At 32.6% G+C, this 123,717-nt stretch overlaps 3 protein-coding genes across 4 annotated transcripts; all 3 read left to right on the forward strand.

The window, feature by feature from the left end:
* The first annotated feature begins 47,181 nt into the window (after positions 1–47,181).
* Positions 47,182–72,488, forward strand: LOC114326067 (probable cytochrome P450 6a13). The gene is made up of 7 exons (XM_028274265.2): positions 47,182–47,443; positions 52,486–52,658; positions 65,470–65,632; positions 67,384–67,703; positions 70,447–70,639; positions 71,016–71,258; positions 72,260–72,488. The coding sequence occupies exons 1-7, from the start codon at positions 47,203–47,205 to the stop codon at positions 72,421–72,423; spliced, it is 1,497 nt and encodes a 498-aa protein (XP_028130066.2). The 5' UTR covers positions 47,182–47,202; the 3' UTR covers positions 72,424–72,488.
* Positions 72,489–73,566: 1,078 nt separating this feature from the next.
* LOC114326068 (probable cytochrome P450 6a14) lies at positions 73,567–97,473 on the forward strand. The gene is made up of 7 exons (XM_028274266.2): positions 73,567–73,832; positions 78,034–78,206; positions 83,394–83,556; positions 85,825–86,144; positions 89,092–89,284; positions 90,166–90,408; positions 96,765–97,473. Exons 1-7 carry the CDS (start codon positions 73,592–73,594, stop codon positions 96,926–96,928), a joined length of 1,497 nt encoding a protein of 498 aa, XP_028130067.2. The 5' UTR covers positions 73,567–73,591; the 3' UTR covers positions 96,929–97,473.
* A 4,020-nt stretch (positions 97,474–101,493) lies between these two features.
* On the forward strand, positions 101,494–121,069 carry LOC114326066 (probable cytochrome P450 6a13). 2 transcript variants are annotated; one of them, XM_050656601.1, is made up of 8 exons: positions 101,494–101,590; positions 105,482–105,734; positions 106,561–106,733; positions 109,150–109,312; positions 109,914–110,233; positions 114,432–114,624; positions 118,130–118,372; positions 120,677–121,069. In XM_050656601.1, exons 2-8 carry the CDS (start codon positions 105,494–105,496, stop codon positions 120,847–120,849), a joined length of 1,506 nt encoding a protein of 501 aa, XP_050512558.1. In that variant the 5' UTR covers positions 101,494–101,590; positions 105,482–105,493; the 3' UTR covers positions 120,850–121,069. The 2 variants fall into 2 exon arrangements, with proteins under 2 accessions (XP_050512558.1, XP_050512557.1); XM_050656600.1 differs by lacking the exon at positions 101,494–101,590 and adding an exon at positions 105,125–105,420.
* The last annotated feature ends 2,648 nt before the right edge of the window (positions 121,070–123,717 follow it).

The following is a 123,717-nucleotide window of genomic DNA, read 5'->3' on the forward strand; positions in this document are numbered from 1 at the left end:
AAATGACGGAAAAATTCGATTTTTTTCTTCGTTTTTTGATTATAACTTTAAAAGTATTCATTTCCGAGACAAGTTGTTCTAATATAAAAGTTGCGTAATTAAATTTTCTACAATATAAAATTGATTAAAAATTTAAAACATAGTTACCCTAGTGGCAAAATAGCAATAATTGCGAAAAAAACATACAAAAACAATTGATGGATTCGACCGTTACTTGATGGAAGTTCATTTTATCTCACAATAAAACACTGAAAAACGTTTGTTTTTCTATACTTCCACAAAATTTATTACAACTATGTTATTACTACAGCTGTTTCGGCAAAGTGCCTTTCTCAAGTGATATATTTTACAATGTGTTTGCCTTTTTAAGTCTTTAACTGAAGAGGTTGAGGAGTGGGGAGCTGTTTGTCTCGAGTTGGTCATTCAGAATTATATCTGTATTTTTCAATTTATTCATTTCCATTGATTCTAAAAGTGATAGCTTAAGGCCTTTATTTTGAATATGTAGAATTTGAAACTCTTCATTGAAAGAATGATTATGATCTAGAAGGTGAAGTGCGTATGTAGAAGTGTCTGTTTTTCTATTGTTGAAAGCCCTTTTGTGTTCTGCTATCCGTTTGTCAAAAGTTCTGCCAGTTTGACCGATGTAAGTTTTCGGACAGTCACCACAAGTTAGTTTGTACACACCACTCTGTAGTTGCTTTCTCTTTCGGCTTTTATTGTTTTTAATATGTTTGCTTAAGTTGTTGTTAGTTCTGAAAGCTGGTGCTATTCCTTTCTTTTTTATGTATCTGGCTATTTTTGTTGTTATTTTGCCAGTATATGTGAGAGAGCAGAAGGTACTGGGTTCTTTCTGTGGTGGTGGATACACTAATTTCAAGACTTTCTTATGGACACAACTATACACAATTCATCATCCCATCCTACACAACACAAATTAGCAGCCTACCATAGCATGATACATAGACTAACAGAAATTTCTATGACAAAAAATAACTTCGAGACAGAACTAAATATCATTAGACAAATAGCAGTAAACAATGGCTATAACGAACAAACAGTTAACAACATTTTAAACCAAAAACTCCATAAGATAGCCTTGGAATTAGTGTATCCACCACCACAGAAAGAACCCAGTACCTTCTGCTCTCTCACATATACTGGCAAAATAACAACAAAAATAGCCAGATACATAAAAAAGAAAGGAATAGCACCAGCTTTCAGAACTAACAACAACTTAAGCAAACATATTAAAAACAATAAAAGCCGAAAGAGAAAGCAACTACAGAGTGGTGTGTACAAACTAACTTGTGGTGACTGTCCGAAAACTTACATCGGTCAAACTGGCAGAACTTTTGACAAACGGATAGCAGAACACAAAAGGGCTTTCAACAATAGAAAAACAGACACTTCTACATACGTACTTCACCTTCTAGATCATAATCATTCTTTCAATGAAGAGTTTCAAATTCTACATATTCAAAATAAAGGCCTTAAGCTATCACTTTTAGAATCAATGGAAATTAATAAATTGAAAAATACAGATATAATTCTGAATGACCAACTCGAGACACTCCTCAACCTCTTCAGTTAAAGACTTAAAAAGGCAAACACATTGTAAAATATATCACTTGAGAAAGGCACTTTGCCGAAACAGCTATAGTAATAACATAGTTGTAATAAATTTTGTGGAAGTATAGAAAAACAAACGTTTTTCAGTGTTTTATTGTGAGATACAAAAACAAGTAAGTATTAGCATTTTACGTTTTTAAACCATTTATGCTACACTTAGGACCTTTATATTCCACTCAGAAATACTTTATGATACAGTAAAACAATAGTGTAAATTTAATTAAGATCGGTTCAATAGATTTTGCAAAATAAATTTTGCAATCCAGCTTTCGCAAAAAAAATTCATTTTTTCAAAATGTTACAGGACTGAAAATAAAGCAGATAGCAAGTTGAATTTTTTTGCTTATTTTTTGCTTATAGAAGTGTACTGTACCTTTCATTTGCAATTTGCAAAATTCAAATCGATTAATTACCACGGCGTCAGGAAATTTTTTAAATAAAGATTAATTTTTGGTGCTACGCGCAGGACAGCGGTGTTCGATTCACGCAAGTTGATTTCCACCAAAATTTCTTCCAATCTTTATCTAATATATTATTTTCTTACTCTATATTTTGTTGTATTTTAATATTCTAATTCCACAAAAATCAAACAAATTTTATTATTGTTTGTGAAATATTGTTTAAACAATTGCATATATTTAAAAATAATAAACTTTTTAGATATTACTGAGATTTAAGATAGATTATGGTAATTTATTAGTGTATCTTAGGTTATTAATATTGTATTGAGATCTTGCTGAGATTTAAGCTAAATTATGATAATTTATTAGTATGCATTATAGCGGGGTAATGTATATTGAGATCTAACTGAGATTTAAGCTAAATTATGATCAAATATAAAGTTGAAACTTTTTTTAGAAATTTCAACTTGAAAAAATTTCATATTACAAGATAGATCATCTAAGATAGGTAACTAAGTTAAAATACATGAACCAAGAAAGTTTTTGCTAATAAAAGTGTTATTTCAAAGGATAGAGTGTGTGTTTTTATTTTGTAATAAACAAATTTATTTATTTATATCGAAATGTAATAAAAATTAAAATGTATCAATCATTATCAAAGGTCATTGGAATGCCCAATCAGAGCAAACTATCCGCTGTCCTGCGCGTAGCACCAATAATTAATGTTTATTTAAAAAAATTCCTGACGCCGTGGTGTTAATCGATTTTAATTTTGCAAAATTGCAAATGAAAGGTACAGTACATTTCTATATGCAAAAAAAATTTCAACTTGCTATCTGCTTTATTTTTAGCCCTGTAGCATTTTTAAAATATGAATTTTTTTTTGCGAAAGCTGGATTGCAAAATTTATTTTGCAAAATCTATTGAACCGATCTTAATGAAATTTACATTATTGTTTTACTGTATCATAAAGTTTTTCTGAGTGAAATATGAGGGTCGTAAGTGTAGCATAAATGGCTGAAAAACGTAAATTGCGAATACTTGTTTTTGTATGGTTTTTTTCGCAATTATTGCTATTTTGCAACAAGGGTGACTATTTTTTAAATTTTCATGATGGCGAAATTTTATCTGCGACAGATACGAATGAAAAAAGTAACGATGAAGATGAGTACGATACATAAGAACCTTTGGCAGAGGTGTCAGTTAAGGAAGCAAGATCCTCATTCGATACCTTACAAACCTTCTGTCTACAAAACGAAAGTGATGAAAAAGCATTTCAGGCACTTTTTTCTCTTAAAAAAATTATTGAGCACTCGGAGCAGCAGCAATGTGCTTTGAAGCAAACCAGTATAATGCAGTTCTTTCGAAAGATTGATTAATTCACATTAGGAATACATACATGTATCTATGTATACGACTGTACCTCTAAACTGTTGTCATCGTTATAGAATATGTAGCAGTTAATAAATAATCAACACTTAATAATTCGAAGTTTTATTTATTTTCTCTCACCAATTTCGAACCATTTGATATTTCAAACACTCAATTATTCGTAATATTTTAAGAGTCCCTAGAGTTTCGAATTAATGAGAGTCGACTGTATTTACATATACAGAGTGGGCCAAATAAAAGTGCCCACCTCGATATTTGACAGTATTTATTAGATTTTACGAAAATGACGAAACAGGTCAATTTTTGATCTAAGGGGGACACATTTTTACGGTACATACATCTGTCATTTGTCAACCCCCTCCCTTCCACATCCCCCACCCCTTATTTTTAAATGGGGAATAGAGGTCCTGTACTAGCTCATTTTAATGGTTAGTAAATTTTCTATTCAGTAATATTAACATTGGCATAATTATTTGTACAGGGTGTCCAAGAAAATTTTTTTTAAATTAAATTAATTGACACAAAAAGAAGAATGTATGTAATTTATTTAACTCAAAATACATTCTACTGCTAACAGAAAACAGAAAAAAAATATTTATTTGATAAATAAACATTGTTTGTTGCTTAAATTCAATATTCAACCTACCAAGAGGCAGATGGGTGGCAGCTTGAACATTGGAATTACGCAAAAAGCAATGTTTATTTATCAAAAAACATTTTTTTCTGTTTTGTAACAACAGTAGAATGTATTTTGAATTAAATAAATTACATACATTCTTCTTTTTGTGTCAATTAATTGAATTTAAAAAAAAATCTTGGACACCCTGTATAAATAATAATGTTAATGTGTATATTATTAAATAGAGAATTGAATAACCTTTCAAATGAGCTAGCACACAACCCCCATTCCCTATTTAAAAATTAAGGTGTGGGAAATGTGGAAGGGAAGGGGTTGACAAATGACAGATGTATGTACCGTAAAAATGTGTCCGCCTTAGATCAAAAATCGACCTGTTTCGTCATTTTCGTAAAAGCTAATAAATACTGCCAAATATCGAGGTGGACACTTTTATTTGGCCCACTCTGTATAGACGGTTTTATATGCTGTTGTTTACCTACTACGAGTATTTTGGTTTTCCGTATGTTCAGATCCAGACTTGCCTCTCTACAACTCTCAACGACAGTATCAAGTAGTGTTTGCAGATCTTCTTGAGTAGAAGCTAGGAGTACTGTATCGTCCGCATATCGCAAATTATTGATGACTTCACCGTTCACAAGTATTCCTTCTTGTTTTTCAGAAAGTGCTTTTCTGAAAATTCTTTCGGAGTAAACGTTGAAAAACAGGGGTGACAAGAGGCATACCTGCCGTACTCCTCTTTTAATATTAAGAGCCTGTGATTCCACACCATCTACTAAAACTGATGTTTGATTCCAATATAAATTTGCAATTATTCGAACATCTCTGCCGTTCAAGCCAATGTCTTTTAGAGCTTCGATCAATATAGAGAGCTTAACACGATCAAATGCCTTTTATAAGTCAATTAAACAACATTATATGTCTACAGATATATCTCGACATCTTTGAGCAAGTACGGTCATTCCAAACAGTGCCTTTCTCGTTCCAAACCCGTTACGGAAACCAAACTGATCCAACCATCCAATGATGGCCGATGGGCAGTTCTAAATTCTGAAGAGCTATTAGGAACAGCTGAAGACAGGCAACAGTTGGCAATTGTAGTAGCCAATTCCCATTGAGGAGAGGGCACTTTAAGAAGAAAATATTTTTATGCCCTCAATTACTGGTCTAAACTGTGTTATTGACAGTATTGTCACAACACATTAAAACCAAATAAAACTCTTGTATCCTTTAGAATTCTCCAAAATCCCTTTTGCCCAAAGACGATTAACTTTCCAGACACTCTCTATAATTTATTATTAGCGTGTCTTAAGTGGCCAGTGCTGCTTCTCTACGCTAAGCTTTGTTGTCAAACTAACGACTGGAAAAACATGGATCTAGGTAAGGGGATCAAAGGGCCTTTATAATCCAAATAAATTTTAACAAAATGGCTTTGAAGGGATGTACCTCCGAAAAGGACACATTAACCTTTAGAAAGTCTGAGAGATAACGGACGAATTGTTCATTAAACTCGAGTATGGGCTCATAGATTTTGAGGGGAGTGTCTTAAGAATGGTTATTGTAAGAAATTTACATTCAGAACAGGTTAAAATTTCGGAAGGTGTTTAACGAACGTTAACAAGGCAAAGTTTTAGATTTTAATTGTAGTACGACGTAAATGATTAGGTATACAGTTGAATCCGCGAGTCTTTACCAGTGCGTCATTAATACCTGACGAGATAAAACACATACTTTTTATCTAGTATCGTTCTCTTCCACGCATGAAATTAATGACAAACCAGCTGCCGCCTGTTATTAAGTAAAACACATCTTATTTTTATGAACGATCTAGACTCAGTGCATTAAAAAGAGATAGGTACAAAGAAAGACGATTGGGGATGTTTTCACATATTTTAAGTATAATTTCTGACGTTTTGGTTTGTTTATTTTTGTGGCTATCAGCTTGTTGAAATTTTTGCTGTTATTTGGTCGAATTTTTGCATTTTGAAATTTTTTATAGTATACAAATAGTTGTTTTCACAACTAATTTTATATTGGAGTTAGAAATTTTATGATGTTTGTTATTTTACGATAAATTTTGACAACGTACAAATAACCTCATTGTTGACGCAGTTAAGGAATGCTTGTGTTTAATGTTCCACCAAAGTGAATAAAATAACAAATAGAAAATATTATGTTATCGAATTTTTTTATAAATTGCTTATTTATTTATTAATCAATGATAGCAAAAGAATTTATTAAGCTACTTCAAATGTACCTGTAATTCATCATCATCATCAGTAGCTCGACAACCCTTTTTGGGCCCTGGCTTGTTCTAGGATTTTCCGCCATTCTTTTCTGTTCCTTGCTTTGTTCTTCCAGTGGGTAATCTCAAGTGTTTTCAGATCTTGTTCCACTTGTTCCATGTATATAAGTTTGGGTCTTGCCTTTGACCTTCTCCCTACTGGTGTTTGCCTTATTATATGTTTTGGTGTTTCGGTCTCCAACATCCGTTCAACATGGCCCATCCAGCGCAGACGTCCGATCTTTATGGATGTTATGACGTCGGGTTCATTGTATGCTGCGTATAGTTCAAAATTATATCTTCTGCATCATACGTCATTTTCTTTCACCCTCTTATATAATGTGTCTGAGAATTTTTCGTTCAAACGTACCTACTAAGTTCTCATCGCTTTTCGACAGTGTCCATGTCTCTGATCCATATATAAGGACCGGTTTTATCAGGGTTTTGTATATTTTGCACTTGGTTTTTCTCGTGATGTTAGATTTTAGATGTTTAATTAGTCCATTTTATGTTTTATTAGCAATATGTATTCTTATCTTAACTTTTACGCTGACATTGTTATATGCGGTAACTAGTGAACCTAGATATGTAAAAATTTTTACGCTTTCGATGTTATAGTCTCCTATTGTCAGATTCTGTAGGTTTCTTTGGCCTGTCGATTTGTTTGCCTTCATGTATTTGGTTTTTATTTCATTAATATTTAGGCCACTGTTTCGTGCCGCTCTTTCTAACGCATTAAATGCTCGGCATTTCGGCTATATATCGGCTAAATATCGGCAAATGCCAATATTTGTACACTTTTTGTTATTATTGTTCCTCTGGTTTGACTTTTGACTCTCTAATTATTTTTTCTAATGCGATGTTGAATAGAATACAGGATAGGGCATCTCCCTGCCGTAGGCCCGTTCTAACATGGATTGTATCTGTTAGGACGTTTTGAATTCGAATTTTGCTTTGTACTTTAAGTGTTTCTTTTACTGAGTTGAGTTGGAATATTAAACTCTTTCAGTGCGTGGATCAGAAATTATCGATGCATACTATCATAAGCACTTTCAAAATTAATGAAGAGATGATGTGTGTCTATATTAAATTGACCAGTCTTTTCCAAGATTTGCCTCAAGACGAAGATCTAATATCTATTGTGGACTTCTGCCTGCAGAAACCACATTTATATCCCCCAACTATTTGTTCCGCATATGGGCTCAATCGCTCATACACAATATTTGACAGTATTTTATATGCCACAGTCAGTAGCGTTATTTCCCGGTATTCCTTAATTTTTAGTTAGACTAGAGAGTGCAGCCAGCACTCTTGTCGACGATTTCACCTCTTGTTAGAGGTTCTTCAGAGAATGCATAGGCTGCTTTCTCTACTCCAGGTAAAAATTTTTCGACATATTAGTCCCCATTGCAACTGACGTGAAGGTCGTAGGTGCGTAGCGGCATCTGCTAAATGAAAGACTAAGTTTTTAAACCTAATAAAAATATTTGTAAAATAAAATATTTTTAAAAGATTTTTAATTGAAAAACTTATTGGCCCATTTTCCAGGTGACACCTCCAAGGCTTTTACAATATGCAAGCCAGATGGATGCTGCAGTGAAGACAAAAGGGAAGGAATTATGCACTATGCAATTCACAACCCCCGTCTGCAGCTTGGTAAAGTTCCAACGGAAATTGGACCTAGTTACTCTATTGGAGTAATACTAATATAAAATAAAAATGTATACCATTTTTATTCAGTTGCAATGGGAAGCCAAAACCGTCTTAATTTTTACTTAGACTAGAGAGTGCAGCCAGCACCCTTATCGACGATTTCACCTCTTGTTAGAGGCTCTTCAGAGAATGCATAGACTGCTTTCTCTACTCCAGGTAAAATTTTTTCGACATATTAGTCCCCCATTGCAACTGATGTGAAGGTAGTAGGTGCGTAGCGGCATCTGCTAAATGAAAGTCCAAGTTTTTCAACCTAATAAAAATATTTGTAAAATAAAATAGTTTTAAAAGATTTTTAATTGAAAAACTTATTGGCCCATTTTTTGTCTCTATTATTTTTAGTTTCTCTTTTGTCCGGTAAATCGTAAAGTGATGCAAACAGGAATATGCTTTTGAATCTTGGAGTACTTAATTTACAAAAGAGAAGACGAACAGCAAGCTGTTTAACATTTCTCATTACGCTCAAGCACGAAGATGATTCTAAGCGAGTCGAAGCTAGGAATATGCAAGACGCTGTAATTTCAGTAATTTTGCTCCAATCAATCTAAAGGTATGTACTTTTATTTAGCATAATAAAAAATCAAAAATAAAAAAAAACGAACCATTCCCCCATGGGAGTGACTGACAATCTTCCACAGAGGTATCTATTAATACGGCAATGAAAAAGCATAATTGCTTATAAAGAGGAAGAAAAAGAACAATAATTTATATACCTGGTATATAAAATCAGGACAGCGAGAAATGGTTCCCCAATAGGAAGGCGATCAGTGAGAAGACCACGAAAATGATGGAACGACAACTTACTAGAGGTGCATTGAAAAAACAATCTATACAAAAGGAAAAAGAAAAATAAGAAGAAGAAGAAGAAGAAGAAGAAGAAGAAGAAGATGAAGAAGAAGTATATAAAATCGAATTATCACAAACTGCATGAAAATATTAGAGTTTTCGTCCGACCGCCTCTTGTTTTCAACCGTACATAAAAACAGCTTTGAGCAAAAAGTTAGCTAAAGCTCTTGACCAAATCAAACTTAATGCCTATTTTATTTGGAATTTTTTATTATAGTGAAAAACTTATTTCCTCCGCTACTGATCCGCCACATTTTGATTCTTCCGAAGTATTTTCCTCAATTAGTTAGTTGGTTGTTTTCGGTTTTGTTTCATGATAAGAAATCCAATAAAAAGTATGTGACCAGTTTTTATAGAATCGCTGATTGAGATACAGATATAATCTGGAAACTGTATCCAGAATGATAATAGGGGTTGATGAAGTTAGTAGTATAGTTTAAGATATTATAAGATTGTAATAAATGTAATAAAGAGACGGGATATACGTTGGACCAAAATTATTGTAATGATAATAAAAATATTTAATAAAGACCCACCGCTTTATTTTATTAGTTTATTTATATCAAATAATAATGAAATGCAATGAGTATATATAAAATAACCCGTTTTAAAGCGTTCTTACGCCGCACTCTGCGATGAATGGCTGAAAACGTAGCCAAAAAGTGTAAAATTATATCAATTTAGACATGATCCCTCCTATTTTACCCCTCTCTACTTCTCTTCCTTGATACTGTTTATTATTATTACTAAAATATTAATTATTATTATTAAAACAGAATACTTTGGCCATATAATTAGAGGACCTAAATACCATCTACTTCGTCTTATAATACAAGGAAAAGTGGAGGGAAAGAGATGGATTGGTCGAAAGAAACTTTCATGGTTGCGTAATATTAGACAATGGTGTAAGTACACGAATTCGTCGTTCATCCGATTTCACTCTTTTTCTTATCGTCTCAACTGAAACACACGTGTAGCTTCCATAAGCTACCTTTGGAGCTGCAGGTAAGAAATTGTTGGTTTTTTTCTAGCTACTTAGACAATGAATCAATCGTGGCGAGTCTTTGTTACTTTTTGGCGACTTTGTCTTGGTTAATTTTTAAGCTTTCCTAATTTCTGATACCTAGCAGAGGTTATTGACGCAACTGACTAATTTGACTTTTATAGATGAAGTCGTTTTCAATCCTAATAGCAATATTAATAATATTTAAAAATATTAAAATATTACTAAAAGAATTTTAAATTGAAAACTTATTGGTCCATTTTCTTGGTAACACCTCCAAGGCTTCTAAAATTTGCAAGCCAGATGGATGCTGAAGCGAGGAAGACAAGAGGGAATTCACAAAAAACTTACAATTCACGACCCCGTCTGTTCAGCTGGTAAATTCCAATAGAAAATGGACCTAGTTACTCAAAGAAGTAACGACCAATATAAAAATAAAATAAAAATATTCCCACATGACGTATACGCGAAGGTGGTGCAGTTTGAAATCGCTTCGACTCTCGTACGGCGGGATACACGGGAAGTAGGTTCAAGCCCAATGCAAGTTATATCATTTTTTTATTTTTTTTATAGATTTTATGATTGTAAGTATATTATTATATATTTTTTTTCAGAAAATAGGTATTTAATTAAAATTTTTGCCAACAATTAATGTTCAGAAATCATTTGTGGCATTTTCAATGTGTTTGTGTATGTTTTATTCTTTTATTTTTTTAATTTTTGGTATTGTTTTAATAAAAATTTTTGGAAAGTAGTAGAGAAACTGTTTAAAGTATATTGATTTCGTTGAAATCATATAATAGAATTATAACTTCTTACATGCGTACAAAGTACACACACTCTTTTTTTATTTTATTTTTGACTTTTATAATTTGACTTTTTCTTATCGTCTCAACTGAAACACACGTGTAGCTTTCAAAAACCACCTTTGGAGCTGCAGGTAAGAAATTGTTGCGATTTCTAGTTGCTTGGACTATGAAACGATCGTGGCGAACCGTTGTTACTTTTTGGCGACTTTGTCTTAGTCAATTTGTAAGCTTTACCAATTCCTGATGCCTAGCAGAGGATTTTGACACAACGCAACGCCTTGTATTACTCCTACCACTACAGCTATGTCCCTCTGAGACATTCCTTGTTCTACAAGACTATTTCGTACTGAGATTTACCCCAAAAGAAAGGCTCACTTATTTTAGCTTCAAGCGAAGAAGGGCGTGATAAGAATTTCCCCGTGTGTAGGTGGCAATAGAAAGAGAAGTTGTTTACCCTCAGGTGAGCAGTACTAGGAAAGAGCGAATGTACCCTCAACGCGAGGTGAGTGGCACTCAATGTACAATTTCGTCCTTCAACTGGCAGTGCTAAAAGAGAGAGTTTTTCCTCTCGTACATGTCTAAGTATAATTATTGTTTGTACGGGTAGGGATGAGGAGGAGAAGTAGGAAGGATGACTGGTACTGCTCTACTGGACAGGATTGGCTTTGTAATTATTTTGAATTTAATATAGTAAAAAATACAACATTTTTTACATGTGAAAATTGAACATACTGTACATTCCATAAATTCTTGTTGTCACCACAGAATTTTAATCTTACTTCGCTAATATCTTTAGTTTTCCACATTATTGTCAGATTACGCGCCGACAATAGGAAATTTATGCTTAACGTGCTCCTTTTGATAACATCCGCAACTCCTTTCACTAAACCCTCCACATACTTGACGAAAATTGATAATTTCTGAGCACAGGCTTGTCTTGTAATAAAACGTCATTACAAGTCGTGTCTTACACTCAAAATATAATATTCTGAAGTCTGATATCCTACGGGATTCGTGGAAGCAAAACCTGGAAAGAAATTAGATCGATTTTCAGGGAGATGGGAACGCCACGCTTAATTTTATGCCAGAATGCTCTGCTGGAGGTGCTGATTTCCTTTTTTGCCAGTGTTGGACTTTTGAACAAATATTTGGATGCAGGCGGAAAGTTATTGTTGGAAGTTTAAATCGTATTTAAATTGTGTAGTTAGAAAATTTTTACAAACGATATTGCCGCACATTCTCTATACAATTTAAATAAAAATTAATTATTTTAACCCTTTCGTTGGCATGAACAAATTATAATGTATTTGGTTAATTATTTCAATATAAACTTTCTATTGGAGAAATCGTAATATTTCCAAAAATAATAAAATCTGTGTACAGAAACTTACTATGTCAAAACAATAAAATTATTATAATGTATATGTTACAGATCAAGTTGATTCTCATTTCCTAGTTCGAAACTGAAACGAGCAGTAAAAGTTGATCTGAAAATTTTAAATCAACTTTTACTAGTTGAAGTTGACTCTTCCTAACTCTTGTTAGTAAAAGTAGATTATACAATTTATACGAGTATAATCTCACGTGCATTTTTGAGGAGTGTGCGTCTCTTTGTTTTGACCGTTTCAACTACTTATTAGTCCAGACTGTAACGTCGCCCCCGTTAGGTAAATTATTCTGATTCGATTTTTTTTGCACAAACTTACTCAAACAAATACATCCTTATAACAAGGTCAGGCGGTACCGCCGTCGAAAAATTGTTTAACCAATTTTTGTTAACCAAATTCACAACAATAATTCTTATCTACTCTACCTCATATTATGTATAAGTTTTTATTGTTAATGACAACCAAAGGAAATACAACCAAACTAATATAATAGGAGCAATAAAATCACAGAGACTTAGATGGCAAGGTCACCTAGAATGGATGCCGAACAAGAGGCTAAACTAACACTATAGCCTCAAAAAAGAGAAAAAGAAGACCAAAAAATAGATGGAAGCAAGATGTCGAAAAAGATATGAAAAGAATGGAGCTACAAGGCCAGAAAAGGAAAATGAATGACGGGAAGGAGTGGATTAAAATACACATATCAATCACGAGAAGATCTTAGAAGAACAAACTTTTTAAGATAAGGCCCTCTAAGGTCTTTAATGCTATTGTATGTATATGAAATATATCTTATACACAGGGTGTTTCATTAACAATTATCTATATCGCAGCTGGAGAAACCTTAGCACAAAATACGAAGATTTAACCCAAAATATTTAAATAAAATATCCCTCCTTACCGAAATACAGGGTGTTTATTACAAATATTGTAAAATGATTTTAGCCCATTGTACAAGCACCTTTTAATATTGTTTGTTTAAACTTGACACACGGTTTACACATATTAGGGTATTTTAACTAGTCTTAATAGATAGTTTTCCGCTGTTACCAGAGGCGTGCTCTAGGGATAGGGGAGAGTTGGACAAAACGGGATACCATTCTTGTTTATTTTTATTACGGAAAAAATGTTAAAGAAATTATCATATTATTACTTTTTATAGGTATAACATTTATTGAAGCACACAAAAACATATTTTTAGCTATTTTTAATCACTGGAAAATAGTAAAAATAAAATATTTATTAAAGTCCTGCACATCCCGTTTTAGCATACCACGGTTGGATAAAACGGGATAGGTTCACAATATTTAATTTTTTGGTATGGTTTGGAATAGTAAAAATCTGTCTTCCTTAGAGCCTCCTTGACAACAGGTAGACCTAGAAATAGTTCTATCGGGGGATGGAGGAAGACAGATTTTAATCAAAACGAAACCGTAGATTTTCTTATTTTGTTAATGCCATACTCTGCATAGAGTACAAAGAATCGTTTCATATGGGCTCTCTGAACCGCAAAGTGGAATGTTTTCCTGGCGGTGCCTTTTGGTATATTATACCTGGGTTAAGCAGATAGCTTGAATTGAGTCGAAATTCATTTCGCTTATTCCCTGTTAGAGGGCGTTCTATCCATACTGCGATATAAATTATTTTAATTTATATCGACAATCTACGGTGGGAATGGTAAAAATCTGTCTTCCTTAGAGCCTCCTTGACAACAGGTAGACCTAGAAATAGTGCTATCGGGAGATGGAGGAAGACAGATTTTAATCAAAACGAAACCGTAGATTTTCTTATTTTGTTAATGCCATACTCTGCATAGAGTACAAAGACTCGTTTCATATGGGCTCTCTGAACCGCAAAGTGGAATGTTTTCCTGGCGGTGCCTTTTGGTATGTTATACCTGGGTTAAGCAGATAGCTTGAATTGAGTCGAAATTCATTTTGCATAAAATTATCTAAAAAGTATATTTAAGTAGATATAAGACTGCAAAGCAAAATTTACCTTTAAAAAACAATATCTTTATTAGTCAGGAACTTAAAAATAGGCATTTTTTATGTTTTATTGCAAAATGGGAAAGAAGACCTTTTATTTTGGACTAGGTACGTATATCAGAACAAAAGTCACATAAAAATATGTTGTTATATTCTGAAGTATGAGAACACGCTTTATCGCTATTTAGAAAATTTATAGGCCAACAAATAAATAGGTGGATAAAACGGGACATAAAAAATTGTATCCCATTTAATCTAACTAATAAGTGTCCCGTTTTGTCCAACTCAGACATTTTTCAAAACAAAAATGGCTCCTGCCTAAACGTGTGAGTAAAGTTAGATAGACTACACATGAGAATATTCGTTAATAAGTGCTTAATTAAATGTAATAGTCACCAGAATTATATCTTTAGATATCTAGGCAAAATAATGTAGAAAACAACGCACTTAAAAGTACAAAGTACCAAAAAAATAGAGTCAAACAATTCTAAACACAACAACTTTTCATCAAATAGTGACATCGAGGTAAAACGAACTGAGAATGTTAAAATGACGACTGAGAACAAGTTTTCGTCGTTGTCCGATTGATAGCAGCACTAGGTGGGTCTCTAGGTCAGGTATCCCGTTTTATCCGACTATCCCGTTTTATCCAACTCTCCCCTATATACTTTATTTTCGCCCCTTTTCTCCCCTCACAATCTACGCCACTGTCGTAATAATCATTTGAGCATGTTTTTTTGATTCCTTGTTACTTTTTACATAAATATCATCCTTTTGTCTCATTGCGATAAAGTCATTAGTTTTCAAGTTATTTGCGTTTAAACATAATGGATTCCATAAGACTATTATGTACTTAAACTACATTCAATAAGATTATGTGTTTAAAATACATAATCTTATTAAATCCATTACAGTCGAACCCGCTTATTAGAATAGCCTTCGTGCCAAGCAAAAATATTCCTATAACCGGGATATTCTAATAACCGATCAGTGGTGGCTAGCAGAAATAAATGTACCGAATATACGTCATAATAGTACAACACACTTTGTACATGTACATACTGTATGTACATGTACATAGTATGTATGTACATGTACATACATACGTTATGTATATATATTATGTATATGGATTTATTTCTTTTTATGTCAATAATACAGTACCTAGTGTAACTATTACTTATTTTATTAAAACACCAAACTACATTATCTGTGCATGCAGACCTACACAAATAAGTATGAAATGTATGCAATATGTAGATATACGTATATATATTTTCTTATTAACATACATACAACAGACTTACTTTTTTTTCTGGAAAAATAATCGGTAATCTGAGAGACTATTTGTTTTGTTGCCTATTATAGTCACTTGTTGCTCTAAAATATAATAAATAAAAAATTGATATTGGTTTTACCCTCCAGAAAATTTCAGCGGTTATTATATTACAAGCGGTTATTTATGACTTCCAACTGTTAAAAATCTAAACAGACAACGACGTGGGTGGTGGGTGAGCAATAAGAATGTTTTTACACAATTGAAAAAGTAGGTAAATACCTACTTTACGATCGGTAAATGTTTGGCGGAAGGTAGAATTGGTACCCATAATAAAGTAAGAAATAAAATATATTATCGACAGGTCCTATAAACCAATATAAATTTGTGGGAAATTGTAGGTAAAAAGTTTTTGGTAACTTAGAATTATTAGATAAAGCGGTATTCTTTTACTAAAACGTATTACTATAAACGGTTTAATTTATTGAGTAAATGGAAATGTTCCGGGACCTCAAAATTCTATTCCTTAAACCGGGATATACCTATAAGCGGTACTCTAATAAGCGGGTTCGACTGTACATTAAAACGCAAATAACTTGAAAACTACTTACACTATCGCATTGACACAACTGATGATATTTACGTAAAAAGTAACGAATAATCAAATAAACATGCTGAAATGATTATTACGCCAGTGGCGTAGATTATAAAGGGGGAAAGGGGCGAAAATGAAGTATATATCCATATATACAGTACGCCTCTGGTAACAGCGAAAAACTATATTTTAGGACTAGTTCCCTAGCATGTGTAAACTGTGTGTCAAGTTTGAACAAAAAATATTATAAGGTGCTTTAATCATGGGCTAAAATCATTTTAAAACATTTGTAATAAAAGATTCTGTATCTCGGTAGGTAAGAATATTATATTTAAGTGTTTTGGGTTAAATCTTCGTATTTTGTGATAAGGTTTCTCCAGTTACGATATGGAAAATTGTTAATGAAACACCGTGTATATTTTGTTTGGATTTAACTTAAAATTAGGAAGCGCTTAATTAAAGGCAATGTATTGATTCAACAACGAAATATTGTAAATTCTATTTTATAACTTTTCACAGATGCGCATTTCATTATAAACTGATCAGGTGAAGCATGAAAACTTCTTGCCTAACATATTTTAAAAAATAATTAAACATTTTTAATTAATTTTGTTCCCTCTTCTGACCAATAACAATATTAAATTTTTGCGATCATGCAAGCTACTTTTTTTACTACTAGTTCATCCAACAAAAACAAAACGTTGTTCAGTGTAACTTGATAAAAATTATTTCCCTAATGCTAACTGAATATGCTTCAGGCATTTTCATTAAGCAGCAGATGAAGCTTGAAGTCTGACGTTGAATAATTTATTAAAGCTGAAACGTTTTGTAATTGCGTACTCTTGTTAGTTACTATCAAAATAAAAAGTAGAAAGGTATTTTCACGGTATTATAAAAATATGACCTTAAGGCATTTTTATTATTTAGGATTTTTATGGTTTCTAAGAGAAAAGCTAGATTGTTCAGTAACTTTAGAAAATAAAGTAAAATTAAATTAATCCGCTATATACGCGTCGGCGTCGGGCAGTAAACTTCATTCTCGGGAGGAAAAGTAGCACTTTCCTCCCTTGTTATACAAATAGCTATTACATAATGGTAATGATCTTCTTCTTTAACTTCTTCTAACTGGAATAAGTTTACAACCTTTAACAATATCAATCTTAAACAAATCTAGAAGTTTTTATTGGGATAGATATAAAAAAAAACTTATTTTTCACTAATAGGCTAGGAACGATCGTATAATCTTCGTATCTAGATAGCTATTTTGCAATATGCAACTAAATCCAAAAAATCTATTACAGTCGAACCCGCTTATTGGAATAGCCTTCGGCTAAGCAAAAGTATTCCTATAACCGAGATATTCTAATAACCGATCATTGGTTGCTAGTATAAACGTTTCCGGACTTCAAATTTCTGGGATATTCCTTTAACCGGTATTCTAATAAGCGGGTTCGACTGTAGTAATATTTAAAAAGAATGTGTGTGTACTTTGTACGCACGTAAGAAGTTATACTTCTATTATATGACTTAAACGAAATTAATATACTTTTTATTTATATTTTATTTAAATATTAAACTAATTTATACTTACTACTTCTCAAACATTTTTATTAAAACAGTGCCAAAAATTAAAATAATAAAAGAATAGAACATACACAAACACATTAAAAATGCCACAAATGATTTCTGAACAGTAATTGTCGGAAAATTTTTTAACTAAATACCTACGTATTTTCTGAAAACAAAATTATATAATAAATATACTTACAATCATAAAATGTATAAAAAAAATAAAAAAATAAAAGTTTTTATTGGGATTCGAACCAGCTATCAGCGCGGTTAGTATTTTGGGGTTCATTCGCCTTAAACGCTTCGCCACGGAGGCAATGTGTCATTATGTGCCAAGATCGACTAACTAAACGGATTAAGCTTTTAACATTTTTGAATTAAATTGAATTATTTTGATTTTGAATTGAAATGATTAAAAATTGAAAAAATACAACAAAACATAGAGTAAGAAAACAATATGTTAGGTGAACATTGATAGAAATTTTGATGGTAATCAAATTATGTAAATAAAAGTATTACATACTATGTATTTTGATAGGTTCAAATAGGTACAAATATGATACATTTACAATTATTACGTACCTGTTGCTTTTAAAAACTATTTAAATGTCACTACAAAATTATAAACTTTTTTGTTTCTGTCCTCACAACAATAAAACTAATATATTATACATTTGTTTACCTTCATATTGAACAATTATTTATTATTGACAGATCATTTCAACACCCAATCAGAGCCCGTATAACGACGAATACCATACTGTCGGTGTGCGCATGCGCGCAGATTAATATAAATTCACCCTCAATCTCATTCGCGCCTAAAGAAGTATAACTTCAAAAATTTTAACTTATTTTAATCGAACAACAATATCTTGGATAAAAAAATAAATGGTAGGTATGGTACCTATTTAAAATGTGGTTGATTCCTTTGTCACTCCTTGTTTACAAAAACCTATTCAAGCTGTTTTTATTAAAAAAAAATCCGTACATTTCAAACATTAAAATTAGGTAAATATTGTATTTTAACAACAAAAGAGAACTACAGAGACATCTTTTATCTAATACTATAACGTTAGAAGCAACTGAAATATTGATTCTTGAATTAAATGTAGAAAACTGGAAACAAAATGAAAGTAATGTTAAAACGGTTAAATTTGAAAATAATATGTAATACATAATTGTATATATATTTTTTTATTTACATTAACGTGCTCGGCAACTATAGCCACTCGCACGGGACGATTACAAACAAGATTACAAGAGGTATAATTAAAGAGCATTAACAAGTTATGTCGTAAAAAAAAAATTTAAAGTTTATGATACAATGATATTTTTTTTAACTGAAGAACTCTGTCTAACTGGTTGGTATCACTTAGAATGTCACATAGCTGCGGTTTGAGTTTGAGCTGTTGTCTTACTACACTGAACTGATGACATTCGGTAATAATGTGGTTCACGGCATGTTAAACAGATAGGCCGGTTATCTGATGACATCAGGAAGCCGTGAGTAAGTTTGGTGTGGCCTATACGGATTCTTCTTATAATTTTAAGGTCTTGTCTTGAGAGTCCTGTGGGGTCAGTGTAAAGTGGCTTATATACTGAGGGCTGGATTGCACGTAAAAATGTATTTAAGGAGCTCCAGTGGGCTTGCCATAATCTCCATGTGAATCTGTACGCTTCTGTTTTCAAATCTTTACAAATTTGGATGTGGGTTGTTGACGTGGTATCTGTTGAAGCCGTTTTAGCATGCTGATCTGCAAGTTCATTGCCAGGTATACCAATGTGAGATTTTATATTTGTATATATTTGATGTATATATTTAATTTTATTAAAAAGTTGATTTAGAAACAAATTATAGTCAATATATCTGCTATCGGGGGATGACAGGAGACAGATTTAAATCAAAACGAAACCGTATATTTTCTATTTTTACTAGTGTCAATATATTTTGTATTTAATAAGATATACGAGTAGTAGGCCTGGATCCCGCGTATAATAAAAAAGTTTATTAAGGGGATGGGTAGGTATTTTCGGCTGCAATGCTATTCAAATGGGGATTTATTTTTTTGGAATCCTGAGAAAACTAATAAGTATTTTTGAAGAATTTAAACGCAGAGTGAAAGATTACGTTATTAGCGAGGGCCGGAATTCCCTGAGAACTTCTATAATGTTTATTTTAATAAGTTACAGGGGTGAAAAACTAAGAGAAAATTTAGTGTGATTTTTAATTTCAAATATCTCATTCAAAATAAACTTTTTATTTATTCTAATGGACTTTCGACCCTCGGTAATAATTTAGTCTTTCATTCTGCGTTTAAATTTTTCAAAAATATTTTTTGGTTTTTTCAGGATTCGAAAAAAATGAACACAATGTCCGTGGTAATATTTTCCAAATCTACCTTTGTCTTACAACGCACTCTGTCGAATAGAATATTGTCAGCATATTGTCAGTCAGACAGTGACAGTGACATTGTTGATTAAATAATATTGATATATAGTGTATTTGATAAATAATTGATTTAAGACGTGAACTTAATAAAAAGTTATTTATTGTGTATTATTTGTGGAAGATCCAAGCAGAGAATACATCAGGATAATATATTCTGTGGTCCAAGTATTTTGTTGTTAAAAATGTTCAAAAATGTAAGCGTTCCATAGTAACAATATATTATTAAAACATCACGATTCACTTTTCCTCTTTTCTCGATTGAGTATTAGATTTTGTTGTACATATAAAAGATTACAATCACTGAATACATAGTCAGTGAAAAAATTATCACATTTATTAACTGAATTAATAATTTGCAATTATACAAATAACAGTTATCCAAGAACATTCAAAAGTCATCTCTTTAAGTTAATGATGACATTATTTTCAAGTAGAATAACATTTTAGTAATGTTTACATATCCATACCAGTGTGAATTTTACTACACGTAATTTGCCGTGTAAAGACAGAAAAAGTAGGGATAGCCGTAAAATATTTGCGAATTATGTACCGATGGCCTTAATAGCAAGCTGAAAATTTAGCTTAACGGTGTCTAGTCGGATAAACTTTGATGTATATGGGAACAGTGGAACAGGGGAAGTTTTAATTATTGTGAAACGCGATTTTAATTGAGGAACGTGTCATCCTGACAAGTTTATGATTATGAAAACTAGCAGGTTGTTTTAAGTTTATTCAAGAGCAAACTTTATCCCAGATAGCACAAGTACGTTTTATGGACATCCAATGGACGTACATCTGTGTACATTGGAACGTCCAATGGACGTCCCGCTAAGGTACAATGGACATCCGATGGACGTCCAACGAACGTCCAGAGTTCACAAAATCGGACGTCCATAGAACGTCCGCTACAAACGTGCAGTGTACGTTGTTGAAGCTTTCAGTGTACATCTTATGTACATTTAATGTACATCTGATGTACATTCAATGTACGTCTTATGGACATTTTTGTTGGGCACTTTTCAGAAAGCAATCTAGTGTCCATAATTTTTTGAATACATACATAGCAAAAAGCCTTTAGGTATCGAAAATAGTTCCTATAATACGAAACTTATACTTTAAAATATTACACAAAATACCTTTTTTATTTCTCTTTATTATAACTTTATTATGTATACTTTATTATAGGAACTTCATTAATGCACGACTGCACTTGCACGATAAACAGCAAACACAAAGATATCACAGGATGTATTATACTGTATGTAATAACTTAATAAAAACAAAATTCAGATAATGGCGCCCTATGAAGCATGCACATTAAAAAGGTTTATTTCTGTTCTGTTCCTTCCAAACATTATTTCTTAGAACTTTAGAGTCAGTACGGTTGTATATTGCAAGCGGGTTTGCAATTCTGTGAATTATCATAAATAAATCCTCCTTCAGTATTCCACAACAATTAACAGCGATAATCCCCTAAAAGTACCTGCCTAATACTACTTTTACGACCGATAGCGTGAAGAGCGACAACGTTGTCAAGAAGATTCTCATTTAATTTGGCGGGAAATTTAACAGTTACAAAATGCACAAGATTTAAATTGGTAATGTCTAATTATTGTAAGTTCTATAATTACCGATGCGCGATGTAGTTCCGTTATTCTGAAAAGTTTACCATCGTTTTATCATCATCTAATATTATATAGGTTTAATTAAAATAATTTTAGTGGTTCATGAAAAAATATGTGACTAAATTTATTAGAAGCTTCTTGTATTCTACTAATAATATTGCTTTGATTAAAACAAGAAGCTATATATAATTACTCATAATAATATTCGCGTTTTGTGTAAAATCTCCATGGACCACAAATGGATGTCCAATGTAGGTTGAAATCAAACGTCCAATGGACGTCGTGTAATGGACGTACATAGTACGTCCAGTTTTGGTCCATGGACGTTTGGACTTTAAATGTACGTTATATGGACGTCCATCGGACGTTGTGTGCTATATGGGATATTTATAATATATTTATGAAAAATGTTCGTCCGACAAATATGTTGGGGCATTTTTATAAGTCCAACACGTAGAACATGTCAAACGACAGGAATTATGTTGGTGATAAATTAATAGTAGTCTGATTTTTGCATGGGAGTTTAATGAAAGGGTTAACAAATCAGTTGGAAGTTCTGTCCGACAAAATACATAGGACGTTTTCGTAATCTGACGTTCGAAACCTGTAACCTGTTTCACAATTAAAACTTTCCCTGTTCCACTGTTCCCGTACATCAAAGTTTGTCCGACTAGACACCGTTAAGAAGCTATTAACAAAATTTTCAGATTGCTATTAATAAACTTTCCTTTTGTACGTGGGATCCAGGCCTAATACTTGGTGGTGTATCAGCAAATGAGTCATAAGAAACTTAACAGGAAATTCTAAACTATTCCTGCTGTTTATGGGGAATTTCTGCTTCCCTAATTATTTTACATTAAAAGTCATGAGACGCTGTTTGTAGAACACTGCAATCTGCATTGAAAACAAAAATGTTAAATTGTTCTACGAATTAAACACACTCGAAAATTTTGCAAATACATATATTTATTTGAAAATTTTTTCCATATCTTTAATATTTATATAGGGTGTAACAAAAATACAGGTCATAAATTAAATCACATATTCTGGGACCAAAAATAGTTCGATTGAACCTAACTTACTTTAGTACAAATGTGCACATAAAAAAAAGTTACAGCCCTTTGAATTTACAAAATGAAAATCGATTTTTTCCAATATATCGAAAACTATTAGAGATCTTTTATTGAAAATAGACATGTGGCATTTTTATGGCAGTAGTATCTTTAAAAAAAATCATAGTGAAATTTGGACACTACATAAAAATTTTATGGGGGTTTTGTTCCTTTAAACCCCCCCAAACTTTTGTGTACGTTCCAATTCAATTATTATTGTAGTACCATTAGTTAAACACAGTGCTTTTAAAACTTTTTTTGCCTCTTAGTAGTTTTTCGAAAAGTCAGTTTTTATCGAGATATTTTGAATATTTGTCAAATCCACCACATATTTTGTATATGGCTAAGTACGATTATGGAGACTTTGTAATAATATGAAAATTTATTTATGACTTACATTTTTAGGTATATTTTGAACCATATTAAGAAAGAAGTCACATCTCGATAAAAACTGCCTTCTCGAAAAAATACAAAGAGGTAAAAAAGTTTTAAAAACACTGTGTTTAACTAATGGTACCGCAGTAAAAGTTTAATTGGAACATACACAAACATTTGGGGGGTTTAAAGGAACAAAACTCCCATAAAATTTGTATGTAAACATATTAAAAAAGAAGCCGCAACTCGATAAAAACTGCCTTATCTGAAAAATACTAAGAGGCAAAAAAGTTTTAGAAATATTGAATTTAACTAATGGTACCATAATAATAATTTAATTGGAACGTACACAAAAGTTTGGGGGGTTTAAGGGAACAAGACCCCTATAAAATTTTTATGGGGTGCAGAAATTTCACTATAATTCTTTTTTAAGATGTTCGTGCCATAAGAATGCCACATGTCCATTTTCAATAAAAAATCTCTAATAGTTTTCGATATATTCGAAAAAATCGATTTGCATTTTGTAACTTCAAAGGGCTGTAACTTTTTTTATGTGCATATTTGTATTAAAGTAAATTAGGTTCATTCGAACTATTTTTGGTCTCAGAATATGTGATTCAATTTATGACCTGTATTTTCGTTACACCCTGTATATTTGCTTGCAGCAAAAATAATTGAAATTGAAAATAAAATCGACAGGTCCGAGGAATTTTTCATATATAGTTGTCTATTATTAAGAATATTTCAGAATTTTGCCGCTTTTTGTATAATAAATAATATTATGTAGATATTCTTCTCTTTCTTCTCTTTGGCATTTTTTTAACAAAACCATAAACTTCCACATATTAGAAAAATTATTTGATAATTCTGAAATATTTTTTGCATAAATATAACTCTCGAAAAAATACCTAGTTATTATCTAATTGTACTTTAGTTGTTAGATGTATTAAATTGATAGTGGTAGACGTATGACCTTCAAAAATATTTTACATCACTACTTAAATAAAAATAAATTTGTTTACAATATCTCTGTTATGAAATGCATGAACTTTCTCAATAAAATTTACAATATTATTGTTTATATACGTACATATTAACCTGGCCTAATCTATATGTTATTACATTGTCAAAAAATTAGTTTAATCAGTAGTTAACATTAAGCGGTTTACTTTATCTTTCACATACCGACATTTTTTTAATGTTTGGCTAAAGATAAACTTGTTAATATCATAAGTTTATATTACTTAAGCACTTTAAATGATAGTAAAATATACAGGGTGAGTTATGAGGAACTGTACATACTCCTACCTCGTATAGAGGCCCCTATGGGGAATAACAAATGACCATTAAAAAGTGTCTGCTCCCATTGTTTAATAATATACAGGGCGAGTTTCGCATTTTTACAGAAATTTATATTTGTCATAATTTTTGAACGGTCAGATTGATGTGTCTCTTATTTTGGTTAATCGTTACACTATTACCACCTAATCAACTGATGTATTCAAACTAAAAAAAAAATCTGGTCCGGCTTTAAAAAATTAGTTCGTTTGGGTCTTAGAAAAAATTTCACCCTGTATACGCTTTTTGAAATCTCTAATATTAATTTTACAAATTAGATAAATAGGCAATTAAAATGACATATTTATTTTTTTCCCCACATGATTACTTAATTTTTTATAAAAAAATCAAATTTGACTATGAATTAAAAATTTGGTAAAGTGAACCATAGATTTTAAAAAAATTAACTTTTATTACAAAAATTTATTTTTTTAAACAAATATTTGATTTATGTTACACCCAATGAACTGATTTATTCAAACAAGAAAAAAATCAGGTCCGGCTTTAAAAAATTAGTTCGTTTGAGTCTTAGAAAAAATTTCACCCTGTATACGCTTCTTGAAAACTCTAATATGAATTTTACAAGTTAGACAAATAGTCAATTAAAATGGCATATTTATTTTTTCCCCACACGATTACTTAATTTTTTATTAAAAAAACAAATTTGTCAAAATCGCAATTTTACCATATAAATACAAAAAATTTAACACGTTTTTCTTAAAATTAAAAGTTTTGCCATTTTTTTTCTATAGCACGTCTAGATCTAAAACTCCCCATAACACTTCTCTTTGGACTCTATAGTTTAACATAGACGTGATCAAATAGATACATTTTAAATTTTTTCTCTTAATTTTTGCGATTTAACTTTGGAATTCACGAAGCTGCACCTTTTATTTTTTTAAATTCATAACTTTTACGAGAAGAAGACTGAAAGTCTACAACAATAATTGTCATAGTCTTCACAATGGTAAGAGCTATCTGCTGTAAAAATTTCAGAAAAAAACATTTTAAATGAAACGTTGTAGCGAGTTAAACCGTGATTTCATCTTTTTTTTTTCATTTTTAGGTTAAAATTCCGATTTTGACAAATTTGATTTTTTAATAAAAAATTAAGAAATCGTGTGGGGAAAAAATAAATATGCCATTTTAATTGCCTATTTGTCTAATTTGTAAAATTCATATTAGAGTTTTCAAAAAGCGTATACAGGGTGAAATTTTTTCTAAGACCAAAACGAAATAATTTTTTAAATCCGGCCTTGATTTTTTTCTAGTTTGAATAAATCAGTTGATTGGGTGGTAACATAAATTAAATATTTGTTAAAAAAATTAATTTTTGTAATAAAAGTTAATTTTTTTAAATCTATGGTTCACTTTACCAAACTTTTAATTATTATTCATAGTCAAATTTGATTTTTTTATAAAAAATTAAGTAATCATGTGGGGAAAAAAATAAATATGCCATTTTAATTGCCTATTTGTTTAATTTGTAAAATTCATATTAGAGTTTTCAAAAAGCGTATACTGGGTGAAATTTTTTCTAAGACCCAAATGAACTAATTTTTTAAAGCCGGACCTGATTTTTTCTAGTTTGAATAAATCAGTTGATTGAGTGGTAACATAAATTAAATATTTGTTAAAAAAAATTAATTTTTGTAATAAAAGTTAATTTTTTTAAATGTATGGTTTACTTTACCAAACTTTTAATTCATAGTCAAATTTGATTTTTTTATAAAAAATTAAGTAATCGTGTGGGGAAAAAAATAAATATGCCATTTTAAGTGCCTATTTATCTAATTTGTAAAATTCATATTAGAGTTTTCAAAAAGCGTATATAGGGGGAAATTTTTTCTAAGACCCAAACGAACTAATTTTTTAAAGCCGGACCTGATTTTTTTTTAGTTCGAATAAATCAGTTGATTAGGTGGTAATAGTGTAACGATTGACAAAAATAGAGACACATCGATCTGACCGTGCAAAAATTATGACGAATATAAATTTCTGTCAAAATGCGAAACTCGCCCTGTATATTATTAAACAAGGGGAGCAAACACATTTTAAGGGTCATTTGGTATTCCCCATAGGAGCCTCTATACGAGGTAGGAGTGTGTACAGTTCCTCATGACTCACCCTGTATATACTATTTCAGCACTAATTCATGACTGAACGTCATACCAATATTAACTAAAGTTAGGATACATACTCCTTGTTCTCCTTCTTATACTTATAGATCTGTCGATCTGTTAATTCCGACGTTGAAATATTTCTTGAGATGTAGACTGCCACTTATCATCTCTCCATCTATGTGGTGGTCTCCCCGGTGGACGCTTGCCAGCTGATTTTCCTTCTAGAACAATTCTTGGTATTCTGTGCTCCTCCATTCTTTTTACATGACTGAACCATTCTCTTCATCTTTGCCTACTTGAGTTTACTACATCTTGCACGCCACATTGTTCCCTGATTATGTTGTTTCGTATTCTATCCCTTCTTGTCTTCTCTGCAATTGCTCTTAGTGTTTTCATTTCGGCTCTTCGTAGCATGCTTTTGGTTTTTTTGGTGTCTTCTCTTAATTCAATACCATTGGTCATAACAGGTCTGATGCAAGTTTTAGAAATTATAACTTTGCTGTCCATTCTCACATATGGGATATTCCAGACCACATCTCTCAAACATCCGGACATTACTGCGGCCTTGTTTATTTGTCCTCTTAGGTCTCTGGTCGGGTCATGACAACTGGATAAATCTACACCTAGATATTTGAACTGGTTTAGCTGTTCTATGGGTTTCTACCACGAGCTTGCATCTGATTGGATCTATCACAATGGTAATGCATTTTGTTTTCTGCATGGATATGTTCATGTTCAGCCGTCGACATGCTTAGTAGACTCGATAAAGTTGTCTTTGTAGGTCATCCTCATCCTCTGCAATCAGGACTGCATCATCTGCATAGCACACTATACTGATTCTACTGTGACCGTGTCTGTATCCTAGTTGTAGCAATTCCACATCTTCTATTATTTCATCCATCAGCATATTGAATCGAAATGTCGTTTGTTTTAATGCATGCGTGATAGTGGGTGGATTGAGTAGCTCAGTGTCAGGTTTAGTTGCCGGTCCCAAGCCCCAAGCAAGTAAAAGAGGAGCGGCCTCAGAACCGAAACTGCCCCGGAACCAGGACGGATTAAATTTATGATACATACTCAATATTGACAAAACAATCATCATTATCAACTTCTTTTTCTTGGGTCATATTAATATCAATTCAATTTTATCCTCTTTTGTCTCGTTCACTCTTCCATGTAATCATTCTCATACCCGCTACACATTCGTTGTTCCTCTTTCTTTTTAACAATACACCATTCAATTCTATACATCATTGTTGATTTTATAGCTGTTATAATATTTTTCCTTTAGCTTCAGTGGATTTTTTCTGTCACACAACACACCACTTGCTTATTTCCACTTTATCCATCCAACCCTAATTCTACTGCATGTATCTCTATCTATTTCCATATATACGCACCCCTAATTGAGGAATTTTTTTACGCTATCGACTTTCGGATCGCAATAAAAGGAAAAACTCTCCTAAAAATAGAATCGACAATGGAACAGGCTTTAAACATGATGTCAACTTCTTCTTCCTAGGGTGCCTGTCCGTTCCGAACAATGGCGATCATTCTGGCTATGATGACTTTATTGGTTGCTGTACGGAATAGTTGTGTTGAGGTCTTTCTATACCATGCTCTCAGGTTAGCAAGTCAGGATATTCTTCTTTGATCTGGGGCCTTTTTTCCTTCAATTCTACCTTTCAAAAGGCATTGAAGTAGCTCGTATCTACCTTGATTTCTCATTATATGTCCCAAGTACTGATGTTGACTAGTACTATGTGCCCATGTACTAGCTTACGGCCCTTCACGATGTTGGCCAAATCTGCGGTTGTGTCAACTTACTACAAACAAAACTCGTTAAAACCAATGCCTACTTAACCCCAAGTATGTCCATTAAATCTCAACAACCATTTGGCGCATACAGGGTGTTAGTAAATAAGTATGAAACATTTTAAGGGCTAATTCTACATGAAAAAATAATGCCGGTTTGCTCTATAAACATATGTTCTCACATGCTTCGTTTCCGAGATACGGGGTGTTGAAATTTTTATTTCAAACTACCAATCTATTTATTGCTCTAAGAACAGTTGAGCTATGAAAATGAAATTTGGTGAGTTTTAGAAGGTAGTTATTTTGCATTTTTTGACATACAATTAAGAATTTTGTATTCATTATTGGCGCGCCTACGGGTAATGATCTGAATTAAAAAAAAAATAGTACGCCACTGAGATATTTAGAATTCAAAATTATTTTTAAAATCCACGTCTAATTTGTGATAAAAAAATCTTTCTTGCCTTTTTTTCATATGGTGCACCGTTTTTATGCAGAAAAATAAAACACCTTGACGCGTATTTTCCATTTTTTAATACATTATCAAGAAATTAATATCCAATATAATAATACTAAACTGGAACAATAACAGAAAATATTACTAATGAGATTTTAACTAGGTGCAGAGCCACAACAAATGTTAAAAATGACCTTCTTTAAAGGTTACAGAAGAATTTTATATTCATCATTGGCACGCGTACGGGGAATTTAAAAAAAAAAAAATAGTACGCCACTGAGATATGTCAAATTAAAAATCATTTTTGAATTGCTGGTTTAATTTACGACAAAAAATGTTTCTTGCCTTTTTTTCATATGCGGCGCCGTTTTTGCAAAAAAATAAAACATTTTAACGTTTACAAAGTATTTGAACTAAGTTTCTATGCATATGGATACTACTTCAAATACTTTGTAAGCGTTAATATGTTTTATTTTTTTGTATAAAAACGGCACCTTGTATGAAAAAAAGACAGGAAAGATTTTTTGTCGTAAATTGAACGAGGAATTCAAAAATGAGTTTTAGTTTGACATATCTTAGTGGCGTATTATTTTTTTTTTTTTTTTTTTAATTCAGACCATTACCCGTACGCGCGACAATGATGAATATAAAATTCTTCTGTGACCTCTAAAGAAGGTCATTTTCAACATTTGTTGTAGCTCTGCACCTAGTTAAAATCTTATTAGTAATACTTTCTGTTATTGTTCCAGTTTAGTATTATTATATTGGATATTTCTTGATAATATATTAAAAAATGAAAAATACGCGTCAAGGTGTTTTATTTTTCTGCATAAAAACAATGCACCATATGAAAAAAGGCAAGAAAGATTTTTTATCACAAATTAGACATGGATTTTAAAAATAATTTTCAATTCGAAAATTTTCAGTGGCGTACTATTTTTTTCATTAAAAAAATTCAGACCATTACCCGTAGGAGCGCCAATGATGAATACAAAATTCTTAATTGTATGTCAAAAAATGCAAAATATCTACCTTATAAAACTCACCAAATTTCATTTTCATAACTCAACTGCTCTTAGAGCAATAAATAAATTGGTAGTTTGAAATAAAAATTTCAACACCCTGTATCTCGGAAACGAAGCATTTGCGGACATATTATAGAGCAAACCGGCATTATTTTTTCATGTCGAATTAGCCCTTAAATTTTTTCATACTTATTTACTAACACCGTGTATAAAACTGAATATATCTTATAAATATACATACAAATTCTACTGTCAGAGTACAAGGAAAAGATGGAAAAATTCAAACAAGCTTTCGATGAAAGGCACTAATTATAAGAGCTTGGCGAACCGCCAAGAACCAGCTAGCTTAAATCAAGGAAAAGGTTTATGGGAAACTTCAGCGTCGAACCTCGCGAACTATTTCTCCTACATCAAGAACCACCTAATGGAATGAACCTGGACTGGAGAACCTGGTGGACACTCAACCGCATACGCACCTGCGTTGCCCCAGTAAAACAGAACCTTTACGAGTAGGGAGCGGATTTATATGCGAGCAATTTTGACGAAATATGCGCATACATATGCAATAAAAAATTACGAAATATGCGCAAGATATGAACAAAAATTTTAAAAAATGCGCATTTTGAGAACCCAAATATTTATCTAAAATAAAATGAATGTATCGATTTTCCACTTTTCCACAGTGCAGTCACTGAAGGTTTTCACCTCCGATTTCGTTGAACCTCCATCGATTTTCATGAAAATTGGTGAGTAATTAGAGGATACCTCAAGGAACAAAGGTGATATTATGCCAACTGGCGCTTTTACCCTGGGGGTGTATGCCACCCCTTCTCGGGGGTGAAAATTATTTTATTAAAAATAATACCATAAGTCGATAGAGGGACAAATTAGAAGCAAAATTTGTTATAAAGTTATTAAAATAAATCGACACTTTATGAGTTATTAAAGACCAAAGATTTTATTTTTTCGTAAAAGAAATGCATGTTTTAAATCGGTTTTTCACATACAAATAAAAAACTGTAAGCTTTTACAAAAAAGTTATTATTACTGAAATTGAAGATAATAAAGAACTGAATACATTTCTCACATAAAGAACTAAACTAATGTTAGTTCAAAGTGAGTTATGGGCAATTGAATGTGTATTTTTTTCGACGAGTACTCAAATCTAAGTATTCAAGCTTAAATGACGGGAAAATGATGCAATGTATAAAATACTCCTGCTAAACATTTATCAAAGTATGAGCTTCAGAACAAGGTAATAGCGTCAAAATTAAGCAAGTTATAATGAAAATAAAAGAACCGTTTCGAATTTTTTAGGAAAAAGTGAAAAATAAAACAAGCCATTTCCACAAAAATTAAAATTTATAGTAATCCTCACAAGAACTTCTTTATATTAGCATAGTTAATGTTTTCGATAATTTTGACCGGTTTAAAATGCATATTTTTGAAAAAAAGGTATATTTTAAAAAATGAAAATTTTTAAAATTATTGTAATTCTCATATTCTTTTGATAATAACTCCAAAAATACTCAATATACGTAAAAAATTATATATAACCAAATTTTAGTTTTTTGTGCCAAATATTTTACCTGTTTTACTATTTCTATAGGGTAAAAAATAACCGAGATAGAAACGTTTAAATCTTAAATTTTGCTGTGGGAACCATGCAACTGGAGTCATTCAACGTTTTATTTTTAAAAAAGTAAGGGGTTTAAAAGATTAGGTTCAACATGCTTAAATATCACTTGAAATTTAACTTTCAAACAGTTTTTAGATGAACCTGATATCGTAAACACGAACGGAGTTATTAAAAAAAAAACAATAACATTTTTTGGAAAAAATTTTAAAAGATAAATTTTAAAAAAAAATTTGGAGCATAATTTTAACGCTAAACATGTTCGGGGGCCCATTTGATAGATATTTTTTAATACTTTGACAAATGTTTAATAAGTTTATGTTATAAAATGCATCAATTTTCCGTTATTTCAGCTTTGATACTTAGAGTTTTTTACTCGCCGAAAAAATATGCATTCAATTACCTATAACTCACTTTTACTTAACATTAAAAGGTTTTTCTAGTAAGGAGTTTATTTCATTTTTTATTAGCTTTAACTTTGATAATAATAACTTTTTTGTTAAAACTTACACTTTTTGAGTTATTGATGAAAAATTGGTTAAAAACATGCATTTTTCTCAAGAAAAATTAAAATCTTTGATCTTTAATAACTCAAAAAGTTTTGATTTATTTTAATAACTTTATTTAACAAATTTTGCTTGAAATGTGTCCCTCTATCGAATTATGGGGTTAATTTTTATAAAATAATTTTCACCCCCGAGAAGGGGTGGCATCCTCCACCAGTGTAAAAGCGCAAGTTGGCACCATGTCACCTTTGTTTCTTGAGATATCCTCTAACCACTCACCAATTTTCATGCAAATCGATGGAGGTTCAACGAAATCGGAGGTAATAGCTAATATCCACCTTCAGTGAGTCCACTAACTATCTTCTTGATTTTTTTTATGGTATCGTTGTAAATTTCTGGTATGTACGTAATGTTTTTCAATGAACTTTCATCGGGCACCCTTGCAATATATTTCCATAAACCCTTTAATCATAGGATTTTCCAGTTTTTTTTTTAAAACCGACTTAAATTTATATTGTTCATTGAATGAATTCATCAACGATTGTCTACTGTCAATGGGTAACTGATCAAAACTACTTTGGATTTGCTTAGGGGCGTCATTTGGTAGGGTCAGGCCCCTGAAAATGACTGAAATTTACAAAAAATAGATCAATTTTGTATTATGTTTGCATATATAATGTATTGTATATATAATGTTTGCCCCCCCCCCCTAGCAAAATTTCAAATAACGCTCCTGGATTTGCTCATCTTCTTGCATTTTGACTTATGTAGTTCTGTCCCGACGTGTTCTGTAACCGAAAATTTTCGCTAAGGTGGTATTTACGGCAATAACACATACTTTTTCAAACTGTTTAAATTTAAAATGTTGAGGAATTAGCCAAATATTATTTATTAAAGAAAAAAGAGGAAGTAAGCAATCTTAAACTCACCATTCTATTATATGCTTTGCAGAATAATTTCCATTGGTGTATAGCTGGGGATATATTCTGATCTGGGAATAAACCAGACTAGAATATTTCGGCATATTGCACTATTCACAAACAAAAGTACTTTTAAACAAAAACTAAACGCACTGAATCGCATTGACTGACTAAAGGTGACTAATTGTACTAATTTACGGGATCTGATTTAAATCATATTTAAATTTCCGTTAGAGAATCGTAAAGCGATGTTTAGAGGGGTAAATATTCTCTTAAAAATAGGGTATTTAACATCCTACAATCATTTTATGACAGCGTACTAGACGCACATTGTGGAAAAGTGCGGTGTCACATTATGCGTTTTGACCGGATGAGAACACATTCGTTTCCAACGCTACCAGACCTATCTGCCACACTATGCGTTTAGTCCGGTGCAGTTTGTAAGCGCGTGACGATGTCTCAAAACGCATCCGTTTCCAACGCAACCGGGCCGACCTGTCACACTATGCGTTTTGACTGGATGCGGTGGAAACGCATATGTGGCATCGCACTAAAGATCAGGAGTTTTCTAAGAAAAACCGAAAAGGTAGTGAATGAGCCGACTTCAGGTAGTTCTCGAAAAGATATGACAGCATGTGCGGGGGAATATGTTATGTCGAGTTAAAACAAATTTTAAATTTTTTCTTTTGGACAAAAATGTTTTTAAATAGACACATAATATGCACGTTTCTTTAAAAAAAAACGCAAAATTTGGTAAAGTTCTCAAATATGCGAAATATGCAAGCAATATACATTTAGCATAAAATCCGCTCCCTATTTATGAGGTATGAAGACAGATAACGACGCACTTTGTGAATGTGGGGAAATACAGAATATGAAGCACTTGAGAGTCTGCAGACTTTTCCCATCACAATAGACCCTGATGATTTATGGCTCATAAAATTATAAATAGTGTAGAAGCCGCCCGATAAATGTGCAGAAAAACTGTAGTGACATCTAGACTCGAAAAAGGAAGTAACAATATAGTAGGAAAATCCTGCATCAACCACATCTTCGTGCTCAACCAACTCAACGAAAAAAAAAGTAGCCAGAGAGAGAGAAATACATCTACTATTCGTCGATCTAACTAAGGCATATGATACCGTACCACTGTGTAAATTATGGCTAATCCTGGAAAAATCCCCTATTAATGTAACTTTAATAAAAGCAGTGCAAAAATTCTATACCAACACCTAATCAAACATAAAAATCAACAACAGATTATCCGATAGCTTCATGGTGAATAAGGGACTACCATAGGGATGCAGCTTATTGCCAACACTGTTTAAAATCTATATAAATCAGGTCTTGAATAAATACCGGAAACCATGTTCAGGCAGGAGTGTATAGCTAAACGACGATTCAACACTATACACACTACATTTTGCTGACGGTCAGGTGGTGATTGCCCAGGGTAAAGATGATCTAATATTTATAACAAACCAGTTGTTTCGAGAATACCAAAAATATGGCCTATATACGTCAATATATAGAAAACCAAATTTATGTGTATAGGAGGAGAGAAAAATGAGTCAAAACTAGAGAATGATATGGTTATCGAATCAAGCTATGATTATGTATATCTTGTGTGAAACAAAGTAATAGGAGGAACTTTGAACTCACTACTTTGCCTAAAAACCATCTCAAAAGAAAAAAACACAGCTATATAATAGAATATTTAAAAGTGGGGTACTGTATGGATGTGAATCCTGGGAACTGATTAGGCGAACAAAACAGAAGCTGCTCGCTCTGAAAAAGGACTTCTGGCGAAGATCGGCCTGCGTCTCCAGTGTCTCACACGTAACGAATGAACGAGTACGGGATATTATGAATAGAAAAACAAACATAATTGAAGAAATCCAGGAAAAACAAATTTGTTCTTATGGCCATGTACAAAGAATGGAGTAATATCAACTCCCAAGCTGATAATGTAATGGCAACCCCCGGGAAAGAAGGAAAAGGGGCAGACTGAAAACTACCTGGATAAGTGGAATACACAAATCAATGTCTGAAAGAAATCTACGACCAGGTGACTGGACATATCGACGCGGGCGGCTGAAAATTTGGACCGGAAGGCGCAAAACGCCATAATTCGGTGATTTATATACTGATGTGATCTTGATTATTGATATGAGATAATATTTTTATATGTTATTTAATTTAATCAATGCATTAATAATAGTCTAATTAATTTACCAGATCACATATCAATATGTTTTCAATCTCAGGGCTTTTTATAAAATTAATTACTTACTTACGTGGCTTCTAAGTATTTCTCAATGGTTCCTAATCGGGATAGGAAAGAAAAGAGTAAAATAATAACACATATGGGTTACAATTGTAATCAAAATATTGTTTATTTTATTTAAATGGCAATCACTGCTTAATATTTGCTATATCTTATTATTCTTAAACATAACATTTACACATGGGAATCTTATTTCCTTTTGGTTTCCAATTGAAAGTTTTTATTAACATTTAACTATTATGATTTATTAGCAACAATTCTATTTAAGTTTGATGAAGCTTTTATGATATTATTGATTATGTTTCTTCAATTTTAAATGTGGTATTTAATACGAAAAACCCATACATTCATGTCCAAACAAATGAGACTGACCTTTTTCTGGTGAACTGAGAATGTCTTCACACAAAACCCGTTTCCTGCTATCTTTGGCTGCAATCAAAACCTCGTCCTGGCTTCCAGTAATGTTCTCCTCTGAAACTAGCTCGTATAGCTCTCGTTTCCTGCTTCTGTCGTGATGCTGTGTTCTACCTTTTTCGAAACTGCAATCAGCTACCGGGAACTCTTGGCTCAAGGAGGTTCTTTTACTCTCAACCTGGCCTACCTCTCGTTCCACGATAGATACTCCACACTCAAGGAACTACACCGGCTTTCTCACTCTCCGTACACTACCGTCTACTACTGGACTTCACTTCTCGACAGCTCAAAACATTCTGATCTCTATTTGTCATTCATTCCCCTACTTTCTAAATATCCCTTCCAGATTCACAAATCAAACTTCCACCACCAACTCTCATTCGCAGTATTCCTCAAAACCAATTTTTAATCTTTCTAAATATGCTTAATGGATTTCAAAAGAAAAATAGTTAATTCCCATTCTAAAATTACTTTCTACTAATTACAAAATTTAATGATCTATTATCTACTTCCACTAAGTCTTATTTAGCATCGGCTAATGATCGAACCTTCCGCGAACAACGATAATGACCTATTATCGATTTCACTTAAGTTTTATTTTAAGCGCATTGTCCCGAGTTTCGTTTAATCACTTCTTAAAATTAAATATAACAATTTGTTGTATACAGGTTGTTCTAAATTTATATGCCCGTGGTTGAGAAAATTGAAAATATTTTATATTAAATTGAATTTTGTCTATAATTATCAAAATTTAATTTTCATATAAAATAGAAATATAACAATACATACTCCAGGGTAATAAGCTAGAAATAGACCATGTTCGGGACACTCAAAGATCCAGGTAGATGACTACTTTTTTAGTTATTGTAGACCTATAGCAGGGGTCACCAAAAGGTTTCCCTGAGGGTCCGTTTCGAAAACCTATGACACTTAGAAGTAGAAGTAGAAATAGAAATATGCTTTATTGCCATGAAAAATTTTACAATTTTATCGACAAAGCTTATAAATAGTCAAAAAAACAAAACAGTAAAAATTCAATTTACTAAAATTACATAAATCGTCAATATATTTAAATAATAATAATAATAATAATGATGATGAAGTGACTGAAGACAGAAATAATCAATTGCAAAAATTTAAATAAATTGCAAATGCATAGTGTACCTAATAATTAATAAAAAAGGTTTAAAAGTTAAAAAGTTAAAAAGTTAAGCTGCTGCATATGACACCCAAATATAGATAAAAAAATAATAAAAATACTACTTGTGCAAAGGGTACTGTAATTTCTTAGTTATTGACTAAAAAAATCTTCTACTGAATAATATGGTCTTTCAGACAGGTAGGCTTTTGTCAGTTTACGGAATTTGTGGAAAGATGGTGCCGATTTTAGTTGTAGGGGGAGATGGTTGTACATTTTTTTTGCGGAATATAATATCGATTTCTTTACTAACTCCGAGGACGGGGTCGGCAAATAGACGTCAAACGTAGAATTTCTCGTGAAGTAGTCATGATTAGGTCTTGGTGGAAAGACATGTAGATGTTTACGAATTAAGAAAACAGTTTCTAAAATATACAAAGATGGAAGGGTTAAAATTCCGTGATCTTTGAAATAACTTCTGCAATGTGTTGTTCTTCTGAGGCCAAACAGATATCTTATTGCTCTTTTTTGTAATTTGAAAATAACATCGAATTGGGCAGCTGTACCAGAACCCCAAAAAGGAAGACCATAACGAAGATGTGACTCGAACAAAGAAAAATATGTTATTTTGGAAGATGCTAAATTGAGTTCATTCGAAACAGATCTTATAGCATAGCAAGCTGAAGAGAGTTTCTTCCGTAACAAATCGATATGGAGGGATCATTTAAGGTTGCTGTCTAAAAAAATACCAAGAAATTTTACAGAATCAACGGTACTGATCTGGCTGTTATTAAGAGGTAAGGGTTGAAGAGCTCCTTGATAAGACAATGCTACTGTTTTATCTACGTTAAACGAGAGTAAATTTGAGTCAGACCAGGTCTTTATCGTCAGTAGATCCGAAGTTATAGTTTCATGAAGAGATGCAATAGTTGAGTAGCTCCAAGTGATACTGGTATCATCAGCAAAAAGAAAGATTTTTCCATCGATTTTTAAATTAGTGATGTCATTAATAAAGATAAGGAAAAGTAGAGGACCCAATACTGAACCTTGAGGTACCCCATATACAATGTTTTTGAGACTAGAGTCTGTATCATTTGCTCTAACCAGTTGTTTCCTATCATCCAAGTAAGATTGGAACCAATCTAAAGAAATGCCTCGAATTCCGTAGAAATTTAGTTTTTTTTTAACAAAATGTTGTGATTTACACAATCAAAAGCTTTGGCGTAGTTACAAAAAACGGTGGCAGTGTGAAGATTATTGTTCAGTGCTTGATAAACCTCATGTAGTACAGAAAACATGGCATCAGTGGTGCATTTATTATTTAAAAAGCCGAACTGATTTTGTGATAAAATGTTGTTTTCAACTAGAAAGGACATAAGTCGGGCTTTAATGAGTCTCTCAATGATTTTGGAGAGTACCGGTAGTAGTGCAGTAGGTCTATAATTGCAGGTATTAGATATTTCACCACCCTTATGAAGAGAAATAATGATGGCTGTCTTCAGGCACTCTGGAAATTTAACTTTCTCAAAAGAATCATTAATTAGTGAAATGAGGACTTCTAACACATTTTCTGGAAGATTAGAAAAAATTTTTATCGATAGACCATCAGTACTACAGGAAGATTTGCTTTTGATACTATTGATTGTTTGGTTCAGTTCAGATTTATCGACTGGTTTTATAAAGAATGAATTCGAGACCTTTCTTGAATTAGGGAGATAGGAAATGGGATCTTGTTGTGGCAAAATAGTTGATGTAATATTTTTACTCACATTAACAAAGTATTCATTTAGATTTTCAGGGTCTGGAAGGGAAAATGTTTGAGCAGTGTGGGTTTTATTTCGAAGATCGTTTATTATGGACCAAGTTTCTTTTGCAACACTTTTGGAGCTTCCCAGACGGTTCCGGTAGTATACTTTTTTAGCTGATTTTATAAGTTTAAGATAGGTTGCTCTGTACTTGGTGATATATTCAGTGATAGAGACGTTGGTAGTAAATTTCTTGATATAGAGAAGAGAACGCATATTCTTGGAAGATATTCGGATACCTTTACTTCCGGGGTCCGGATTAGTGCTACCTGTGTCTGGTTGTTTTGATTCGGATTCTTTGCGGGCTCTTAACAAGAAGACAAATCAGAAGGGTACCTGGCGAAATTTTTGGGCAGAAATTGTTTAATATTTTTTTAACAATATTAAAAACATCACCTTTTTTTGCCCGCGAAATTATGTTTATAATTTCGCTAGTTTTGCACTAAATTGATAATAATTAAAAAACGGACGCGAACTCTCGGCAGGAAACAGGTAGGTTTTCTTCCTGGCCGCATATGAAATGCCTCCCGAAATAGGATTTCTTACCTGTCGCTAAAATGGTCACATACGAATTGCCTCCCAAGGTTTAAATAAATTACATGGTTCTAATCTTTATGTGAAGGTGAGACGTTGCCGCATCTTCGTCCCTTTGTAAATTTTTGTCAAAATTGGTATTTTGTTATTTAATTTATTTTATTTTCAACCTTTATGTATTAAACATTATTGACACTAGGCGGTATTTATAAATTTTAACTAACTTATACATATATAACTAGTTTTATAACCATTATAATATATATTTTAGGACCGTTCAAGTATTACGTAACGCAGGGGGGGGGTCAAAAATCTTCAAAAATTGAGTTACGCAATAGTTAAACGGCCATTAGAGTGTGTTACGTAGGGGGGAGGGGGGTCAAAAATCTTCAAAAATCGCGTTACGTAATACTTGATCGCTCCCTTATTATAACCATTATTTTTTATAATTAATAATTTAACAAAAAATACAAAAACATATTAAGTATTTTATAGAATTATTAAAAATAACATAACAAAAAAACTTTGGAAAATAATACAAAATGTGTATAGAAATATAAAATTACAAAATATTTTTCCTAAATTTATATGAACTACTTTGACAAATTCTAATCTAATTATTTTACATTCGCTTAATTCTAAAATTTTTTCATTTAGAAAATTTATTTTTGATGTACTTTCGACAACAATTTTTTTTGGTGTCGAAACAGAATTCATTTTAATGTAGGTATTTATTTGAAATTGTAAAATTACATCAATAAAATTATTAATGTTAGGATGAGGGCAGTAGAAAGAAGAATTATACTTGGAATGAAAACTTTCGCATGGGTTTGTGGTTCTTTGTAAGGATGAAGAGTGCTCGGCCCAAAGATGTGGAGGAAATGTCAAATTTTCATATATGTAATTATCAACAAGATAATCACAAAACTAGGTGACTCTTTCATCGACTGGTTTAATTTCTGCCAAATCTATATCAAAAAAATCGCTACCATCTTTAGGATGTAAGAATGAAAGACCAAAAATATAAATAAGAAAATGCGTAATTTCGGTTGAGTCAACACCTTCTTTCTGGTATTCTGGAGCTAATCCCAGTGCTTGAACCTTTCTATACCATGCCTGACCCAAATGAAAACAACATCCATGAAAATCTGCTTCAGGAAATCCCATACGAATACCATTATGAATGGAAATTTCAAAGTCTGAAGTTATTACTTTAGGGGATACAGGACAATTAATTTTAAAACATTCTTCTATGATATATTTAAAAGCGAGATAATATGAAGATGACTTTTTATCTTGAAGTAAACAAAAGACAAGAGGAATATAATGTCCATTTTTCAAGCCATGTATACTAAACAATTGAGTGAAAAAACGAGGACAGTATTCAAAAGTTCCGTCAACATATCAATTGGAAACAGTCGAAAGAAAACGAAGATTTGAAAAACATGTTAATATAACCAATATGATTATCTTTGTCATTTTTAATTATAAAATTTTCATTTCTATTTGTAATAATAGAAGATGAATCGAGAGCTTTATGAAATTCAGATATATTTTTGGGAAGTTAATTAAGAATTTGTGGTTCTAGCATAATATAAATTTTGTCTCACCCTATTGATATCATTGATAGTAAATGTCTCTATATTTGTCTTCTTATGTTCTTTACAGATGAGCTTCATTGGTTTTTCGCTGAGATCTTCCACGGCTGCTCTTTTTATTGAATTGCTAACGGCTTTTCTATTGTAAACTTCGACAGACAACTTCTCGTGGTTATGATCTAATATTGATTCAATTATCGTATTTTCACATCCCTGTGTTTTCACAAAAATGCTTTGTAGGTTTTTTTAGTACATGTCCACCGTTTTACTGTATCTTTGGCCAACATTTAAAAAGATTAAGGTAAAAGTACCTATTCATGGAATCGTTAAGAAGAGATTAGAATAGCAATTGGAATTACCCAGAAAATACCCAGAGAATATAAACAAACGAGCGGATGTAATTTCGGCCGGAAAATGGGCAGGTACTAAAAGCCGGTAGGTAAATTCGGCCGGAGGTTTTAGTTGCTTCCTTATCTCATAGGTATTTTCGGCCGCAAATCAAATAAAATAACAGAATGCTTAATATTAAAATATTTCTTTATTTCAATAAAATTATTACATCAACTTATTTCTATAACTTAAGTTCTCAACAGGGTGTCTAAGTTTTATTTACTTCTTATTCGTTTTGAACCGAAATTTTGCTAATTTTAAAAAATTAATATATTATATTATATATTACACAGTACAATTTTCAAAGGAGGAAGACCTAACCCTTCGTCAAAACCTAACTTTCGGGTATTAGAGTGTAGAGTACCCCAGGAGTGTAATTACCAATATTTTAATCTCATCGTAAACATCAACCCCTCGGCCGAAATTACCCCTGTCATAAATGGTACCCCTTGATTTATGCAGATAGGCCAAGGGATTACCGGCCGAAATTACGCCCGCCGAAACAAACAAAAAGATTAAGGTAAAAGTACCTATCTATTTATGCAATTATAAAATGGAATTATAAATATGGAACAGATTAGAATCGGAATTGGAATTACCCAGAAAAGCTGGATATTTCTTTTCTAAAAAGAAATGTGTATGTCATATTGTGAAATATTTATGTGAAACAAATTTTATGTAGGTACACTGCAATAAGAATTAGAAAAATCAAAATAAATAGATACTACCTATTTAAATTACGATTTGGCAACATTCTGTCATTATACAGAGATTAAATAGACAAAATATCAGCCTAAATGATTAACGAAACGGAGGCATTTCGATTGTACCTGGGAGGCATTTCATGTATGAAAATATTTACCTGAAAAAGTGGGAGGCATTTCTATAACGCCGTTCTTCCTATATGTCTACAATAACTAAAAAATTAGTCAGCTACCTGGATCTTTGAGTGTCCCGAGAAAATCCTTATTACTCTGGACTAACAATAAAGTACTCGGAAATACCTAATAGTAGTTTCCTCATATATAACGGCTATTAACTGCACGCTGCACTTGCATGTAAAATATTTGTTGAAAATTATCTGAGACTATGTAACCAGTGGCGGATACAAGGGGGGGGTCACAGGGGTCATGACCCCTCCCAAACGAAAATAAATATCAATCGAATAATCCTAAAAAAATAGAAAAATCGAGATCTGTCAAACACTGTTTTGGATTACCGCGACAACGAATATTTTAGTATGCTACATAAGAAGTACAAAAGTAAATGGCTCTACTAATAATAATTATTCCAAATAAGCAACAATGTAATTTGCAATTTACTTTCGTTCTTCATATTTTGCACAGTAAAATATTCGTTGTCGAGATAATCCAAAACAGTCGTATATTCGTGGAATATCTATAGTTTAAAATCTAATCTCCCAAAGATGTCACAGATGTTCTGCAGATATATTGAACATTCAGGTAAATTATTCCCAGTCCAGTATTTTAATAAATCATCAAATAGTTTGAAAATACCAATATTTTTATAAGCGGCCCTTAAATAAGGGTTTAGGTAAAAAAATTTATATTGACGGTCCATTTAGAAATAACTTTGGTTGTAAAATTGAATCCCTGAACACGTTTTTTTTATTTTAAATATTTACAGGGTGGTACAAATAAAAATTTTAAAAATTGTAATATTATCTTCTAATACGTGGCAATACAAGGCTGGTTCGCAATAAATCGATGTATTTTTTTCATGCCATTTTTGTAATTTCTGATGATGAAAAAATAGGCTCTTAGAAATTCAATCATTCAATAGTTATTACCGAAAGGTCGCTTCAATTTTTTTTCTCAAAGAAGATCGTCCGTTTGCCTTTATTTGTGCTTTTTTTATCGCAGTCATATCTTGATATTTTCAAGATTCCAAAGAATTGAATCATTGTAATCAAACGTTAAAGGTAATATTGGAGAGGAGATTTTACAAAAATTTAAAGCAGGCATGGAAAAACAGTGATTACTAGGTTCTTTCTGAAGTAGTTCAAGTACTAGGTAAAAAATTTTCCGAACCTTTTAATTTAGACCCAAATAATATTGTAAATTTGAAAAAAAAATGTTATAAGGAAACTAATGATTATTGCTATCTGATCATTTACTACGATCAATAAGCAAGTTTGTACAAACAATTTTTGGAAGTAGACAGAATGGATTTGTTCACTATCAACCAGTACATCTTTCTGAAATTAATTTCTAATCCTTCCTTTTTTTCTTAATATGTATGCGCTTTCCAGCGTAGCTTTAAATTTAATGTCATACCCAAATATTTTGCCGTATTTGCGTAAGCTACTTATTTGGTTTCTATTTATACTGAATGGAATATGTTATTCTCTTTTGTTAGTAAGATTGACATATAGTATTTTTACTACAAAAACGTTATTACGTAGGTCAAAATTTTTGACGTAAGAGAACTGTCAAATCATTAGAATGTGACTTTTCATTATTGCTATGTTTATTATAAACATGGCAATAATGAAAAGTCACATTCTAATGTTTTGACAGTTCTCTTACGTCAAAAATTTTGACCTACGTAATAACGTTTTTGTAGTAAAAATACTATAACAGATTTTCTTTTATTCAGTTTGATATGCCATCGCCTGGTCCAGATGTTAATTAGTGTCCAAACAGAATTTTGTAGCATGGTTGCTGCTTCCTCGTGGTTTTTTCCGACTGCTAAAATGCACGTGTCGTCTGCAACTGTCGCAATTGTTGAGGTCTTCCTGGTTTTAGTGTCATTATGATTTTTGTCAGCTTCCATATCTTTTCGAAACCGTACGTACTTCAAGAAAGCATTTAATGTGTTAATTTTATTATAGCTTTCTTTGGAAGTTACTTTAACACTTCTCCAGTGATAAGAGCAAATCCAGGAGCTTTCTTTGGGTTTATACTTTCTTTTTTTCATGTATGATTTTAAAAATGCCTCAGTTATATCAATTGATGTCGAAAATCTTTTTCAATTTACAAAAATATTATGTACTCAGATAGAAGCCAGAAGCAGATTTGTTACAAAACTTTTAACAGCATTTAATAATTATCTATTGTTACCACGATTCGAAGTAATATCATTTATTTGTTCAAATACTTAAATATTTAATTAATAAATAAATGTTATAGTCAATTCATTGACGGTAAAAATATTGCAAAGCTTGTAAATGTTAAAGAACCACTTGAATTGACATGAAATTTGGCATACACTACACATACGCACAGCAAACATGTCAAAGAAAAAAAGTGATATTTTGCCGATATGTGCTTTTTATTGATTTAATATATCGCTTAAAATAATAATTATTGAGAAAATGGTTCCCTTACATGAGGGATCAACTACAGTAGACTCCCTCTATAAAGAGAACTGAAATGGCGGACTAATTACATTGTTATAAGCGGATCTTGTTATATGAGACAACAATAATATTGTGCATACGACCACTATTGAAATGTTTTGATGCCTCTTACATAGTTTATTAGGTGTCGATGAACGACTTCAACAATAAAACTTGGCCATCGTAATTTGTGAAATTCAATATTGGTCGATAGATAAATAGACAGGAAGAAGTTTATTACAGGCGGTAGAATTTAATACATCACTGGTCTCGGTAAACACACAGATGTTGAGAATTCCTGCATACACGCAGTTGGGGTATTTATTTATAGCCATCACCACGCCAAAAACAGGTAAAGAAACATCATATTCTTCGATTTCATTTTTTCTCGTTATAACCAAATATGCCTCGTTATAGAGGTGTTATATTTCGATAGGAATTTCATGGAACGTCTAGTGTACCTCTTTATAAGCGAAACCTCGTAATAGCCGTGTTCGTTATAGAGAGAGTGTACTGTATATCAATCGTACAGGTGAAAAATCTAAATCCTATATTAAAATCACCATCAAGATCCATGACCCCCCCCCGAAAAAAATTTCTGGATCCGCCACTGTATGTAACTATGTAATTAAATTTTCCTTATTTGTTTATATTATTTTCCACTTGTAGTAAAAAGATTATAGATTAACTTAATGAGCCTTAAAGTTGTCATTTTCCACTATTACGACGACGCTTGTACATTGTTTATAGTCCAAGTACTGAAGCTTAATATAGGACAAAACCTCGCAATTTTTACAGAATGGATCGATTTGCTTGAAAATTTGAGAATATGTAGTGGATAGTCCAAGGATCAAAATCTATATGATGCCGAAAAGCGCTTTTACCATGGGGGTAGTTGCCACCCCATCTCGGGGGTGGAAATTTTATATTATATTTTGACTGCAAAAGTTGATAAAAACATTCATTCTAAGCAAAAAATGTTCTATATATTTTTTTGATAAAATTAATAGTTTTCGATTTATTAGCTATCGAAAGTGTTAGTTTTATATCGAAAAATCAATGTTTTTCGATATAGGCTCATTTACGATTCACTCAATTTTTGCCGTAGAAAAAAATTTTTAAGCCAGCTTTATAGCTGGATAGGAAATTAAATACCCTACAATTTCATATTTAAACATTTTTTCGTATCTCCGATTCTAATCTTTCTATTCTGAAGAAAATAGCATTTTTACCAAGCTACAAAAATTCGTTATTCGCTTTTATCTTCAGTTTTATAAAAACTAATCATTCTAAGCCAGTCAAACTTTTAGAATCTATTAATAATACATAAACAAAGAAGAATAAATCAGGTCAATGACTAAAAACACCACTAGCTGACATTATTATGCTTCCAACTGGATTTCTCCTTTTTTTTTTTTCAAAAAAATGTATTGATTTTTTAACCGTAACTTTTTATTTTTTAGTTTAGAAAGTTCTGTAAAACATAATTTTGTAGGTATTTACATGATATTTAAGTCTGTTGATATTAAATCTGTTTAAAATCCTCAGTCGCAAAAAGAGATGACTTTGAAAGGGTTGGTAAAGGTGGCTTTTGCATGTTGTTACAAGTTTTAATTGTCAATAGCTCACTCAATTTTTGCCGTAGAGAAAATTTTTGCAAATCATTTTCTTGGAAATTAAATAACCTACAGTTTCATATTAAGACATTTTTTTTATATCTCTGATTCTAAATCTTTCTATTCTGAAGAAAAGGCCATTTTTTCCAAACTACAAAAATTCGTTATTCGCTTTTAACTCCATTTTTTTAAAAACTAATCATTGTAAGCCGGTCAAACTTCTAGAGCCTATTAATAATACATAAATAAAGAAGATCAAATAAGGTCAATGACGAATTTTAATTAGGGTGGTGATTAGGGAGTTGCTTCCTATCACTTTTTCGCTGAAAAAAATAGGGACTGACATTCTTTTCATTATAAGTCACTTAATTTTTGAGCTAGAGACCTTTGTTTTATTTCTAGAGATAGAGATTTTTAAATACTTTAAATTAGTTTAAACAAGTTATCCTCGAAAAATACATTGTTTTCCCGTCTTTTGACTTTGAAACTACAATATTTAGCATTTGACGAAGAAGAGCTAACATATAATAAACTATAGCTCTATTACTATTGGTCTTAAAGAAAATTAAGAAAAACGGTTTTGTTTATTTTTTCAAAAGGTACATTTTTGTTAAGTAAAGTTGTTTTGATAAAACGAAAACTTTTAGAGTTATAAACAGAAAAGTAATTAAAAACATTGATTTTTTCGATATAAAACTAACACTTTCGATAGCGAATAAATCGAAAACTATTAATTTTATCAAAAAAATGTATGGAGCGTTTTTTGCTTAGAATGAATGGTTTTACCAACTTTTGTGGTCAAAATATAATAAAAAATTTCCACCCCCGAAATGGGGTGGCAACCACTCCCTTGGTAAAAGTGCCTTTTGGCATCATATAGATTTTGATCCTTGAACTATCCACTACTTATTCTCAATTTTTCAAGCAAATCGATCCATTCTGTAAAAATTGCGAGGTGAAAAGCTTCGGTTCCTGGACTATTATACTTTTTCTAATAATTTAATTATTTCTCGTTTAAATCTTGATGGAGGAACTATTTTTTGTGACCTCTTATCAGTTTAACTTCATTATCATTCACTTATCACATTTTTTTAGATATTTTAATTCATAATAAATAGAGTTCATCTTAACTGCAATTCGCAGTCAAGATGTCCCTTTTAACAAACAATAATGTTATCGATTTGATTGTACTGTTAGCTACGATAGTTTTCTTGGGCAGTGCTTACGTAAAATATTGTTATGCATATTGGAAAAGAAACAAGGTCGTGCAATTGACGCCTCAATTCCCTTTTGGAAATTATGGAACTAAACTTCCAAGAGGAATCTCAATAGGAGCCATAACCAAGAACTTCTACGATGAGTTTAGGAAAAAGGGATTGAAATTTGGAGGTAAATTATTTAATTATATGTAGTAATGAAACACAGACTTACTCACAATCATTTAATTATACTTTGACGACCGGTTTCGATCTCTACATTATTCAGATCATCTTCAGGTCGGCGTTACAAGTAGTTAAATGCTACAATTAACATGCTTATGAGTATCTGTTTCTCATAGGTGTGTATTTGTATGTATCGAATTTCTGAAATGTCAACAGTTGCAAACCTTTATTTCAAAAATTTCAAATTTGGCTTTCTATTAGCATCTGTGCAACCAGACAATGTTCTAACTCTGGTTTTCTTTAATTGTAGCATTTAACTACTTGTAACGCCGACCTGAAGATGATCTAAATAATGTAGAGATCGAAACCGGTCGTCAAAGTATAATTAAATGATTGTGAGTAAGTCTGTGTTTCATTACTACATTTAATATGGACTCACATATGCAACCCATTCAATATTTATTTAATTATCTTTAATCTTGTACGGGAATTCATTTCATATGCAGAAAGTTTTTATTATTATTTGCGTTTTAATATAAGTAGGTACCTGACCACACGCATCAGTTAACGAGAACTTTTTTTGGGTTCTACACCTTCACTAGAATATCTGAACAGCTTATTTCAGAAAGGCGCTCAAGTCACGTTAACTAACTTTCGAGAAATATGCAAAAAACTGTCTAGATATATGAAAATCTTTAGCTTTGGGCCATGATAATTTTTTCTTAAGTCAACTACAAGTAGATTAGAATTAATAATTTCCATAATTGATAGATTCGACCGTTACTTGATGGAAGTTCATTTTATCTAACAATAAAACACTGAAAACGTTTGTTTTCTATACTTCCACAAAATTTATTATTGACTATTTATTGACTACAGCTGTTTCGGCAGAGTGCCTTTCTCAAGTTTTAGATTACTATGTGTTTGCTTTTTAAAAGTATTTAACTGAAGAGGTTGAGGAGTGGGGAGCTGTTTGTCTCGAGTTGGTCATTCAGAATCATATCTTTATTTTTCAATTTATTAATTTCCATAGATTTTAATAAAGATAGCTTAAGGCCTTTTTTTGAATATGCAGAATTTGAAACTGTTCATTAAAATAATAATTATGATCTAGAAGGTAAAGTGTGTATGTAGAAGTGTCTGTTTTTCTATTGTTGAAAGCTCTTTTTTGTTCTGCTTTCCGTTTGTCAAAGGTTCAGCCAGTTTGACCGATGTAAGTTTTCGGACAGTCACCACAAGTTAGTTTGTAAACACCACTCTGTAGTTGTTTTCTCTTTCGGCTCTTCTTGTTCTTAATATATTTGCTTAAGTTGTTGTTAGTTCTGAAAGCTGGTGCTATTCCTTTCTTTTTTTATGTATCTGGCTATTTTTGTTGTTATCTTGCCAGTGTATATGATAGAGCAGAAGGTACTGGGTTCTTTCTGTAGTGGTGGATAGACTAATTTTAGGGGTTTTTTATGGAGTTTTCTGGTTTAAAATTTTGTTAATTGTTTGTTCGTTATAGCCACTGTTTACTGCTATTTGTTTAATGATGTGCAGTTCTATCTCGAAGTTATTTTTTGACATGGGAATTTCTATCAGTCTAAACCTACCCATACTGATACAACTATACGCAATTCATCATCCCATCCTACACAACACACATTAGCAGCCTACCATAGCATGATACATAGGCTGACAGAAATTCCGATGTCAAAAAATAACTTCGAGATAGAACTGCACATCATTAAACAAATAGCAGTACACAATGGCTATAACGAACAAACAATTAACAAAATTTTAAACCAAAAAATCCATAAGAAACCCCTAAAATTAGTATATCCACCACCACAGAAAGAACCCAATACCTTCTGCTCTATCACATGCACTGGCAAGATAACAACAAAAATAGCCAGATACATAAAAAAGAAAGGAATAGCACCAGCTTTCAGAACTAACAACAACTTAAGCAAATATATTAAGAACAATAAGAGCCGAAAGAGAAAACAGCTACAGAGTGGTGTTTACAAACTAACTTGTGGTGATTGTCCGAAAACTTACATCGCGATTCATCGGTCAAATTGGCAGAACCTTTGACAAACGGAAAGCAGAACACAAAAGGGCTTTCAACAATAGAAAAACAGACACTTCTACATACACACTTTACCTTCTAGATCATAATTATTATTTTAATGAACAGTTTCAAATTCTGCATATCCAAAAAAAGGCCTTAAGCTATCTTTATTAAAATCTATGGACAATAATAAATTAAAAAATAAAGATATATTTCTGAATGACCAACTCGAGACAAACAGCTCCCCACTCCTCAACCTCTTCAGTTAAAGACTTTTAAAAAGGCAAACACATAGTAAACTAAATCACTTGGGAAATGCACTCTGCCGAAACAGCTGTAGTCACATAGTTGTAATAAATTTTGTGGAAGTATAGAAAACTAACGTTTTCGTTGTTTTATTTTTAGATAATAATTTCCAATTTAATAATATGGTTCATTTATAAAAAAAAATAATTTATGTTTGACTAAAAGTATGATTAAAACTGACTCAGGCCCCTTTCTGAAATAAGCTGATAATTTATTGTAAGAGAATCCGAAGTTTTTAGTCCAAAAAGTTTTGTACCTTCTATTATTATTTTGCCCGTCGCCATGCGACGGTAGATAAAATCAATTGCCCCCTACAGACACTGCACTTAATTTTTGTTACTTACTCCTATTTTATTGTATCTTCCTCTTTTTCTAACTCCCTCCATTTTTTTCTGCCTCTCTTCAATTTTTTCTGGCGCCCTCCAATTTTTTCTGACAACCCCCAACTTTTTCTGACACCTTCAATTTTTTCTGACTCCCACCATTTTTTTCTGACTCCCCAATTTTTTCTTTCTTCCTCTAATTTTTTCCTGACTCTCTCAATTTTTTTCTGATTCAGAAAAGATCATTTTATATCATTTTCCTGAGTAAAGATCATTTTATATATTTCCAGCAATTGACATTTAAATATTTTGATTTTTGAAATGAATGTCGACTCGATTCAAGTTCTCTGTTTAACCCAGGTATGACAATATCAAAAGGCACCGCTAGGAAGATATTCCAATTTGCGGTTCAGAGAACCTGTATGAATCGAGTCTGTGTACTCTAATAAAGAGTATGGCATTATTAAAAATAGAAAATCTACGGTTTCGTTTTGATTTAAATTTGTCTCCTGCCATCCCTCGATAGTACTATTTCTAGGTCTACCCGTTGTCAAGGAGGCTCTGAGGAAGACAAATTTACACCAACACGTCCGTAGTTTCTCGGTATAAAATAATAGTATATTACTTTATGAGGCGGAGAAGCATGACTTTTCTTGACGCGCCCGATATTACGCGCCGAACGAAGTGAGGCGCGTAATAGAGGGCAAGTCAAGAAAAGTCGCTTCTTTGCCGAATAAAGTATACTATTTTTTCTTCAAACGTAACAATTTTCAACCAGAAATAGTACAATTCATACGCTATTTTTACTCGAAATTAACTGTGACAACTATCAAAGTCGTCTAGATGTTAGAAATTAAAATAATTAAGTCGTCAGTGGGATTTGCGTCTCCCTGGTTACAGTTGTTTGACAGCTGTTTGCAATTATTAAAGACAGCTTATTGTTGTTGCAACCGCAAGCGCAAATTTAGTGCAAAAATGGAAAACCTAAACGAAATTGAGTCCGCGGCTAATGATGCAGTAGCACGTTTGGGGCCCTCCAAGTCCGGAATAAAGTATCGGTTAGCGTACAAGCACTTCCAAGAGTGGTGCGATACAAGAGGAGTACGGCAAGTTACCGAAGACGTTTTACTGGCATATATTAATGTAATGGAAAATGAAAATAAATGGAAATCTTCTACAATGTGGTCACGATACTCTATGATAAAATGCGAGTTAGTTATTAGAAAAAATGTGGATATAAGCAAATTTTTAAAGTCACGTGCCTTTCTGAAAAAGACTAGCGAAGGATATACTGCACAGAAGTCTAAAGTTTTCACTAAAGACGAGTTTGATAAATTTTTGTTTGAAGCGCCAGATAAGTTGTATTTAGGATTAAAGGTAAAAAAAATTATATTGCAAAGCATGTAGTATACTCTACTAAATTATAAAAATATTTCAGATTGTTTTGTTAATTGGGGTTACCGGCGCCTGTCGATGCGACGAAATGGTAAAAATGAAGACTGTGGACATTGAGGATAAAGAAAATGTAATAATTATCAAAATCGCAGACAGTGAAACACGACAAATTAGATCTTTTACGATAATTGGTCAAAACTACATTAAACTGTATAAAAAGTATGCATCACTGCGGCCTGAAAATTTCACAGAAAACCGATTTTTTATCAAGTACCAAAATGGAAAGTGTTACCGAAGCATCATGGGAATACATTCGATCAGCGCAGTAGCCCAAAAAGTAGCTAGTTATTTAAATTTAAACGATGCAAACGCATACACGGGTCACTCTTTACGACGAACTTCAGCAACACTTTTAATTGATGGAGGCGGAAATCTAGAATGCCTCAAACGACATGGGGGCTGGAAATCAAGCACGGTTGCCGAAGGATATATAGAGGATTCAATAAGAAATAAGAACGATAATGCTCAAAAAATTTTAAACCCTCATGATTCGCCAACATCGGGAATGATTGCTGAAAGTTGTGCTCGACCATCAGTATCATCAACAATTACCAATGCGTATCAAGAGTCGGGAACATTTTTGCACGGTTTCAATTTTGAAAATGCCTCATTAACTAATTGTACTTTTAATATTACTATAAATAAAAATTATGTTTAATTGTTGTTAATGACATTTGTATTGTTGCTTTGTGACATGTTTCATATTGTTGCCATGACAACATTTTTCCCTCCGCCGTAAAGAAATGGGAAAAAAACTGCTGCCGGCGGAGACATCAAACTTTGACAGGATCAAGTTAGATAAGTAATGTCATCATTATTTGACGTTTGAAGAAAAAACTATTTATACCGCAGTATGGTTAGAACGCCCTCTAACGGGGAATAAGTGAATTGAATTTTGATTTTTGTTTCTAGGTGTGTACTTTGGATTAGACCCATATTTAGTAATAGTAGATCCAACATACGCTAAGGACATTTTAACAAAAGATTTTCAATATTTTATCGATCGAGGAATCTATTTTAGTAAGAAGAGTCCTATAACCGTACATCTTTTAACTCAAGAAGGGTCAGAGTGGAGAGAGGCCAGGGTAAGAGAAGCTTTTTTATTAGAGATATTAACATTTTCCAAGATGCAATAACATTAGCGAAAAGAAAAAGCCATTACAGAGTGATGTATACAAATGGACAAGTTGTGACTGTCCAAAGGCTTACATCGGCATATATCAACTCTGAGACGGATACTTGTTAAGGCGGATATACATATGCGCTCTGCTCGGTGTGCGAGCCGCTCGCGCGCAGCGTATTCGTCAGATTAGTACGTGTTTTCAAGTGACGCACAAACGGCACGCACACGGCGCACCACGATCTAAATTCTGTCGGTTTTTCAACAAACGCTTTGATGGTTCGCAGTACGCATTTGAACGGGTTTGCGAGTGGTTTGTTGGTTTTGGCGCGTCTGAATTGAATATTTGTTAGTAATGAAATGGTCGGAACTGTCGGAAGGAAATATCTAACTTATTGATGTTTACCGTGGAAAATCATTATTGTGGGATCCTCAATAAAGAACCATTTAATTTAACCTTTAACTACACGCGCTGGCGTATTTTGTACGCCAGTAATAAGAATTCTACTGCAAATATATTTAAAAATTTAATTTTTGACCTTGTGTATCTCTTTAACCTATCACTGGAATGTGCTTTACAATTTGGTTTACGTTTCGTTATAATCGGCGTTCTGGAAAGATCGTAATTTACAGTTTATTATTTGTTGTTTCCGGTGGTGGACAATATATGCCATGATTATATTAATATAAGTCGTAATATAAGTACACATTTCAATTGTTTTTTAGTCATTATGGCACAATTTTTTTTTTCTTTATAAACAATACTTTTTCTCATGTAAAAAATCACATTTCAAAAAATTTTTTATTAGTAATTTTATTTATCATGGAATCCAGTTATTCCATGATTCTAGTTATAAATCCCAATTGGCTTACTGAGAAGAAACTCCAAGTATTCACTGATGCCGAATAAGGTTTATAACAAGCATCTAAGTGTATTCTTTCAAAAACAAAATAAACAAAAGCGCTGTTTTTAAGTGTATTTTCTTGTGGCGTATAAAGTACGCCACGCGTGTAGTTATGTTATAGCTTGATGCGCGGGTAGTTAAAGGTTAAAGAAACGACTTAAATCCGATCTGAACGGAAGTAGAAGCTGAAATAAAAAATATACATGCGGACCAATGTAAAAAAGGTTAGTTCATTGTTGTACTAAAAATAACATGTTGTATTAAAAATAAGATTTACTATTTTATTTGGGCATAAGCCACAATTCGAGTTTGAAATCAAGTTTACTTGACCTTTCGACTTTCACTTCGGAAATAGTTATCAATATCAAAAAAACATTCATAAGCAGATATATATTATGTGTCACCGGAAAGCGAAATAGGTAACGCACAACTTGGAAGAGCCTATAGTTTTCTAACTTCGCTTCTGGTGAAGCAACGGAGTTGGAACAAGCAGATATGTTATAATTGTGTCGTCGTAAAGCGAAAAAGGTAACGCACAACTTGGAAGAGCCTATAGCTTTCTAACTTCGCTTCTGGCGAAGCAACGGAGTTGGAACAAGCAGATATGTTATAATTGCGTCGCCGTAAAGCAAAAAAGGTAACGCACAACTTGGAAGGGCCTATACTTTTCTAACTCCGCTTCTGGTGAAGCAACTGAGTTGGAACAAGCAGATATATTATAATTGGGTCACCGGAAAGCGAAAAAATTAACACAGGGCTTGGAAGAACCTATAGTTTTCTAATTTCGTTTCTGGTGAAGCTACGCAGTTGAAACAAGCAGATACATTACAATTGTGTCACCGGAAAACGAAAAAGGTAACGCACAACTTGGAAGAACCTATAGTTCTCTAATTTTGTTTCTGGTTGTAGGAACAAGCAGATATATTATGGTAGGGGAGCAAAGTATGCTAAATGTGCAGTCACTCGAGCGCTTTGGGCACCTATTGGGCTGTGATTATTAGGTCCTAAAACCAAAAAAATTAAGTAAAATTTTCCATTTTAGTGGGGACTTCCCATTTTTTAATTTAATTTTCCATTTCCTACAAACTTTTTTCCGATTACAGCGCCATCTATCCATAATTAGAAAAAATGTTTCGAATAAAAGTTGTTTACTTTTATACAAACGATCCAAATCTGCAATAAGAAATGGGGGCTACCACTTAAGATTTTAAAGTAACCCCCCACCTCACCTCTGTGGGGGGTCGTGTTTGGAACCATTCGATAGATTTTTCAAAAATATTGATAAAGTGTATTTTGCAGTTTTTCGATATAATGTTTATTTTGCGAAAGATCGCGGGATTTGTATTTAAAATTTTAAGTTTACCCCCCCCCTCTCCGTGGGGGTCATGTTTGGTATTTTTCGATAGATTTTTGAAAAACATTGAACACGTAGTTTTTAGTTTTTCAATCTGACGTTCATTTCGCAAAATATTCGCTTTTTTTTTGTGAAACTTTTTGACTCACCCATTTCCGCTCAAATCGTCATATTTTTGAAATATAGACTCTTTTGCATGTACTTAACTTACCTAATCTTAATCTGACAATTTCGAGTATTTTTAAGGATAGATTTTTTTTTCGGGCCCCCCTGAACGAACCCCCCTGTGTTAAGAGCCAATAGATGGTGGAGGTACATCTGCAGGGTACAACGTTTCTCCCCATATGATAATCTGACACGCTCGAGTAACTGCAAAAATCCCCGCTTGGGCTCCCCTACCATTATAACTGTGTCGCCGGGAAGCGAAAAAGGTAGTTCCCGAAATGTTCGCAAACTGTGGCTTATTCCACATAAAATAGTAAATTGCATAAGATGACACAAGAAAATAGTTTCAGAATAATACCAAAATAAGATGTAGTAGAAGTACAGGACAGAGACATGATTATCTACAATTACTAAACGTTCGTAAGTTTCCTCTGGTTCGTCAAAATGAAAAATTTTAACGAACAATAACCGCGCCACGAACGCGCGGCGCTCACACGGCGCGGAGTTCGCGGCGCGGATATCTGTCTCCGCCTTTATAGTTTATACAAACCAATCCTAGTTCTGTTTACCTTACCCCTGCATTATTTTGCAATTTCATCCATTAGGGTAGTGAATATCTTGTACCTATCCGTGTAAAGAATTCTAGAGATGAGCGGTTGTTCCTTCTTACATTATTACGTGTACCGGATGTCCCAATAAGAATGGCTCTCGGCCATATCTCAGGAACCGTTTATAGTACAACTTTGAGAAAAAAATATTTATAACAAAAGTTGTCTCGGGAAAACCCTGGAAATTATTTTCATAATGGTAGGTTCGCCGCTAGAGAGCGTAATTGAATATCAAAAATTTAAAAATCAAAATTTTACAAAATTTGCCTAACGAAAGGGCACTGGAAATCCGATCATCGTATTCTTCATAAAATTATGGGCATATTTGATTTTACAAGTTTAAGTCTACCTTTGCAAATAAGAGGTGGGGGTGAGTGGGAACCTTATTATGAAAAAATGGCTGGAAGTCCGGTTCTGCTAAATCGAATTTTGCATATTTGGTCTTGTTGAAAACAGCTCTTTTTCGTCAATGTAAGAGTTATAATTTCCAAACAGACTAATAAGTAATAGGCTAGCTAGGAGGCGTTATTTAATTATTTTCTGAAATCTAGGTTGCTTTGGAAAATATTAAATACAAGTATGCATTTCTAATCCTGTATTACAAAATTAGATCAAATTAGCAACAGAATAGCGAAAACCGCATGTCGATACCTTTTTTCTCTCTCAAGATATCTTAAGAAACGTGTAAATTTTAAACATAACCGTTACTCTCACCGGTAAACGAAGTTAGGGAAAGGTAGTGTGCTGTGGAAAAAACAAAGAAACATTTTTTAGATGTTAATGTGTATTAATTAAAACAACAATAGGACAAACAACACTATAAAATATAACAAAGAAATAAAAACAACTACTTAGTGACGATTTAAATGTTCAAATTATGGCCCATAATTTTTGATGCAGTTATTTACTTTTTAAGAGTACATATTGAACAGCAGTCTTAATTTCTGCTCTCGCAATGCCTTACATGGCGTTTCCTACTCTCTGGGTCATGTTGTATCAGCAAAAACAAGGTCTTTATTCCGCCCCCATAAATAAAAGTCTAAAACAGTTAAGTCTGGTGATCTGGCTAGTCAAAAAATAGGCTTCCATGTCCTATCCATCTATCAGTTAATGTCTCATCTAAAAAAACCTCTTACTACTCTGGAAAAATGCGCGGGACAACCATCGTGCTGAAACAACATGGACCTACGTACTGATAGCGGTACATCTTCTAAAACAGTGATACTCAACCTGCGGCCCGCGGGCCGCATGTGGCCCTCTTGCGTTTTTTATGCGGCTCGAAGGCTAACTTAAGGGCTCTGTAAACGATCAAATTATTTTGAACTTGAGTAAGATAGTTGGTGGTGGCTTTTAGCATTTTTTTGCGACATAACAGTAAAACTTGGGGAACTTAATCGTCGTTTACAAATTAAAAGGTAAACATAAAAGTATTTCGCAGTTGAAGAATAAAGTATTTGCTTTCGAGGACAAGCTAAAGATGTAGGTATGTACATCGAGGAAATTAATATAAAAAATCTATATAAGTTTTCGACATTAATAAAAGGTCAACAAGATGGAATTTATGTATCTCCAGAAAACTTTGCTACTATTTCTAATTACTTAGTTTTCTTGAGCGATGAATTTTAGGAAAGATTTAATGATTTGCGAAAAATTAGGAAATATCTTCTATTAGTGGAAAATCCCTGGCACTTAGAAGTACCCGCTACTACACAATTTGCGGCATCGGGATTTAATAGCGCAGATTTAAAGCTGTCAGATGAACTAATTGATTTTAAAGATGATACAAATCTGGAGGAAATTTTTAAAGAAAAAAGAGACGCAAATCAATATTGAGAATTCTGGAAATTGATACCGAATAACTATAAAACTCTCAAAAGTTGCGCTTACTTGCTCTTCACGTTGTTTTTTTTTGATCATGCTTGTGAGAATCTTCATATTTAAAAATAAAATAGGCAAAAAATGTTTAAATTGCTGAATAGAGCATTGAATAAACTTTCAAATGAGCTAGCACAAGAAACTTTATTTTTATTTAAAAAAATCATCGATTACCTCATCACACTCAGATGAATGACGTCACTAGTATAACATATACTGTTATATTTCTATGTGATATGAAAATTAAAATTTGATAATTATAAACAGAATTCAATTTAATATAAAATATTTTCAATTTTCTTAACCACGGGCATATAAATTTAGAACAACCTGTATACAACAAATTGTTATATTTAATTTTAAGAAGTGATTAAATAAGACTCAAGTGAAATCGTTAATAGGTCATTATCGTTGTTCGCGGAAGGATCGATCATTAGCCGATGCTAAATAAGACTAAGTGGAAATAGAGAATAGGTCATTAAAATTTGTATATAGTAGAAAGTAATTTTAGAATGGGAATTAACTATTTTCTTTGAAATCCATTAAGCATATTTAGAAAGTTTAAAAATTGGTTTTGAGGAATACTGCGAATGAGAGTTGGTGATGGAATTTTGATTTGTGAATATGGAAGGGATATTTAGAAAGTAGGGGAATGAATGACAAATAGAGAGCAGAATGTTTTGAGCTGTCGAGAAGTGAAGTCGAGTGGTAGACGGTAGTGTACGGAGAGTGAGAAAGCCGGTGTAGTTCCGTGAGTGTGGAGTATCTATCGTAGAACGAGAGGTAGGCCAGGTTGAGAGTAAAAGAACCTCCTTGAGCCAAGAGTTCCCGGTAGCTGATTGCAGTTTCGAAAAAGGTAGAACACAGCATCACGACAGAAGCAGGAAACGAGGGCTACTAGAGCTAGTTTCAGAGGAGAACATTACTGGAAACAAGGACGAGGTTTTGATTGCAGCCAAGGATAGCAGGAAACGGGTCTTGTGTGAAGACATTCTCATTTCATCAGAAAAAGGTCAGTCTCATTTGTTTGGACATGAATGTATGGGTTTTCGTAGTAAATACCACATTCAAAATTGAAGAAACATAATCAATAATATCAGAAAAGCTTCATCAAACTTAAATAAAATTGTTGCTAATAAATCATAATAGTTAAATGTTAATAAAAACTTTCAATTGGAAACAAAAAGGAAATAAGATTCCCATGTGTAAATGTTATGTTTAAGAATAATAAGATATAGCAAATATTAAGCAGTGATTGCCATTTAAATAAAATAAACAATATTTTGATTACAATTGTAACCCATATGTGTTATTATTTTACTCTTTTCTTTCCTATCCCGATTAGGAACCATTAAGAAATACTTAGAAGCCACGTATGTAAGTACTTAATTTTATAAAAAGCCCTGAGATTGAAAACACATTGATATGTGATCTGGTAAATTAATTAGATTATTATTAAAGCATTGATTAAATTAAATGACATATAAAAATATTATCTCATATCAATAATCAAGATCACATCAACTGGCGCCCAACGTGGGGCATTGTTAAGTATTTCTAGTGGCAAATTTGAAGGATAGAAAGAGTAAAGCCGGTATTTGAAAATTTATATGCCTGTGGTAAAAAGTGAGATACTTACATTTGATAACATAAAATTTTAGATCTCTTTAGGTACAAATTTTACATAACTGATTTAATATTTTATTTTTACGATATTTACATTTGATATATTTATTGACAATTTATAATATTTGGGTGAGAAAAAGTCGTCTTGGTAACATACTAGTAAAATTTCATATTTGGCGGGGACAGTACTTCTTGAAAACAAATGTCTGTGACAAGAAGCCAAAGCAAAGACAACAAAAAACAAAAAGAACATTCAAATCAAGAGAATAATTCAGACCAAGAAGATATTTTAGACACGACAATCATGGCATCAGAACAGCAAGAATTATCAGGAATAGATAAATTATTACAAATGATGCAACTCCAGTCACAAAGAATAGAACAAAAAATGGATAAAAATCAGGAGGAAACAAAACAAGCAATGGAGAAAAATCAGGAAGAAACATCAAAGAAAATGGATGAAACACAACAAAAAATGGATGAAACACAACAAAAAATAGATGAAACACAACAAAAATTGGATCAAAAAATGGATGAAACACAACAGAAAATGGATGAAACAAAAAGAATAATGCAAGAAAATCTGAAGGAAACAAAACAAGCCATAGAAGAGAACAACAAGAAAATGGAGGAACGCATAGAAAAGTATGAAATGAAAATTAAGGATCACATGAAAGAACAAGAAATGAAAATTCAAAATAAAATAAAGGAGATAACGAATTGCCAGAAAAAAGAAATGGAAAGTTTGGAAAACAAGTTGCAAAACGCTATTCAAGCAGACATAGAAGAAGTGGAAAGAAAGATTGCGGAAATCAATACTCAACAAAATGTCGGAGAAAGAAGAGAAATGGTTATACATAGCACAGATGACGTGAAGATAAGGTTTGGCGGGGACGTAAGAAGATTACACCCAGTGCCGTTCATAAATAGCCTGAAAAAGAAAATACAGCACATCGGAAATTTCGAAACAGCAAAAGAAACTATCAGAAACCATCTAAAATATGAAGCAAGCCTATGGTTCGATTTCAAAGAAGAAGAATTTGACAGTTGGCAACAATTTGAACAAAAATTTTTGAATTATTTCTGGGGAAAGTCCAACAATTGGAAATTAACAAGGAATTGCAAAATGGGAAATACAATGATAGGATGGGTATATCAGAAAGGACATATGCATTACAAATTTACTATAACGCAAAACATCTACAATATAATTACTCATCGGAACAATTAGTCGAACTGATTGCAAGACATTTCGAAGAAACGCTGGAAGACCATATCACATTGCAAAACTACAAAGACATAGATAGTTTATGCCAATTCCTACAAATAAGAGAATCACGTTTAAGAGAAAGAAAATCAAGAAGGTCGCGAGAAGATTACAGGCCCCGAGAAACACAAGATTACAGAGATAGAAATCAAAATAGGAGGGACTATACAAGACGAGATTTTAATCCCAGAAGGGAAAACGAAAATAGAGACAACGGAAGAGGAAATTATGAACAAAGAAATAGGCAATGGAATGAGGACAGAAATCGAGAATACCATAATAGAAACACCACACTCGCAAATCAAGAAAACAGAAATAATGGTAGACAAAATGAACAGGGATATCGAGAAAACCGAAACAGATCCGACAGACCAAGAGAAAATAGAAGAGAAGTAAATAATACCCAGACAGATGAATATGACGGAGAGAGACATTATGACGAAAATATAAACTACGATGAGCAACCGGCGTCTTTTCACGACGGCGCTCACTAAAAACCAAAAATCAAACAGGAATCTTTTGTAACCCCAAGGAGTTTATTAAATTGGCAAGAAACAACGAAAAGAATAATGGAGTTAATTTAAAATTTGTGGATGGATTTATCAACGAGAAACCAATTAAAATTATGATAGACACTGGATCTGAAATAACATTGGTCAACAGAAAACTGATAGAAGAAGTTAACTTAACAAATTTAATTTACAAAATACCTAGGGTAAATTTAGTGGGCGCAAACAAACGGACATTGGCAACTATAAATGAAGGCATACGAGTAATGGTACGACTGGGTAAGAAGATGTATGCACTACAATGTGTAATAATGCCAAACATGTCACATGACATGATAGTAGGAGTTGACGAATTGGCAGAAAAACATGTAGTGATAGATTTTAAAAATAATACGATGAATCTAACAGAAGAAAAAGAAGAAGAACAGGACAAGGAACAGGAGAAACAAAATACGGACGAATCAGGTAAAGAACAAACAGTGGAAATGAATTTGGCAACGAAGCAAGGACAAAGAAGAAAAGGGAGAAAAAGTCAGAAAAAGACAAAAGAAAATGAAACCTGTGGCTCCTCAAAAGAAGAGTTGAGCCCAGAAGAAGAAAAATTGAGAGTATCAAAAGCAAAAGAAAAATGGGATTCCTCAAAAGAAGAGATGAGCTCAGGAGAAGAAGAAATAAGGCTAACAAATGAAAGCGAAAAAGATATGATCGAAACAGTGGCATTTGAAGAGGAGGCATATGAAAACGAGGATGCAGAATACACGGTAAAAGTATGTGAAAAATCTGAGGAAAAAGACAGAAGATTGATATGGGAAAAAGGGAAAAACAACATAATAGCCGACACTCTAACACAGGATGAGGACACTGAAAAAAAGGAAACAATTACTCTACAGGTGGGACTAATTAGAGTAATACAAGAAGAAGGGGTATAAGACGTAGATTAAAGTAAGGAAATATACAGGGAGTTGGTTTTGCCTCGAGAAAATTTATTTAAAAATGCAGATAAATTTTATCGAATACAAGGCGGGGATTGGTTATATTTCTATGTGATATGAAAATTAAAATTTGATAATTATAAACAGAATTCAATTTAATATAAAATATTTTCAATTTTCTCAACCACGGGCATATAAATTTAGAACAACCTGTATACAACAAATTGTTATATTTAATTTTAAGAAGTGATTAAATAAGACTCAAGTGAAATCGTTAATAGGTCATTATCGTTGTTCGCGGAAGGATCGATCATTAGCCGATGCTAAATAAGACTAAGTGGAAATAGAGAATAGGTCATTAAAATTTGTATATAGTAGAAAGTAATTTTAGAATGGGAATTAACTATTTTCTTTGAAATCCATTAAGCATATTTAGAAAGTTTAAAAATTGGTTTTGAGGAATACTGCGAATGAGAGTTGGTGATGGAATTTTGATTTGTGAATATGGAAGGGATATTTGGAAAGTAGGGGAATGAATGACAAATAGAAAGCAGAATGTTTTGAGCTGTCGAGAAGTGAAGTCGAGTGGTAGACGGTAGTGTACGGAGAGTGAGAAAGCCGGTCTAGTTCCGTGAGTGTGGAGTATCTATCGTAGAACGAGAGGTAGGCCAGGTTGAGAGTAAAAGAACCTCCTTGAGCCAAGAGTTCCCGGTAGCTGATTGCAGTTTCGAAAAAGGTAGAACACAGCATCACGACAGAAGCAGGAAACGAGGGCTATACGAGCTAGTTTCAGAGGAGAACATTACTGGAAACCAGGACGAGGTTTTGATTGCAGCCAAGGATAGCAGGAAACGGGTCTTGTGTGAAGACATTCTCAGTTCATCAGAAAAAGGTCAGTCTCATTTGTTTGGACATGAATGTATGGGTTTTCGTAGTAAATACCACATTTAAAATTGAAGAAACATAATCAATAATATCAGAAAAGCTTCATCAAACTTAAATAGAATTGTTGCTAATAAATCATAATAGTTAAATGTTAATAAAAACTTTCAATTGGAAACAAAAAGGAAATAAGATTCCCATGTGTAAATGTTATGTTTAAGAATAATAAGATATAGCAAATATTAAGCAGTGATTGCCATTTAAATAAAATAAACAATATTTTGATTACAATTGTAACCCATATGTGTTATTATTTTACTCTTTTCTTTCCTATCCCGATTAGGAACCATTAAGAAATACTTAGAAGCCACGTATGTAAGTACTTAATTTTATAAAAAGCCCTGAGATTGAAAACACATTGATATGTGATCTGGTAAATTAATTAGATTATTATTAAAGCATTGATTAAATTAAATGACATATAAAAATATTATCTCATATCAATAATCAAGATCACATCAACATATGTCAAAAAATCATAATTTAAAAATAAAAAATCGACTTGTTTCAGCATTTTTCCTTATAGTCGCCAATTTACGAAGTACCGAATTTATTTCTTTCATTTGTATCATACCGTATTATTACTTCCCCTAGATTGCGGCCCGCAAGCTGTGGCAATAGCTACTATGTGGCCCTCGGGGAAAAAAGGTTGAGTATCGCTGTTCTAAAAGAAGAGGCAATTCATTCCTTAAAAAAATTAGATAGCGTTCACCAAGAATAGCATTATCGAAAAGAAAGGGTCCAATTATCTGACTTTAACCAGATTTAACTGTTTGGTGAGGGGACGGTTTGGTATTTCACTTTTATTTAGGTATGGGGACGGATTAAAGACCTTGTTTTTGCAGCTAGGCCTACTCGAGAAGAAATGATCCACAGAATACGAAAACCCATTCAAAGCATTTCGAGAGCAGAAATTATGACTGCTGCTCAATCTACTCTTGAAAGGGCAAAGGCTTGAATCAAAAATGATGGGCAATAATTTGAGCATTTAAGTCGTCACTAAGTAGTTGTTTTTATTTCTTTGTTATATTTTATAGTGTTGTTTGTCTAATTGTTGTTTTAATTAATTATATAAGTTGACATAAGAAAATGTTTCTTTGTTTTTTCCACAGCACACTACCTTTCCTTAACTTCGTTTACCGGTTATAGTAACGGTTAGGCTTAAAATTTACACGTTTCTTAAGATATCTCGAGACAGAAAAAAGGTATCGACATGCGGTTTTCGCTATTCTCTTGCTAACTTGATCTAATTTTGTAATACAAGATTAAAAATGCATACTTGTATTTAATATTTTCCAAACAAAACTAGATTTCTGAAAATAATTAAATAACGCCTCCTAGCTGGCATATTACTTAATAGGCTGTTTCGAAATTATAACTCTTACATTGACAAACAAGAGCTGTTTTCAACAAGACCAAGTTTGCAAAATTCGATTTAGCAGAACCGGACTTACAGTCATTTTTTCATAACAAGATTCCCACTCACCCCCACCTCGTATTTGCAAAGGTAGACTTAAACTTGTGAAATCAAATATGCGCAGAATTTTCTGAAGAATACGATGATCGTATTTCCAGTGCTCTTTCATCAGACAAATTTTGATTTTTTAATTTTTGATATTCAATTAAACCCTCTAGCGGTGAACCTACAATAATTATGAAAATAATTTCCAGGCTTTTTCCGAGGCAACTTTTGTTATAAATATTTTTTCTCAAAGCTGTACTATAAACGGTTCCTGAGATATGGCCGAGAGCCATTTTTATTACGAGGTGCACGATCAAAGGCTTTTTCCAAGTCCAGAAAACAAAGAAACAACTTACTGTTATGCTCTAGGGCTTGTTCTGATAGCTGTCTCACCATGAATGTGAGATCGGTTGCACCTCGCAATATTACGTTTAATATAATGCAAAATGCTACAGGCAAAAAAATCTCCATATTTGAACTGTGGTTTATAAAAATTTAGGACCGATCTGACAGTAGTTCGATACGTATATTTCATAACCCGTCTATGCGTATTTAGAATAGGTATTTTAACTATGTCACCCCCCCCCCTTCTATAACTTGCAACATTCTATATTTAGTAGACACTTAAGAGTCTCACCTATTATTTTTAGATATCAATTACATAGATAAACACTTCAGAGTTAATTAATAGTCTAGCCTTTTATACTATCAGTGTAAATATTCTTTTGCTCCTCTATAAACACTTCAAAACCTTTTTTTATTCTCCTATTTTAATATTTCAATTACGATTTTAATACCTGTAACATAATGGGCTTCATTACAATATCCGACTATTTAATTAATACTTTACACATCGCAGTAAAAGTTATCTCTGTTTATTCGATATCCCCTCCTCTTTCATTTAACGTCTCAAACGTCAAAATTGAACCAATAACAACGGAGATATGATATAGTGTCGATTTGGAAATGTCTTTGTATATTATGTTAAACATTACTGGGAAGAGAATATAGCCCTGTCTCTACGTATCTCCATTTATTATGTGCATAGACCGTTGACGATACTTAATGCTACTATAAATCCCTATTGCTATTACTACTATATTTAAAAAGAGAATAATAATCCGATTTTAGGCTAAATTTACGAACATTTTTACTTCTGCAAAGATGAGATTCTTTTTTGAAACTGTAAAAAAATGCAGCGAAGATTTGAAATCAAGTTTGAAAGAATTTGTTGATCAGGATAAAGATGTTGATATATTTGAGATTGTAGCTTGTTATACCACCGATATCATTGGTAAGTAAATGATGTTTTAATGTACTTAAATACACTAATTTTGTTAAACCAGCAGCCTAAGAAAATATTTGACAGGGTTAAGTTAAAGGACGTTATCCATTTGTTATACTCAAGAGAGGTACCTGTAGAAATAATTAACACGATCGAAAACAATTACCAGACCAACACAATAATAGTAAAAGTAGAAATACTGTAGAAGTAAATAAGACGTCCTTTTATAGCTGATAATAAAAATTTTATTAAAAAAATTCTTAAAAGATCCAAATTGGAAAAAAACTTAATCTAAAAAGGGTTAAATCTAAAAATAAGTAAGCAACGATAAACTAATGTTGAAATTTTGACAAACGTTAAAAATTTTAAGAAAAGTGTGGTTACTTACTCTAGATCGTTGTAGTTGAAACTAGCCACAGAAATTGGTTACATGACCTGTGGCCAGTTTACTTATTTCTAGGTTTAACCTAATGATGGTCTGCTAAGACCGAAAACGTTCCTTAATTTGTGATATTAAGTTTTTGTGCAACTTGGATTTTTTAAGAAACTTTTTAAATAAAATTTATATATACCAGCTACAAAAGGGCATTTTTTACTTCTACAATATATTTTCTATGGTATACAGCCAATTAGAGGGATTTCACTTTTTGTGTTAAAAGTAGATGAACTAACTGACTCAAATTGAAGCTGGTAATGAGAGTTCTTTATTGTTCAACCTGATCATGGATGAAATAATAAAAAAAAAGTAAGAACTAAAAAGGATACCAAATGTGAAAAAAGCAACAAACAACCTAAAATAATCTGCTACGCAGACGATCCAGTACTAACATCTCAAAGTGAAGATGATTTACAACGTATGCTGTACCAATTTAATATAACCGCCAGAAAATTTAACATTATAATTTCCCCAAAAAAGACAAAATGTATGGTTCTAACAGCAAATCCAATAAGATGTAAATTGGAGCTAAAGGGTCAGATAATAGAACAAGTGATGGAGTTTAAGTATCTAGGCATCACACTATTTAGCTACGGAAAACTCGAAACAGAAGTGGAAGATAACGTGAATAGAGCAAACAGAGTGGCAGGTTACCTGAATCACACAATATGGAGAAATAAAAGTATCGGAAAAGAAATGAAAAGCAGAATATACAAAACAGTAATCAGACCAATAATAATACGCGGCAGAAACACGACCTGGCACAGAGAGGACAAACAGGTTGGTCGAAACAGCGGAGATGAAACCCCTTCGAAGAATCGATGGTAAGGGACTAAAGGACAGAGCTAAAAGTACCTATAGATGAGGGAAATGAAAGGTGGAGTATATTAATATCTCGGTAAGAAAGTCTATTTTCGTAGAAGACGAAACTAAGCAGCCGTTCTTTGACCATTATTATTTAAGGCATATTCTCCAAATTTTCCAACTATTGTGTCATTTGTATTTTTACTTATACTTGAATCGAAGTCATCACAAGAGATGATTTCTCTTGTACCAATTTTTTCTATTTCGATATTTACCTGTTTAAAGAAAATATTATCTTTGTTGTGTACTAACTTTCTGATCTTCTAGCATTTTTCTTGATTTATGTTAGATTGAAGAAAAAGAAAATTTTAAAGATGCTACTAGAGCTAAACCAGAGATAATTAATAAAGAAAACGAAGAAAAAATTTGCCAAAATGTCGAAACTGTTTTTTTTTTTTGGTTTTTTTGATTTTCAAGTTGAAGCCAGTTGTTTTTTCTAAAAGACTTCTTTTTATTATAGGAGATGTAGTTTACGGCATTCAAGCTCAAAGTTTCTCCAAGGAAGGTGCAATTTTCAGACAAATGGGAAGAGAACTGTTCAACGTATTTAGTAAATTCTTTCAATTTAGAATTCTAATGACCATATGTTATCCAAAAATCTCAAAAATGTTAGGCTTTGTCAATATTCAAGGTCATATTGAAGAGTTCTTCATGAAATTTTTAAAAGAAGCTTTGGATTATAGAGAGGCGAACAAGGTTTCTAGGTCCGATTTTCTTCAGCTGTTAATTGAGATGAAAAATTCTGGTGTTGAACTTACTGACGACGAAATGGCTGCTCAGGTAAACTTAATCAAGGATCTTAAATATACGGGGTGATTGATTAGTGGGTAAAGCTCAATAGATCCGCTATAGTATTAGACAGCAATAAAAGTTAATAACAAAAATTTTAGCCACCTTTGAGTCTCTCATTACAAAATTAGTTAGAATGTTACAGGGTGTTCGATAACACAGTGGCAGACCAAACTTATGTTTTTTTTAAACGGAATATCCTATATTTTATTTTAAATTCGAAATCCGGTTAACTTCTTCATCACAAAAATATAAAGGTTTTTATGTTATACAGGGTATTTACAAATTTATAACCAATTTTATATGAAAATCGTAACAAGTTCAACTCATTGTATAAATAAAAGTAAGCAAAACAGCAATGGTTTATTAATGCCATATTTTTTTACGTATTGTCAAAATTTTCAAGAATGATTGATTGATATTGCTTATTTTCTTTATATCAAATACAGGGTGAGTCAAAACGCAAGTACATTATTTTCTCAGTAATTTTAAATGGAACACCCTGTATTTTATATCACTATTGAAAAGTACCACTACCGTACTTTAATTTTTAGATAACATTCCCTATGTCTAAATGTATTAGTTTTCGAGATATTTTTATTTTTCAATGGACCAGTAGCGTGGCCATTCAAATCACCAGAATTTAATAAACTGGAATGATTTTTGTGGAGTTACGTTAATAATGAAGTATATAAAATACCTCCAACAACAAGGGATGAGATCAAAAATAGAATACAAGGTGTATTTCGATGTGTTAATTTACAAATGCTTCGTAGAGTAAGTAACTCATTCAATGATCGTTTATAGGCGTGCATAAATGTGTTAGGAGGTAATTTTGAACACCTTATGTAATTAAATATTTTATTAAAAGTAGCTTCTAATTTTTTCAAACATGTTTTTTTTGCAAAATGTATTACTGATAAATTATTTTCCGCTCTTTATTTGTTAAATTGTTACATTTACATACAAAAGTAGTGTTTAATTGTCTTCACAAAATCTTGTATTTTGGGTCTGTGTGCTTTTTTGTAAAATTTATTACTAATTTTCTTTCTTTATTTGTTGCGGTTACATAAAAAAAGTAGTTTTTAATTGTTTCAAAAATGTTGCATGTTGTCGTTGTGTTCTTTTTTGTAAAATGTATTACTAATAAATTATTTTTATTTCTTTGTTTGCTACATTGTTACATTGATTACCGGATTGATAAATCAGTAATCGTCAATTGTCAATTCAGTCATGGCTTACGTAAAATTTAGATAAATTTAGACACCTAAAATAATTAGCCCTGAAAAATGAAAATATCTCGAAAACTAATAAATTTGGACATACGGAATGTTATAAAAATTAAAGTACGGTAATGTTACTTTTCAATAATGATATAAAATACTGGGTGTTCTATTTAATATTACTGAGAAAATAATGTACTTGCGTTTTCACTCACCCTGTATTTAATATAAAGAAAATTAGCAATGTCAATAATTCTTGAAAATTTTGACAATAAATAAAAAATATGGCATGAATAAACCATTGCTGTTGTGCTTATTTTTATTTATACAGGGATTTGATCTTGTTACGATTTTCATACAAAATTGGTTATAACTTTGTAAATACCCTGTATAACATAATAAACCTTTATATTTTTGTAATGGAGAAATTAACAGGATTTCGAATATAAAATAAAATATAGGGTGCTCCATTTAAAAAAACAAAAGTTTGGTCTGCCACTGTGTTAGCGAACACCCTGTAACATTCTAACTAATTTTGTATTGTGAAGCTCAAAGGTGGCTAAAATTTTTGTTATTAACCTTTATTGCAGCATCTTTATAAAATATGAGCATCTACCCTGTAGATGCTCATATTTTATTTTACAAGTCAAGAAAAATACATCACAAGCTACGGATAGTACGAGATCCAAATCTACGTGGACCTTCACCCATCCTTTTACCGGATGAAACATTTTTTTTATTATATTTCATACATAGCTATCCTTAAGGGGGGCGGTTTGGAATCAATTTCAAGCAGATTTTTGTGAATTATTTTTGAAAGTATGGTAGAATTATTTTATATTTAACAGAAATGATCATATTCCGTGCAATTAATAGAATATTGAAAAAAAATTAAAGGAAAAATATTGAAAAATAAGCCGACAGTGTCAAATTTTTAAAGACACCCCAAAAAACAATGGATTTTGCGGTGGACATCAGAACTCATCATTGGATTATGTTCAACAAAAAATTCACAAGATTTTATTATCTTATGAGTTTTTTGAGATAACGTTGTTGAGTTTTCTTAGTTTTAACAATTTCTACTTTTTGGTATCACTCAGAAGTCAAAACAACTAATTTTTTGCAAAGAAAGGGTGAAAATCAACATATTTATTATTGTTAAACCAAAATTAAGAATAAAACAAAAAATATCTCGACTGCGTTAACTCACGAAATGTCTAAAGAAAATATATATACAAAATTCCAGGTGGACTCGTCAAGTAGTCTTTGAGTTACAATGTCCACCGCCTTTGAAAAAAGCAGTTTTGAGAAAACACGTTTAAAGTTTTTTTAATTACGCGTTAAAAGTATTTTTAAATTCTTTTTTGTCTGTCAAATCGTAAAGTGGTGTGATACACACCGGAGCATGTTTTTGAATCGGCTGCAAACTGAGTCGAAGGTAGGGATACTCATCCGGGAAACAAATGGGTGAAAGTTGACCTAGATTTGAATCTTAGACTAATATATTTTAGGCATTTTTGTTTTTCACTGCTGGATTTGAGACCTCTTCGATGTCTAGCAGTTTCATACTATTTGAACTAGGTTTACATCAAGATGTTCAAGATAAAGTCAGGGAAGAAATTATTACAGTATTGAAGAAACACGACGATAAAATATCATACGATGTACTGAAAGAGATGAAACTTTTGGATCAAGCTTTTAATGGTAGGTAACTTTTGTATATGAGCAATATTTTTAACTTTCAACCACTTTTGTGGCGATTTTACCAAATTTCAATATCTTATCGCACCTTAGAAAAGTAGCCAATGGCTGTTTTTAAAACTTTTTTATATACTTTACTTGTTCTTTGGCTCTCTCTTTGTCATGGTGTCTGGAAAATCTTGTGATGGATTGTAAACATAATTTTCCACTAGCTAGACATTTGAAACTTTCAGATAGCTCAGAACTCAATGACAATGCAATATTCAACAGCTTTTACCTAGATACATTGAGTTTTATTTTGAATTTTAAGCAAATAATATATATTTTTAGCATTGAAATATATAAGCCTGTATTGACATTTTTTCTTTCCAATTTTTAGAGACTGCGAGGAAGTATCCTGTTCTAACAACACTAAATAGGGTTTGTACGAAGGATTATAAACTTGAAGACAGCGATTTTGTTATCAAAAAAGGCACTCCCGTGTTAATCCCGCTATTAGGATATACCCGCGATCCAGAATATTACCCTGATCCTTTGAAATGGGACATAAACAGATTCCAAGATAAAAACGAAAAACATATTGGATATTTTCCTTTTGGAGATGGGCCTAGAAATTGTATAGGTAATATTAAATAGTGTTTGCTTATGTTTATTAGGTAAATTTATTTTTTCCTGAAATAAGATCGATACAAAATCCAAAAACTCTAAAATACTCTCAGTTTAGTGAGTCAGTCGTACCTCAAAGTATAGTTATCAATTCTGCCTTATTTTTTCTGTTGGTTAACGGTGACCCACAGAGATTAAGCAGCCATACCTGGTAACGCTAATATACCAACTGCTGCTTTATCATCTAAAAACTATCACGTAACATTGAAGTTTGATATTCAACTAGTGGGCTCGTTTTAACTACTAAACAGAATGACTGATGATGATCTGACAAGATCGAAAACGTTGAAACGAAAACTGATGAAATTTTTATTCCATTTGGATGACATTTTAGTAAACATAATACAAAACCCACATAGTAAACATAATCACAAAAAAAAATTTAAAAAATTTTATTGGAAATAATTCTTTGTAAAAGTATAAAATTTTTATTTAAATCCCTTTAAGGGCTACATCCCTTAAAGGGATTTTAATAACCAATTTTATACCTTTTACAAAGGATTTTTTCCAATAAAATTTTTGTGATAAAAAAGATCAAAAAAGATCAAGGCAGGTTTTGTTTATATTTGATAAAATTTTTGTGATTGATGGTATTCAGCCAACTACGGGAAAATTCTTTCTTTTCCTTGTGGATTTAAAAAAATTATTAAGAAGCCTTCATAAAAGACATATTTATTCAAAAACCCTACAAGGGCCACATCTATCACATAACGTTTTTGATCTATACAGATCATCATCAGTACTGTTAAAGGCAAAGCACATGCTTTGATGGCTCAGCATGTGATTTGCCTGTAATAGCACTGATGATGATCTATTTCTATCGAACACGTCCTGTGATAGGTGTCGCTCTTTGAGGGTTTTTCCATAAATATACCTTTTATAAAGGATTTTTTCAATAACACTTTTTTAACATTATACCATTTATGTTATATAAAAATTATAAAACTGATATTGTAGGATCAAGATTTGGATTGATGCAAGTGAAACTGGCATTAGTATCAGTATTACGTAACTTCAAAGTCTTCGTCAGTCCCAACACCAAAATACCTCTTGAATTTGATGAACAAACCTTCGTCACAAAAACTACAGAAAGGATGTTATTAAGGTTAAAAAGTATTTAAAATAGTAAAATATACCAATGTACTGTACTTTTAAGTAATAAAAAATTATTGTTATACATTTTTGATTCATGTCTTTCTTTCCTAATTATTCTTAGTTTCATACCGATAATATACTGTTATGTATTAACATAACAACATACCAATCCAAATCCCGCCATGAAGAAAAATCTCAACGACAACTCCCACCCAAACGCCAATCCAAATCCCACCGTGAAAAATCTTCGCGCCAGCCCCTCCACTCCAGCGACCACTCCATCGAACCTCGGTACAAGTGAGCGCTTCGAGAGTATTGCATCGTCACTGGTGCGGTGTAGCACACAATGTGTGGTCCTAACCACTACACGATCACGGCCAGGGAGACCACCTGGAGACAACCAAAAACATGGAGAGATAGCTGACAAGAAATACTTCAACTTCGGAATTAACAGATCGACAGATCTACAACAAGTATAAGAAGAAGAAGAAGAATTTTTCAAATTAGCTAGCACACGACTCCGATTCTCATTTAAAAAAATCATCGATTAAGTCATCACTTCCAGATGAATAACCAATTTACGTCCACTGCTGGGCACAGGTCTCCCCCTCAATTAAGCATCTTAAAGGCATATTCTAGAACAGTTATGAATAGTTTTGGCGAGAGTGTAATATATATGCCAAAAAATCATAATTTAAAATAAAAAATCGCCCTGTTTCAGGATTTATTTCCAAAATTGCGCATTCACGATAAAATGAATTTATTCCTTTCGTTTGCACCATACGATTTAGTTATTTGTAGAAATATTAGAGATTAACTTAATGAGCCTTAATAATAATAATAACTTAAAATGTTACTATTATAGTCCCTCCCACCTTGACTTTACAGTATATGGAACATAGGCAATGCAGTCCTTATGTGAGTTTTAAGAGCGGTGATGCCGATTTTATCAAAAAGAATTTGTAATCGAACATTAGACAGATTAAATTAAAACTGTTTTAGAAAGACAATCTACAATTTTAGGATTCGTATGTTAAATTTAAATCATGTAACGCTAAAATGTTGATGAAGAAACTACTTTTATGTCACCAATTATCAGCTTGACTGCGTTATCATTCACTTATCACATTTTTCAAGAGCTGCTTTTATTCATATAATAAATTGATTTCACCTTAAGAACAATTCCCAGTCAAGATGTCTCTTCTGACAAACAATAATGTCATCGATGTTATTGTATTGTTAGCTACGATAGTTTTATTGGGTATTGCCTATGTAAGATATTGTTATGGGTATTGGAAAAGAAAGGGGGTTGTGCAGTTAAGGCCTCAATTCCCTTTGGGAAATTATGGAAATAATCTTCCACGAGGAATCTCAATAGGAGCCGTAACCAAGAAGTTCTACGATGAGTTTAGAAGAAAAGGATTGAAATTTGGAGGTAAATAGGTACTTAGATTATCTTTTATATATACATATTGCGTTAAAACGTGCGCCGACGTCTTGTGATTCCTATTCTCCATTTTTATTCAAATCTCTATCTCCATCCTTATTTGTCCACATGTCATCTTTCAGATCTCCTTCTCTCACCTCCTTGTCAATACTTTCTCGCCAACTCTTCCGTGGCCTTCCGCGTCTTTTTTTTCCTTTTGGGTTCCACCGTAATATTTTGATTGGGATTTTATTATTAGGCATTATTTGTACATGCCAGTAACAAATGAATTGTTTAGGTATCCACCACCAGGGTAAAAGTGCAAGTTGGCACCAAATAATTTTTATTTCTTGGGGTATGCTCTAACTAGTCACCAATTTTCATGCAAATCGATGGAGGTTTAACAAAATAGGAGGTGAAAACCTTTAAAGACTACACTAACTTTCCCCTTTCATCCCTTATTGCTACTTCCTGTATCCACTGAGGTGTCAGCCTGAAAGGGGTCATAATTATCAATATACAATAGACACATGTTACATGCCAAACTCCATATTACTTATGAAGATGATTTTTCGGCTCTAGCTCTTAGACTACAAGTACTTGATTGCAGGAGAAAAATCAGAAGTGTACAAATTAAAATGGGAACCACTAAACCAACAGAAACCTTCAAATATTTGGGAGGCCAAATAACGTAAAAATCAAAGAAAAATGAAGAAATTCCTTCCAGGATTGGTCAACTAAGATCATCAACTAGATAATCACACGGAGCTGGTATAGATATCTGCATAGAATTCATGAAAATGGATGGCCAAAGAAAGTAAAAAAATGGAACTCCGCTACCTTGAAGAAAACGAGGTCGCTCAAAACGATCCTGAAGAGAAGATGTCGAAGATGCAATGACCGCCAGAGGTTTAAAAACTGAATATGGCGATTCAAATTCTATCTAGCTATACTCATTCAAATCATTAAATGCCTTAAAATTAATTGCCATTTGAGATTTAATACCATTATTTTGAAAGCACTTGAAAATATTAGTAAAATAAATGCCTAAATTAGTTTTGCCGCTGATAACAGATTATGATGTAATCAACAAAAACCGTGAATTTTTAAATTATCTGCAAAAATCTAATACGGACGATTGTACTCAATTAAGTACATTTTTCTCGAGATCAAGGACATACATACATATATTTTTTTTATTTACACACAAAACCACATCAACCGCGCAGGGTTATTAGTGGATATAACATAACAAATACAAAAAATATTACATTAAAACAATTATATAACTTGATGTCTTTTAAATAGGTTAACACTGTTAAAGTTTTTTTTTGTGAGAATTGTCTTGAGCTCATCATCTGTGATTCCATGGGATCTTCTTTCTTTCTTGAAATGCGGACACTCGAGCAGAATATGTTTGACAGTCAGTGGATCGGAGGAGTTAGCTACTCCGCCACTAGCTTGCTGGGCTATTCTATTTTTATTAAAACATTGAAAATTTTTTAAATTCATGTTAGTTTGTTTGAAGTGGGTTTCTTGAAGACAAAGAATTACAGGAGAAAGTCGCCGATTAGTAGTTTCAACTGTTCTTAATGGGTATAAAACCCATTTATGTTCCATTGCACTATAAATGAGTTAGTCATGCCTTGATTTTCCTTCAACCAGTAATGATTCGTCAGTTTCGTTAGCTAGGGTTAGGGTTTATTTTTTTCTCTAGTCGGGTGATATTATTTCTTAACCTAGAATTTTGTGTATAACAATGAACAAAATTAAGGATCTGAATTAGTTCCACTGGGTCGTTGGAATAATCTTAAGAAGTTAATTCAGGGTTATGGGAGTGTAGCACGTTTTCCATAAAATCGCATATTTCGTTGAAATTTAGCACAAATGTAGGTGATCGATTTTCGATTTTGTCTTTGATGGATTCTAAGGACTGACTGATATCTTCACGGGAGATTTTGGAAGAAGTTTTGGGTTTTTTCTTTGGTTTAGATTGTTTAGGGGTATTAAAAATGGGTGAATCGGTTTTCGGATTGTCTTCGTTTATTTCTGGAGATGATAAATTATGCCTTTTTAGCTGGTTTGAGTTGACTACTTTATTTGGGGTTATTGATATTTCTAATGCCGTAGTATTTTCGGTGTTATCTACAGTTGATAAAGTTGTTTTGGAAGAAGAAGACGAAGTGTTTGGATTTTGTTGTGAAATGTTTTTATTGAGATCGGTTTCCATAGATTGATATATCTTATCATTTGGTTCGTGAGGATTAGATAATGATGATGTGGTCTGGGTTGAGTCTAAGAGGGTAGTTGAAGGGGTATCATTTGGTTCATGAGGTTTGGATAATGATGGTGAGGTTTGATTTGAATCTTTGAGGGTGGTTGAAGGGATTTGGTTTGAAATATGAGTGCATTCTGATTCTTGGTGACCAAAGGTTTTACAATTGGAGCAGCTGAATCCGTCTATGGAAAGAAATAGCCGGTAGGAAGTATTATCATGAGTTATTGTAAATGAGTCAGGAATGGACATATTTTCCAAGGGGGTAATGAACGATTGCCTTCTAAAGCTCAGAACATGACTGTACTCATTTTCAGGAATACCTACTCGAAGAAAAGTCATTTTGGATACAGTGTGAATACCAAGTTTTTGTAATTCTTGTTCAATTATTTCGTTCGGGATTGCAGGACATGCACAAGATATTAGAAGTCTCTGGGCTGGAGAGATTAGTCTTCTTACTTCGACTTGACATCCATTTATTTCGATATATTTATAAGAATGAAGAAGAGAATCAACAGTATTTTTTGAAGAAAGGTATATACATATCCTGTTGTTAGCAATTCTGGAGGCAAAACGTACATTAATTGGACCCACTAGTGATCCAACAGCTACGACGTAATCATGGATTTTTGTACCTTCAATGCTGGAAATCACTATTGCGTCTTCTTTTGTAGGATGTTTAAAATAATTTACGGCATCTGAGTAACTGTGTTTAGTGGAATTGTGTGTAGTATTATTGTTGTTTGAAGTCATTTTATTAATTTTCTTGGTCAGGAGTTGAGCCGGTCCTGTGGCCAGTCCAAAAAACTGGTCAAGACTTAGACAACTTTCCTTATCTAAGGGTCAAGACCCAAGTGGAATTTTTGTTATCTTTTTCCGTATGTAATATTTAAAGGTTATTTTGTTGTTGTTACAAAAATATTACGAAAATAAGTGCTACTCACTTGAGATAATATTGTCAGCACTAACTGATGCACTTTAGTTTGTAGTAGAGGTATAAAATATTAAATTATGATTTGTTTTTACCATTTAAAATGACTATTATTTCGGAGCAACTAATAACGTGGTAGATTTGATCGCTATCAGGGCCTGACCTACATACATAGATAAAAGTACATTTTAAGGTAAACTAACCTACATTGAATACATTTCAGTATACTAAATGTTTCTAAATTCCAATAGCCAAGTCTTATGTAAAATACATAACACCCAAGAAAGCGGCAAAACAGAACCAAAAATATGTCTTTTGGTTCCTCTTTTTTGGAGAAAGAAGACTTTCTCTTCGTTTATCCAGGCTTGAAACCGACAATAGTACTGTTAAGCTATTTGGTCCCTCCAGCAGTACTGATGATGGCTGACTTTCTAACATGGAGGGAAAGCCGAAGTCCAAAAACACTGATAGTGTGATCTAATTATTGTTTATAATTTATTATTATATTATTAACTTAGAATAGAATAGAATAGAAATATGCTTTATTGTCATGAAAAATTTAACAATTTTATAGACAAAGCTTACAAGAATCGTAAATAAGAACAATAACAAATAACAAATACAATTTACTAAAATGATATAAATCGTCTATATAAATAAAAATAATGAAGAGAAACAAAAAAAAACAGTAACAATCTATTGCAAACTTTAAAAAAAAATTTGCAAATTGCATAATCTACCTTAATAAATTTAATAAGTTAAGTTAAGCTGCTGCAACTTTAGGTAGCAATATTTGGCAAAGTTGTTTCCAATTAAAAGAAAGAAAAATTTTTACCATCGAATTCTCCAAGCTAACTCTTGAATGGTCTACCAAAGAAAGTGGAAGCCAATAGGTTGTTGCGTTCAAATGTGCAGCGTTATATCACTAAGACGTGTTTTAAATTTCGAGTAAAGATCATTCTTTCTTTTCCCAGCAATTATCATATTTTGATTTTTGTTTTTAGGTGTATATTTGGGACTAGACCCATATTTAGTAATAGTAGATCCGATATACGCTAAAGACATTTTAACAAAAGATTTTCAGTACTTTACGGATAGAGCACTGTATTTTAGTAAGAAGAGTCCCATAACCGTACATATTTTATCTCAAGAAGGTACAGAATGGAGAGAGGCAAGGGTAAGAGAAGCTTTTTTTTTAGAGATATTTTAGAACCATTTTTGTAATTATCATTAAGAAGGCACATCATCGCGTCGCCAATATTACTTCGGGAAGTAGTAGCACACACCAAAGTATGGCTTATTAAGGCTCTACATAATATGTCGATCGTAGACAAAATGAGATATGTCGATGACTTTTTGAGATAAGTTTGCCCATCGTTCTATTAGACGTTCTCGAAAACGCAACGACGTGTATATGTTACCCATATGCGAATTAATTCTTCGTTGAAGCATGTCTCATACATAATCGATGGGATTCAGGTCGGAGGACTGTGCTGGTCAATGCAACACATCAATATCTTCGTTGGTAATCCAGTAGATATGTCACTGGGCGTGCGACATGTGAACGAGCATGATCATGAATGAGATGGAAGTTTTGCCCAACCGCATCAGCAAGCGGATGAACGATAGGTTGTAGAATGGTGTCGAGGTACTGCTCAGTTGTAAGAAAGCGGTTTGTAGAAAGGAGATCCGTTCTACTACCGACTATTATTTCACTCCATACCATTACTGTACCACCTCTGTATGTGTAAACGTCCTGAACATGTTTTAAGGGTTCTAGATTTCCAGATCGTTTTCACACTCTTGCTCAACGAGAATCTGGATGAAATCCAAATCTTGATTAGTCGAAGAATAGAACTGTAGCCCAATCATTTGCATCCCAGTTTTGATATTTTTTACATCACTCTAATTTTGCAGAGCGATTAGGTGGACATCTCAATGGCCTTCGATTGTGGAGACTGGCTTCATGGAGATGATTTCTTACAGTATCAGGGCCTATGGTTACCTGGTGTGCCCTCTACAAGTCGCTAACCAATTCAGGTGCTGTAATGTTGGTTGTCTTATAGATATTTTGTACATGAATGAATGATTTTGACGATCGCGTGAAATTGGAATTGCTTTTATTAATACGACATGAATTTAAAAGGAAAGAGAAGAAAGGGAATCTCGCTCAGCCCGCCAGATGAAAAGACATATTAGGGATATACGATCACCGCTCGTATAAGGATAGGTAAAAGGATAGGTAAGAGGAAAACTATCGGATTCGCTCAGCTCGCCAAAACAACAGCGAAAAATGGTCGGGAACTACTACCTACATAAACTCACCTCTTATACCTCGCTGTTGTTTATTATTCTTCGATCAACGCTCCAAGAATAATAATCAACTAGGCTTTTCAATCCGATTTTTATATCGTCCAAGACGGTACAAAAACACCTCGACGTTGGCAAACTGCCTGCATATGAACAATAGAACAAGCCCTAAGAATCGGTCTTGAGCTGCAGCTGTAGCACGCTCACATCCTATTATACAGGGTGTTTCATTGGGAAACGGAAATACTTTAATGGTGAATTGAGGTCACCGAGCCGGTTCTAGATATACTACATTTTTTGCCCTACCGACTTTTATAACCGAGTTACAGGGTGTTTTATCGATTTTGCCCATTTCTTTCCTAAGCCATAACTTTAGAACCACCCTGTATATTTTTTTGATATTTGGTACACATATGTCTCATTCAAAACCCAAACGACCGACATACTAACCATAAGAAAAATCCAGGTCCGGATTAACAAAAAATTATAAAGTAATTGTGACCTTAAAACAACACCCTGTATATTGAAATTTTGAAAATCTGTTTACATATTTGAAAAGAGCACAAAAAAGTAAGTTTATTGGTTCGCTTCAATTTTTCGGCCAGACAATTTTATGACTTTCATTTTGAAATTATATTGAATTTTTTAAGAACTTTGACATTAAAAAGCAGATATTATTAACTTTTAGTTATAAATTATTAAAGTCAATGAATAAATATTAATTTTTAAAATAATCAATACTTATTTACCATATTGGAACGACCCAATTACTAATGAAAAGAAAAATCCAGGTCCGGATTAAGAAAAAAATATAAAGTAATTGTGACCTTGAAACAACACCCTGTATATTGAAATTTTGAAAATTTGTTTGTGTATTTTAAAATAGCATAAAAACTGCATTAAAAGGTGCATGTCAAAGTTTTGCGCAGATAACTTAATTACGGTAATTTTGAAATCATATTGATTAATTCTGTCAAGGTCACAAGAAGCTACCAGAAAAATGAAGAACAATCCCAATGTACTTAGAAAATCGATTCGAAATATTTTAAAACGAGCAAGGAAATGCATCGAACAAAATGGCGGACATTTTGAGCAACTGTTATAGTTTAAATATTTTTAATTTATGTTAAATTGTTGAATTGTAACGAATTTTTATTTTCTTAGATATAGCAGTTTTTTAAATTCTTTACTAAATCATTAAAATATCCCAATTCTCGCAATTCTAATTTTTAATGATGTGCATACAGCTACAAATACAGAGAATCCGTGAAGCCAGCGTAGTAAATAAGTATTAAGTATTTTTAAAATAAGTATTGATTCATTAACATTAAATTATTAAAAGTTAATAATACCTGGTTTTTAATATCAGAGTTCTTTAAAATTTCAATATATGTAATTTCAAAATTGATGTAATTAAATCAACGGTGAAAAAATCAAAATAAGCCTTTAATCACAGTTTTTCATGCTCTTTTAAAATGCGCAGACAAATTTTTAAAATTTCAATATACAGGGTGTTGGTTCAAGGTCACAATTACTTTGTATTTTTTTCTTAATCCGGACCTGGATTTTTCTTGTCATTAGTAAATGGGTCGTTCCAATGTGGTAAATAAGTATTGATTATTTTTAAAATGAGTATTTATTCCTTAGCTTTAATAATTTATAACTAAAAGTTAATAATATCTGCTTTTTAATGTCAAAGTTCTTAAAAAATTCAATATCAATCATTAAACTTACTTTTTTGTGCTCTTTTCAAATATGCAAACAGATTTTCAAAATTTCAATATACAGGGTGTTGTTTTAAGGTCACAATTACTTTATAATTTTTTGTTAATCCGGACCTGGATTTCTCTTATGGTTAGTATGTCGGTCGTTTGGGTTTTGAATGAGACATATGTGTACCAAATATCAAAAAAATATACAGGGTGGTTCTAAAGTTATGGCTTAGGAAAGAAATGGGCAAAATCGATAAAACACCCTGTAACTCGGTTATAAAAGTCGGTAGGGCAAAAAATGTACTATATCTAGAACCGGCTCGGTGACCTCTATTCACCATTAAAGTATTTGCGTTTCCCAATGAAACACCCTGTATAACGTTAAGCTGGACATCCAGTGTCACACAAATACCGCCACAATTGACTTGGGGAACATTTGGGGAAACTCCCATGCCCTCGCCTACATTGGTCTGCTGTATGCCACATTGAATAAGGCCTACAGTCCTATTTATCTCATCCAAAACTAAATGACGTCATTCCCAGGATGAGCCACTTTATACATTCAGTTGAAATGAAATGATTACGTGAATTTATTTTTATGGATTTTTTTTAAATATCCTTAGACTTTTTCTATGTGTATTTTCATATTTGGAACATTTTATATTTAATAGATATTTAAGAGTCTAGCCAATTATTTTATATCAATATTACCCTTCGATTAGATACATAAACACTTCAGAGTTAATTAACAGTCTAGCCTATTATGCCATCGAGATCAATATACCTACTGTTACTGTTACTTCTCTACAAACACTTCATAATATTTGCATTACTATCTATTGTCTTATCAAATGCTTATCAATAAAATTAATATCGGTATAATATTGTGCGTATGTAATCAATGTTGCCAGTCACGAACTAAGCATTGTGTATAGTTTGTCCCTCACTTCGAAGTCTTGTTGATAATATAATATAACATAATATTAAAACGTTTACTTTCTTAGTATTCCATATTTAATATTTACCTCAATAAAATATTGTAGGCGTATTAATCCATGAACTAAAACATAGGTACTTGCTATTGACCCCCTAACTAGTACCCCATTAAATTAATTACGTTTACATTGTTGCACCTTCTCATGCACATCTAGATTTTTTGGCCCCACATTATTTATTTTTTGTCCTGAAGTGTACCTACTAAGGTTTATGATGATCAAAATTATGCGAAAAAGCCTATGATAAAAAGACAATCAAGAGTTAGTCAAGATGGTATTTAGGAGATTATACTTATACTATTATTTCGTAGAATATGGCCCAAATATGAATCCGTTCGTTGTTTAACGAGATCTAAAGTGGGTAACAGACACACAAACTTTTACTCGGCTCGACGTCGCGTGGGTGACACACGACAAGCTTACTCATACTGCATTGCCATGTCGTCGAGAGAAGACATGCACAAAAATAACAATTATTCAAAAACAAAAAGAAAAAATTACCTTGTTTTACTCTAATGTATTGCTTATCAATATTTAATTAGGTTTACTGAAAAACAAATAATCAAAAATAATTTAGTATAGCTTAGAATAGTTTTTTACTTTCCTCTCAAAACTTGCAAAATGTAATTTGTTCCTTTCAAAAATAAACGATTCAATTATTTACAGGCAATTTGAGTAATTAGAAAAAATATAGGCGACGAATTTATTCGGCAAAGTACGCATTCTTACGTAAACACACGTGCGAAAAAGGTCGTCGAGCCATAAGTTCGCGTATTTACTCGCGTGTCTGTCACCCCTTTAACAATTCTCTTTAAAGATTAGCTTTTCCTATGACTTCATCATTTTGAAAGCCTTCACACGTTTCAGAGATCTCATTTTAAGTGACAAGATCTCAGGCTGTGCGACCAGATATGTAGCATTTTAAGACCCGCTTTCTAAGAGCATTGATTAAGAACTACCCAGATGTGTAGGTTAAATTATTAATCAATTCTAAGAGTTCCGAAATCTTCACGGATAAGGAGATATAGATTAAATTTAACGAAGGTATTTCTTGCTGTTCCTCTTATCTTTACTTCCAGTTGACAGTCCCACGTGCTATTTGATATAATTTCAAGGTATTTAAATCTTTGAAGCTGTTTAATATTTTCTCTTTCTCTTTTGTTCTGAACTGGAATATCTTTTCTACATAAATGTTGAACATTACTTGGAAGAGAATATAACCCTGTCTTACGCATTTCCGTATCACCATTTAGTCTATGCATAGACAGTTGACGATCCTTATTTCCGCTTAAATCCTTATTGATACGACTAGTATGTTCAAAACATAAAAGAACAATTCTATTTTAGGCCAAATTTACCAACATATTCACCTCTGCAAAGATGAGATTCTTTTTCGAAACTCTAAAAAAATGCAGCGAAGATTTACAATCAACCTTGAAAGAATACGTTGATCAGGATAAAGATGTTGATATATTTGAGACTGTAGCTTGTTATACAACCGACATCATTGGTAAGTAAATATTTTTTTTAAATTTACTTAAATACGCTGATTCTTAAATACGCTGAACGTAGGGGAAAATTTATATTACTATATAAATTTTTGTATTTACTAGAAAACTAATAAATATTTTTGAAAAACTTAAACGCAAAATGAAAGACTACATTATTACCGAGGGCTGAAAGTCCCTTATGATGAACAAAAAGGTTCGTTTGAATGAGATATTTAAAATTAAAATAAACACTAAATTTTCTCTTTTTCTTCAACCCTGAAACTTATTAAAATAAACATTATAGGTTTATAAGGTACTTATAAGTTTTCAGGGACTTTCGGCACTCGGTAATAATGTAATCTTTCATTATTCGTTTAAATTTTTCAAAAATACTTATTAGTTTTCTTAGGATTCGAAAAAAATTAATGCGTTTAAAAAACATTGCAGCCGAAATTTTGCGCCTAGAGCTATAATATTAATTTATGTAAATAGTATGTTAAATATTACGTTTATATGGAATTGGCCACAGATTAGGCCGATGTCAGATTATGCGTTTTGACCGGATGAATTTCCGCCGCATCCGGTGAAAACGTATAGTGAGACAGATCGGTCCGTTTGCGTTGGAAACGGATGCGTTTTGAGTCATCGGTACGCGCTTACAAACTGCACCAGACTAAACGCATAGTGTGACAGGTCGGTCCGGTTGTGTTGGAAACGGATGCGTTTTCACTGCATCCGGTCAAAACGCATAATATGGCATCGGCCTTAGATTGTAATGACAATCTATCATCAGAATGCATGCGGCTTTGGTTGCCAACACCTAAAGGAAGCAACAATAACGGATAAGAAAATATCAAGCACACGCCTCAGTCATACACAATACATAATAGTATAAGTATAACACAAAACACACAATTTACGAATAGAGTACAGAATAATTAAAATTTGGTATAGCATAGAATAGGAATAGGGCATAAAACATCCCCCTCATATATTTTACCCAGCCAACCAAAGCATGGATGTTGCTTATAACGAATGAAGAGTATTTTATTTACATAGTAAGTATTTGAGAATCAAAAAATTATGCTAAAAATCAGTACAGACGGAAATGTGTTTCCCCCATCGTACGCTTCTAGTAGTAACCAGTAACGTTTGTTTAACATAATTTAATATGATGTACACATGTACAGTACCTACACTTGTTGCCAAGTATGACAAGGATATGTCAAATGGTTTTAAAGTACTGGGTACAAATAAGTTTTAAATTATTAAATAAAACACCCTGTAATTCACTAAGGAGCCACATTTTTGTAAGTGATTTGGGTTAAATCTTTAGGCAGGCCGCACATCAAAGAAACATGAAACGTAAATCACGTTTCATGGAAATAAAACACTGCTAAACAAATAAACGTCCGTCCATTTGTGAAACTCTCCGAAAATAAAAATGTTTTATGAGCATGAATCACACTCGTTTCATTGGTAGGTGGACTTCAAGATTTGTTTAGCCGTGTTTTATTTTCATGAAACGTGTTTTACGTTTCATGTTTCCTGGTTTACGTTTCATGTTTCGTTGGTGTGCGGCTTGCCTTTGAGCCCAAGAATCTACAATAATTACAATATTTCCAATTATTAATGAAACACCCTGTATATCGTGGGCTGTACCTATGCAGGTAAAAGGATTTCATTTAATGCCAGCTTCTTATTCTTGATCTATGATAAAGTTGATTAATAGCAAGCTGAAAATTTGTTAATAGCTTAAGGGTGTCTAGTCGGATAAACTTTGATATATGGGAACACTGGAACAGAAGCAGTTTTAATTGTGGAACAGGTTAAAAATTTGGAACGGTCAGACCACGAAAACGGCACATTTATTTTGTCGACATAACAGACTTAAACTCTCCGAACAGAGATTAAACTCTCATGGAAAAATCAGACTGATATTTATCACCTGTCATAATTTCTGTCATTTGACATATTCTACATGTTCCACTCATTAAAACGCCCATTTGGTGATAAATAGCAGTCTGATTTTTATCTAGAGAGAGTTTAATCTCTGTTCGGAGAGTTTAAGTCTGTTCTGTCGGGCAAAATACATGGGCCGTTTTCGGGGTCTGACCGTTCCAAATTTTTAGCCTGTTCCACAATTAAAACTTCCCCTGCTCCAGTGTTCCCGTATATCAAAGTTTGTCCGACTAGACACCCTTAAGCTATTAACAAAATTTCAGCTTGCTATTAATCAACTTTTTTTTCATACGCGGGATCCAGACCTATATGATTCATTTTTTTAGGAGATGTAGTTTACGGCATTCAAGCACAAAGTTTCTCCAAGGAAGGTGCTATTTTCAGACAAATGGGAAGAGAGCTGTTTAACGTATTCAGTAAATTCTTTCAATTTAAGATTTTAATTACCATCTGTTATCCCAAAATCGCAAAAATGCTGGGCATAGTCAATATTCAAGGCCATATTGGAGAGTTCTTCATGAAATTTTTAAAAGAAGCTATGGATGTGAGGGTAGCGAACAAGGCTACTAGATCAGATTTTCTTCAGCTGCTCATTGAGATGAAGAATTCTGGTGTTGATCTTACTGACGATGAAATGGCTTCTCAGGTAACTTAGCTTCTAATGTTACTTAGCTTCTCTGAAAGATTCCGTGCGACTATCTCTTTTGTTTCCTTGCATTTTGTTCTTCTCATATCGCATTTTTTGTTACTATATAAATTCTATTTTGAAACCTCTTAAATCTAGACCTAAATTCATTAAAAACGGGAACATGATCTGACGATTATATTCTCACTATGTATTTGCTTATTTTCAATAAAAATACTTTAATTTCTGATTACTACAGTTTAAATATTTATTTACTATAAATGTTATTGGCCAACCTATATAGCCCGATCAGAGAACACAAAATTTTACGAAAACCTCCAAAAAAATAAAGGAAGGATGAAAATTTGGGAATAGGTAGTTGAAATTGTCTATTATTATATTAGAAAAAGTTTACAATTCTACATCCCCTCCATTTTACAAAAATTGGGAAATACGGGGTGAAAAATATTTTCTTGAGAGTGAAAAATATACGTTCAAAATAGGCCCGGAATTGGATAAAATGACTAATTATAAGCAACTTTTGTTCTATAGAGTTTTTTCACTAAGTCAATATTTTTCGAGTTATTTACGAGTTATTTTTAACAAAAAAAAAATGTTTATGGACGGTTTTACGCAGATAACTCAAAAAGTAAGTATACGAGTACTAGCGAAAAAAATATTCTTAGTAAAAATATAGCTTATAAAAAATTGAAAAAAATGGTGTATGCATAAGGTCTGTAGACCCAGTAGAAGCAGAGTTGTAGCTAATGAAAAGTAGCTAATCGAATATTTCAATTTGAAATAACCCAAAAACGGAGCTCTTTTCGGGGAAAATTCATTACAACTTTTTGAAAGTGTTTAAAAAAATGTTTATTTTTGGTTTTTAAAAAAACTTCTAACATTAAAAGTAAGTGAGTTACGCTCAAAATTTGCTGGTCCTTTTTATTTTTTGCTAAAAAAATCGCGAAAATCACCTCCTAATTAGCTTCTTAAATAAAATTAATCGTTACCGCTTCACAAGTTACTTTACTTATTTATTGTTTATATTATCTATGAGTTTCATTGGTTCAACGTGCTCATTTTTGAAGAAAATTGGGTTTAAAATAAAACATTTTTTTTTAATTTTGAAAAAAATGGAATTTTTTATGCAATTAACTTAAAAATTATTAGCAATACCAAAAATCTCAAAGAGTAATAAAATGTTCGTTTTGCTTTTCTGAATATTTTTGATTTTTTGTTTTCTTGTTAGACAAATATTGGTTATGCTATGGGTGTTCAAAATTTGCCTAAACTCGTGATTAGTTACTTGTTCAAGCCATTTTAACAACAGCTTTTTTAAAAATAAGCACTTTGAACCGATGAAACTTACAGATCATATAAATAATACATAAGCAAAGTAACTTGTCAAGTGGTAATGATAAAATTTATTTGTGATGTTAATTAGGGGGTGATTTTCGCGATTTTTTTTACCAAAACATAAAAGGGACCAACAATATTTTGAGCGTAATTCACTTACTTTTAATGTTAGAATTTTTTTTAAAAAACAAAAATAAACCTTTTTTTAAACACTTTAAAAAAGTTAAAATGAATTTTTCCCGAAAAGTGCTCCGTTTTCGGGTTATTTCACATTGAAATATTCGATTTGGAATTTGACGAAGAAGAACCTATTTTTCATTAGCTACAACTCTGCTTCTACCGGGTCTACAGACCTCATCCATACACCATCTTTTTAAAATTTTTATAAGCTATATTTTTGCTAAGAATATTTTTTTCGATAAAATACTTATTTTTTGAGTTATCTCCGAAAAACCGTCCAAAAACATGTTTTTTTTGTTAAAAATGAACATATTCACTCGCAAATAACTCGAAAAGTATTGACTTAGCGAAAAAACTCTATGGAACTATAGAACAAAAGTTGTTTAGAATTAGTCATTTTATCCAATTCCGGTCTTATTTTGAATGTATATTTTTCACCTTCGAGAGCGGGTATTCCCCTCCATTTTGCAAAATGGAGGGGATGTAGAATTGTAAATTTTTTCTTATATAATAATAGAAAATTTCAACTAACTATTCCCAAATTTTCATCCTTCCTTTATTTTTTTGGGGTCAGACTGTTCTTTGATCGGGCTATTATGCCAATAAATGAGATAAAAGAGAAGCATAAAAACGCCCATGTAATATTAGCTTGCATCACATATTTTCGTTTATATTCTATAATACAAATGATGACAAGTTGCAAAATTACAGTGAAAGAACTATATATTTTGTCACAAATCAAACGAGAAATTCAAAAAAAAATTTTATATTTACTTGAACCATCTCAGTGGCGTACTATTTTTTTGTTAAGTCCATTACCCGTATGCATGATGTAATCCGTAAAATAATCATCAGTTTGTAAGAAAAATTTTAACACACCATAATATATCGGAAACGAAGCATTTGCGGACATAAGTTTCTAAACTATTAAGTAACGTTTACACGTATCCAGTAACTGGCGCCAGTCTCACTGGAATGCGAGTGCTTGACTAAGACAGCGCTGGATAGGTTCGTTTACACGTATCCAGTAACTGGCGCCAATCTCACTGGCACTCTTATTAAAAATCCTAATACGGCCACTGAAACCACAGGTACGACAGCGCCAGCGACTGGAACGCTGTGTTTACACGTGTCTACAACCACTGGCACGGGGTTAGAGGGGACGCGGACGAGTGCCACTGGCACGAAAAATAGACCAGCCTTCTATTCGAGACAGCGCTGGACTGGAACAAAAAAGCGTTTACATGATGCCAGCACTGTCGTTCCAGTGCGACTGGCGCCAGTTACTGGATACATGTAAACGCGCCTTTATTATTTTTTCTTGCAGAATTAGCGCCTGAAGTTTTGTCGCACCTATTTACTAACATCCTTTACATTGAAGCACCAATAACATTTTTTAACTAATAAAGTTTATCGTACTAATATATTTTAGGCATTTTTGTTTTTCACCGCTGGATTTGAGACCTCTTCGATGTCTAGCAGTCTGACATTATTTGAGCTAAGTCAACATCAAGATGTTCAAGATAAAATAAGGGAAGAAATTAATGCTGTATTGAAGAAACACGACGATAAAATATCGTACGACGTACTGAAAGAGATGAAACTTTTAGATCAAGCTTTTAATGGTAGGTTACTTTTGAATTTGGATATGCATCAATGACTGTCTTAAATTAAGTAATAAATTAAATTGCAAATATTTCTGCTTCCCTCTCTAACGGAACGCATCTGCAAATATTCTTCTGTTTCATTTTATTTTTCGCCTTTATTTATTTATAAATATCTGTAATGGCTCTAGATTTTGGGGAATACTCCAGCCTTGTAAAGGAACCTTAGGAAGATCTGTCTGCATGTTCTGACAAGAAACGCAATTCTTGCTTCCCACCCCATGATTCTATTCGAGCCCTGGTGTACCTCAGCAAACCTTTTAATTCGTTACGATCTGTGGCTAATTCTCCTCCACGATCGGCTGCCAAGGAGATTTCTTATATCCTCATCCACCATCGCTTTCTCGGTCTTCCAATAGGTCTCTTCCTCTTCAACTTCTTCTTACATTCAACAGCTTTTTGGAAGCCGGTTTTCTTCCAACCTATATACATATCCATTGAAGACACTGTAGGCCGACATAATGAGAGAAAGGTGGTTGTTTATATTACTTATTTACTTAGTCCTAAGCCTTTCTACCTGTATGTGTAAGGCAGGTGGAGTTGAGTTTAGCATTGTATTCTCAATGCTTTCCGATCTTGTGTTAGGTTTCTTGCACTTTCCAATGTCAAACCTTTCTTCTAGACTTCTTTCGTGATTTCATCTACCCACGTAACTCTTGATCTTCCTCTTTTATTTTTCCCTGCACTCCCGTTTCGTACAGTCGTTTTGTTAGTCTCTCGTTCGACACACGTGCCCAAACCATCTAAGTTGTCCCTTTCAAACCTCATTTCCATAGCATTGACTCTGGATTAGGTTGTTTATATTATATTTAATAATTAACAATTTTCTTTCCAATTTCTAGAGACTGCGAGGAAGTATCCTGTTCTATCCACAATAACTAGGGTCTGTACGAAGGATTATAAACTCGAAGACAACGATTTTGTTATCAAAAAAGGTACTCCTGTGCTACTCCCGCTTTTAGGATACACCCAAGATCCAGAATATTACCCTGATCCTTTAAAATGGGATATAAATAGATTTCAAGATAAAGACGAGAAACACCTTGGATACTTTCCTTTTGGAGATGGGCCTAGAATTTGTATGGGTAATATTATTTTGTGTTTGCTTATTTTTATTAGTTAAAGTCCTTTTTCACCAATTATTGAGATGAACACACAAATCATGTGTATTGGATGGATAATACAGTCTATTACATTGGACCATGGGGTAGAAATGAAACACTGTGATGAATACAAGTACATGGGCATGAAGATAACTGAAGATGGAACAATGGATGCTTTTATAAAGGACAGAAACATACAGGGTATATCCATTTTGAACGGCATTCTGTGAAACCAAACAATATCTAAAGCAAACAAAGACCTCATATAAAATATCATACTTTAAAATGTAATCACAATCACATATGGCAGTGAAATTTGGAAAATGAAACAAAGAACAGAAAAAACGTTGCTAGGAACAGCAAAGGACTTCTGGAGAAGATCAATAGGCAAATAGAAGATATTGGATACCAAATGAGAGAATAGGAGAAATGATGGGAGCCACACATACCATAATTGATGACATAAAAACAAAACAACTAATACGATGTATAGAGAATGCCAGATAACAGAATTCTTAAACAGATTTTGACGTGGACACCACAAGGGAGAAGGAAAATAGGAAGGCCGAGAAGAAGCTGGAGAGAGGGAAATGAAAAAGAATTAGAGGAAAGAGAAATCCCTCCAGGTATATGGTGAAACAGAGAATAATGGAGGATAGGAGCCGGAAGGCATCGAAGAACGCTGTAAACCTATAGTAGTAGTAAATAAACACACAATCCTAAAAACTGTGATGTATTTCCAGTTGAGTGAGTCTTATCTCAAATTATAGATATCAGCTCTCTCTTATTTTTTTGTTTGTTAATGGTGACCCCATAGAAGTAAAACAGACATGCGTAGTAGCGCCAAAACAGAAACCATTGCTGCCCAATGGTAAAGCAAAGTATCGATGTAAAGCACTGAAAATGAAAAGAACGCAAGAACAGGAGATAACTTTGTTGCGAGAAGCATTTACCACCAAAAATCTCAAAAAGCGCAAATAGGTCATGAAAAATGGAAAATAACCTTGGATGAATGAAATCCTAATAGAGCAGATAAATCACTCTAAGCCAAAAAGTCAGACAATTGGTGTTTGACCTATTTAACAACTGCCAGACTACTTACCAGATCACAAAATTGTGGTACAAATCAAATGATGTAGCCCTTCTGAAACCTGGAAAAAAACCTGAACTACCAAGTAGTTACTGCTCGATATATCTTGTATGTTACCTGTATTAATTGTATCCTTATCTTCAGTTGCATTCAGGAACAATTAGATGCGAAACTAATTTTGCGTAAAGCAGGATTCAGATCAGGCAAATCCTCTCCAAATACTGAATATAATAGAATACACAGGAGAGGGATTTCAGCAGAGAGAAATAATAAGGGTAGCCTTGGTACACCTCACGGTGGATTACGATACAATAGACTATAGAATCCTGCTAAGATCTATAACAGTGTTCGTAACAACGATCTAGTAGACCATCGCTATACAGGGTGAGTCATGAAGAACTGTACATACTCCTACCTCGTATAGAGGCCCCTATGGGGAATAACAAATGACCATTAGAAAGTGTCTGCTCCCATTGTTTAATAATATACAGGGCGAGTTTCGTATTTTGACAGAAATTTATATTCGTCATAATTTTTGAACTGTCAGATCGATGTGTCTCTTATTTTGGTCAATCGTTACACTATTATGACCTAATCAACTGATTTATTCAAACTAGAAAAAAATCAGGTCCGGCTTTAAAAAATTAGTTCGTTTGTGTCTTAGAAAAAATTTCACCCTGTATACGCTTTTTAAAAACTCTAATAATAATTTTACAAATTAGACAAATAGGCAATTAAAATGACATATTCATTTTTTTCCCCACACGATTACTTAATTTGTTATAAAAAAAATCAAATTTGACTATGAATTAAAAATTTGGTAAAGTGAACCATAGATTTAAAAAAAATTAACTTTTATTACAAAAATTAATTTTTTAAACAAATATTTGATTTGTGTTACCACCCAATCAACTGATTTATTAAAACTAGAAAAAAATCAGGTCCGGCTTTAAAAAATTAGTTCGTTTGGGTCTTAGAAAAAATTTCACCCTGTATTCGCTTTTTGAAAACTCTAATATGAATTTTACAAATTAGACAAGTAGGTAATTAAAATGGCATATTTATTTTTCCCCACACGATTACTTAATTTTCTATTAAAAAATCAAATTTGTGAAAATCGCAATTTTACCATAAAAATAAAAAAAAATTAAACAACGTTTTTCTTAAAATTAAAAGTTTCGCCATTTTTTTTTCTATAACACGTCTAGATCTAAAACTCCCTATAACACTTCTCTTTAGTTAATATAGAATTTAGTCTCTATAGTTTAACATAGACGTGATCAAATAGATAAATTTTAAATTTTTTCACTTAATTTTTGCGATCTAACTTTGCAATTCACGAAATTGCACCTTTTATTTTTTTAAATTCATAACTTTTACGAGAAGAAGACTGAAAGTCTACAACAATTGTCATAGTCTTCACAATGGTAAGGGATATGTGCTGTAAAAATTTCAGAAAAAAATTTAAAATGGAACGTTGTAGCGAGTTAAACCGTGACATCATCTTTTTTTTCATTTTTAGGTTAAAATTCCGATTTTGACAAATTTGATTTTTTAATAAAAAATTAAGTAAACGTGTGGGGAAAAAATAAATATGCCATTTTAATTGCCTATTTGTCTAATTTGTAAAATTCATATTAGAGTTTTCAAAAAGCTTATACAGGGTGAAATTTTTTCTAAGACCAAAACGAAATCATTTTCTAAATCCGGGCCTGATTTTTTCTAGTTTGAATAAATCAGTTGATTGGGTGGTAACATAAATTAAATATTTGTTCAAAAAAAATTAATTTTTGTAATAAAAATAAATTTTTTTAAATCTATGGTTCACTTTACCAAACTTTTAATTATTATTTATAGTCAAATTTTATTTTCTTTCTAAAAAATTAAGTAATCATGTGGGGAAAAAATAAATACGCCATTTTAATTGCATATTTGTCTAATTTGTAAAATTCATATTAGAGTTTTCAAAATGCGTATACAAGGTGAAATTTTGCTAAGACCCAAACGAACTAATTTTTTAAAGCCGGACCTGATTTTTTTCTAGTTTGAATAAATCAGCTGATTGGGTGGTAACATAAATCAAATATTTGTTAAAAAAAAATAATTTTTGTAATAAAAGTTAATTTTTTTTAAATCTATGGTTTACTTTACCAAACTTTTAATTCATAGTCAAATTTGATTTTTTTATAAAAAATTAAGTAATCGTGTGGGGAAAAAATAAAAATGTCGTTTTAATTGCCTATTTGCCTAATTTGTAAAATTCATATTAATTAGAGTTTTCAAAAAGCGTATACAGGGTGAAATTTTTTCTAAGACCCAAACGAACTAATTTTTTAAAGCCGGACTTGATTTCTTTTTTAGTTTGAATAAATCAGTTGATTAGGTGGTAATAGTGTAACGATTGACCAAAATAAGAGACACATCGATCTGACCGTTCAAAAATTATGACGAATATAAATTTCTGTCAAACTGCGAAACTCGCCCTGTATATTATTAAACAAGGGGAGCAGACACTTTTTAACGGTCATTTGTTATTCCCCATAGGAGCGTCTATACGAGGTAGGAGTATGTACAGTTCCTCATGACTCACCCTGTATAATAGATGCTTCTACGTGGTGCTAAATGGAAAGAAGAGCAGATAGCAATCTACTTGGGCTTTCTGATAACCAACAATGACAATCCTCAGCTCCTCAGAAATCAAGCGTAGGGTATCGATAGCCCAAACCACAACAGTTGATTAATTAAATATGGGAATAACAAGGAACATTATGCTCAGGTTTGTCAATGCATTTATTCTTTCTCATTGCTACATACGCAGTTGAAACATAGGTCCTAAAAAAATCGATAGAAGTATAGCAACGGAGACTATGGCACTATTGTTAGTAGCACGAAACGTAGCATGTCGGAGACCTGAAGGAAGATCCCCAATACGATGGACAAACCAAGTGAAGACTTTGATGGGAAAATCCCTACATGAAGCCGTTCATCTGGCATACGTTCGCATCCAATGAAAAGAGCAAACGAACAATATCCTCACACAATATCCTTACAGTATCATCACGCCCTAACAAGGACTCAAGGAATGAAGAGGAAAGATGTATTTCCTATTTTGTAGCAATATTAGTTTTCTTTTTACTTGCTAATATAATGTTCATTATCAAATAAAGACAAGCATTGATGTATCACCCTATTAACTTAATATTTTTTCCTAAAAATAAGATTTGACTGAATTGAATTGGGCAGCATTGAGTTTTTGATTCCGTCTTTGGATTAATCAACAGAAACCATCTACTTTCCGGGGCTTCAGGCTCCTGAGTCCCCAGTTCACTTCATTATTTCTATATACAGGGTGTCCTGAAAATATTGGTCATAAATTATACCACATATTCTGGGGTCAAAAATAGTTCGATTGAACCTAACTTACCTTAGTACAAATGTGCTCCTAAAAAAAAGTTACAGTCCTTTGAAATTACAAAATTAAAATCGATTGTTTTCAATATATCGAAAACTACTAGAGATTTTTTATTGAAAATGGACATGTATAATTCTTATGGCAGGAACATCTTAAAACAAAATTATAGCGAAATTTGTCCACCCCATAAAAAATTTATGGGGATTTTGTTCCCTTAAACCCCCCCAAACTTTTGTGTACGTTCCAATTAATTCATGATTGTGGTACCATTAGTTAAACACAACGTTTTTAAAACTTTTTTGCCTCCTAGTATTTTTTCGATAAGCCAGTTTTTATCGAGATGCGGCTTCTTTTTCATTATATTTACGTAAAAATGTTATGGGGGTTTTGTTCCTTTAAACCCCCCAAATGTTTGTGTACGTTCCAATTAAACTATTATTGTGGTACCATTAGTTAAACACAGTGTTTTTAAGACTTTTGCCTCTTAGTCTTTTTTTATAAGTCACCTTTTATCGAGATGTAGTTTCTTTTTCAAAATATACCTAATAATGTAAATTATAAATAAATTTTCAGATTACTAACAGGTCTCTATAACCGTACAGCATATAAAATATGTGGTGGATTCGACAAATATTCAAAATATCTCGATAAACACTGACTTATCGAAAAAGTACTAGGAGGCAAAAAAGTTTTAGAAACATTGTGTTTAACTAATGGTGCCACAATAATAATTAAATTGGAACGTACACAAAAGTTTGGGGGGGTTTAAGGGAACAAGACCCCATAAAATTTTTATGGGATGCACAAATTTCACTTTAATTTTTTTTTAATTTTGCTGCTACAAAAATGCCACATGTCCATTTTAAATAAAAAATCTCTGAGAGTTTTCGATATATGAAAAAAAATCGAGTTTAATTTTGTAACTTCAAAGGGCTGTAACTTTTTTTGTGTGCACTATTGTATATAGATAAGTGAGGTTCAATCAATCTATTTTTGACCCCAGAATCTGTGGTATAATTTATGACCAATCTTTTCGGGACACCCTGTATAATACTACTTACTACCTCATACTACCTCATTTAGGCGTGATGACGTAATCGACTATTTTTTTAAATGGGAATAGGGTTCTAGTGCTAGCTCATTTAAAATGTTATTCAATTCCCTATTCACTAATGTAAACATTAACATGATTAATTATACAGGGTGTCAAAAAAAAAATTTAATTAAATTATTTGACACAAAAAGAAAAATATATGTAATTTATTTAATTTAAAATACATTCTACTGCTGTCAGAAAACAAAAATAATTGTTTATTCAACAAATAAATTACTTTTCAATTAAATTGAATATTTAAGCTGCCACCCATCTGCCTCTTGGCAGTTGGAACATTGAATTTAAGCAAAAATCAATGTTTATTTGTGCAATAAACTTTTATTTATGTTTTCTAACAGCAGTAAAATGTATTTTAAATTAAATAAATTACATACATTCTTCTTTTTGTGTCAATTAATTTAATTCAAATTTTTTTTCAGTACACCCTGTATAATTAATCATGTTAATGTTAATATTACTGAATAGGGAATTGAATAACCTTTCAAAGGAGCTAGCACTCGACCCCAATTCCTATTAAAAAAATAGTCGATTACGTCATCACGCCCAAATGTATGACGTCACTGGTACGATATATATGTCAAAAAATCGTAATTTAAAAATCGAATAACTTTTGTATTTTACATTTTTTTCTAATTCTGTAAATAATGCAGTCTAGAGGGGGGTCAAAATATAGTGAATAACCCTGTACATATAAGAAACTGTTACATATTTCGATATTCTAGGATCAAGATTTGGATTAATGCAAGTCAAACTGGCATTGGTATCAGTACTACGTAACTTCAAAGTCTTCGTCAGTCCCAACACCGAAATACCACTTCAATTCGATGAACAAACCTTCGTAACAAAAACTACAGATAGGATTTTCTTAAGATTAAAAAGTATTTAAACTAATAAAACATACGAATGTACAGTATTTCTCATGATCATCTTTCGGTGCGTCACAGCATTGATTATAGACACGGATATCCGTGTCTATAATCAATGGTCACAGTTTTTCGATTTCTTTCTAACGCATTAAATTGTATGTGACAGAAAAAAAGGCACGTCGGTGATTACATTTCGTCGGTGACATTTTTATAACATTTATTCTAGTTATTCTAGTTGTCGATAGATGGCGCCATAATAAAAAAATATTTTTTTTTAATTAGATAATAATATTACAAATATAATCTGTATAATTTATAAGACTATACAAATCAAAGAAAATACCATTTTATAAATGCAAGAAACACTTTTGATTTGTTTTTATTCCAAATTGAAAACAAAATGTGACAACTCTCGGATTTAACTAAAATGTCATGTTAGAATAAATGTCATAAATGTGTATTATCACGGACTTACCCTTTTTCCTATCATTTGTTACGCACTGAAAAATGATCATGAGAAATACTGTATATAGTTTATCTTTAAGTAATAAAAATTATTGTTATACATTCTTGATTCATTTCTTCCTATCGTAAGTATTATCCTTAGTTTCCCAACGATATGATACTTATAATCTATAGTGGTAAATAATCATAAGAAACCAACTTGATTACATCTTGATTAATAGAAGATTCCGAAATGCCATAAAAGCTGTTAAAATCTACCTAGAAGCAGACATCGGGCCTGATCACAACCCACTGATACCTCAAGTAACAATAAGAATCAGACTGAAAAAAATCCAAGACCACATTGAGATCAAGAAACTAAACCTTGATGCATTGAAGGACAACAACAACAGTCTTCAGCTCTATACAGAATTTAACCAAAAAATAAAACAACTGAAAGAACACACAGACACTGCAGATATGATGATGTATGGACAAACACCAAAGACACAGAAAAATAAACTACATTAGAACTCTTGCGAAAACCAAGTAAAAAAAAGGAAAATATTGGATGGCTAATAAAATCCTACAGCTGAGGGAACAAAGAAGACTACAAGAAGACACCAAAAATCTATAGACAATCAACAAAATCATTAAAAGAAAAATCAAAGAAGCCAAAGAAAAATAGGTAAATGGACAAAGCAAAAACATAGAAACACTTATGATAGTTTTAATTGACATAGAAAGAGCAACGAGATAACACATACTTATAAACACAAAACACCTGCAAAACTTATCGACGAAAACAACAGATTGATAATAGATAACCACGAAGAAGATAAAATTCATGATCATCTCCAGAAACTTCTATGCATTTGAAAACTCCACCATAACACTGAGTATTGCAGTGGTATTTTATAAATCTTTGTCCTCCAAATTTAGAATCTTTTGTACTAATTTCTCTTAGAGACAGAGACAGCTTAACGTCTGGAACATGTTCGAAATTAGGAAATTTCTCTTTGCATCCTCTTATTTGATTTCTTGAAGAAAGTCTGTTTATTGTTCCGTATTTCGTACCAACTCTATATAAACCGTCAGTTGTTTTATCTTGTATGCTACTCAAAATATTTCCAGCATCGTCTTTGGCTCTATCAAAGCTGGGGATAGGTATTGTTACAGTTTTTCCGATCGAAATTGGAGGACATTTTTTTCACTTAATTGTTTCATAGCATTAGCCTGGGCATGAAGACCTTCCATCGCATTTCCTTTATTTATTTTAATCTTTTCTATCTGTGCACAAAGCATGCTCGAACGCGTGACAAGGAGATGCTCGAAATATTTTGGGTATCATACAAGATAAAACAATAATTATTAACGGTTTATATAGGGTTGGTACGAAATACGGAACAATAAACACACTTTTTTCAAGAAATCAAATAAGAGAATGCAAAGAGAATTTTCCTAATTTCGAAGATGTTCCAGACGTTAAGCTTTCTCTAAGAGAAATTAGTACAAAAGATTCTAAATTTGGAGGACCAGGATTTATAAAATACCACTGCAATAAGAAATGCTCTTCAAAACCATGTAAGTGTAAAAGGTCTAACGTATTGTGCAACTCTAAATACCATAATGCCTCAACATGCGAGAATAAACACTAATTTTTTTATTTTAATTACGACAATATAAAAATATTAAACATTACAATTAAAAAATGACGTTCTTTAAACCTAATCTAACAAATTACGACATTCTAATAGCTGATCGGGGTTTGACTAGTCAAATTTCATAAAATTAAATTTCGACCTTTGCCTGACCAACGTAGTCTCTCCTAGGTTTGACTAGTCAAAAGCCGAAACTATAATTAATTTTGGGCTTTAACTAAGACCGTCAGTCAGACCTGAGGATTGCCTAGTCAAACCTAGGAGTGCCTGAAATTCGGGCTTTGACTATAACATATATAGAGTGAGGCAGATAAAGGGCCTATTAGAAATATCTCGAGAACTAAAGGCAACAGAATCATTTTTTTTTTTTTGTAAGCATTTGTTAACAATCAGAATTACATATTCTATAAGCTAATTTGATAACAAGTACAATAACATATATCAATGTATTATTGTACACTAAAATGGCGTTATGAGGTACATCACCCAGCGGTTTCACCTCAGTTTCAGCGAAGATCTATGGGCCATAATCTTCGCAATCTTCTGTTGTTTAGTGGCTGCAGTAATGGTAATATTAATTGGTTGGGGTGGTCTTTCAATTTCTCGTGATATCTGTTGGCTCTTTCTTGAATTACTGTGCTGACTAATGGGATGTTTAGGTCTGTATGAAGGGTTTGGTTGGAAATGTACAACGGGGCATTTGCGATGGTGCGTAGAATTTTTGATTGAGTTCTTTGGATAATTTTTGTGTTTGATTTGCTGGCACAACTCCATAGTTCTATACCGTACGTCCATATAGGTTTGATGACTGTTTTGTAAATCAGCAGTTTGTTCTCAATTGAGAGTCGAGATTTTCTACCTATAAGCCAATTAATTTCTTTCACTCTCAACTCAATTTGTTTCTTCTTCTTTAAAATGTGTTGTTTCCAGTTTAATTTAGAATCAAGATGAAGCCCCAGGTGTTTGACGATGTTCTGTTGTGGTATGTTGACTTGATTAAGGCTAATATTTGGGCATTGGTCTTTCCTTAGTGTGAAAGTTATATGTGTTGACTTAGTTTCATTAGCTTTTATCTTCCATTTCTTTAACCACTGTCCAATTTGGTCTAGGTGTTCTTGAAGTTTTAATACTGCAGCTCTTGGATCCTCTTCAGTTGCAAATATTGCTGTGTCATCAGCGAAAGTTCCAATGGTGGTTTGTGGAGAGGTTGGTAAATCGGATGTGTACAGTACATAAAGAAGTGGACCCAATATACTACCTTGTGGGACTCCTAATTGAATTTTGTTACGGTTTAATAGTTCATCCTCCACTTTAGTTTCAAATTCTCTGTGATTTAGATATGATTTTAATAAGTCAAAGTATTTGTTGAGTAGGGATTTTTTGATTTTATAAAGTAATCCTGGGTGCAACAGAATCATGAAAATTGGAATGAAGGGGTTTTGAAGAGTGATCTATTTAATGAAAATATTTTCATCTACAATCAAATATAAAATATGTAATTTTAATTATATCTATTTATTATTTGCAATGTTTATATTGAACGTACAACTGAATCCTACGCTTTTTTCTTCAAACATGTTGTTAACTTAAAATAATCGCCTTTATTGACATTTTTTTCAATTTTTAATACTGACTTGAGCATGGAATAGCGGGACCACAAAGTATTTGGTTTGCAGATTTTGGATAGACTAATAAAATAATCCAAAAACACTTCTTCTTTTAAGCTATTTACACTTTTTTCTTTACACCAACTCATAAAAATATTGTATTCTTTCTTGTACCTGTTTGCTTATTTTTCCGGTAACAAATTAAGATAATTGACAACGTCGAGGATAGATGGAGGTAGTTCTTCGTCACTTGATGCCATCTAAATCACTGAATTATTTTTTATTCGTAAGTAAAGATAAATTTTAAAGTGTGTGACGTGCTTCTTGACAATAATTGCTTTGTTTGACATCGTTGCTATGCCTTTAAAATATTAAAACCTGTACATAACAGGTATTTAGGCACCGCATTGAATTTAATTCGGTGTTATTAGATCGTCGTCATGCTAACCAATTATATAGAAAGTTTGGTTTTGACAACCTTGTCAAAGATTTAATTTGTGTATGTATTTTTATATTAATTCAATTAATTTGGTCATTTTTAAATGCTCGTAGAAAAAATATTGTTCCTAACTCTTGCAGAAAGTCTCTTTTCCGCACTCTACTGCTTGCCGAACTCCGCTTCTCTTCGTTCGGCAAACTGCAATCGCGTGCGGAAAAGTATGACTTTCTGCACTTGTTAGGAAAATAACTATTACTGGGTATAACCAATAATAATTATTCGTATATTTTGTTCAATATTTCTCTCAAGATCTTATAACAAATATTGACCAAATATTCAGCGATATATTCAAATTCCTATTTACATAGTAAACTAAGTAAACCAATCACTACGCAAGACACGTTCAACTTTTTCTTCTTGCGGGTCATGTATTAATTCAAGGTAAACATGAATTAATTTAATCTGACCACTACGTCTTACTGGTTTATTAAATAAAGTGTAAAATGTCGAATTTGTGTTAAATGAAAACAGGTAAAGAAAATTTTAATTGATTCTTGTGCGAGCAATATGAATAAAACTAATTTGATCTATAAAATTATAAAATTGTTCGTATTGTTTTATAGTTCAATCTCTTTATATAAAGTTTAATGGTTTTTGTAAGAGAGAATTCTTCTTTTTTAATTCTTTAAAAAAAGCTGTCAGACATTAAGGTGAAACAGTAGCGATCAACAGGTAGCGAAAACGCGTTCCAAGATTGCGGCTGTAATTTTGAAAATTTTTTTGAGACATTTGGCACACGTATTCGTAATATAATAAAGAATGGCAGTACAGAGCCCAATTTGAAAAATATATTAATATGTGGAAATTACTCTGTAATTCAATACAATATTGAAAAAACGAGCCTGTACCGCCATTAAGAAGAACAAAAAAATACACTTTTTTCAAATAAACTTTTTAATCCGATACCTAGATTTTGTGTCATTTTGGAACTACTAATGAAATAAAAAATGTTGGTAGTTCCAAAATGACACAAAATCTAGGCATCGGATAAAAAAGTTTATTTGAAGAAAGTTTATTTTTTTGTTCTTCTTAATGGCGGTACAGGCTCGTTTTTTTAATATTGTATTTAATTACAGAGTAATTTCCACATATTAATACATTTTTCAAATTGGGCTCTGTACCGCCATTCTTTATTATATTACGAATAAGTGTGCCAAATATCTCGAAAAAATATTCAAAATTACAGCCGCAATCTTGGAACACGTTTTTGCTACCTGTTGATCGGTACTGTTTCCTCTTAATAAATGCCTTATTAACCATTTTTAGACTTCCCTGTTTTAGATTTATTATTACTTTTCCGTCTTAAGGTACCGTTTTAGACGGAGAGCTAGAGCCAAAAAATCATCGTCATAAGTAATATGGAGTTTCCCTGTGAAATGTGTCCATTGTATATTGACAATTAGGACCCCTTTCAGGCTGACACCTCAATGGAAACAGGATGTAGCAATAAGGGATAAAAGGGGAAAATTAGTGCAGTCATTAAAGCTTTTCACCTCCTATTTTGTTAAACCTCCATCGATTTGCATGAAAATTGGTGACTAGTTAGAGCATACCTTAAGAAATAAAACTGATTTGGTGCCAACTTGCACTTTTACCCTGGGGATGGATACCACCCCTTCTCGAGGGTGAAAACTATTTTATTAAAAAGAACCCCACAAATCGATAGAGGGACAAATTTTAAATAAAATTTGTTATATCATGTTATTAAAATTTTTCTATTAATAAAGATTTTTCTATTTAAGAGCACATGCGTGAAGTTACGGATGAAAAAAAGAACATATTAATTCATTGTATGTTAGTAAAATATTATTTTTATATTATTTCGATATGTAATTGAATTTTTTCTATCAATATAAACTGAATATGTCCAGAAACTGAGGGTGTCCAGGAGGGAGGTACATTTGACATATTCGAAAAGACTTTTGCTAAATTTATAATATCGAAATAATACAAAAATAATATTTTAGTAACATACAATTAATTAATATGATCTTTTTATCATCAGTAACTTCACGCATGTGCTCTTAAACAGACAAATCTTTGATCTTTAATAACTCAAAAAGTATTGATTTATTTTAATAACATGATATAACAAATTTTACTTAAAATTTGTCCTTCTATCGATTTGTGGGGTTATTTTTAATAAAATAGTTTTCACCCCGAGAAGGGGTGGTATCCATCCCCAGGGTAAAAGTGCAAGTTGGCACCAAATATGTTGTATTTCTTGAGGTATGCTCTAACTAGTCATCAATTTTCATGAAAATCGATGGAGGTTTAACAAAATAGGAGGTGAAAACCTTTATTGACTACACTAACTTTCCCCTTTCATCCCTTATTGCTACTTCCTGTATCCACTGAGATGTCAGCCTGAAAGGGGTCATAATTATCAATATACAATAGACACATTTCACATGCCAAACTCCATATTACTTATGACGATGATTTTTCGGCTCTAGCTATTAGACTATTTGCTTTCGGAGTTTGGTGGTTATCATAACAATTTGTAATATGTTTACAGCTGCTCTAAAAAGTTGATTTGAACAACTTTTGAATCATTCTCTGAGACTAGGGATCCAAGACATTCATCTTGCTTCAATGCTAAATTTTCCTATAATCTTTCTCTGAATCATAACTTGGAGAAGCTCGAAATTTTTCTCTCTCATCACATGGCCTATATATTGTAATTTTCGTATCTTTATTTCATTGTTCAACAAAACTGTTATTTCAAAATTGACTTTACAAAACCTCTTCTTCTTTTAGAAAGCGTGGCTGCTTCTATGCCGTACAACTAGATACTATTAAAAATATTAAATATGCAACATCTCAATATGCGCATTTCTGAGTTATCACTTAAAGGTCGTTTACGTGATGCCACTCCACGGATTGTCAGTAGTAATTGCACAAGAGCTCTGAAATTATTGAATTTTTCCCGAGTGACACTTTGACAGTTTTAATTTCACGAGCCGAAATCGAGTGAAATTATGTCAAAGTGTCACGAGAGCAAAAATTCTATATTAATTTCAGAGGTCGAGTGCAATTTGTTGCGATTATTTCATGAATAAAACTATTCAAAACCAAAATTTTATTGTAATTTATTTATGTAAGTACCATTAAACACACAGTTTTTATAAATATTTGACGATTGAAAGTCATCACTTTTATAATTTTTAAAACATTAATTGTCATTAATGTCACTGAATGTATTTTTTCGTAGCAACGAAGGGCATCTGACGTAATATACTTAACGACGGGAGATTATCAAAAATTATCGATTTAATTCAGATTTATGCAGCTTTCTATTGGGCAGAATCTCCTATGAATGAAATAATCAGTAGTAATTGCACAAGAGCTCTAAAATTATTGAATTTTTCCTGAGTGTCACTTTGGCAGTTTTAATTTCACGAGCCGAAGGCGAGTGAAATTATGTCAAAGTGTCACGAGGGTAAAAATTCTATATTAATTTTAGAGTTCGAGTGCAATTTGTTGCAATTATTTCATGAATAAAACTGTTCTAAACCAAAATTTTATTGTAATTTATATATGTAAGTACCAATTAGTGAAATTAAACACACAGTTGTTATAAATATGTATTTGACGGTTGAAAGTCATCACTTTTATAATTTTTAAAACATTTGTCATTAATGTCACTGAATGTATTTTTTCGTAGCAACGACGGGAGATTATCAAAAACTATCACCTTAATTTGCATGTCTGTAGCTTTCTATTGGTCAGAATCTCGTATGAATGAAATAATCAGTAGTAATTGCACAAGAGCTCTGAAATTATTGAATTTTTCCCGAGTGACACTTTGACAGTTTTAATTTCACGAGCCGAAGGCGAGTGAAATTATGTCAAAGTGTCACGAGAGCAAAAATTCTATATTAATTTCAGAGGTCGAGTGCAATTTGTTGCGATTATTTCATGAATAAAACTATTCAAAACCAAAATTTTATTGTAAATTATTTATGTAAGTACAAATTAGTACCATTAAACACACAGTTTTATAAATATTTGACGATTGAAAGTTATCACTTTTATAATTTTTAAAACATTAATTGTCATTAATGTCACTGAATGTATTTTTTCGTAGCAACGAAGGGCATCTGACGTAATATACTTAACGACGGGAGATTATCAAAAATTATCGATTTAATTCAGATTTCTGTAGCTTTCTATTGGTCAGAATCTCCTATGAATGAAATAATCAAAGAAATTTTTCGTCTACCGTTGCAATGAAGTCGTGGGTGATCGGGTCAAAGGCCTTTTCTAATTCAATAATGTCACCATCATTGTCATATCAGGTCAGGAAATCAAGAGGACAATTTTTTAATGTACTTAATTACCCAGTCTCAATATTTTTAGGTCACAGTCAACATGTCAATCGTTACGAACAGCTCCTTAATCAACTTTCTTATAGTAATAGCAACGATAGTATTCACTGCTACTATTTACATAAAATATAAATATTCATATTGGAAAAGAAAAGGTATAGTGCAACTGAAACCAACATTTCCTTATGGAAACCATGGAAGTGCGCTTCCCAGAGGAATCGCATTAGGTGGAATAGTAAAGAGGTTCTACGACGAGTTCAAAAAACAAGGACTTAAAGTAGGAGGTAAGTAGATCTGAACAAACTTAATGAAATATGTAGATATATACAACCCATACGCTCCCGAGGAAGCTGAAGCTGTTTTCAATTGAAGATCCACCTTGTTTGGAGGATCATTCCATTCAGGGTTTGATTTTACTGTTTCTGGTGTGACTTCGCTGTTTCCACTACTTTTCACTACTATTCATCCTCTTTTATTGCCCTTCCTATATTTCTAATTTCCATACTCCATAAGTCTTCTTCCACTTTGTTGTCTCCATATTAGTTTAGGTCTGCCTCTGGCTGTTTTACCTGGTGGTATCTATTTCGTTATAGCTCTTAACCGATTGCTTTTCACTCTTCTCACTATGTGTCCATACCATCTAATTCTATGTGTCTTTTGCTCTATTTCGTGTTTCATTCATTGTCTTGCATCCACTTCGTTTTCCCTCTTTACGTTAAATGTAAAGTTGTTTTCTCTCGTTACATGTAATAAAAACTGTAATTTAAATGTTTTTATAATAACCAAAAATCTGATTGCATAGTTTCAACTACTATCAAAATGTTTCTCTGATGATGGTCCGACTGGGTCGAAAACGTTTTGAGAAGATTTTTATTTTCTTTTTATAAAAAGATATAGCGTTATACATAAGTTTTTTACTTCATTGTACCTAAGTTTGTTTTTCAAAATTAGTTTGATTGTCTATACTGTAAAGTATTCCACACTTTTGCCGCCCTCTGTAGATAATAAACTTTTTATACTCTTACATGTCTATCGCTGAGTTTATCACTGTGGATCTAATTTTCATATACATATTTTTAAATGTCTTCAATAAAATTTAAATTTTTTTAGGTGTATATATGGGTCTAAGTCCTTATTTGGTAGTGGTAGATCCAGAATATGCTAAGGATATTTTAACAATAGATTTTCAATATTTTACAGACAGGGGAATATACATTAACAAAAATAATCCCATAAGTGTTAACATACTTTCACAAGAAGGTGCAGAATGGAGAGAATCAAGGGTAAGAAAATCTTTTGTACTTTGTTTACGAATTTAGTTTAGTATGAATATTTTATATTATACAGGGTGTCCAGAAACTCTACCGACAAACGAAGACAGGAGATTCCTCAGATAATTTTAAGAAATTTAACCCAATTCACCTAGTCCGAAAATGCTTCTTAAGGGAGCTAGAGCCCTTTGAAGATGGCGTCATGAAATTAGTTTTTCTTAAATACCTCCAGAACGCTTCTATTTAGAAAAACGAAAATTGGTATGCTTATTTACTTTTCCGAGATGAATCGATTCCATCCATTGCAGATTTCTAGTACCGCTCATAGGCGTCCGTTTTGGGTAGAGCAACGGGTATTTTATCGTATAACTTTTTTGTCCTTAACTTTTATGCATTTTTGACACCGGATTATTAAATTGTGAGGTATTCTAGTACTAAAATGTACTCTTGTTTTAAGTCGGTAGGACACACCGTTTTCTAGAAAAATCGATTTGAAAGTTTTTCGTTTTTGGAATTTGAAAAAAAATTGAAAGAACTTTTCAACAAAAAACGAAGTATTGTACCAACATAAAGTAAGAGTAACTTTTAGTACTCGAATACCTCATAATTTAATAATCTAGTGTCAAAAATGCTCAAAAATTCAAGTCAAAAAAGTTATGTTATAAAATAACTGTTGACCTACCCAAAACGGACGCCTATGACCAGTACTAGAAATTCGCAATTAATGAAATCGATTTATCTCTGGAATATAAATAAATGTACTAGTTTTCGTCTTTCTAAATAGTTTTTTTTTGAATTTTTTTTTTTTTTAATTTAAAAAGCGAACAATTTTAAAATCGATTTTTCTAGAAAACTGTGTGTTCTACCGATTTCAAACAAGAGTGGCTTTTAGTACTAGAATACTTCACAATTTCATAATCCAGTATCAGAAATGCATAGAAGTTAAAGATAAAAAAGTTATGCGATAAAATAACCGTTGCCCTACCCAAAACGGACGCCTATGATCGGTACTAGAAATTTTAAATGGATGGATTAGATTCATATCTTGTAGATAAATACGGCTACCAAATTTTGTTTTTCTAAATAGAAGCGTTCTGGAGGTATTTAAGAAAAACTAATTACAAGACGCCATCTTCAAAGAGCTCTAGCTCCCTTAGGAAGCATTTTCGCACTAGGTGAATTGGGTTAAATTGTCTTTAAATTTTCTGAGGAATCTCCTGTCTTCGTTTGTCGGTAGAGTTTTTGGACACCCTGTATATTAGGAGAGGAGTTAGAAAAGGGTGTGCTCTGTCACCGCCGGTGTTTAATTTTTATTCCGAGTTTATGTTTAAGAAAAGCCACTCTAAGAGGCACTGTAGATTTGAACAGATGGAGTCAAGGTGAATGGCGAAAATATCAACAGCATCAGATCAATTTGGTATGAAAATAAACATTAAGAAAACCAAAGTGATGTCATTCTGAAAAAACCAAAATATACTTTATCCCTGCACAATAAACGGGCACATTTTGGAACAAGTCAACAGATTTAAGTACCTGGAATGTTGTTTCTATAGTAGTCTAAATGTTGCTCTAAAATGAGATCAAGAATAGAACAGGCCAGAAAATCTTTTCAGAAAAACAAGAAACTGCTCTTTGATTCTCGAGCAAAACTCGAAATTGATTGAAGGCCTTGGAAATAAATTGAAGGTCTTTGAAATGTGGATTCACCGGCAAATTCTCAAAAGGTCATGGACATCGCATGCTTCAAACGAAGAAGTGCTGCATAGAATAGGCAAGGAAAGAGAGAACTTTTCAACTTGAAAGTTAGAAAAACATCATACTTAGGCCACATACTGAGAAATAATAAGTAGCAATATGCTCAACTAATAGTGAAAGGAAATATAGAGGTATAGAGAAGATTATGAAGGAAAATACTATCGTGACTAATAAACATCCGATAATGGACAGGGCTATATTTTGAACAGCTAATAAGAACAGCTTAAAACAGAGAAGAGTTTGCAATTGTAGTAACCCACATCCATTGAGTAGGGCACTTAAGAAGAAAGAAGATTAATGTTTTCTTATTTACAATACCAATTTATAAACTACATACTAAAGAAGGTACGTAGAATAATAAATAAATTGTGTAATTGTCTATTTAAGTGATGATTAAATTTCGTATACAAGAGTACAACCACTAATAAGTCAGATATTACAGATTCTAGATCTTTTGACCAGCGTATTTTTAATATGATTTTGTCTTTGTGGAGGTCTCTTATTTCCATAATATGCTTTCTCAAGATAAAGTTGGGTTCATATTATAATATAAAAAGGCAATTCCTAGATTACTGTGAAATATCTAGTTTTTAGCAAGAAGATATTGGTTTTTAATGAAAACTCTGCAAGTATTGCTGGCCTATATAATATTCACTCATTTTATTAATTTTAGGCCAAATTTACGAACATTTTTACATCAGCAAAAATGAAATATTTCTTTGAAACACTAAAAAGATCTAGTGAAGAACTTAGAACCAGCTTGAAACAATTCGTTGATAGTAATAAAGATCTGGATATATTTGAAACGATAGCATGCTACACCACTGATATTATAGGTAAATAGTAATTATTTAAGTAGTAAGTAAATCAGAACTGAGTAGATCAAAATTAATGAGAATTAATAAGGAAGGACTAGCCACCGGGCCTTCTAGCAATCCTACTTTCACATGAAATTTACCAGTCTCTCCCATACCCGGCCTAACAATAGTAGTTGTAACTCCCTCATAGATACATGTCTCTCATAATATTTACCTATTTACCGAGGCTCCTTTCTTATTGAGCTCCCACCACAGATTCTCTCGAGGAATTCTATCATATGCTTTCTCAAGTTTAATAAGTAATATATAATCATTTGTGTCTTAATTCCTGTTTTCCATCGACTGCCTTGTCAATCAAAAATTCATCTGTTATTGATTCAGATCTCTTCCTGTATTTCTGCCATTTCTGTGTCTCCCAATGTTCTCTACACTTCCTCTGGAATATCGTCTGGTCCAACTGCTTTTCCTTTATTTATTTTTTGAAGTGTTTTAACCAAATCCCTGTTTGTTATTTTGGTAACCAGTCTCTAGATTTTCTCCTAGATTATCAACTAGTCTCAACTAGCCTGTGTATTTTCTACTATTCTTTATTTATTATTAATACATTGTTACTTTTTAGGAGATGTTATCTACGGTATTGAAGCAGGCAGTTTTAAGCCAGAAGGTGCCATTATCCGAAGATTGGGCAATGAGCTATTTGGGCAATTTACATTAATGGATCAACTTAAATTATTTATTACGATCTGCTATCCAGGCATAGCAAAGATATTAAATATAAGTCAAATTCAAGAACACATTGGAAGCTTCTTCATTAAATTTTTCAAGGATGCCATGGAGTACAGGGAAGCAAACAATATCAAAAGGGCTGACTTTCTGGAACTGTTAATAGAAATGAAAAAGGCTGGAGTAAAGCTGACTGATGAAGAGATGGGTTCACAGGTAGGTTAAGAATTTTATATAGTCCAGAAAGCCACTGCGCATCCGCTAGGAAAAATATTCTAATTCGGATTTTTTGCACAATCTTACTCAAAAAGGACCCCTTTTAACAAATTTGCATGTTGCCAGGACCAAAAGTTGGTCAAAAATTTTTTAAACGTTTTTTTTTTTGTTTTTTTCCTAAAATTATTTTTTTTTGCATGGAACAAAATTTTTTTAGGTTTTTTGGATCATTCCAAACAGCAAAGGCCTTTAGTCACTTTTCTCTAAAGTTGATAGTTTTTGACATATAAGCGATTAAAAATTTAAAAATTGCGAAATCGGCCATTTTTAACCCTCAAAAACTATGTGAAAAACTGAAAATTTGAATGTTGCCAAGGTAGGTAGATATTCTTTAAACATCCATTGATGAAATCCCGAAGAGTGTTTAATATCAAAAACCCCTTTGTTTTTTAATTGCCAATCAAGCGTGCGCGACACTATTTTCCACAGTTGCATGTGTATACAGTATGGTGCAAATGAAAGGAATAAATTCGTTATTTCGTAAACTGGTGACTTTAAGGAAATATCCCAAAACAGGTCGGTTTTTATTTTTAAGTTATGATATTGTGGCATATATAGTATACTAGTGACGTCATCCATCTGGGCGTGATGACGTAATCGATGATTTTTTTAAATGAAGGGTCGTGTGCTGGCTCATTTGAAAGGTTCTTTAATTCTCCATTCAGTAATATAAACATGTACATAATTATTTATACAGGGTATCCAAAAAATTTTTATTAAATTAAATCATTTGGCAAATTGACAAAAAAATTAAATTATTGGACACCCTGTACAAATAATTATGTAAATGTTCATATTACTGAATAGAGAATTGAAGAACCTTTCAAATGGGCTAGCACTCGACCCCTATTCTCATTTAAAAAAATCATCGATTACGTCATCACGCCCAGATGGATGACGTCACTAGTATACCATATATGTCACAATATCATAACTTAAAAATAAAAATCGACCTGTTTCGGGATTTTTCCTTAAAGTCGCCGATTTACGAAATAACGAATTTATTCCTTTCATTTGCACCATACTGCATACTGCATACACATGCAACGGTGGAAAATAGTGTCGCGCATGCTTGATTGCCAATTAAAAAACAAAGAGGTTTTTGATATTGTATTGCAAAAAACTCTTCGGGGTTTCATCAATCGATGTTTAAAGAATATCTACCTACCTTGGCAACATTCAAATGTTCAGTTTTTCACATAGTTTTTGAGGGTTAAAAATGGCCGATTTCGCAATTTTTCAATTTTTAATCGCTTATATGTCAAAAACTATCAACTTTAGAAAAATGTCACTAAAGACCTTTTCTGTTTGGAATGATCCAAAAAATCTAAAAAAATTTTGTTCCATGCAAAAAAAATAATTTTAGTAAAAAAACAAAAAAAAAAACGTTTAAAAATTTTTTGACCACCTTTTGGTCCTGGCAACATGCAAATTTGTTATAAGGGGTCCTTTTTGAGTAAGATTGTGCAAAAAATCCGAATTAGAATATTTTTCCTAGCGGATACGCAGTGGCTTTCTGGACTAATAGTACTACATACAGTACGTAAATCGTTCGGCTGGACATAGGGAATACACTTTGAGAGAATTGTGGCAACTGCGGTAACCTGTGTTAGTTGAAGCTTCTGTTCGAGTACGAGTTTTTGGTTCAATAGAGCTGTTAAAACGAATAGAATGAGTGAATTTTGAAGCAAGGCTGTCCATAAATAAATCGAAAACAAAGTTTATGATGAATAAGTGAATAATTTTACTTTAATTTTTAAAATATTTATTTTTAAAAACTAATTTCAAAACTAAACAGTTTTCTCATTCCCTTAGGCCAAAAATATTTAGCTACTACATTGTAATATTTTGACGTTTATTTGTGTCAGAGTTGTCAATTTTGAGGTTAATGCCCCTTAATGCTATCAACCATATTGTCATCGAGAGAGCTTAGTTGCCACAATTGTCTCAATATAATACAATGTATGTATTTATGTATCTAAATATGTACAATGTATATTCCCTATGTCCAGCTGAACGATTTAATTAAAAATGCCCAGGGCTGTGATTGTCGCAGTTGCTGAGACCACATCAAAAATTGCTGGACCAATAAATGACCTAAATCAAAAAACAGTTTAACAATGAACACAGAAAATATTTCGCCTTTATAGAAAACAAGAATGGTTTTGTTTAACACAATGAATGTTCAATGTACTCAATTTCGAGATACAGTAGAACCCCGATTATCCGTGTGCGGATTATCCGGGCTGCGGATTATCCGTGCTATGATTTTCTATTACTCAAATTGCATTTTTGAGGTTTTATCAAAGTAGCGTGACCGTAAATCACTCGACTTAAACTCTATACGCCGAGAAGGAGACTCATAATGAAAGATTTATTCTTTTTGTTATCCATTTATGGTAGGTACATATGTATGTATATACGTACATATGTATTATATATGAGAAATAAATGTTTGGATTATCCGTGAATTTCAATTATCCGTGCCAATGTCCGGTCCCGAGGAGCACGGATAATCGGAGTTCTACTGTATATTATGCTTCCAAATTTCGCCTAACCTAATGTAGGTACTAATATTTGTTACAGAGAAAGTAACAGAAAGTTCAGAAAAACATCAAGATGTTTTGCTGAAGATGGGGAAGGAATGCGAAGTCATAAAAACCATACAAACGAGAAAACAGGAATATCTAGGCCATATAATGAGAGGAGAAAAGTACTCCCTGTTAAGGCTCATAATCCAAGGAAAAATCTCGGGAAAGAGAAATGTGGGACGTAGCAGGATTTCCTGGTTGCTAAATTTAAGGGAGTGGTACGGGTGCAGTTCAATACAATTGTTCGGAGCTGCAGCCAACAAAGTTAAGATTACTGTGATATTAGCCACCCTCCGATACGAGACGGTACTGCAAGAAGAAGAAGAAGAATGTAGATACTCCACTATCTTTGGTCGTCCCTACATCGTTCTTTTGGCCTTCCTTTGCGTCTTTCGTTTGTTCTCGATTCCGAATGATTGTTATTTTGAATGAGAGAAATTGTGTGATTGCTTAGAGATCAGAATAAATGGAGTGCTCGTTCAGTAAAGATGTGTTCCTTAATTCTCTTTTAGATACTTAAAATTCAAAAGAACATTTTCTACCATTATCCTCACCTAGGATAGCTTCATATGCAATTGTCTACACTTCTACTTTTGTCTAATTGTGAATCCGTTGTTCTCTTGTCCCTTGGTGTTATATTTGGCATATTTATATTATCTATGACGAATAACAATGTGGAAAACTGCGCTTAAAGGAAAACTAGCTGACAAGCGACCACCAGGGAGACCACCAAAGAGATGAAGAGATAACTGGCACTCTTTCTGTCATCAAATATTTCAGCAACGGAATAACAGATCCTCAGATCTTTTTTGAAACATTTTAGGTTGGCCAGTGTTTTATTGACAGGGTATAAAAATAACGTGTCATCATTATCATCATCATCATTATCACTCAACCCGAATCTATCCACTGCTGGATAGAGGTCTCCTTCAGTATTTTCCATGTATTTCTGTTTTGTGCTGTTTGCATCCAATTTTTGTAGATCCGTTTATTGTCTTCAGACCGTCTTGTTGGCGGACGACCTCTACTTAGATAAATATGCTTCTTGTCTTGATCTCTAACGTATTATTTATTTCAACAATTTTTTTCCAACTAGGTACTAATGTTGATTTTTTAACCAAGAGGAGTAAACTAAAAAGACAGATTCACACCCAAGAATGTTACTAGAAAAATCACCAAATTCATCTTCTTTTTTCGTTGATCATATCAGCTTTCGATGAAAATCCATACATATTATATTATACTAACACATCGCTAAAGAATTCTAAAAACAACTGGTTTTATATAAAAGTAGACTAAAAATCTAAAAATTAAAGAATAATGCAGAAAACAAAAAAAATCGCCGATATACTTAATTAACCTATAAAATGATAGGAGTGACAAAATTTCATAAAAGTTATTAATGTCAAAATTTAATAATAGTGGAGTAAACTTGCCTGCGGTTGGACCAATTAGAAACAAGCATTAAGGCGCGGTAAATTTGAATCACTCCTCTTGGTTAAAAAACAAATAATAGAGTATTACTAATTTTATTATCAAAATTTTAGGCATTCCTGTTCTTCGCAGCTGGATTTGAAACATCATCGATGTCTTCATCTTTAACACTTATGGAGCTTGCTCTACACCAAGATATCCAAGACAAAGTTAGAGAAGAAATTCATGCTGCATTAAAAAAGCACAATGGTCAAGTATCTTATGAAATGTTAAAAGAACTGACTCTTTTGGACAAAGCTTTTAACGGTAAAGTACTATTTATTTATTATACCTTACAATCTTTAGTTTGTGCATATGTTCGGACACAGCTTGACAAGGTGACTTAGCACGTTCACTTAAAACATACGTAAAACTTCAATGAACCTTTTTTGACTTACTTCTTTGACTAAATTGCCACCGGTCATTGTTTGCAAATATAGTAACTAATCCCCCAAAAAAGTTACCGAAAAATATCCCGTTATGAATCATCCTACTAGATCCGTCTAATTTTTGACCACAAACCAAAGTAACGGTTTCGCTCAGTGGAGGCCAAGGTCCAGGTAATCTGCTTTCCAGCAAAAAGATTGTATTTTTTACAAAATCAGTGGGCAATTCCAGTAGCTGGCTGTATACCATAGTTAAAAAAAAATTATACAGAAACTTATACAAATCGAAGTTTTTTACTTCTGTATAAGTTTATTGTATTTTTTTCTTTATTTGCTACATTCGTCAGCCGATTCCAGTGGAAAAAATTTCAAGTTAAGAAAAAATAATTCCAGGTCTTAGATCCACATATCATTACAGACCAACTATAATATTTGATCATATTTTGACATAACTTTAGGTTTTTTTTTATTATAGGTTATTCACTACATGCAATCAATAAACAAAATAATTATAAGCATAGTTAGTTGTTTGTTCAAAGGGGTGTGTAAGTATAAATTTGGATTTGTTATCCAATGATAACAAAGACTCCACTAGCCTCTTAAATTATTGAACTGTGCCCTGAAAGGGTAAGTAGTTCACTGCACTGCACTGCACGACACTTCACTTCACTGCTGCTTAGAACCTATGTGGTAGCTCCAGTGGTTTGTGCCTCCTCAGTCTCCGAGTCTGCTCACTATTATCCAGCAGGTTTAGTGCAAGATTATTAGGGTGGTTTTCTAATTTTACCAAATAGCGGCTGCTGTATTCACTCACTGTCTCCTTTACTGTGGCTACTTGAAGATCGTCTCTGATTTCTCTGTTAGGTATAAACCAAGGTGCATTTGTTATGGTCCGTAGTACCCTCGACTGGAAGCTTTCCAATATCTCTATGTTTGAGTTTGCAGCCGTACCCCATAGTTGTACACCATATGTCCATATTGGTTTTAAGGCTACTTTATACACCAATAATTTGTTTTTTAAACTAAGCTTGGACTGTCTTCCCAATAGCCAGTAGTATTTTCTGAGTTTTAAGCCAAGTTGTTTTCGTTTGTTAAAAAATTTGCTTCCTCCAGGTCAGTCCTTTATCCAAGTGCATCCCTAAATACTGTCAGATTGAGGCAGATCTTGTCCATTTAGTGTAACAGGTGGCACTGTACCTCTGCATTTGGTAAATGCAACCTGCACTGATTTTACTTCATTGACCTTGATTCTCCAGTTTCTTGTCCCGTCCTGAATTTTCACTAGATGTTGTTGGAGAATTCTTGCGGCTATGATTGAGTCTTTGTGTTTGACCATTATCGCTTTATCATCTGCAAAGGAAGCTGTGATTGTTTGGTTGCTTACTGGAAGATCAGCTGTGTACATAAGATAGAGAAGTGGACCAAGAACACTGCCCTGTGGTACCCCTGCCTTTATCAATGTGATTTCTGATGTTGTCTGTCCGTACCTTACAGTAAAATATCTTTCTTTTAGGTAGGATTCCATAATAATGTACAGTGTGTGGGGGAGTGATTTTTTTAATTTAAATAGTAGTCCATCATGCCAAACCTTATCAAAAGCTTGACTCACATCTAAGAAAGCTGTCGTGCAGTAACTTTTTTGCTCAAATGCTTCATTTATTTCGTCCACTACTCTGTGGATCTGTTCAATTGTGCTATGATCCTTTCTGAATCCGAATTGGTGTTCAGGAATCAGGTGGTTTTCTTCTATTATGGGAGTCAGTCGGGTTATGAGTAGCTTTTCTAAGAGTTTACCAAGGACTGGCAGCCGGCTGATTGGTCTGTATGATGTTACTCCATTTATTGGTTTTCCAGGTTTTGGAATAAGTATAAGCTCGGCAACTTTCCATTGGGCAGGGAAGTGTCCTAATCGTAGCACCGCGTTGAATATTGTTGTTACTAGCACAATCCCTTTTCTTGGGAGTTCTTTAATAAGACCGCCTTTGATCAGATCAAACCCTGGAGCCTTATCTGGATTTAATTTTCTTCTGATTGTGTCATGTACCTCTTTGACGTTGAAGAGTTTTGGAATTTGGGACATTTGATATGGAGCTTCAAGAGTTTCTTTGATTTTAGCATCTATTTCAGGCGTATTTTGCGATGGAAGAGGTTGAAAGACTTCCTCCAGATATTCTCAGAAGGTATTTGCTTTTTCCTCGTCAGTGCGTGCCCATGTTCGGTCTCGTTTACGAATCGGAGGAATTTGTTCATTTTGTCTTTTTAAGTTCTTAACCGCTTTCCATAACGAATAGTCTGTATCTTCTGTACTTGTCAGATTTTCTAAGTATTCGTTAAATGATGCATTCTTTATATTGTTAATAAGCTCTTTCAATTCTCTAGAAGCTTTGTCATAATTTATCCTGTTTGTCGGGTATGTATTACGCTGCCAAATCCTTCGGAGTTTTCGTTTTTCAGCTATTTTCTTTTTTATTATTATTGGGTAGTGTTTTTTTTGTGATTTGATATTTCTGGTGTTGCGTTTTTCGCAGCAGTGTGAATGATGTTTGTTAATTGATTTACTGCAGTTTCAATTTCTGTTTTTGTTTTTAATGATATTTTTAAGTCAATTTCTGCATTAATTTGGTTTCTATATTGTTCCCAATTGGTATTCTTGTTAAACAGCATTACAGGAAGTTCTTTTTGTATAATTGTGGTACTAACTTGTGCTATTATTGGTGTGTGACAAAGTGTGTTACAGAAGAATATTCCTTTATGTTGGTCTACTTGTCCTCTGATGTAGCATGTTGGATATTGGAATTTAACTGGAGTAGGTGAGGTAAGGTTATGATATTTAACTTTAACTAAACATTCTGCAAATAAATTGAGAATAACCCATGTTGGAAATAACAAGAAGAGATATGGTACCAAATAGGATAGTGACAAAGAGGAAAGTTACAGTCTCATAGAAAACATTGCACACGCCAAATGAATATGGACTGGACATGTATCACGTTTAAAATGATAATAGGTGTACCAAATAACTCATAGAGTGGAGCACTAAGGAAGATAAAACACACCGAGGTAGACCATCAAAAAGATGAATGGATGAATTGAGAAAAACAGTGGGAAATTGGATACAGAAAGCACAAGACGGAGAACAGTGGAAGAATATGGAGGAGATCTATATCCAACAGTGGATGCAAGAGGTTGAGGAAGGATGATGATGATGCTTAGCTCAGGCCTCAAGAGGTGAGGTAAAATGACTCAACTCACCTTCTTTTTTCCAGCTGCGCCTCAACTTGCGTTTACTCTTGTAGTACTTACTGACTGTTAAGATGAATAGTGTATTTATCAATCACATTCTTTTAGCATTGTGCATTTTCAATTGTATTATGTAACATTTTTAGAAACCGTAAGGAGATATCCACCCCTAAGTGCAATAACCAGGACATGTGTCAAAGACTACAAATTTAGAAACAGCGATATTTCGATAGAAAAGGGCACTCCTGTTATTCTTCCTCTTATAGGGTACCACGCAAATCCAGATTATTATCCTGATCCGCTGAAATGGGATATAAACAGGTTCCAAGATAAAAATGAGAAGCATGTAGGATTCTATCCCTTTGGAGATGGACCACGCAATTGTATAGGTAAAATTTGTATTATTTAATAGTAAAGGGCTATTAGTCTACGACGCCACAAAGTATAAATTCTCCAAGATCTACTGAAAAACTGAACATTTCACAAGATCTGGCAATATTGCTTTCCACAATAGCCTATGTGTTAGAGGGAGATAGAAAATTAATTTTTTCCCATATTTTATGGAAATTTTGAAAAAATTCTTAGGTTTATTCTGCTCATTTTTTGATCGTTTTGTGTTGGGGGTAAAACGGCTCTTCGGATCATGACGTATGAAGCATCATTGAAAAGAGGATGAAAAATTGGGTTGAATGCACTATGTGCCATGTGTATTGGAGCATGCCAAAAGTGCGTTGCAATATATATCCGCTGTTATTCAAATAAAAAAGACGCTTATGCGTGTATCCACGAGCGTATAACCAGCCCTGATTTCTCTATTGTTCAAGGCTTCTGTAGCTATTTGCTTCGATTTCTAACCGCACGTGTACCTGGCTAGTACTGCCCATTCCAGCCAGTACCGAAGCTCCTCAAAAATAGATGGTAGTCGAGATGACGCCACGTAGTCTGTAGAGAAATTACCGGATCTTTCGAGAAGACAGAATCGGCATATATAAATACAATCAAAAAATTAAGTTATCAATCTAATAGCACATAAAACAACATCCAAAAATGTTATTCTACATTCTACCAGACCGAAAACTATGGGAACCTTCTCTGGTAACACCTCCCAAGCTTCTACAATTTGCAAGCCATAACGGATGCTGAGACTAAGGAAGATGAGTGAATTTTACAATTTATAATTCACGTCCCATCTGCTCAGCGCGGTAAAGTTCCAACGAGAATGGTCCCTTCGTACTCCAATCAGAGTAAACATGTAAATCAAAAATGAATATCCATTTTCAATTTCGTTGCGACACGAAACTACAGCCGCATCATTATTCCAGTTCAATCAGAGAGTGCAGCAAGCACCTCTACCGGTTTCGAAACTTATTAGTCTATCATCAGGAGGCACATATGCTGCTCTCTCTGACCCAACTAGGACAAACCCCGGCGTGCAGTCCGTTATGGCTTGCAAATTGTAGAAGCCTCGGAGGTGTAATCAGAGAAGGTTCCCATTGTTTTCAATCTGGTAGGATGTAGAGTAACATTTTTTTTTATGTTGTTTTATGTGCTATTAGATTGAAAACATAGTCTTTTGCTAGCAGTTGCCGCTAGGGCATTCCTGCCATTTCGTTCGTTGCAATCCGTGACTGCACGCCGGGGTTTGTCCTGGTTGGGTCAGAGAGAGCAGTATATGTGCCTCCTGATGAGAGACTAATAAGTTTCGAAACCGGTAGAGGTGCTTGCTGCACTCTCTGATTGAACTGGAGTAATGATGCGGCTGTAGTTTCGTGTTGCAACGAAATTGAAAATGGATATTCATTTTTGATAAATAGAATCATTTAGATGCTGCAGTCAATCTGAGTTAGAGCTCCGCCATTGTTCTTTACATATTTAGAGGTATTCACCTCTCATCAGGGACACTTGTGGTAGCTCAAACTGGAATATTAGTAATATGACATGCCAAAGTACGACTTATGAAGAAAAAAAGAAGTCAGGATTAAGTAAACTGCAATTCCAAGCTTACTGAAAGCTATTGGACAATGTTAGGAATAATCTTCTATTCGGAACATAAATCTACAGTTTACTCTTGAATACGTATGGCGTTTTTCATTCTTGTTATCATGAGTTATCATAAGTTGTTCTTGCAGATGTTCCTTCGTAATTCTCGACCTTTCGGAAATTGTTCACATTCTGATAGTGAAATACTAATCGGTGCGCTGATGTGGTGGGTGCCGGTTCCTCTAGGTATTTTACTGTCCACGCTACCCTGTATATTGAGCTTATTATTGAAAGTCAATTTCTTTGAAAGATGCGATCAAAATAGGCTATTATTTGCTCTGATATTAGGTATTCTTAACCTTTTGTTGATATTCAATTGTAGTATTGACACATTTCCTCCAGCAGAAATCTCGAAATCTCTAGCAGAACATCTGGACACGTCTGAACATATCTTGAAGATGCAACATTTCTATAGGAAAACTAGAAAGATTAGGAATCTGACCCGTCTGATTTTAGTCCCTACCCTGATTTCATGGCTGGCTTCTCCAGATTTTAATCAGCTTTGCATCTTTTGCTATTAATGTTCTTTATCTCATTTCTTCCTCTTTGCATCCTGTCCTGTCAGTTAAAATTGACCCCAGGTACACTAGAAGGTTAAAAACCCTGATGCAATTAGTTTTATTTTTATGTTTAATGTTCTGTTGTTCTTTTAGGATCAAGGTTCGGCATTATGCAAGTAAGATTGGGATTAGTATCTGTGTTACGGGACTATAAAGTAACGGTTAGTCCCAATACGAAATTACCGCTCAAATTTCACGAAAACACCTTCGTTACCAATACCATAGATCCTGTTTTGTTACGAATAGAGAGCGTTAAAAAGGATTAGATATTTTAAAATAGATTTTTTAATAATGTTGGTATCTTTTTATACATATTTATAAATATACTTTTTATTTTTAATTTTAATTTTATTTTTCTAAATTTTAATTTATTAGAGATAATATCTACGGTCTAAGCACAGTGTCATAGTACCTCTAGAAAAATATTTATTTAAAATACACTTTTAAACAATTCTGATTAGTTTTAATAATAAAAATACAAGATGTTTTATTGTTTTTCTTATACCTTCAATCTTATTATGAAATCAAACCATTTACATGAGTGATTCAGCCAATAGCATTGACATGGATATAATTGGTTGCCTAAATTCAGTTAGAAGTACTACCAATAATAGTAAGTATGTACTACCGTTGATTGATATTATAATATTTTCCCTATATTTCAATCAACGGTACCATATTATAGAGTTCATCAATAAATTATTACTATACAAGTTTTTATCAATAGAGCGTTGTGAAAATTCCTGCGTATATTTTGGCCTAATAGAATTTCGAATGAAAATTTATGGTACAAACCCAACCAATTTTCTTCTTCTTCTTCAGATGCAAATTTATCTACTTATGGATGTTAACATCATATTTTCCATTAACTCTATGTTTCTTGTAATATATATCAGAGATTGTTTGCTGTTAATCCCTGTCCACTGTCCACATTCCCCTCTTGCCTTCAATTTTACCCTCGATTATAAGTTGGGGAAAAGGTATTTTTCATTTCGCATGATGTGACCTAGATACGCTTTTTTTCTTTTCTTGATGGTTTCGAAGTCCATGATTCTTTGACATCTACATTTGTGACTTTCGCCGTCCATGGTATCTTTAGGATACGGCGGTAAAGCCATATTTCGAAAGCTTCTAATCTGTTTATATCCCTCGTTTTGAGTCTAAAATAAAATGTGAAGAAAAGAATAAAGCCTTTTTACAATACAGAATACAACAAACACAACAGGTATACAACCACTATAAACGAATTAGAAACGAAGCAAACACTTTAGTCATAGTCAGACAAATAAAAAGGGAAAACTGGGAGAGCTTCTCAAAACAGATGGAACTCGACTTCTACGGAACACAAAAGGAAATAAGGAGAATGATCAGAGGACAAAGAAAAGAGATGAACGAACTAATAAAAACGAAACACATTCAGAAAGAAACTTGGGCAGACTATTTTCAATCTCTGTTTGCTAAAGATAACGATAAAGAACCACCAACACCTGAAGTGACAACAAACTAAGAAATAAATATTGAAGAAGCAGAGGTAATAGAATAGACCAGGGCGCATCTGTAAAAATATTAGTACATTTGGACGTTGAGAGGTGACTCAAATTTTTTTGCAGAAATTGCTTGAAAATAACTCTAATAATAATACTTGAGTTATCCTCCCTGTCAAAAAAGTCCGGAACATTATTTAAATAATCAAAATGTCAAAAAATTAAGGAAAAATTCCATTTTTTTCTTAATTTTTTTATTACAACTTCAAAAGTATTCTTTTCCGTGAAAAGTTGTACATACGTAAAAGTTGAGTAATTAAATTTCCTACAATATAGAATTAGTTAGAAATTTTAAAAATAGTCACCCTTGTTGCAAAATAGCAATAATTGCGAAAAACCATACAAAAACAAGTATTCGCATTTTACGTTTTTCAACCATTTAAACTACACTTAGGACCTTCATATTTCACACAGAAAGACCTTTTGATGCAGTAAAACAGTACTGTAAATTTTATTAAGATCGGTTTAATAGATTTTGCAAAATAAATTTTGCAATCCAGCTTTCGCAAAAAAATTCATTTTTTCAAAATGTTACAGGACTTAAAATAAAGCAGATAGCAAGTTGAATTTGTTATTGAATATAGAAGTGTACTGTACCTTTCATTTGCAATTTGCAAAGTTAAAATCGTTTAACTACCACGGAGTCAGGAATTTTTTTAAATAAACATTAATTATTGGTGCTCCGCGCAGGACAGCGGATAGTTTGCTCTGATTGGGCATTCCAATGACCTTTGATAATGATTGATACATTTTAATTTTTATTACATTTCGATATAAATAAATAAATTTGTTTATTGCAAAATAAAAACACATACTCTATCTTTTAAAATAACACTTTTTTAGCAAAAACTTTCTTTGTTCAGATATTTTAACTTAGAGAATAAAAGTTTATTATTTTTAAACATATGCAATTGTTTAAACAATATTTCACAAACAATAATAAAATTAGTTTGATTGTTGTGGAATTCAAATATTGAAATACAACAAAATATAAAATAAGAAAATAATATATTAGATAAACATTGGAAGAAATTTTGGTGGAAATCAACTTGTGTCAATCCAACACCGCTGTCCTGCGCGTAGCACCAAAAATTAATGTTTATTTAAAAAAATTCCTGACGCCGTGGTAATTACTCGATTTTAATTTTGCAAATTGCTATCTGCTTTATTTTCAGTCCTGCAACATTTGAAAAAAAATGAATTTGTTTTGCGAAAGCTGGATTGCAAAATTTATTTTGCAAAATCTATTAAACCGATCTTAATGAAATTTACAGTGTTGCTATATATCATAAAGTTTTTCTGGGTAAAATATGAAGGTCCTAAGTGTAGCGTAAATGGTTGAAAAACGTAAAATGCGAATACTTGTTTTTGTATGGTTTTTTCGCAATTATTGCTATTTTGAAACAAGGGTGACTATTTTTTAAATTTTTAACCAATTCTGTATTGTAGGAAATTTAATTACACAACTTTAATGTCAGTACAACTTTTCTCAGAAATGAATACTTTTAAAGTTATAATCAAAAAACCAATAAAAAAAATCGGATTTTTCCTTCATACTTTGACATTTTGATTATTTAAACAATGTTCCGG

This window comes from Diabrotica virgifera, chromosome 7 (assembly GCF_917563875.1).
Source record: "Diabrotica virgifera virgifera chromosome 7, PGI_DIABVI_V3a".
Taxonomy (NCBI): Eukaryota; Metazoa; Arthropoda; class Insecta; order Coleoptera; family Chrysomelidae; genus Diabrotica; species Diabrotica virgifera.

Bases quoted from the DNA above. Each gene is read 5' to 3' on its own strand.
- LOC114326067 (XM_028274265.2), top strand. From the start codon at position 47,203: ATGTCCCTTTTAACAAACAATAATGTTATCGATTTGATTGTACTGTTA. The intron at 52,659-65,469 runs GTAAGAGAAGCT...ATCCGATTTTAG, and splicing joins CAGAGTGGAGAGAGGCCAGG to GCTAAATTTACGAACATTTT. The intron at 71,259-72,259 runs GTAATATTAAAT...CTGATATTGTAG, and splicing joins TGGGCCTAGAAATTGTATAG to GATCAAGATTTGGATTGATG.
- LOC114326068 (XM_028274266.2), top strand. From the start codon at position 73,592: ATGTCTCTTCTGACAAACAATAATGTCATCGATGTTATTGTATTGTTA. The intron at 78,207-83,393 runs GTAAGAGAAGCT...ATTCTATTTTAG, and splicing joins CAGAATGGAGAGAGGCAAGG to GCCAAATTTACCAACATATT. The intron at 89,285-90,165 runs GTAGGTTACTTT...TCCAATTTCTAG, and splicing joins TTTAGATCAAGCTTTTAATG to AGACTGCGAGGAAGTATCCT.
- LOC114326066 (XM_050656600.1), top strand. From the start codon at position 105,352: ATGAAGTCGTGGGTGATCGGGTCAAAGGCCTTTTCTAATTCAATAATG. The intron at 106,734-109,149 runs GTAAGAAAATCT...TATTAATTTTAG, and splicing joins CAGAATGGAGAGAATCAAGG to GCCAAATTTACGAACATTTT. The intron at 109,313-109,913 runs GTAAATAGTAAT...GTTACTTTTTAG, and splicing joins CTACACCACTGATATTATAG to GAGATGTTATCTACGGTATT.